Raw genomic sequence first — 144,179 nt, 5'->3', positions numbered from 1 at the left:
CAAAGATGTGGCAGCAGGCTTCTTTCCAACGAAGTTGTTGCGAAGTAGAATGGCAAAGACTTTATGATTTATCACACTGTAATGCCATTTCTTGAATTTTATATGACCACTTATGCAATTATATTTATATGAACACTTACTGATGATTATCATATTTTTTCCTGGCAAGTGCCCGGCAAGGTAAGGTTAGCAGGTCGCTTTTCTTGTCGTTATATATATCAGACCGTGCACATTTTCCATTTTTTGGTGTATGAATGATTGTTTTCCTATCGAACGTAGAATTTTTGTCTTTATGCACTATGTAATCTTCAAGATATAACAAACACCAGTTGACTTTGACATTTTTTTCTTATGATATCTCAATATCTTGACTATTCTACACTTTTTGCTACTACATTATGATACTCTGTGTACATTTTTTGCACCTGAAAACTGTCTACGTTTTTGACATAATACGTTTTCTGTCATGCTATGCTGTATGCTTAGTTGTATCACTAGAAACAAGTTTTTATCTAATGGGTATATGATTTAAATGCAAGATATTAATTCTTATTCATCATTTTCAGAAAGCAATAACGTGCACAAGAAGTAAATTAAACAAACCACAGCGGTTTACTCTGAAATGGAAATTTTACCATCGGAATGAACGAAAGAAAATGTAATATCTTGTCATGAAGAGTAAATGGATCAGAATTAACAAGCATTAACCAGAATATACTATACACATCGTATGATAGCAGTCTTGATTAATTATTTTTCTTTCAGACTACGAGGCGATTGATGCAGGCTGTCAGACAGAACTACACATCTTAGTTTTAGTGATGACATATGCTAGAAATAAGAAACTCTATAGTATGAATAGTCGTATGAAGTAAATGGAAAAAATGAATAATGAATAACGAAGTGTCCTTTTTTGCAGATGATAATAAATGATGATGAATAGTTATATGAAGAATATGGTAATATGAATAATGAAGTTTTTCTTTGCAGGTGATGATAGTGATGAAATTATGGTAATATGAATGATGGAGTTTTTCTTTGCAGGTGATGATAGTGATGAAGTTGAGGTAATATGAATAATGAAGTTTTTCTTTGCAGATGAGAATAATGATAAAGTTTATATATTTACTATTAGTTAAGAAATGCTATGTAGTTATTTAAGTATTTGTTGCAGTTCCTTTTGACAGTATGTCTTATGTCGCATGGTATAATGACTGAATGTTTTGGAAAAGACAGCTAGAGTACATACATATTGAGTACACGTTTCATTACCTGTTAATTCGAAGTTCACTACTTTTCAGCATAATACGCATTTCTTCTTTCAGCTCAATAATCCATTTTGTATTTTTTCCAGGAGAAGCTATTTATGAAATTAACGTGCTATAAGCAGTTAGTCATTAAACCTGTTCTAGTACTTGCATTTTTTTATCCAATTGTGTGTATCATTCATGAATGTGATCACATATACTCCACTTGATTCATAACCTTACTACAGCTGACTCATGACGAATGACGTTATTAATCCTTATTTCCAGCAATAAGTCAAAAGCATATATTTTCATGCCCCAGCAATTATCGATCCCAACGCAATGCATTGCTAACACAAAAGAAAAATATTACCAGTCCCAACTATTACCAGTATACAACCAAATAATGCTAGCAGTTTAGGATATATTTCTAGTCCTAAATAAAATGCAAATTTCTCAGATGTATTGAATCCATTATATCTATGTATTATTGGACCACATACCTTGAGTAATAGTTACAGTGTGTTACATTTTAAATATGTCCTATGTCACTTGAATAATTAGTTCTGACTAATACTGAATGATGTTTTGTAATAATGCAAAAATGCTATGCCAATAATTTCTGTAAATAATATTTTTGTTATACTCTATAAATGCTATGCCAATAATTAACTCTTGCTTTGAATGGTGACTTCTGAATAATGCATAAAAATGGTTTGTAACTGGCCAATGAGTGCCAATAATTACTATATTGAGATGACTTATGAATAATGTTCTGTAATACTCAATACATACTACTTAAATGCTGTGTAAATAGCCAGTGAATGTCAATAATTACTCAAATCGATTGATAGACTAGTGTAATTCTCAATGATGACTAGCATAAGACTTAATGTCCTTAACCTTCTGACCTAATTACCATAAATTACTGCAATATCCGTTTGTCCTGTCCATCCTCATGATCATGGAGCACTATATTTGGTTTTTGCACTAATTCTACGTTGATATGAGAGTATGGATTCTACAAGAATGTGGTGTTGACATATCAAGCTGTCCACCACCTTGAACGATGGAGATGTCATTATGGTCCTACTGTTTGGTGTACCTCATGTACAACCAAAATGATAACATACAATATTAATACAACATTTCAGTGTCTTGGCTACACCGATAAATACTTCAGGGAAGAGAACTTCAGATTGTCTCAATTGGTGTTGTGCTTCTGTAGAAAGATATGGACTTTCAGTGCAGCTACGTGCAACCTACTGTGCTACAACCATGATGCAATCCTTCCCATTCCTTTCCTAGTTCCTAAATATGCTAAAGACTTTTATAGTGCGTGTGCACTTCATTTCAATTGTTAATATGATCAGTCGTTCTAAATATGCTAAAGAATCATACAGTGCATGTGCACTTTATGTCATTGGTTAATATATTTTGTACTCAGTGCGTGTGCACTTTATTTCACTCCATGATATGTTGTAAAAATGCTAAAGACTTCTACAGTGCGTGTGCACTTTATGTAATTTGTTAATATATTTTGTATTCAGTGCATGTGCACTTTATTTCACTTCATGATATGTTATGTAAAAAAGCTAAAGACTTATACAGTGAGTGTGCACTTTATGTCATTTGTTAATATATTTTGTACTCACTGCATATACATTTTGTCATGTTCTGAACTCAGTGCTTGTGCACTCTATTTCATTTTTTGTTATGTTCTGCACTTATCAGTAATGTATATACTCTGTGACTGTAGCCTTAGTAAACTAAATAGATTATAGAAAAATTTGTTGCTCATGGCAAGTCCAATTGACTCACCATCGCTACCAAATTTTTGCCCCCCCCCCCCCCCCCCCCAGTTGAGGGTTATGTAAGAGGTCCGAGCAGATGTAATTTCGATGGATTGCTCACGCGCTGCCTGCGATATGTAAGGTATAAGAGAATCTCAGACCAGAGAGCAGTGTTGACTGCAGTAGGAACTGTGTAGCTGTAGCAGTAAGTTGTTGCTAGAGAGCAGTCTGGTCTGGTGTATCATGTTGGCTGGGCCGGTCGTGGTGCAGCGATGCTGGACCCTGAGCATTATTGTATAAGGTAAAAGCAGCCTCGCGCATATGTAGTATTGTTATCTCAATTCCAATGTAAATGTTTTAAAAATGTCCTAATAATAACCTTTCTCATAAAAAGTAACTTTTAAAAACCATTCATTTCAATTCAAAGAATTTACTAATTTCTCCAATCCAAGATTATCCCGATTATTGCAAAAGTAAAATCAGTTGTTCCTTTTCTAAATGACAAATCTATCGGCCAGCATTGCACAGGGCTGTGCCAGAAAAGTTTATTGTAAGAGCAGATATATATGCGTTATCCGGCAACTTCATTGTGGTAAGAATTTTTCTTTTTTATTCAGAATGATCTTTCAGGGCCATGACGCAGCACTGCTGACGTCCAAAATTTACCAGGTTGAATTCACAGTCAATTATTGAAAAGTTATAAGTGAGCGACAATTTAATTGAGAGGTTAGTTACATTTTATTATTACCAGGTTACTGAATTTATTTTTTTGTTGGAACGTTACACTGAATGTGAACGACATAATTATAATTTTTTACTGTTGAGAAGTTTAGGAATTTTTCTGTTTTGAGGTTACACTAAATGTGAATATTATTCTTATATATTATACTATTTTTATTTTTGTGGGGAGGTTACAACGGTTATAGTTTCTGCTGCCATTAAACATATCTAAACTAGCGAACGGTCACCCACGCATACAGAGTGCCTAATATTACAGAGGCATTAGACGATCTGGGGCAATGCCATTAGATATCCACCTTAGATTTTTGCAGCTGCTATCACCAATTATAAGTAGCACTAGAGGATCAGCAGCATTTTAGGTCTCATTGGAACACTTCCCGTATCGACGAATGCTTTCTGGTCTGAAAAACGATTATTAGACGGAGTTCTACGACGTCTGAATCCAAAGCAGTGCCGAATATATCTAGATGACGTAACAGTACAAGGATATCCTGGAGCGCGTCCTGCTCTGCGGGAAGTACGAGGGTTGGAACTTAAATAGTGGCAACTATGTATTCACAACCGATACAAAAGTGTTCCATGTTTGCACCTGTTACTGTCCTTCAAAGTAGTCACCAGCATTGTGTAGAACTCGTTGCCAGCGATGTGGAAGGCGTAGTATACCGTTAGCAGAGCCCGTTCTGTTGATGGAACGAATGTAGCGGGCTACTGCCTGTCGAATCTCTGGAACAGTTCTGAAGCGAATGCCACGAAGTGGTTCCTTCATCTTCGAAATCAAATCAAAGTCACAAGGACTTAAGTCCGGGGAGTATGGTGGATGGTACACTACTTCCCAGTCCCATCGACCGAACAGAGCAGCCAAAGCTTGCGCTGTAAGCGCCAGCGCATTGTCGTGCAAAACGATGGGAGTGTTGCGCAGAAAGTGTCCCCCCATTTTTCTCAATGCTGATCGCAGGTGATGCTCCAAAACCGAACACTACCGTGGAGGAAAGTAATGCGTTAGGATAACACCATCACTGTCGTACACGAGAATCACCACAACTTTAGACCGCTCCATTCGCACCATCAACGCAACAGGCTTCGCTGACGGTATACTACGCCTTCCACATCACTGCCAACGGGTTCTACACAACGCTGGTAAATGCTTTGAAGGACAGTAACAGGTGAAAACATGTAACTCCTTTGTATCGGTTGTGAATAAATAGTTGCCACTATTTAAGTTCCGACCTACGTATTTGAAGAGCTATGCAGCACTGCTTGTCCTCAGCTTACAAACGTCATTTTGTATTGTAGGAGTCCGCTATTTATGTCACATTATTGACCAGGACGGTGTACTTACCGACCCTCGGCTTTTTCAAGCAGTTAAAGATTTAGCAACGCCTTACACGGTAGAAGAAGTGCAATCATATCTTGGGACTGCAAATTTCTATAGAAAATATATTCCAAAATTCGCAGAGGAAGGAGACCCCTTGTATATTTGACAGAAGGACGTAAAATTTGACAGAATTCCGGATTGACAAGAATCATTTCAATGCTTAATGAAATTGATAAGCACGAGTCCTGTTCTCATTTTTTCAGACTATCTAAACATTTTGTCCTGTGACTCGAGCAACAATGTCCTCAGCTGTCTCTTGAACCAATAGGTGGACGGAAAGGAACGCCTCATAGTCTATGCTTACAGGCAACTGAATAAAGCAGAAAAAAGAAACTATTCAGCTACAGAAAAGGATTGTGCTGGAGATAATGTTCAGTATCACGTATTTTCGTTGTTTTCTGTTTGGGAAACTTTTTAAGACCATAACAGATCAAGTCGCTTTTAGGGTTAAAAGATCCAATATCTACTGACTAACCTGCTCGGCCTTAAGGCGTAGCGAATTTTATTCTGAGGTAGTGAGCCATCCAGAGAAGTCTCATGTTAACGCTGACGCATTAAACAACAAAGTATGCTCCATATAATCCATTAGAATAAGCACAGAAGGTGACGCAGAACTCAGGCCGCCAACCCCAATTGTCAGCTATACGTAAGACACAGACAGTTCAGATCTGATGACGGAGTGCTTTACAAGCAAACATGATACGGCTGCCGTATCGTTGTGCCAGCAGGTTTATGGGACGAAGTGTTGAAGCAAGCCCATGATTCCATCTTACCTGGACACAGTGCACAACGAACCACGGACCGCCGTGTTGCACAAAGTTAATGGTGCCATGAGGAAACGATATTTTGAGCGCTATGTAAAGAACTGTATCCCTTGTGCTCAAAAAGCCGAGTTGAGTCTTCAGTGAATACCACTTGAAAGAGTGCCTGAGGTACAGAAACCTTTCCAATTAATTAGCCTCGACACCTTGGTCCTTTTGCACAAACACCAGTGTAACGCCGTATGTACGAACCAAGTGGTCTAGGGGTAGCCGGCACGGTAGCTCAGCGTGTTCGGTCAGAGGGTTAGCAGCCCTCTCTAATAAAAAAAACTGAGCTAATCGATCAACAATGAACTTAAACGGATGTCTTACGACGTCCGCCCCGAGCTGATGTAACGAACAAATGCGAACAAAATGAGAGTAAAAAAACAAAAAGAAAAAAAGGGGTAGCGTCTTTGATTCATAATCAAAACGTCTTCGGTCCCGGGTTCGATCCTGGCCGCTGCTTAAATTTTGATAAATAATCAGCATTGGCGGCCGAAGACTTCCGGCATAAGAAGCCAGCCTCATTCTGCCAACGGCCCTGTCAAAGAGGGCGGAGGAGCGGATAGAGGTTCAGGGCACTCTCTTGTCCTAGGGGTGGGAAATTGCCCCTAAAGGCGGAAGAATCAGCTATGATCAGCGACATGAGGATACAGAAGGCAATGGAAACCACTGCATTAAAGACATGCAACGTGTATCCACAGGATATGTGGCCTGTAATTGAAGAAGTGTCATGATGATCTCTCCATTGGCAAAAGATTCCGGAATAGTCCCCCATTCGGATCTCCGGGAGGGGACTGCCAAGGGGGAGATTACCATGAGAAAAAGATTGAATAATCTACGAAAGGATAACGTTCTACGAGTCGGGGCGTGGAATGTCAGAAGCTTGAACGTGGTAGGGAAACTAGAAAATCTGAAAAGGGAAATGCAAAGGCTCAATCTAGATATAGTAGGGGTCAGTGAAGTGAAGTGGAAGGAAGACAAGGATTTCTGGTCAGATGAGTATCGGGTAATATCAACAGCAGCAGAAAATGGTATAACAGGTGTAGGATTCGTTATGAATAGGAAGGTAGGGCAGAGGGTGTGTTACTGTGAAGAGTTCAGTGACCGGATTGTTCTAATCAGAATCGACAGCAGACCAACACCGACAACGATAGTTCAGGTATACATGCCGACGTCGCAAGCTGAAGATGAACAGATAGAGAAAGTGTATGAGGATATTGAAAGGGTAATGCAGTATGTAAAGGGGGACGAAAATCTAATAGTCATGGGCGACTGGAATGCAGTTGTAGGGGAAGGAGTGGAAGAAAAGGTTACAGGAGAATATGGGCTTGGGACAAGGAATGAAAGAGGAGAAAGACTAATTGAGTTCTGTAACAAGTTTCAGCTAGTAATAGCGAATACCCTGTTCAAGAATCACAAGAGGAGGAGGTATACTTGGAAAAGGCCGGGAGATACGGGAAGATTTCAATTAGATTACATCATGGTCCGACAGAGATTCCGTAATCAGATACTGGATTGTAAGGCGTACCCAGGAGCAGATATAGACTCAGATCACAATATAGTAGTGATGAAGAGCAGGCTGAAGTTCAAGACATTAGTCAGGAAGAATCAACACGCAAAGAAGTGGGATACGGAAGTACTAAGGAATGACGAGATACGTTTGAAGTTCTCTAACGCTATAGATACACCAATAAGGAATAGCGCAGTAGGCGGTACAGTTGAAGAGGAATGGACATCTCTAAAAGGGGCCATCACAGAAGTTGGGAAGGAAAACATTGGTACAAAGAAGGTAGATGCGAAGAAACCATGGGTAACAGAAGAAATACTTCAGTTGATTGATGAAAGGAGGAAGTACAAACATGTTCCGGGAAAATCAGGAATACAGAAATACAAGTCGCTGAGAAATGAAGTAAATAGGAACTGCAGGGATGCTAAGACGAAATGGCTGCAGGAAAAATTTGAAGACGTCGAAAAAGATATGATTGTCGGAAGGACAGACTCAGCATACAGGAAAGTCAAAACAGCCTTTGGTGACATTAAAAGCAACGGTGGTAACATTAATAGTGCAACGGGAATTCCACTGTTAAATGCAGAGGAGAGAACAGATAGGTGGAAAGAATACATTGAAAGCCTCTATGAGGGTGAAGATTTCTCTGATGTGATAGAAGAAGAAACAGGAGTCGATTTAGAAGAGATAGGGGATCCAGTCTTAGAATCGGAGTTTAAAAGAGCTTTGGAGGACTTACGGTCAAATAAGGCAAAAGGGATAGATAACATTCCATCAGAATTTCTAAAATCATTGGGGGAAGTGGCAACAAAACGACTATTTACGTTGGTGTGTAGAATATATGAGTCTGGCGATATACCATCTGACTTTCGGAAAAGCATCATCCACACAATTCCGAAGACGGCAAGGGCTGACAAAGGCGAGAATTGTCGCACAATCAGCTTAACAGCTCATGCATCGAAGCTCCTTACAAGAATAATATACAGAAGAATGGAAAAGAAAATTGAGAATGCGCTAGGTGACGATCAGTTTGGCTTTAGGAAAAGTAAAGGCACGAGAGAGGCAGTTCTGACGTTACGGCTAATAATGGAAGCAAGGGTAAAGAAAAATCAAGACACTTTCATAGGATTTGTCGACCTGGAAAGAGCTGGGCTGGGCTGTTTTGAGGGAAGAGACCAAACTGCGAGGTCAGCGGTCTCATCGGTTTAGGAAAGGATGGGGAAGGAAGTCGGCCGTGTCCTTTCAAAGGAACCATCTCGGCATTTGCCTGGAGCGATTTAGGGAAATCACGGAAAACCTAAATCAGGATGGCCGGACGCGGGATTGAACCGTCGTCCTCCCGAATGCGAGTCCAGTGTGCTAACCACTGCGCCACCTCGCTCGGTTCTGGAAAAAGCGTTCGACAATATAAAATGGTGCAATCTGTTCGAGATTCTGAAAAAAGTAGGGGTAAGCTATAGGGAGAGAGGGGTCATATACAATATGTACAACAACCAAGAGGGAATAATAAGAGTGGACGATCAAGAACGAAGTGCTCGTATTAAGAGTGATGTAAGACAAGGCTGTAGCCTCTCGCCCCTACTCTTCAATCCGTACATCGAGGAAGCAATGATGGATAAAAGAAAGGTTCAGGAGTGGAATTCAAATACAAGGTGAAAGGATATAAATGATACGATTCGCTGATGACATTGCTATCCTGAGTGAAAGCGAAGAAGAATTAAATGATCTGCTGAACGGAATGAACAGTCTAATGAATACACAGTATGGTTTGAGAGTAAATCGGAGAAAGACGAAGGTAATGAGAAGTAGTAGAAATGAGAACAGCGAGAAACTTAACATCAGGATTGAGGGTCACGAAGTCAATGAAGTTAAGAGATTCTGCTACCTAGGCAGTAAAATAACCAATGACGAACGGAGCAAGGAGGACATCAAAAGCAGACTCGCTATGGCAAAAAAGGCATTTCTGGCCAAGAGAAGTCTACTAATATCAAATACCGGCCTTAATTTGTGGAAGAAATTTCTGAGGATGTACGTCTGGAGTACAGCATTGTATGGTAGTGAAACATGGACTGAGGGAAAACCGGAACAGAAGAGAATCGAAGCATTTGAGATGTGGTGCTATAGACGAATGTTGAAAAGTAGGTGGACTGATAAGGTAAGGAATGAAGAGGTTCTACGCAGAATCGGAGAGGAAAGGAATATGTGGAAAACACTGATAAGGAGAAGGGACAGGATGATAGGACATCTGCTAAGACATGAGGGAATGACTTCCATGGTACTAGAGGGAGCTATAGAGGGCAAAAACTGTAGAGGAAGACAGAGATTGGAATACGTCAAGCAAATAATTGAGGACGTAGGTTGCAAGTGCTACTCTGAGATGAAGAGGTTAGCACAGGAAAGGAATTCGTGGCGGGCCGCATCAAACCAGTCAGTAGACAAAAAAAAAAAAAAAAGACGAACCATAGCTGACCGTGTTTCACGTAACATGATCGCCATTCCAAGCCAACAAACAGACACAGTGGCTTCCTGTGTCATTAACCATTGGCTATTGAAATTCGGCACATCAGAAGCAATAACAACAGACCAAAGCACAAACTTTATGTCTGAATTGTTTAAGAGGAGTTAGAAAGGAAAAAAAATTTTTTCATTTTTCGGATTTTTATCTCATTATAAAATTTGCAATTTTTCGAATATAATGATATATAGGGTGTCCCATATCATTTATCTTGAGCAGTCTAAATAACTGATTGTCCAGATGCAAATTGTAAAATGTTTCAAGCAAATATTCTTTATCCGCCAGGGGGACATCAATCAGCATGATTGCCTTCGTTGTAGATTTTTTTTTTCAAAGACATAAGCAGAGGTATGACTTTTTTAAAGAGCGCCCTATATTTTTTATTCGGTAACTCATTTCCTCTCATAAAGACCTAGTCAAAAATGTATCACAGTGTACCATTCACTGAAACACAATGTTATTAATTACATAACACAACGTTAACTTTGAGCCCGGGATCGCAAACTCGTCCACTTGCTCGAGTTGTCAGAAAACAAATGAAAACCAAGTAAAAACATAACACCAAATTGACTTTGACTCTCCTGTACCATTGTCCAGGAATAGGACATTCAAAAGGCGCTCAAAATGGTGACCCTGGACACCGATACACTGGTGTATTCGTTGAATGAAAGAATTATTTACTGCTTCCAGTATTGCCTGCTGAAGAGAATTACAAGCAAGCACGATACGTTCCTACATGTCCTCTGGAACTGTTGGAATATCACGATAGACTACGCCTTTAATGCAGCCCCAAAGAATAAAGTTCAGAGCATTTAAATCAGGACACCTAACAGGCCAAGTAACTGTTCCACCTCGACTAATCCATCTGGCAGAATACCTTCGGTTCAGAACACGGCGTGCATGCAAGGCATTACGTGCTGAAAATCCATCGTATTGATACCACATAAGCATTCTGGTTCTTAGCAGCACTTCATCCAGAAGAGGAGGAAGAATTCGTCTGAGGAAGTTGGCATACGCTGTGCCGTTTAGACTACCATTGATAAAATAATGGCCAATAATTGTAATACCAAGCATCCCAACCAGACGTTACCTCTCCATTGACGATGATGTTCCACCTGTCTAAGTCATAGTTGGTTGTCTTTGGACCAATAATGTCTGTTCCCTGTATTTACCTGTCCTTTGTTTGAGAATGAACATTCATCGGTAAATAGAACGTTGCACAAGAAGTTTGAGTTGGCAAGGATTTGCTGTTGTGCCCACTGACAGAACTGTACACGATACTGGAAATCATTCCCATGTAATTCTTGATGTAGGTGTACATGCGAAGGATGGAACGGGTGACATGTAAGAATACGATGTACAATGTTTTTAGGAATGCCAATCTCGTGTTCAAGCTGTCGTGTGCTCACAAGTGGATTCATAACAACGGAAGGGAGAACAGTAACTTCGGCAGCATCGTCTGTGCGAGAGCTACGGCGATTGCGTTGTCGTGGGTTGAAACTTCACGTTTCCTGAAGCGTTGCAACAAGACGAGAAAACATCTGTCGGGAAGGTGGGTTCTTGTCAGTCTATCGCTATCTGTACAGTTCCGCTGCCTGCGTAGCATTTCGCCTACCTTCAACAACAACATCAACAAAAGAAACGTTATGTCGATGTAGTTTGTAGGTTGACAGCCTGTACTGTATGCCTACTCTACACAACAGTATTTAAAGGGAATGAACCACTGTACTAAATGTATCTGTACATAAGAAAACAGTATTGCAATTACTGTTCTGTTAACTTACATTCCCCATAAATGAGTAGTATTTCTACCTTCTCTTCGTTGGTGCACATTCTACTCACACAACTCCTCAACTGACGATGGTTGACGGAATGACAGGTGTGCATTCCACTTATGTTTACGTTTGTCCTCTGTCAACGTCAGCACGTGGAGGTGTTCCATTACTCCGAGTACCTGCACTAAGAGCTGGGAGCGTCAACGTCAGTGTTGTGTTATGTAATTAATAATGTTGTATTTCAGTGAATGGTACACTGTGATACATTTTTAATAGGTCTTTAGGAGAGGAAATGAATTACTGAATAAAAAAATACAGGGCACCATTTAAAAAAGTCATACAGCTGTTCATAACTTTGTAAAAAACAAAGGTACAACGAAGGCAATCATACTGATGATGATCCCCTGACGGCTAAAGAACATTTGCTTGAAACATTTTGTAATTTGCATCTGGACAAACAGTTATTTATGGTGGTTCAGATAAATGGGACACCCCGTATATATCACTTATAAACTCACATGGGAAGTATTTTATTTTATTTTTTAAAAATATGATCTACACCGGTTGAAAATGTTAAAATTTTTACGTGTATTACTTCAAGATCTAATAAAACTGGTAATTGTATTACTTCAAGATCTAATAAAACTGGTAATTTTTTATATACAATGATGGAAGAGCAGCCATATTTGATGATCTTAAGAGAAATCACCACAAAGCCATTCTGGGCATCAAATTAATCATGCCCTTGTTAATTAATAATCTTCGTCTGCATAAACGTTCATAAATAATATTAGACAAACAAAACGACCCAGAAGAACATAAACCATGACAACCATTAAAGAAAGTGAACCCATACAACCCCATCAATTCATAGGCTGTGGATTGCTGTGTTATAAAGTTTAAATTACGTGTTTGTATTAGTAGCCCTGTCAAAAACAGTATCCCATCGTTTCATAGTGTAAACACGCGTTGTATGTCGAAGTGCTAACGTTTTTCCGAGGAAAAGAGATGAATAGATTGGTAAGTATCAATAGATTGGTAAATATCTCAAAAAGTAAAGTATGACGGCAAAACGAAGTGTTTTTAAGAAACAAGGGTTTCATAGTAATAGATTTTCGAATAAGGGGAAACATTGTGTTCAACATGTGGCGTGTGAAGTTACAGACAATGAAATACAGGCAAACTCGTCATATCTAGAAAAACACCCATTACGGCTTCGAAGATTAAAATAAGACCTTGTGATACAGAGTTTTCTCAAAACGAAACTGATGTGAATGGTAGGTTAGGTTATATTCTGATAGATTTACACATCCTAACAAGAGTGTAAGTTGAATGTGTGTATTGTAAAATATGTGGAGGGCCGTTTAGTTTACATTAAGAGTGTGAGGTATCAAATGGACTAGCCAGGAAACTTATCATTAATTGTGCCAATTGCAAATATACTCATTCACTTTGAAATTCTGATTTATGTAAAGGTAATTATTTTGAAGTAAACGTTAGGTGGTTTTATGGATTGAGAGCTATTGGCAAAGGACACACTGCAGCAGAAACAATGGGCGCTATGATAAATATGTCACTCACACCTTGTAAAATCGACAAGTATGCAGGATTTATTGGAGCTGCTGTGGAATCTGTTGCATGTGAGTTAATGAAGGGTGCTGCAAATGAAGCTGTTGCCATAAATGACCGTATGACTGACATACGTGTAGCTTTTGATGGCACTTGGCAGAAGTGTCACCACAGTTCTAAGAATTCAGTTGCTACGGTGACCAGTTTGGATACTGGGGAGGTAATTTAACTAAACATTGTTATAAGTGTAAATCAGGGAATGAAGAAGAGCATATCCATGACAGAAATTATGATGGAACAAGTGGTGGTATGGAGACCTCTGCAGCTACTGAAATTTTTAGTCGATCTGTGAATGAAAAGGCAATGTGTTAACACTAATTTCTTAGTTGATGGAGACTCAAAAGCATATAACAGTGTAGTAGCCGCTCAGCCTTATGGTGAGAAGATTATCACAAAACTGGAATGTATTGGTCATGTCCTGAAGAGGATGGGCACCAGGTTGAGGAAGTTGAAACAAAGTTTGAGAGACAAGAAACTTTCTGATGGTAAAACCATAAGAGGCAGGCTGAGAGACAAAATGATTGATGAACTATAGCAGTATTATGGGATGGCCATTAGAAATAATGCTTAGATGGAAATTAAACAGGAAGTATGGGCTACTTTCTTCCGCAGACTGTCAAGTGATGAAAAATCAGTAAACCACCTTTGTCATACTGGACCTGTTTCATGGTGCAATTACCACAATGCCCAGTACTCAAACAGTTCATACAGCCCTGAACATCCCGTCCCAGCAGCAGCCATGGATATCATAAAACCTGTTTACACAGACCTGTCAAATCTCGAATTACTGAAGAAGTGTCTTCATGATCACATTCAAAATCTCAATTAGTCGTTCAATAACCTTATATGGACTCGATTACAAAAGAATGTTTTTGTTGGAATGAAGACACTGGAGGGGGGTTCAGTGATGCTGTTATTGATTTTAGTGATGGTAACGTTGGTAGGGTGAAAGTGCTGCAGCATATGGGAATTAGTCCTGGAGCAAACCGCATGAGAGAACTTGAACGGATGGCTAAGGTTCGCATTGATGAAGCAGAGTGTGCTGCACAGTTGGCCGCTAAGGAGTCCAGAAAGAAGAAAAGAAGGAACAACTTGGAAAAAGATCAAGAGGATGATATGTAGTATGGCGCAGGGATATACTGAGTTACAGTCTTTTGAAACTTTAGAAGCCGTTCCTGAAAATTTACATTTTCTGTTGCATTTTTCCCTAACTTTCAGAAACCACTTCAAGTAAAGCATTCAGATTTTCAGGGAGTAATAACATACATATCCTGAGTCTACTGAACAAAAAGAAGGACATAATGTTATGTATAATTAAAATTATTTTGGTTAACGTATAAAAAAGTACGCAAAATTTTCACTGTGTAATTAAAAAGTTGTATTTCCGAAAGCAGTGGCTGAAATGCAATTATTGTAGTTCAGTCGACGAAGAACATACAGTTTAATGTCCTGTAAAAGTTTTATTTCATGGGCTGCAGTGGTTCCTGAAATACGCGGAAGCCAACTCACTAAATTCAACGTTGTCGGAGTTGGACGTTCCAACTCTCCTTATGCAGCTACGTCGACTATTGTGCGTTAAGAAGCTGCGAACTAGCTACCTTCACCAGCAAGTGAACGGTAGAAATTAGAGCGTCCGTAGGACATGCTAAGTTATTATGTGAACAATAGCCACTATAATTGGGAAACCCTATTACAATATGCCGTGAGTGCCTTCAGTTCAAAATGCCTTGAAAACACGAGTCTTTAATCCTACGAGGTTGTTTTTGGAGGAAACATTCCCTCAACTTTTGAAGTAGGTCAATCTGTTTCACGGGAAGATGTATCCTCTGCTCGAAACATCACGAAAGGTCTAAGAGAGATGTGGCCTCAGACGAGAAAAATAAACACAAAGGCGTTACAAAGAAGGTAAACACTCACAACAAGAAATTATCCGAGTATCACGTAGAGCGGCAGGTTATGTTCCGAGGGAGAAAACAAAGAAGTTCATTCCGTGGTACTAAGAGCCCTGTCAGGTAGTCGAAAAGGTATCCCCAATTAAAGTAAACTCCTCACTCAAACAACGGTTGTTCAGGGAATTCGGCTGTTTCAAGGTGAATCGGAAGCAGTATCTCAATTATCGGCAGCTCTTTCCGAAGAGGGAAGGGAATTGCGTAGAATAATCAGAGGAAAGAAATGTAGAATAAGGCAGTGACACAGAGTGTACCTGAGATTCTTCCAATACATCCATACACCTTAAGGCCACAAGGTTGTCTAACGTGTTGAATGTTTGTAATTACTAATGATATATGTGTCATGGTGATATAGTGTGTTATTTCTGGGAGAAAGATTCATGAGGAGCATTTGTGCGTAGGTAGTAGGCTAGAGAACTGTTAACAGAACAATAGCGTGTCTAATTCAAATCAATTGTTTTGTTTAAAATGTAGTTGATATAGAAGTAGATAAGCAGATAGTTGGAAGTGAGAAGCAGTGCGTTCATGTTTGAGACATTTTGGCGAGTAACTTTAATGTTGAGGACCCCTTAGAATGGATGGTTTTAAAGTTAATTCAGTCATTCTAGTTGATGAGAGATTTGAGGAAGTACTACTCTGCACCGTGAAGTAACTGCAATGCCGAGCTGGGCAAGTCACTGTTTGCCCCATAAGGTAAATGTACAGGCCGTATCTGAGTCAAGCGGATATTCTGTTTCGCTCGGACAAGCTAGGAGGTAACTACCCCAGGGAGGTCATTATAAGTGAAACTGATTTTTTCAAGAAGACAGGGTAACACTCAGAACGAAAACCAATAGCAGTCGTAGCCACTTCCTATGACCACGGGTATTTCGGCAGCGCCTAGCGCATATAGCTACAACATCGGAGATTGCTAATGAATGATATGCAGCGGAACGCGACGTTTAAGGTCCCACTTTACTGTTACCTGCCACCACTGCCGGAACCACAACTCTAAACACCAACTACTCGTTAATTTACCTATTGGACCTTTCGAAATTCCTCGCAAGGAAAACCTGACTTTCCTAAACCCATGTCAGACCTACTCTTCTGGCTACCTGTACCAGATGACAGCAGCACAAAACAGTCGCGTAACGATGGAAGATCTACTCAGTCACATAATAAAAAACATCGGAACGAACGGCGCAACCCTACTCATAACCACAGGAACTAGCACATCAGCCGTTTGTGTTCTTGGTGCATAATAAGACGTAGAGCATCCCAAATTCCGGCTTTGCCTTCCGCGACAGTCGTGCCGCTACTAGTGAACAAGCGACTCGACCACAGTGAACAATAATAAACTGTGAAAGAAGAATGAGGGGAAAAAGCAAAAGGGGCGCAGAAATTTTGTACTCAAGCACCATAGGAGTGAGGTACTGTATGTAGTATCAAATTAATGAAAGGAGGACACGGCAAAGTCTTATTCAAGCAATGAAGAAACATGGATAAATGTAAAAGTGTCTTTGTTGCAGTGAGACGAGCAAAACAGGAATCCGGAGGACCGGATTAATCGAGAGAGGTAGGAAATGTAACGGGTCAAACACCGACAGCTTTGTCTGCAGCTCAGCAACCGATAACAGGAGCAATGCACTGCCATCTGTTCAGCATTAGCAGACACGGCTTCCGCAACCGGCGCTTCCGGGTGAGGGTTGTCGCACGGACTCCCGTCGCATGAGGGACAGACCTACCTATTGCGCCACACAAAACTATCGACCACGCTCCAGTGGTTTCGACGTGGCCTCGACACAATTGGACCTCAGCACGTAGAATTTAAACCAGCAGGACCACCCTGTCAGCAAGTCGTCACAGCTGCATCGTCCAATGATGCATAGTCTGTGTTGGTCGTCGGCACTTCTATGACACTGCCTCCGTCGGGCCGCGAACGAACGACCGCTGCCTGAGTATCACACCCGGGCACAGGGACGCCGCCAGGCTGCCGCGCCGACACCCCGCAGCCCTCAGCCGCCATCCGTCAGCGTGCTGTGCTAGGCGGGCTGCCCCTACCGCCTGTATCAGCAAGACCGTACCAACGTGCTGAGGTCGAGGAGGACCTGCTGTCGGCTGCAGTCTTTCTATGTCAGGTGTGCTGAACCATGTCTGTGTTCATCAATAAAGAGGGTTCTGTCAATTGATTGCATGCCTTCTTCGCCCGCTCTAGCACCAACTCCCAGCAGAGAACCACTCGCCTAATCCTCCTCCTCAGTAAACCATTTTACAGTCCCTTCTGTAATATATTTGTTCCATCGTCGAAGTGTTACAAAGAGAAAGAGAGAGAGAGAGAAACAGGGATCAGATTTGTACAGATATGTATAAATCAGAGAGATGATTAGAGCTGCTAGGAATGGCAGCTACAGGGCAAAAAGTACTCCCGTTATTCCCTCTGCAATACACTGAAGTGACAAAGAAACTGGTATAGGCATGCAGATTCAAATACAAAGATATGTAAACAGGCAGAATACGGCAACGCCTGCATAGGACAACAAATGTCTGGCGCAGTTGTTAGATCAGTTACTGCGGCTACAATGGCAGGTTAACAAGATTTAAGTGAGTATTAACGTGGTGTTATAATCGGCGCACGAGCGATGGGACACACCATCTCTGAGGTAGCGATGAAGTGAGAGTTTTTCCGTACGAGCATTTCACGAGCGTACCGTGAATATCAAGAATTCGGTGAAACACCAAATCTCCGACATCGCTGCGACCGGAAAAAGATCCTGGAAGAATGGGATCAAAGACGACTGAAGAGAATCGTTCAATGTGACAAAAGTGTAACCCTTGCTGCAGATTTCAATGCTGGACCATCAACAAGTGTAATAGTGCGAACTATTCAACATAACATCATCGGTATGGGCTTTCGGAGCCGAAGGCTTACTCGCGCACCCTTGATGATGGCGCGACATAAAGCTTTTCTCTTGAATACATTATGAGAGTGACAGTGATAAATGTATTACAAATATTTACTATTAAAAACAGTCTTGATCACAATTTATTTATTACGGTGACCGGTTTTGACCACTATTGTGGTCATCTTCAGACAAATGGGTAGGAACCTCCTTCTGCTGGAGAATCACTACTGAATTCTCCAGCAGAAGGAGGTTCCTACCCATTGGTCTGAAGATGACTACAGTAGTCGTCGAAACCGGTCACCGTAATAAATAAACTGCGATCAAGACTGTTTTTAATAGTAAACAAAGCTTTTCGTCTCGCCTGGAGGCGTCAACAACGACATTAGACTGGACTGGAAACATGCTGCCTGGTTAGACGAGTCTCGTTTGAAATTGTATCCAGTGGATGGACGTGTACGGGTATGGAGACAACTTCATGAATCCATGGACACTGTATGTCAGCAGGGGACTGTTCAAGCAGTTGGAGGCTCTACAGTGGTGTGTGGCGTATGCATTTGGAGTGATATTGGACCCCTGATATGTCTAGATACGACTCTCACAGGTGAAACGTACGTAAGCAGACTGTCTGATCACATGCATCCATTCATGTCCATTGTGCATACCGACCGACTTGGCCAATTCCAGCAGGACAATACGACAGAACTGCTACAGAGTGACTACAGGAACACTCTTCTGAGCTTAAACATTTCCGCTGGCCACCAAATTCCGCAGACATGAACAATATTGAGCATATGTGGGATGCCTTGCATGGTGCTGTTTAGAAGAGATCTCTACCCCCTCATACTCTTTCGGATTTAAGGACAGCCCTGCAGGATTCATGGTGTCAGTTCCCTCCAGCACTACTTCAGACATTAGCCGAGTCCATGCCACGTCATGTTGCGGCACTTCTGTGTGCTCGCGGGCGCCTCACGTGGTATGTGTGTCAATATGTATCTTTACCTTTGGCTCTTCAATGTATATTATGATGTTGATGCCTTAAAATTTACTGTGATGTGTAAGTAAGGAACAACAATGCAGCTATTGGAGGAAACTGTGTTACTCTTATTCCTCTGGAAATGTATAGAACATTGGTGCCTGAAAATTTGCTGTGTTGTGTAAATCATAGGGATGGCGTAAGCTAATGAGGGATGTCAGCTCGTGGGATGTCAGCTGTAGGGAAAAACTATATTCTCTTCATTCCCTCTGTAACGTATTACAGAGGGAATTTATTGTGGTGCGTAAAACAGAGAGATGATCTCACCTGCTGGCAAAAACTATGTTCCTTTGATTCCCTCTATAATCAAAAGCCTACTTATTATAAAAATGGATGTACAGTATATATGTATGTATGTACGTATATTCCACATGTCCTCGTAAACCACTAGACTGACTTCAGCTAAACTTGATACACATATCCTTTACCGTCTGGAAAGAATCGTTTGGGGGGTATGAACCACCTACCTATCAAAGCGGTTGGGGGTGAAAAAGCAGTGTGGCGCACGTTGAGCGAATATACACATTTCACTCATCCAGTATGAGAGCACGTAGTGCCTTGTAACAAACTTTACACATGATTAGCCTTTACGAAACTTTTTCTCGCTGGTCATGCAGTAAGACTGTCGCATAAAGCATGACGTTTTAATTCATTACTTGTTTACTACTAATTGTAATTTCGACACAGTTCGCAGACAGTATTCTTATACATCACTGAATTTACCATCAAAATTATACCATTGTGCGACACGTAGTTCAGTCAATATCACGCCAAACATTGAGATGCGTGAAGACCAGCCGCATCATGTATACTTATTTAGTACTAAATTGCAATACCTTTCGCAGACAGTATGAACTTAAGCCACTGACCGTGCCTAGAACAATATATCATTATATGATACGTACTGTAGGTCAGGAGATATGACCTCATGAAACTGAGTTGCGTGAAAAACTCTCAGATCGTGCCTGACTCTTGAATTGCTACTTCTTTTCTACTAATTCTATTCACAACACATTTCGCAGACAGTAAACACATATGCAACTGGATATACCTGCCAAGTTATATCATTTACGACACATAGGTCAGGAAATAAGAGGCCATAAACATTGAGCTGCATGAAAATGAAACTGTAGGGTGAAATTCGCTAGAGATACATTTGAAATATGCGTGCAAATACGTGTCAAATATGATAATATATTTGAAATACAAGTATCATGTGCCTACGAGGGCAAAGCCACGTGTGAAAAACTCCTCCTAAACATCTGGATCTATTTCAGCCAAATTTGGTACACTCATTACTGTCTGAAAAAAAAAATACTGTGCTTTCAGTTTCGTTACTGTCATTAGACGTTTGATTTTCTTTCTGTGTTAGTATTTTGTTATATTCTCATTTGGTGTTGATTAATACTGTCAATAATAGTAGTTACTTCCCTTGTAGAGCAAGTTTGTGATAATTGTAGTCAGTTTTTAACATCTTCTTATTGTAGTAGCGGAACTTAGATAAAGTTGTTTTCTTGTTTCAATAATTGTAAAATTTTACCATGAGTGAGAAGTGTGGGCTTTGCCGTAGGTTCGTGAGTAGTGGATTGCGGTGTGAGACTTGTTCGAAGTATTTTCACTGGGGGGAATGCAGTGGGGAAGCCAGTGGGCATTCTGGTGAGATCCTCTCCTGGAACTGCAGGTTATGTAGCAAGAGTAAGTTGATAGAGGAGCAGGAGAGTAAGATCTGTGCCCTTCAGGTGCGGTTGAAAAACGCACAGGAGGAGCTAGATAGGATGAGGAGGGAGAAGGGGGTTGGGGAATGGGAGTTGACTGTTGGCAAGAGATCTGCTAGGAGAAGGAGATTTTCAGATAGTTTTACTATTGGTGTTTGTAATAGATATGACCAACCTTATCAAGGAACAAGAGTGGCAAGATGTTTATAGTGCTGATACAGTAGACGATAAATATAATGCTTTCCTCAATACTTTTCTCGTGCTCTTTGAAAGTTGCTTTCCGTTAGAACGTTCAAAACAGGGTACTAGCACAAACAGGCAGCCTGGGTGGCTGACTAAAGGAATAAGAATATCTTGTAGAACAAAGTGGCAATTATATCAAAACGTTAGTAACAGTCAAAATCTAAATGCAGCAGCCCATTACAAACAGTATTGTAAGGTGCTTAAAAAAGTTATTAGGAAGGCAAAAAGTATGTGGTATGCAGATAGAATAGCTAAGTCTCAGGATAAAATTAAAACCATATGGTCAGGCGTAAAGGAAGTGGCTGGTCTGCGGAGACAGGTCGAGAATATAGAATCACTGCGTAGTGGGGATATCCGTGTTACTGATAAGTCGCATATATGTACAGTACTTAATAATCACTTTCTGAATATAGCAGGTGAACTAAATAGAAACCTAGTCGCAACAGGGAATCATATAGCGCTCTTAGAAAAAAGTGTTCCGAGACTGTTACCTGAAATGCTCCTCCATGATACTGACAAGAGGGAGATTGAGTTAATAATTAAATCACTAAAGACCAAGAACTCTCACGGATATGACGGGGTATCTAGCAGAATACTGAAGTATTGTTCCACGTATGTTTGCTCAGTACTTAGCCATATCTGTAACTTTTCCTTTAGCAGTGGTCGGTTTCCTGACCGATTAAAGTACTCGGTAGTGAAGCCACTTTATAAAAAGGGAGAGGGATAATGTTGACAATTATAGACCTATTTCTATGCCATCGGTGTTTGCTAAAGTTATCGAGAGGGTTGTATATACAAGGTTACTGCAGCATTTAAATTCACATAATTTGCTGTCAAATGTAAAGTTTGGTTTTAGAAATGGCTTAACAACTGAAAATGCTATAGTCTCTTTTCTCTGTGAGGTTTTGGACGGATTAAATAAAAGGTTGCGAACGTTAGGTGTTTTCTTTGATTTAACGAAGGATTTTGACTGTGTTCACCACAAAATATTACTGCAGAAGTTGGAACATTATGGAGTAAGGGGAGTAGCTTACAATTGGTTCGCCTCCTACTTTAAGAACAGAAAGCAGAAGGTAATCCTCCGCAATATTGAGAGTGGTAATGATGTTCAGTCCCAATGGGGCACTGTTAAATGGGGCGTTCCCCAAGGGTCGGTGCTGGGGCCACTGCTGTTTCTTATTTATGTAAATGATATGCCTTCTAGTATTACAGGTGATTCAAAAATATTTCTGTTTGCTGATGACACCACATTGGTAGTGAAGGATCTTGTGTGTAATATTGAAACATTATCAAATAATGTAGTTCATGATATAAGTTCGTGGCTTGTGGAAAATAATTTGATGCTAAATCACAGTAAGACTCAGTTTTTACAGTTTCTAACCCACAATTCAACAAGAACTGACATTGTAATCAGACAGAATGGGCATGTTATAAGCGAGACGGAACAGTTCAAGTTCCTAGGCGTACGGATAGATAGTAAGCTGTTGTGGAAAGCCGATGTTCAGGATCTTGTTCAGAAACTAAATGCCGCTTTATTTACCATTAGAACAGTATCTGAAATAAGTGACATTTCAACACCAAAAGTAGTATACTTCGCATATTTTCATACGCTTATGTCATACGGTATTATTTTTTGGGGTAATTCTTCTGATTCAAAAAGGGTATTTTTGGCTCAAAAACGGGCTGTTCGAGCTATGTATGGTGTAAGTTCGAAAACCTCTTGTCGACCCCTATTCAATAGTCTGGGGATTTTGACATTTCCCTCACAGTATATATTTTCTTTAATGTCGTTTGTTGTTAGCAATATTAGCTTATTCCCAAGAGTTAGCAGCTTTCACTCAGTTAATACTAGGCAGAAATCAAATCTGCATGTGGAATGCACTTCCTTGACTCTTGTGCAGAAAGGAGTGCAGTATTCTGCTGCATCCGTTTTCAATAAGCTACCACAAGAACTCAAAAATCTTAGCAGTAGCCCAAACACTTTTAAGTCTAAACTGAAGAGCTTCCTCATGGCTCACTCCTTCTATTCTGTCGAGGAGCTCCTGGAAGAGCTAAAAAATTAAGCAAATTCCAGTGTTACATTCTTGATTTTCTTTATTTAAACTAACGACTTGTCGCCTGAATATGTTTCTTATATTTCATTTTATCTGTTTCTACAATCGTGTTATAATTTCATGTATTGACTCGTTCCATGACCATGGAGACTTCTCCTGAATGTGGTCCCACGGAACAATAAATAAATAAATAAATAAAATAAGTCCCACCAACCTCCTATTGGGCTGGGGATAATAGTGTGGAGAATGGGAGGAGAACAGGGAAAGAGAGAGAGAGAGAGAGAGAGAGAGAGAAAGAGAGAGACAGACAGAGAGAAAGAGAGAGAGAGAGAGAGAGGAAGGGGAAAATGGACAGAGAAAGGGAAGAGGAGGAGATGCACACAGAAAGAAAAGAGAAAAAGGGGGGGGGGAGAAGATGGACAGAGAGGGGAAAGAGGAGATAGACAGAGGGAAAAGGAGAAGATAAACTAATGGAAGTCTGGAACACATACTATTGCAACGGCGGGTTCTCAGCTAGTACAGGTATATTATACAGATCTTAGAAGTGTGGAACGCGAAATCTTTAGAAATGATGTAAAAATCATAACCTCGTCTCCAACAACAACTGTAGAAAATGGCGTAAACTGCTTATAGCGGTCTCTGGTGCCCATCTCTCCACGTGATTTTAAACATCGTGTTTTCTAGGTACACTATCTTGTAGATACAACGCTCACACGTTTATATATCATAGCAACGTACTTTCAGAAATGTGTTAAATGGTTAACTGTTAACCCTGTGAGGTGCAATGAATTTTGTGTACCTCCTGTCGAATTTCATTCTTGGAAGATGACACTCCTTCAGTTTCCCTGAGTGACTGCCAACAATGAAAATTTTAGAATCTTGAGCAATCCTGGAGTAATTACTATGGTTTCCATGGATATAGTGTTGTTATATGTTTGTGTATGTCAAGGGGATTTAATAATTGCCCCGCAAATTTATTTATTTATTTTTGTAAGATGAAACACAAGAACAGTAAATGTAACTGAAAGTATTTCATGAATCTGTCAATGGGTTAAAATACTTCCTCCACGAATGTTCGTGTTAAACGTGAAAAATAAGTCTAACGTAAACCCGAAAATAAAATAAAAAAACCCGTACCCTGAATATATTATACTGAAATCCTTTTCGATTATTTGTAAATGCCCCAAAACGTTGACAGAATTGGCAGTATCCAGAAATGTCATCTGAATTCTAATTCGGGAACAGCTGAGTGAAACACGCCTTTCATTTCCTGTGGATCCTATACTGCAGGCAGACAACTGCTGCTCCTGCTTCAATAATTCTCTCTGTGCTGTTGGCTATTAGCGTCCTCAAAATTACCCGAAGTTATGGAATTACGGCAATTAAGCTAGGTCGATATAGCAGCACTGCCAGTTAATGTTCTCTCTGCAGTGTTACGACTTCATATTGAACGACACATGAAAAATCTATAGTACTGCGTCTGAACCCTGTCATTCTCTTAGTTACTAGATGTATGTGAGTAATGTTTACGTCAAAAGTTCGCAAACAGACTTAGCCTCGGATATTTTGAACAATGACATTGTGTGAAATCATGAAAGAACATACAAACTGTTCATCGATATGGAAACGGTCTCCTTGGTACTACATAAATATTTTATCGATTTTAAATTGTGTGTGAAACAAGTAGTGATCACTCACTGATTTTACTTTACTCATTTGGTTACGTGTGGACCGCGCTGTTTGTGGTTTTGCTGTGTTGTTGCCATCAACCACTTCTGAAATTCTTGATGAAGCTTAGCAGCTCTTTTCTTGTTAGTCTCTCGAGCTTATGTCTTAGCCCACTACTCCTGAACTCTATCATGCATTCCTCGGATCATTTCGTCTCACATTCTGTAAATGGGTCTGCTTTCAATAGCTGAGTGGTAGGCACCACTGTTATTTATTCTGTGTTGCATAATATGGAAAGGTGCAAGATCTTCCTCCGTTTGCGTGATTCACAGTGATCCAGTGCCTTTCCTTGTTGGTTTCTTTTGTAGATCTTATGGTAGTTGTAGGGCAAGGACGGTTGCATACATGCACACATTCAGGGGCAATATTCTGGGGGTGTTGTGTTAGTGTAGGTTATGTACAGTAAGGGCATACATTTATTCAGAGCCAAACTTGATTGAGTTATGAGTGCCTAGGGATTAATTGATATATGACCAATCCTTCTGAGAAACTAATTCATCTCACTGACCACCTTCCTCCCTGGTCCACACTAACCCTTCCCCTTGATTTATGACCCCCTTGTGTCCTTCTGAGAAATCCTCTTGACAGTCTTCCTCCCTCCACCACTCGCAGTTCAACTGTGCTACAACCCCATCCCCTTCACATAAATTATGATAATCCAACCTGCTGAAAATTTCTTACCGCTTTTTCTCCCCTCACCCCCTAATCTACCTCCCTCATTGCACCATATACAGTTCAATTGTACTACACAAAAAGTCTCTCGAAACTAACCTATTATGCTACTTTTTCCGCTTTCCTCCCTCCACCGCTTACAGCTCAGTTGTGATATCAAATCTGGACAGTTTTTCCAATGATTACCCATCCCGTTCTGAATGAATATTTGACTAATCTGATCGCATCTCCACACAAGCACGTACACCATCTGCTGTGCTGCCCCACACATCACTGTCCACCACAGCACTCCAAGGCAGCCAAGGGGCAAGCATATGCTGTCTGGTGAAAGTTGCGGAGCACCAAAGCTAACGGTAACACACCACACCACAAGGGACTGCCAGCCATCTACCGTCAAGTGCACATTTCTCAGTATTAGCATGTTCGCCGGCCGCAGTGGCCGAGCGGTTCTAGGCGCTACAGTCTGGAGCCGCGCGACCGCTACGGTCGCAGGTTCGAATTCTGCCTCGGGCATGGATGTGTGTGATGTCCTTAGGTTAGTTAGGTTTAATTAGGTCTAAGTTCTAGGCGACTGATGACCTCAGAAGTTAAGTCGCATAGTGCTCAGAGCCATTTTTATTAGCATGTTCACTGTACAGAGACTCTCAATCAATAATGAAATTACACAATGCATACTGAGTGCCCAGAGAGCTCTGTTGCCCATAACAGCGGACACGAGCTACGTTTTATGCAACGGACAAAGGGAGGGCTCATGCTATTGTGGTACAAAAAATGAGAGGGGGGGGGAAATAGTCAGTTTGCAAATTAATTGTTTAACGATATACAGGAGTTAAATAGATGGCTTCAAACACTCACCACCACCTTATGATGATCCCTCTTCATAATAAAACATTTTCACTGTTTGAGAATCGCATGCAAATAATAGGAAAATCAACTAATTAAATATCCGCCACAAACAGCTCATACCACAACGTTTGCACTAGACATATCTGGCGAAAAAACCCTCCAGTGGCACACGCTCATGCTCGCAAGGAGCACACTGTCTGCTGACTGTCGGAGAGCTGTGTCTATGTTGGCCATGACATGTCATCGTGCACACGCCGATCGGTAGAGGCTGGTGCATGCAATGGCCATGTTGGCATTTGTGACCTCGTTTACAAATAAACGATCACACCAACAACTTGTACCCCCTGTCAGCTTTAAACTGTATGTACATCAACTAATGGCACAAATTCTACATCTATGTCCATATTTAAGGCCATAACCAATGTATTACCCCACCCTTTAGGCAGTTATTTCATGTAACAGATAAAATCTTAAGAACCCCCTGCTTTGGAAAGTTTGCTCTCATCCAGTCACTTCTTCCATCCTCTACCTTCCTGACACTTTCTCTTTCTCTCCCTCTGCATCGAGGCTTTCATTCCTATCTGTGAATTCCAACAAAATTGTTATTTATGTATAATTTTACCACTGTAGCCAACATAATTATTTTATTTAAATTTTACAACATATCACCCGATTATATACATGAATATGAAGTTTTAGGTATATAAACTTGACAAAATCGTATTTATACACCACTTGAAATATTTATTCCAACGCACGTATTCAGTACCTCGGAATATAGTACTCCAAAATCCTTTAAAACTTATATTGTAATAATGTTGTTATGATCTATACTCTTTGTCCTTTATGATAATGTTTCTCTTCTGCTATGTGATCCCTGCACCTAATAGTTTCCGCACCTCATATTTGTTTACAAAAAATGACAGTATACATGTGATGAGTTACGACAGTGAAAGGAACCCGTGAACGCTGGAGGTACTTCATTTTACTTATTTTATTTTTACTGTTATATATACGTTTACTTTTTTGTCAATAGACACCCAAAAGCACGTTCTGAAATAATGTTTTGTTTCTCCACTAGACAGTGCCATAAGCTATTCAAAAAAAAATCGTAACACAAAACACACACACACACACACACACACACACACATACACCGCGAGCTTCTCTACACTATGATAAAGTGTCATACTTTTCAGTCTCATTCTCTCATTCTCTCTGCCACTCAAAGTCCCCTACCCCTTCTCTCGCTACAAGTGAATAGTGTGAGTTCAGATTAGATTTTATTAGATTGGACAGGGTTTAGTTCCATACATCCAAATAATGAGATTACTCTCGTGGGTGTGGAACATGTCAAAAAGTACAACACAAAAAACATAAAACATTTGAATATAATACTTACTACCCTGATCATTTGTCAGGTGATCGTCAAAAAGGTGAATACAATACAGTAAACTGGAACAGGTAATATTTACAGAATTAATATGCTGTCAGAATGAGGCATTGTTATGCACTGTTAATAAGTTTATCATACATAAAGTACCTTATCTTGACTGTTGTGACCTCTTCTTGGACCGAGGTAGGCGATTTCAGGTCTTTATGTAGATTGTTGTTATTCCTTGTACTGATACTACGCTATAGGTTGGAAATAGAGATGTATGACTTGAAAAAAATTTCATTAAGGAATAAATATACTGAGGAGCAGTGGTTAGAACATAAAGTTCCTTGAACAGGATTCTTCATGATGTTCTTGAATTTACACCACAAATGATTCTTATTACACGCTTTTGTACGTTAAAAACTTTTGCTGAGTCTGACGAGTTACCCCTGAATACGGTCCCGTATCACATAACAGAATGAAAGTAAGCAAAGTATGCAATTTTTTTTTGTATTTGTATCTCCTACATCTGACATCATTCTCACTGCAAGTAGCGGCTTGTTTAGGCGCTTAAGCAATTCTGTGGTATGCCCTTCCCAGCTGAATTTATGAGGGCGAGTTTCAATCCTGTCATCACAAATTACCTTTTTATTATCACTAGGCCGCAGGTCTATTTTAGATTGCAATCCAGTGTACACCCCGCGTCCTCTCGATTGAACACCAGCTTTCTGTATCTTATGTGGCGGCTGCTATGGCTGCAATAGGGCACTACGGACACAACAGCATGGGCACTGCAAACAGCCTTCAATCAAGAGGGCTCTCGATGTCACATGACACACATCCTTAGCCCACCCCTGGGTGGCACCTTCCAATGTGCAATATGCACATGTATTTGCTCGTTCACCTGCAAACTCCACAATTGTTGACCCATTCACCTCGTCTTTCATAATGCCTACAACCCTTTTGATCTGTGGAACAAACCCATAAGGATTATAGGTGGCGTATACAGACGTGTCGAATTCTTCACTATCGCACTTCATTAGTTCTTTTGGACCCTAGTTCTTCATCCAATAGATGAAGCGATCTGTATCCATATAAAGTAACTTTGAATCAGCGAAATGAGTTTTTGCGAACTCATAGTGAAATTGGCACATGTGGATTTTTGATATATTACGCACATCCTCACATAAAGAGGTTTTCTGCAGCCTTCACCATCTCAACAACACCAAAGTTCTCGTTGAATATGGTGGCCTCCCTAATATTTGGTGTGGTTATGCATTTACTTACGCCATAACGCCCAATCAAAATTTCAGGAAGTTTCCTCAAATTCTCCTTTGTTTTACCTAAAATTGAATGAATCACTAATTTATAAAAATCTTTCTCAAAGTCACACGTTGCTGGCACTACTTGAAGGAGACAGTCTGACCGATTCCAGCCAGCTCCATCCCCAAGACGAGGCACTGCTGGAGATTACGATAGAGAGTAATATATCTCAGCTCATTCCCCAGTGTTGTCATCAGTTTTGGAATCGAACCTCCTCGTGGAACTATTTGCTCCATACACAGCGGCAAACTGGCATATGCACATTGAAAACTTATAGGGTATGTGAGTTCTGCCTCCACCACATAACCCACATCAGAATCAACCGCCATGTTCCACATGATTTTTCCACCTGATCCCTCACATGCGTCTTTGGGCACCCATCGAAATTAGCCGATCAACAGTGATCGTTGCATTTCATTCCCGTCCAAATTATTCACCTCTAAGTACATGATGCAACTCGAATCATGGGATGCGTTGAACCTGTCACACATCTGTGGGTTATTTGGCTTGACATGCCTCTCGACATGTTGGCAAAGTCCCCCAAAGACCCCTTGTTCAAAGAAAAGGAGCATGTTAGGGTCGGTCAATAATTTGATGCTGCACGTCTTGTAATAAAAGGCGGGATGCAGAGAATATGTGGTCATGCATAAATCTGGAATTTCTCGAAAACGTCTGCAAGCAAGCGCACGGCTGTGCCCATGTAAAGCCGTGTGTAGTCTCCTAAAATAGAGATGCTGAATTCCCTCCAAACATTCACGGCATGCTCATACACTGAATCCGTTATGGCATCGCCTGTAAAGTTGCTGGAGAATGCAGGTACACTATGTGATCAAAGGTATTCGGACACCTGGCTGAAAATGACATACAAGTTCGTGGAACCCTGACAGAAACGCAACCATGTTGAATAATGCTTTTCGTGCAGCCGCAGGATGTCGTGTTACGTCTCAAACTATGCGCAATAGGCTGCGTGATGCGCAACTTCAGTCCCGACATCCATGGCGAGATCCATCTTTGCAACCACGACACCATGCAGCGCGGTACAGATGGGCCCAACGACATGCCGAATGGACCGCTCAGGATTGGCATCAAGTTCTCTTCACCGATCAGTGTCGCATATGCCTTCAACCAATCGTCGTAGACGTGTTTGGAGGCAACCCGGTCAGGCTGAACGCCTTAGACACACTGTCCAGCGAGTGCAACAAGGTGGAGGTTCCCTGCTGTTTTGGGGTGGCGTTATGTGGGGCCGACGTACACCGCTGGTGCTCATGGAAGGTGCCGTAACGGCTGTACGATACGTGAATGCCATCCTCCGACCGATAGTGCAACCATATCGGCAGCATATCGGCGAGGCATTCGACTTCATGGACGACAATTGGCACCCCCATAGTGCACATCTTGTGAATGACTTCCTCCAGGATAACGATATGTCTCGACTGGAGTGGCCAGCATGTTCTCCAGACATGAACCCTATCGATCATTCCTGAGGGATCCACGCCGATTCGCCGTTGAGGAGTGGGACATCTGCCTTGATGAACTTGTGGATAGTATGCTACGACGAATACAGGCATGCCACTGTGTATAGGAGGTACGGGTGTATACAGCAATCTGAGTGTATCTTATGTGTATCTACTACTTTCATAATAAATTCGATACAGTATTCTAGAGAAACTGTACTATTACTTTCGTAGGAACCTTGCCTTTACACTAATTTTCGCTGCTGTAATGCTTCTGTGGATTACATGTTAAATTTTTATCTGTACGATGTTGAAAATGCTTAATATGCTCTGTTAGGATGGTTGTAGACGGACATATTGTGTAAGCGCCGTAGGCTGTGTCTACCACAGCAGGTTTTGAGTGAGCGTGCGCGCACCAGTACCTTGCGTTACTGATAAAGTCCTGTCATCTCATTATAATGGCGACACAATGTGTCACTTATCTGTTATCCTGGTTGTGATAATCCATAAGACATTTTCAAAAATCCGTCTCTGTTGTTGCTTTACACCCCTGGGAGAAACTTCCATACACTCTGTTCAACGCTGTGTTGCGTTTAAGAAGAACCTGAAGTGATTCCTTTGGTCAGTCTCATTTTCTGTGCAGATTAACACCGGCAATTTCTCCTGTTCTGCTGTTTTATTTATTTATTTATTTCGATCAGATTAGGACCTTCAGGCCCTTTCTTACAATGGACATGGGTTTCATACATACAGTACCTTTTAGTTACTTAAGAAATATCAATTCTTTTAATCCGACGAATACTTTTCTTCCTTCATACTTCCTTCTCTCTTAGCTTCTCAGTTAGTAACATCGTTTTCTTTTCCCCTCTATCACGTTAATCTTTTCCATCTTCTCCTTCGTCAGCTGCTGCCAGTGCCCTCTATTTCGTTCTGCCTGGCTGCAATCTGTGATCGCTGTTGTACGTTTTAGGAACTGAATTAAACTGTTTATGTTTTTACTTTATCTTCTGCTTTCCGTACTGTTTCTTGTTGTTACTAAATATTATATCCCACATATTAAATGTAAGACGTTTTATCATTCGTGTGTCATAAGGAACATTACATAAAATACGTACAATTTAGGGTCAGATATAAGAATGGGTCATCATTGTAACTGAATTAAAATACATCGTAATTGGCTCTAGTTCCTGATATGTGTTGCTTGAGTGCCACACGTGAATCATTGTACCTAAGAAATAGGGCAATGTGAGACTACATTATCAGAGCCGTTCCGCCTGTATCAGGAATACAAGTTCCAGGCTTAAGTTAATAGATTTGAGGTTAGCATGCTGACAAACGAGGACAGCAGATTCATCACTGGCTGTAGCAAAGCTCGTGTAGGAATCTGCTGTTAATCTTAAGAGCAAGGAATTGCTTGTTTGATTCTGCTGGAAATTGCAGCAAGCATCTGTGTTTGATATATGCATATCGGTCTGTCGAGTTCGAAGGGAAGAACCTAAGAATGAATTCATAAGCTATTGTATGACTCCACTATCAATATAAAAAGAGAAGCTCTTATAACATGCCAACCAATACGTAAAAAGAATGCACGTGCGTATCGTATCAGCACTCACGGATGACACTATTCCAGTTCCTCTTCCTGAGCATTCCTCATGGAGCGGCTCAGAGCTTCAGTTCCCCGTATGCTCCACTCAACGACGGTGGCTTGTTGTGAGCTAAACATATCGTTCGATGATTGTTGAGTGGAGTGGTTTATTACACGACATAGCAGCCTAGGACGACAGATTTAACGAAAGAAAAGTAAGTAAACAAAATAGCTCTTTTCAGAGACAGTGAAGGAACAGTATATGCATGCCATATGCAGTTAACACGTTCCATATTCTAAAAATGTGTGTAGTGGAATCTAAAGCTACCTTAGCTCGTAAGAAGTCACAAGTTCTAGAAAACGGTGAACGTAAAACAATTCAGAAGACGCAACTATCTTTGCACTCTCGTCTGGAGAAGAGTTAAAAACGTATCATGTAAGGAACACAATTATGTTGCCCAATATGTATGTGCTAACCTAAAATTAAGGAACAGATACTAACTAAAAATCATAGACAGTGCGCATGAGGTGAATCAAATAAATTCTGTAATTACATCATTCTTTTTTTTATACAGAAACAAACATTTCTGTTTTCATCGCCAAGCAATTAAAATGTTCGTTTTCTGTTCTATTGAATAATAATCAGAGTATTTACAGCTAATTGAGTCTGCGTTTAATCTAGAAAACTTTATAATTAAGATATTAATTTTATTTTGATTATTTTATGTGTTTCAATCAGATACGTCAGGAAATTGTACACACGTTGTTTGAAGGCAGAAAGATCGATTCCCTGTCGAATCGCATCGTCTAAATATTGTACACGTAATGAGTCGAACCTGCTATTTTACGAAGTCCAAATTGATACGCTTTACCACTTTTTAAGTGGAAGTCCTGACAATATTTTCAGTCAACGGAGCTTCAAAAAAAGACGATGTACAATAACTAACAGGCCCTGATACATCAATAGATCATAACGAGCATGGTAAGAAAAAGATGAGGGTGACCCAGTACAACAGAAAATCTGATTACATCTTGATGTGTGAAATATCATTTTCCACACCGTGCCATCGTATTTGTAGTGTCTCTTTATCGAGACAAACCTTTATTCATGCACTGCATACTTTTTACAAAATTTAAATAACTCTTTCTCCCCGTGATAAAAGATATTTTACTATGGGATAAAGTACTAGCTAAGCTGAGTGAACGATTTTTAACAGTTAGGTATTCCACAGTCCAGGGTATTCCTGTTAAGGCTTTCCTCGCATGCGTATGGGGGTTTCCAAGGCTGAAAGAAAGTAATTAACACTGAAACAGTAATTCCAGATGAAATGAGACGAATATAAGTTTTTTTTCAGCTGGAATTCCTGTTACGTATGGACGAAGAGTTGCTGAAGATAATGATCTCTGCCACCTGGAATCACGCTCACCCATCACGCACCTCCCTGCCGGTGGGGCGTTATATAATGCAGTAGTAACGGTCTTGCAGAACCAGTCCCAATAGAGTGTGCGAACGTCCTCAGTAAGATTAGGGCAAGAAAGCCAGTCCACACTGTTGATACAAGTTGTTATCCAACAAATCTCTGACCCGAAAAAAAGTTCATAAATATCAGTTTTTACAAGCAATCGAAAGTAGGTCATGGTACGCAAGTGTTCCGCTGCTTATCAGGTAGAGACGTTAGCGACTGCTGCTTCCATTTACACAGACGCGGATTTTCACAAAACCAACTCATAAAACGATTCTTCATTTAATCTTTGTCTCTCAGACAACAGTAATTTAACCTAATAGCAGTATGAGGTGTACTACCATTTACATTTAATGGTAGGGCAGTTGAACACTAGTGGAACGACACTAATTGCTATTAGGCCACACTTCCCGAAGTTTCAATCAAATATTCCGCTGCTTGCGGCCCAGAAATGTCACGATTTCATAGTAAAACCAAAACAGGTGGCACAGTGGCTGTGGCACTGGACTTTTATTGGGAGAGGAGTGGGATTTGAATCTTCCACTCTCTGTCAGAATTTGGTCTCCATTAATCATTTTAAGTGAATGTCGAGACGATCGCTTTAATAACAAGGCTGCTGATTTTCATTCACGTCATCCGCGCCCAGTCTCAGTTTTCGTATCCACTTTAATGACATCAGTGCAGACTTCTTCTTTCCTTTGAACTGAACAGCTCGAGCCTGTATACTGAACTGAGCGTAGTGTAACTTTGCGTTTGGTGGTAAAAGTAACATACGTGCTGGTGGAAAGTCGTTTTGCAAGGGATAAATTATGCATTTGCTCATCAGGCAAGCATTACACGAACACAGCATGGATAGTAACACATGTAAAACGAAATTTTATTAGGCAAACAATTCGGGAAACTTAAGCTTGGAGCGAAAAGTAAATCAGCAGAAATAAATTGACTGATTTCAGTGCTAAACTGGAAACATTAATAAAGCTAAAGACAGTGTGTTGTAGCACAGACTTGCCATTCACTATTAATAACATTAGGTAGTAGTGCATAAGTATCTACATTCCCGTTCCTTCTACATAACATTGTGCCTGTTGTGTGTGTCATAATACAACACAGTGACGTAATAGCTTTAAATCTGCTGTTTAATTTTAACTTAGATTCAAACCTGTTACTTCTCATGAATCGTACAGCAGTCTGTAACCTCCCCCTCACTTATCGACCTTAATGACAGTGAAAAATTAAACCGCGTGTACCTAATGGAAATTTGGGAAAAGCAATCGTCACCGAAGTTAATCTATCGGTAAAGAGGGAGGAAAGGGTTACATCTTAATGAAAGGAAAAATGCAAATGAAACTGGTGGAAATTAATTTTGAAAAGGGGTAAAGTTAATAAAGAAAGTAAATGTGCGGCCGTTACGTTAACAATTAACTAGCGGTAATTAGATATTTGAGATTTGGGGGAAATCACGGTCGCCAGTCCTAAGGACAATTACTATAGTAACTGAAAAAGAAAGGTTATTACACATATAATTAACACTAGAAGCGTGGCAACTGAAGGTTGACACGTGTAGTGTGAAAACTGAAAGTCTGTCAGAAGTAATAAATTTCGCTACACTCTGACTTAATTTAGCAAAAGAATTAATAAAACCGGAAAATCGAAAGTTAATTTAGTGACTGAAGTTAATAGTGAGCTTTCTTTCTGAAGCACATCGAAATTCAGTAAAATACGGTTAGTCTTGGACTACCTCAACAATCATTTCAAAAACTACTTGAATCTACGCAATTTAGAAATAAGAGATTTAACTTTGAACTTGAATTAAATGATTCTGAACAATTAACAATAGTAAAATTTAGTACGTACCAAGCTGAGCTGCAGTCACAGGTAAGCTAAAATACGGTAACAAAGCTCGCACTCTTAATTCGTGCTTGTGTAATCTGAATATTGTAGCCAGCTATTAATGCCATAATTGAACTTTGAAATTAAAGCAGTGAAAACGAGTTAGCTATATTACTTTAATGCTGGCGTTTGAATTTCAACGACACTCGGGTTCATTTCGGAAAAGGAAGGGACCCTGCTTGGCAATGCAATTGGGACAATGAGCAACAAAGGTTCATGCTAAGTTGCTGTAATATTGCGAGGCAAATGGAACAATTTGAAAAGCTGAGGTCTGCCATACAGTTCTGAAACTTTACGTGCTTTTAGTCTTCCTTGTTGGTTGATTGAAGGTTTGAAGCCGTCGATCGAGGAGGTGGCGACAGTCACTCATTGTCGGCCGTCGCTGTTGCAGAAGCTGGATGTTGGAGCGCCTTCTTCTCGACACGGTCACCAGGCGAAACGGGCTCTTGATGTGCGCCAGCTAATGCTTCCCGTCCGCGACACCATGTCAGAAACTATCATCGCGAGTCGAGCGCAATTACATGCTGCCAAACCCCGAAAGCGCGGCAACTCGCGGGAGCGTCACACAACACCTGCTCCACTCGCTACTCCCGCCAGACTCCCACTCTGTTCTGCCCGCGCTCCACGCGGCAGAGTTAACACTACCAAAGATCCTACACACTTTGATTCGTCACACGACCTATCGACGTAATCGTTCGATAGCAGTTTTCCCTAGGCAAGACCCAGCGTAAAAATACAAATAATATTTACGAAACAAACCAATTATACATCGACATGAGTGCATAAATATATATATACAAACAGTAAAACAATTACAATATATAAAGAGACAGAAATGTCATATCTTGAGGTAACAAAACAAGGGAAAAAAATAATAGTACAATAGATGGAAATAGGAGTATATGCACTTCCGGCGTTACACGTGCCCCACATTGTCTGAGGATGTTCGTGTAACGTAAACAGACTCAGAAAATGTCCCAAAAAAGAAACAGCGGAAATGCATATGCTCAAAACATCAACAAAATTTAGCATTCGTCTAATTAATCATAAATCAATTTTTAGACCATAATAATTGAGTGGGGACACTCCTAATCTTATTCCACTCTGTCATCTTGCACAAAATAAAACAGGTTGACAACATATTAAAATTCATAGAAGATATAGAAAATGGTTTAGCTATTCCAAAATCATTAAAATTCGTAACACTATGAGAAATGGAATACTATTTGCAAAATTAATCAGAGTACATGGTCATAAAAACAGGTAGATCAAAATACGCAAATTAATAATTAATTACATAGAATACACATTTTTACATAACCTTTTCATAATTAATATCTCGTCATGAGATTCCACTTAACGCTAAACAAGAAAATAATATTCAGTAGATCGAAAAAACATAAATATTGACAGCAGAATTCTTTCACATCAGCTGTCCGGGAAGAAAAACTATTCTGCCTTTCGTACTCGCAAGTACAAAGAATGCCGACAGCGGCACAAGAGCCAACAGCGGCACAAGAGCCGACAGCGGCTCGCCTCGCCAGTATTGTTGCGCCCGCGTGTGCGGCACGCTTGATCTCACTCGCCCTTGTGACGGCGTTTCCAGAACGTCCGTTTCACTGAATTCTTTCGGAAAAACTCACTCCCGAGTAATCTCAAGGAGTCCATAAACACTATCACAGTGGATAACTCAACACTGTCCATCATCACACACATGTACTAGCCTGAAACTTAAAGCAGCGTCTAAGTACATCGGCAATGACTAGTAAATCTCATATTTATGAAATCTTACAGTTATTTACAAAATCATATTTACATTCCTTAATCTACTGTGACTCAGCTGAAAACTTAAACTAGCAGCTTGGATTTTTCAGTTGATTAGATCATGATTAAATTGATTAAAATTAAATTGATTAATCAAAATTAATTACTTATTAATTACAACTTCTTTAATGTCTTCTTGGTCAGGCAAAAGCATGGCAATCTAGCAAACCTTAAATCTTACACTCTATATTTACATATTGTACAAATTACGCATTGTGTGGTATTAATCGGTCCTAGGTTGGTACAATTTCAAGTCTATAATATTCCGTAAGCATTTGTGTGAGGCATACCAATGACTTTATATGGTCCATTATAAAAAAACTTAAATTTAGAGTTTTCATGGTCTATCTCGCTCGATTTCTCATGTGCTTTTACAGGTACTAAGTCTCCGATTGCAAACTTAGCAAAACGCGCTTTAGCGTCATGACGACGTATGCGAGCATCGGCTTTTAGCTTCATTACTTCTCGCAAACGATCTTTTTTCACACTAATACTAATGTTAATCCGTGGAGGGAATTTGATTATCTCTTCCAATTCACTTTCTACACTTTTTCCAATGCCGAAATTCCTCATGTTACGGCAGTTCAAACTCATTCCTACGTCAATGTCATCCGGCCAGTTAACAATGTGTATAGGCTGGTATTGCCTATGCACACCGTCTCCTGCCTCGTCAAAACTAACTACTATTGTTTTATCTTGGGACGTACATGTCAAAGTTTTGCTTTCGCAGTTAATCACTGCACGGTACTTTAATAGCCAATCTAACCCGATAATTACTTCATTAGTTAAGTCTGGCACGACGACAAACTCTTGTTCAAATCGTGCCCCACATATCTCGAAGTTGACAAAAATCTGTTTTGTGACCGGTTTACTGGCCTTCCCAGTAGCACCGATAATGTTCACTCCTGTTACTGGCATAACTACGATGCCAGGTCTGTCTGTCAGTAACTCAAATATTTTCCCAGATACAGCACTCAATTCTGCACCGGTGTCAATCAACACGTTTAGTTGTAGGTCGTGCATATTAACAGACACTACTATCTGTCTACACTTGTCCTCGACTGTTTCTTTATTTTCCCACAGTAAATCCTCGTCTATATCCAGGTCATTCCAGAAAAAACCCTCCGGCTTTGATCCTAAATCCGGTTTATCTGGCGGCTTTTTCAGCCTCTGTTCACATACAGTTTTAATTTCATCACGTTTGTCCTGAGGCTTAGTCTGTAGCTTCGCCTCCAATACCGAAACCTTTTCCTCTAACTCGTCAACTAGTGAGTGTTGCTTTGCTATCAATTCATTAATCGTCACCTTCGTTGATTCCACTTTGGTCAGATTAATCTCATCCGCCAATCTACCTGGAGGAATGTGCCCAGTCGCATCTGAAATTACTTCCTCTGGATCTGCGCAACCCACACTGCTACCGTCTGACCGCATAACGTCAGCTCTAACCTCATACACGCTGAAATCTATGTGCTTTTCTACCAATTGTGTCCGGCTATCACTAAAAATTTCGTAATCTTTCCCCTTAATACTCTCGCAATGTTTAAACTGGAGGTTTGCGTCGGATGGGTCGGCTACTTCTACCACTATAACTTTCGGTAAAGTCTGCCGGTTAGGGCCAGAACTTTCCGTTACTCCTTCAACATCTAACTCCTGCGGGACGAAACACGACGAATCTTGCTCGTGCTCCCCATTAACATCAACTATTTCTGGTAAAGTCTGCCGGTTAGGGCCAGAACTTTCAATCACTTCACAAATACTATCTTCCTGTGGGACGAGACGCGGCAAATACTGCACGCGCTCCCCATAAACACTTCTCCCATACAGACCCCTATAATCTCTTAGTTCGTCGTATAAGCGACCGAACTGCCTTAACCAGACCTCATCCCTCTCTGCATCCCCTCGCTCGATGACGGACGTTTTATCCGACATCTGATCTTCTCTCAACAATTGCGAATCATTCTTAAACTCAATCTCCAGTTCCGCTGTGGGTATTACAGCTGGCACCTTATAATCGATTTCCGGAACACTACTTAAATTGTTCTCACTGACAGTGAATGTACCTTCTACTGCCGTGTATACAGCTGATCTACTACTTGTGGGCGCACTCCTTTCTCTTAACACTGGCACACTCTCCCGCCGTTGATTATTCCACACGGAATTTTCATACCGACGACACCTGGGTTTTCTCCTGCTATTGGGCCGCCAAAATTTCTCCACGCCCGGTCGGCCCCTCACCGGCGCGGGTAATGGTTTCCCTGTCTCGTCCCAGCAGATACGCTCCCCGGATGCTGCTGAGGCGGCTGATCACACCCTCTGGCGTCATTACTATTCTGTGAAGCCCGTATCACGTTAGTATGATACTGGTTTCCGTCATTCCTGCTATTATTTGCATTGTACCGATTGTTATTACGGTCCGAACCATTATTGTTATTGCTGCCATGGTTGCGGTATGCATTATTCCCGTGGTTATCGTTGTTGTGGTTGCTGTGGTACCCGTTGTTGTTACCACGGCCTCTGCCACTGTCGCGATTATTGCGCCAATTGTCCTCGTCCTCCACTCTTTCCAGGAAATCATTGATTGTCCTGTAATTGCATCCTACGTATCGTTTTGTATCATCTGGAAGCTTCTTGTAGAGTTCCCAGACTATTTCGGATTCCGAGCGGCGGTCACGCAAATATTCCAACTTGCGGATCCAGCCCTCACAAAACTCCTTCATCGAACCGCGCGAATTCGCATCGAAAGGCCTCGATACGACAAATTCGCGCCAGACACTTTGCTGTTTTTGCTCTGACCAGTATTCAGCCAGAAACAAATTTTTAAATTCGTCAAAAGTCATGTTCGTAATGTTGAGGTTTAAGCCCCAACGCTTGGCATCACCAGCCAACACATCAATAACCGCATTAATTTTTCTCTCATTAGTCCATGATCTGGGTAAAACTCTTTCACAATTTTTAATGAAATCCGTCGCGTGAATACCGCCTTTTTTCAAGGGGTCGAACCGCTCCTCTTTCGTCAACAATTCCGAACTATGTGTACAGATTGGCACATAGCTCTGTTTTTCGTCAAGTTTCCTTTCTAATTCCGACACCCTCGTAATCACTTGGCAAGTGGTTGTCGCAAGCGTTTCCACTTCCCTCTTTTTCTCTTCGCAGGTGTTAGCCTGCTTCGTCACTTTGGTATCTACTTCGGATACTAAAGCCTTTAAAGTTTCCACATTCTGTTGATCCTCTTTTCTCACTGATTGAATTTGTTCCGTCACCTTATTCTCGATGATCGGAGCAACTGCGTCTCCTACACTTTTCTCGATTCTGCTAATTTCGGAATCAAAACGAGTATTTATGCTCGCAATTTCCGCCTGAACGCCTATCATTTCCTGTTTAAGGTTACTGATTTCGGTATTAATCACGACAATATCGTCTTTGATTTTATCAACTTTTGTGTTAACAACTTCAACATTGTTGTTAACAACATTAATAGCTTTGTTCTGATAGTCTAGCATTCGTTCAATTTTTTCAGACTGAGCTACCTGCTTGGCAGCCTGAGCTGCTTGCTCGGCAGCCTGAGCTTCTTGCTTGGCAGCCTGATCTTTAATTTCTGCCGATTGACTCTTGATTTCGTTAATCAAAACATTCAATAAATCAGTTAAATTCCCGGAAACCACCGGTTTTACTTCCGTAGCGGCTTCCTCTTTCATTGTCCCCCCGTATTCGTCATCAAGGGATTCAGATTTGATTTTCACTTCCGATTCCGAAACATTTTCTAAAGTCTGGAATTCCATTTCTGCTCTTTGTTGCGTTTCGGCGGTCGCATCTTTCATGCTAGCGGCCTGCCCCGGAACAATGGGTACCGCTGTGCGCGTTTCCCACTGTTCGACCGATTGTTCCGTATCCAAGTCTACCAAATTTTGGTAATTGTTGCCTTCACTCATTTTAATAATTTTCAATATAAATGCCAAATCTCAAATCTAATTAGGATTCCTCACACTAATATTCTCGCTGACGTATCGACCATTTCGTAACCAGTACTTTGTTACGAGATTTGCACAATGCAAAATTCGTGTCCAGAACAACCTCAAATTTGAAGATTGTCCTGTCACCAGGTCGCCACGTGTAACCTCCCCCTCACTTATCGACCTTAATGACAGTGAAAAATTAAACCGCGTGTACCTAATGGAAATTTGGGAAAAGCAATCGTCACCGAAGTTAATCTATCGGTAAAGAGGGAGGAAAGGGTTACATCTTAATGAAAGGAAAAATGCAAATGAAACTGGTGGAAATTAATTTTGAAAAGGGGTAAAGTTAATAAAGAAAGTAAATGTGCGGCCGTTACGTTAACAATTAACTAGCGGTAATTAGATATTTGAGATTTGGGGGAAATCACGGTCGCCAGTCCTAAGGACAATTACTATAGTAACTGAAAAAGAAAGGTTATTACACATATAATTAACACTAGAAGCGTGGCAACTGAAGGTTGACACGTGTAGTGTGAAAACTGAAAGTCTGTCAGAAGTAATAAATTTCGCTACACTCTGACTTAATTTAGCAAAAGAATTAATAAAACCGGAAAATCGAAAGTTAATTTAGTGACTGAAGTTAATAGTGAGCTTTCTTTCTGAAGCACATCGAAATTCAGTAAAATACGGTTAGTCTTGGACTACCTCAACAATCATTTCAAAAACTACTTGAATCTACGCAATTTAGAAATAAGAGATTTAACTTTGAACTTGAATTAAATGATTCTGAACAATTAACAATAGTAAAATTTAGTACGTACCAAGCTGAGCTGCAGTCACAGGTAAGCTAAAATACGGTAACAAAGCTCGCACTCTTAATTCGTGCTTGTGTAATCTGAATATTGTAGCCAGCTATTAATGCCATAATTGAACTTTGAAATTAAAGCAGTGAAAACGAGTTAGCTATATTACTTTAATGCTGGCGTTTGAATTTCAACGACACTCGGGTTCATTTCGGAAAAGGAAGGGACCCTGCTTGGCAATGCAATTGGGACAATGAGCAACAAAGGTTCATGCTAAGTTGCTGTAATATTGCGAGGCAAATGGAACAATTTGAAAAGCTGAGGTCTGCCATACAGTTCTGAAACTTTACGTGCTTTTAGTCTTCCTTGTTGGTTGATTGAAGGTTTGAAGCCGTCGATCGAGGAGGTGGCGACAGTCACTCATTGTCGGCCGTCCCTGTTGCAGAAGCTGGATGTTGGAGCGCCTTCTTCTCGACACGGTCACCAGGCGAAACGGGCTCTTGATGTGCGCCAGCTAATGCTTCCCGTCCGCGACACCATGTCAGAAACTATCATCGCGAGTCGAGCGCAATTACATGCTGCCAAACCCCGAAAGCGCGGCAACTCGCGGGAGCGTCACACAACACCTGCTCCACTCGCTACTCCCGCCAGACTCCCACTCTGTTCTGCCCGCGCTCCACGCGGCAGAGTTAACACTACCAAAGATCCTACACACTTTGATTCGTCACACGACCTATCGACGTAATCGTTCGATAGCAGTTTTCCCTAGGCAAGACCCAGCGTAAAAATACAAATAATATTTACGAAACAAACCAATTATACATCGACATGAGTGCATAAATATATATATACAAACAGTAAAACAATTACAATATATAAAGAGACAGAAATGTCATATCTTGAGGTAACAAAACAAGGGAAAAAAATAATAGTACAATAGATGGAAATAGGAGTATATGCACTTCCGGCGTTACAAGTCCTAGGCTTTAAGCATGCAGTTTCCATTTTTTGTATTTGATATCCATCTGCACAGAACTGTGGAGTATATGCAATGAAATAATATATCGTAGTCTAATGAAGTGGCTGTATGTATTAACGTAATAGTCAGACCACGGAAAGCACCCACTTGTGCTAAAAAAACTTATGCTAACATTTTTCTCTGTCATTGTTTATTTAATTAACTTAGTTTCATTGATTACCAAAACACCACAGCGGCACTTACCATACATGCATTAAATCCGACCTATTAAAAATTTTTGATCAATAGGAAGTGTGAAACTTCCTCTATCTTTCGTGCGAAGTGAGTACATACAAACCCATCTCCATGCACTTACGCTAACCCCAAAACATCTGCGATTTTATTTTCATTGTCTGTTTCTCGCACCTTCTTTTCCCGGTATCTTTCCGTTGGAAAGTAGCTTCTTACACTTCCCTTCCTATAATTTCAAGCATTTTGAACCCGAATAGTTCATGGGAACTGACGTTCATCGAGAAAAGTCTACAGAGCAAGAACCGCATAACTAACATACTCCGTAAGGCACCGAAGTCATCACACTGTCATCCTTCCAATCGGTATTCTTATTACTTCGTTCTCAACACAAGTAAGTCATCCTCATTAGAGTAATGTATATAGACTCTGCACGCAACAAAGTTACGAAGATTGTTCAGTTGCGACAACATGAACATTCCTCCACTGCCAGCCGCGGTGGTCTAGCGGTTCTAGGTGCTCAGTCCGGAACCGCGGGACTGCTACGGTCGCAGGTTCGAATCCTGCCTCGGGCATGGATGTGTGTGATGTCCTTAGGTTAGTTAGGTTTAAGTAGTTCTAAGTTCTAGGGGACTGATGACCACAGATGTTAAGTCCCATAGTGCTCAGAGACATTTGAACCATTTGAGCCATTCTTCCACTACAAGCTACACACTCGACGTACAGTCATACCGTCACAGATGTAATATCAACTAAAAAGATCGACAAAGCTAATCCCGGAGTCTCAGTGCGTCACGTAACATTTTTCTTCTACTCTACACAACTATTCAATGCTAAAATCGTCCGATATAATATGTAAAAGCATTTAACGTGTAGATCATGGCGCTCTGTCAGCGAACGTCTCAGAAACACAATGTTTACAGAAACTATAGACCACTGCAGTAAATGTAAAAATTCGTCAACTCGCCCATAAGTTCATGGCACTCTACCATCACGTGCCCATGTATGACTCCTGACTCCTGAATTACCTTGAATGATAAATAACAGGGATGCTGCTAACATTCATTTTAAATCAAATGCTACGCCTGTCTGCTTTAAAAAACTGGGCAAAGCATAATGTCCGGAATGGCGAAGAGGGGCACACTCATTTCTCTGTATAGCGTAAAGTGATACGAGCTCCGAGATTGCGGAAAAATCTCCGCCGTCTAGAGATCACCAAAACGAAATAAGAAATCTTTTTCAAACTTTATCTGAAAAAATGAATGACTTATTTTCGATATCAACTAGTCCCAAGTTAGCACTGAACTACCGCCTGCCAGAGGGCCTAGACACATCTAACGTACTTCCCATACAAAACGAGTTAACATACATACAATAAGAAAAGTAATGATGAAAGTGTTCTCGAAGTGGTAAGCAATGACGCTATCAGTACCACCATTATCAAAAATCTTTAGAAGAGCGTAATACTAAGCATGATGTATTTAGTTTTTCTTTCATGAGTAGGACAGTTGCCTAATCTTAAGATTACCGTCTAACAACCATTTCGTTCTTTATATCCAAAGCCCTCGAATATATTCCTCAAGATCAACTGTATCGATATTTCACCACGTTTGACTTGCATGATCCGTATCAGTCTGGTTTTCGCATTCGTAATGGCACGAACACTAATTAAGGAAACACTACATGGCGTACGCCGTAGATAAAGATCAGACAGCAAGACCGACATTAGTGTACTTTATCAGAACACCTGTTCTCCGCCTCCCATTGTTCTCGCTGTATGTATGTCAATGACATTACGTAGGTACTATTCTCAAGTAAATAACTCCAGTTTCACTTACGTTCCAGATCTAAATAACAAATACTTCAATTCCGTCATCGTGCACATGAAGGACTACCTGCCTTTAGTGTTCAGACAGAGGCAAAACTGGTTCTAAAACTAGATGCAAATAAGTTACAAGTAAGAAATTAATTAAATCTGAATTCCACGAACAGCTACTTACTATTATCCTAGACGTCATAGCGGTACTACGCTGTAGTGACAAGTCGTGGGACAGCGATATGCACATATACAAGTGGCAGTAGTACCGCGTATACAGGTTACGCAAGGGCGGTGCATTCTCGGTGCTGTCGTTTGTATTCAGGTGATTCATGTGAAAAGGAGGCCGACGAGATTATGGCCGTACGACAGGAATTAACAGTCGTTGATCGCGGAATGGCAGTTGCAGCAAGACGCATGGGGCATTCGTTTTCGGAACTCGTTAGGGAATTCAATATTCCGAGATCCACAGTGTGAAGACTGTGCCGAGAATACCAAATTGCGGGCATTACCTCTCATCAGGGACAACACAGTGGCCGACGGCCGTCATTTAACGACCGAGAGCGGCGGTGTGTGCGTAGAGCTGTCAGTGCTAACGGACAAGCAGCTCTGCGTGAAATAACCTCAGAAATCAACGTGGGGCGCACGACGAGCGTATCCCTTACAACAGTAAGGCGAAATTTGGCGTTAATGGGCCATGACAGCAGACGGCAGAGGTGAGTACCGGAACGACGGTGCCTGAGTGCCTCTACTGTGTTCGTGAACATGTAGGTTGAACCCTAGAAGACTGGAGAAAGGTGGCCTGGTCAGACAAGTCCCAATTTCAGAGCTGATTCAAAGGTTCGACTGCGGCACAGCCTCCAAGAAGCCATGGGTCGAAGTTCTCAACAAGGCAATGTGCAAGCTGGTGGTGGCTCCAAAACGGTGTGCGCTGTGAAACTTCCTGGCAGATTAAAATTGTGTGCCGGACCGAGACTCGACCTCGGTTCGTTGAACAGCTTCTGTGAAGTTTGGAAGGTAGTAGACGAGGTACTGGCAAAATTGAAACTGTGGGGACGGGTCGTGAGTCGTACTTGGGTAGCTCAGATGGTAAAGCACTTGCCGGCGAAGGGTAAAACTCCCGAGTTCGAGTCTCGGTCCGGAACACAGATTTAATCTTCCAGGAATTTTCATATCAGCGCACACTCCGCTGCAAAGTGAACATCTCATTCTGGTGTGGGCTGTGTTTACATAAAATGGACTGTGTTCTCTGGTCCAACGGAACCGATCATTGACTGGAAATGGCTGTGTTCGGCTATTTGAAGAATCTGCAAGCATTCATTGATTTCATGTTCCCAAACAACGATGGAATTTTTGTGGGTGACATTGTTCCATGTCCCCAGGCTACAACTGTTCGCGACTGATTTGAAGAACAGTTCGAGCGAATGATCTGGCCACCCAGATCGGCCGACATGAATCTCACCGGAAGTTTATGGGACATAATCTAATGGTCAGTTAGTGCACAAACTCCTTCATCAGCAACACTTGCGCGATTATACACAGCTGAAGAGGTAGCGTGGCTCAGCATTTCTGTAGGGCACGTCCAGCTGTTTGTCGAATCCCTGCCACGTCGAGTTGCCGCTCTACACCGGGCAAAAGGAGGTCCGACACGATATTATGGTAGGAGATATCCCATGACTTTCATCACCTCAGTGTATTCGTATATCGAAAAACGTTCAAGACTGTGGTGTAACTTTAGAAGAGTACCTCGTCTGAGCAGCAAACAGTGTCGACACGTGCGGGAAGTCCTTAGAAATTTTGGAACGTAGTTTTACATGTTGTGGATCGAAAACTGTTAGGGCTTCTCTGCATTAGGTGTGCAACTTCTCTCTTTGTGACCATACACATTAATCAGCCAGAATATTATGACCACATACCTAATAGCCGGTCTGTCCACCTCTGGCACGGATAACAGGGGCGACGCGTCTTGGCAAGGAAGCAATGAGATCTTGGTAAGTCGCTGGAGGGAGTTGCCACCACATTTGCACACACAAGTCACCTTATTCCTTGGGTGGGGGGGGGGGGGGGGGAGGTGGAGAAGGCGATGATCTCTAATTTAACGTTCAATCACATCCCAGATGTGTCCGATTGGTTTCAGATCTGGCGAGCTGATGGCCAGCATATCAATTGGAACTGCCACTGTGTTCCTCGAACCACTCCTTCACACTCCTAGCCTGGTGACATGGCGCATTATCTCATTATCTTGTTGAAAAATGCCAATGCCGTCGGGAAACACGATTGTCATGAAGGCGCGTACGTGGTCTGCAAACAGTGTACGGTGGTCCTTAGCTGTCATGGTACTTTGTACGAGCTCCACTGGACCCATGGACGCCCACGTTAATGTTCCCCAGAGAATAATGGAGCCGCTGCCAGCTTGTCTCCGTTCCGCAGTACAGTTGTCAACGAAGACGACGGATTCGTGCCCTCCCATCGGCATATTGAAGAAGGTATCGGGATTCATCGAATTATGCAACGCTCTGTCAATGCGCCAACGTCCAGTGCCGATGGTCACGTGCCCATTTCAGTTGATGTTGCCGATGTCGTGGTTTTAATATTGGCACATACGTGGCTCATCGGCTGTGGAGGCTCTTCGTTATGAGTGTTCGGTGCACAGTATGTTCAGACACACTTCTACTCTGCTTAGAATTAAAGTTTGATGTTAGTTCGACCACAGCTCGCTGCCTATCCTCTTTTCACCAGTCTACCCTGCCTACGACGTCCGACATGAGGGATGGCCGCCCAGCCCCACGACATCTGGAAGTTGTTTCACCTTTGTTTCACCAGATACTGAAGTTTTCGAAATGCTCGTGGCGAGCCTCCGGTGCATCATAATCTGCCCTCTCTCAGACGCAGATAGATCGTGCGTATTCCCCATTCTGCACACGGAAAGTACGCTCTCTGATACTAGATGCAATGTGCGTGAGTCTGACTAACAGTCATTCCTCGCCAGGTTGGGCTGCTATCGCGTGGACGGGTTTATATCGATAGTAGGCCTGTGGTCATAATGTTCTGACAGATCAATGTAAGTAGCTCGCTGTCCTAGGAAGGTTGCGACCAGACAAGTTTGCCATACAATATGTTTACTTCATCGATTTATCAATGTGCTTGACCCTCAGCAGTTTGCTTCACAGCCAAGTACCCGTCATCTCAATGGAATTGCAATACAATGCCTCACTTATCTAGTGTCCTAACTGAGCCCATCTGTAACATGAAATATTAAAACCCACCACACTGCTGCTTCCAGCTTCTGGAACAAGCCATCGAAAACTCTTCAAGTAACTGTGAAAAAAGTATGATATTTTCACTCTGCAGCGGAGTCTGCTCTGATATGAAACTTCCTGGCAGATTAAAACTGTGTGCTGGACCGAGAATCGAACTCGGGACCTTTGCCCTTCGCGGTAGAGCACTTGCCCGCGAAGGGTCCCGAGTTCGAGACTCGGTCCGGCACACAGTTTTAATCTGCCAGAAAGTTTCAACTGTGAAAAAAGCAGTAGCACTTCATTTTGTATCTTTATAATATTTCTTTCAAAATTTACCATGCACGCCCATTTATGTCAAACGACGAAAGAAACGGTCATTTATTCTTCTAGTTACCCTTCGTCTTTTCAGTTTTCTATCAGTTGCGTCATACTAATTTTTCCTCCCTTCTTAATTACTTGCGTTCTACCCCACGTTCCTATCTCAATTTCACATCTACCTCTTCTCTGCTCTACAAAAGTGCCTATATTTTTTCCTGTTTTAGACATATCAACTTTATTATTTCACTAAACGTAACACCTACTAAAAGGTTTATACTTTAAACAGCAACCAGCCGGTAGTATGGCTTCGAGAGGTTTATTTAAATCAAGATGTGATTTCATACAAATCAATCTTAAGATGCCTCTTACAGGTTTCCTTGCTTCCTCGCTGGGGCCTCGTTTTGTATTCGCTATTAGTTTGCTGCACTAGGATGGATAGAAAGTTTTTCCCTCACACTTTGGAAAAATTTTGCCTGCTGCATAATTTTGTGCGACGAAGTAATCCTGTGTTTCTTTTTGTAAATTTTAAAATTAACACATACTTGCACGCGCACTATGTGAGTGCTGTTTAAGTTAGTGGAAAAGGCTTTAACCACATCAATCTACATTTAATGGCGTCGCACAGGATAAGCATTTACAGAACATGGCCCAGCTTCACAGTGCAACACAAACAATATTTTCAAAGATGTTACAGTGGAAAGACTTAAACTTACCGATGCTGTATGGATTGTACTGACGCAGTAAAATATATCTGTGCTAGTTCAGTAAAATTAATTTCAAACCTAAAAGAGAAATAGAATTATGTACAATAAATTCTAATGTGGCATTCTGTTGAATGATTAACTGTATAATACATAACTATATTTTTTCGAGATGATTATTAAATCATTGTGACTATGAGGTGGTATCGTATGAATAATCTTCGCCGCCCATTCGACAATGTACTATAACCTGCAGTCTAGAAAATTAGGCGGACTTTCGGACGATGCTTGTCTCGTCGTCAGGTAGAATAGAGCAAAGATTCTCTCTCAGTGTGAGGGTATTAATGTGTTGTGTATAGTAAGTACAGTGAAAAAATCCACATACTATGTTTTTCTGAAGAACGCTATACTTGCCGTTGACCACAGAGATTATTTATTTTATAATTAGAATTTCGGCCTTAAGGCCATTACGAAGGATACTGCAAAAGGCCGAAATTGGAATTGGGAAATAAATAATCAACAAAAAAAAGGGTTCAAATGGCTCTGAGCACTATGGGACTGAACTGCTGAGGTCATCAGTCCCCTAGAACCTAGAACTACTTAAACCTAACTAACCTAAGGACATCACACACATCCATGCCCGAGGCAGGATTCGAACCTGCTACCGTAGCGGTCGTGCGGCTCCAGACTGTAGCGCCTAGAACCGCTCGGCCACTCCGAAATAATCTACAATAATTGCAGAGAAATGCATACAATAAATACTGCAATTTCAGCCATTTTGAAGTACCACTTAACAATGGTCTTAGAGCCAAAATTTTAGTTGTGAAATAAATAATGTCAACAGTAAACGGCGAATATCATCAAAAAAAATTATGAAGGACTGTGAACCCCAACCATGTCCAGTTAATTACATACGATTTGTTTTATGGAAAAGCCGTAGAAATAGTTCTCGAGCGAGACGCCGGATATGTTAGCGAAATTCCAACACTATTTCATAGGTGCAACTCACCAACACCTGCAGGTGCGACGAGAACGCTGCTGAGCTCTGACTGAAGCCTCCTATTTATGCCAGTGGGTGAATCAAGAGTTGCGTCAGGCATACTGCGTTTTAAACAAGGACCCCACGACTAAAAGACAACAAAGAACGTCTGCGAGGTTGTGACGAAGAGACTTCAGGTGCAGGCATCCGTTCCTCCCAGGCTACACAGATTTTCTAGGATTCATAAGGATAGAGTACCACTTCGACCAGTTGTTATTTGCACTGGAATGTCAACATACAATTTGGCGAAACATCTGATAGTGCAGTTTAACACTTTGGTAGGAAAATATGAGAACCACATTCGCAACTTATAAGAATTCCCTTGTCGGCTCAAGAACTTACGACGTGCACCAACAGATATTCTCTTCAGTTTTGACGTGGGCTCACTTTACAGTAGATTACAATTGGATGGATTATTGCTGCTCATTTGCCAAAAGCTGGAAGGGGAATTTGTTAACTTGTTTAAGCAGGTGCTCACCTCAACGTCCTTTTTATTCAGTGACCAGTACTTCGAACAGACTAACGGTGGTGCAGTCGGTAGTCCCTTGCACCCATCGCGGTTAATCTTTTTATGGATGACTAACTGACAAATCCGGCATTGCCCGGGTATTCATTTTGCCAATTTTCTAATATAAACGGAAACAAAAATTGAATGTAATATGTAATATAATATGCTGGACGGTTCCTGTATGCTGGGTGCAGCTGCTTCGCATGTCTGCAACGCTATTTTATTTAAGTCTTTATGACAACGCCTCTTCTTAGTCCTATAGAGGGCATTACTTTCGCCTATAGCCGTTTTCACCTCACAATTGAAAGCTGGTAAAAGCACTACCATATGACAAGGGCTTCATTATGTTGACTCGACTGCTGGAGAGTCCCAGTATTAAAGAATGAATGTACTAAAACTTCATGGGATGATGCGACATTTCTTCACGCATCTCAGTGTTTATGACGTCGTACTCTTGGATTATGTGTCGTTCAATGATTTAGTTGTGTTGGTACATTCTGCGGTATAAGGGCATAGGAATAAGTTTCGAATAGAGTTAGCAGCAAAAACGTAATACATTTAAACGTAATGCACAACGCGGCAGTTTTTGACGCGGCTCGGTGTTTATGATGTTATGTCTCCTGAACTATGTCCGGTACAACGACATAATTTTGTGCGTGGATATAGCGCCGTATGTGGATATTGTCTGCAAATTTTCTTGCGATTAGTTGTTAGCACAGAAGTAAAAAGTTTAAACGTCACCTATGATGCGGCGGTATTTCACACCTATCATTTTTTATGACGTGATATCACCTGTACTATATAGGTGTGTGATTCTTTTCCACACAGAGACTGTTGCCTGACAGTAAGGGATATGTGTACCACGTATGGTTGAAATAGATTCAGTGGCTTAGGAGATGTGGTGCACTGGAACACACACACACACACCTTTATAATACAAGCGGAGAAATCCGGTGTTGGCCATGTATTTCTTTCTAGCTGTGTTGGCAACCATATCACACAATTTATGGGCTTGCGCTTAATATTTGTCATATATCCTGAACTATATGTCTTACAATGATATAATATGTAGGTACATTCAGCGGCGTAATTTATACTGTCAGAAAAATGTATTGCGGATGGAGTTGGTGGCAAATAAGTAATGAAATGGAACGTCATGCATAATGCGGCAGTTTTTACGCATCTCATTGTTTATGACGTCATATCTCCTTAAATACTTATCGTACAATGATATAATTTTGTATTTACATTCGCTGGTAATTGCATACAATCTGTAAAATGTGTCGCGAATACAGTTTGTAGTAAATAAGTAGGAAATTTATAACGTCAGCCCTCATGTGATACTTTTACTGCATTAACAGGAGAAAAGTACTAAGCGATAAACATTTTATCTTTCATCATTTTGTAGGGATTGTCTTTTGTAGGGGTTGTCAGTAAGGAAAAATTTCGTAAGGGTTTGAAATTATGTGTAAAGTTCGTTACAAGCTGCTAAGTGCTCTCATTCTCAAACATTGGATGAATAAAGTCTGGGAATTTACGCTTCGTGAGCTACGCTTCTTTCCACCACCACCCCTTTGATAGATAGGTGGTTCTTCTCCCCACAGCGTTTGTCAATGTACATGTATACCAAGTTTGGTTGATATCGGTCCAGTGATTTAGGAGATGGTGTGGTGTACACACACACATATATATATAATCTGAGGAGAGAGCAGGTCAGTTAGCAAATTGAATGCCTACGTGCTTTTGGTAAAATGTGTGTGACACCTTTGTAATCTGCATTGCTAGACGTATTTCTGCATCGCCTGAATTCTCTTCATGTGAACATCATGTTTAATGTAGAAATGGAAAAAAGTGGAACTACCGTTCTGAGATGTGTTGGTGCGGAGAAAAAAAGGATGAGACATTTCGTCACGATGGGTGCCGTAAACCTATAAACACCAACTTTGCTTATAGGCGACCAGATGTCACCATCCTTAACAATGAAATATTGTGTTCGGGACGTTGGTCGAGAGAGCAGAGCCATGTCGGATTCAGACAGCTTATGCTTTAAGCTACTCTATATCCGTACCGTTTTCTTGTCGAATGACTATTCCGAACGGGTGATTTGTTGTGCCTTATACCTATCGCGTATTAAGACAGTGAGGAGATGGAGAAAAATGAAGACTAAACTGTAATGGTCGTCTCGTCATACGTCGTCTGCGTTTCTTCGAAACTAGGAAGGGAAATATAAAGTTAAACGCGTCTTCCATGAGCTAACTAAAAACTTTCTAACGTCAGTAAAAGCTGGTTTGAGATCGCTTGGTGTCTACAAGACGCCTTATAGCTGTGGAACGTCATACACGACAGACCTGTAGCACTGTGGAAGACGGATGCGCTTAACATCGGCCACACATACGTCTGGACCACCCAGAGAAATTTGCACAGCTTCTTATTTTCGTAGAGCCGTATTCTCATAATCGCTCTCGTGCACGATGTGTTACACCATTATTCTTGTCATGCCACTGTTTTGTCTTTCCTCAATATGAGCACTCTACACACATCCTTTGTATTGCTCTCTTCAAGAATTACAAAAGGAGGACGTGTACTTGGAAAAGGCCGGTAGATACGGGAAGATTTCAGTCAGATTACATCATGGTGAGGTAGAGATTCTAAATCAGATTGTAAGGCATATCTGGAATCAGATATAGACTCAGACAACAATTTAGTAGTGACGAATAGTTGGCTGAAGTTTAAGAGACAAGTGACGAAGAATCAATGTGCAAAGAAGCGAGATACGGAGGTGCTAAGGAATGAAGAGACGCTTTCGAGTTTCTCTAAGCCTATAGATAATGCGATAAGGAATAGCTCAGTAGGCAGTACAGTTGAAGAGGAATGGACATCTCCAAATAGAGCACGCAGAGAAGTTGGGAAGAAAAACTTAGGTATAAAGAAAGAACTGCGAAGAAGCCATGGGCAACAGAAGCACTTCAGTTGATCTATAAAAAAAAGTACAAAAATTTTCAGGGAAATTCAGAAATACGGAAATACAAGTCACTTAGGAATAAAATAAACAGAAAGAGCACAACAGCTAAGGAGATATGGATGCATGAAAAATGTGAAGAAATAGAAAAAGAAATGATAGTCGGAAGAACTGACTCAACGTCTTGAAAAGTCAAAACAGTCTTCGGTGAAATTAAAAGCAATGGTGATAACATTAAGAAAGCAATGTCCAGTCCAAGGGTAAATGCGGATAAGAGAGGGGACAGGTGGAAAGAGTACATTGAAGGCCTCTATGAGGGAGCAGACTTGTCTGACGACGCGATGCAAGAAGAAACAAGAGTCGATACAGAAGAGATAGTTGATCCAGTTTCAGGATCACAATTTAAAAGAGCTTTGGAAGACTTAAAATTGAATAGGGCAGTAGAGATGGATAACATTCAACGAAACTTTCTAATGCCATTGGGGGGGGGGGGGGGGGAAGTGGCAAAAAACAACTATGATGAGAGAATAGAACAGTGACTCGAAAATGTCACCCGGTAGTTTCAGGAACTATAAGTTGTGACCATAGGCGTGAAATATCAGAATTTTTTTCTAGAATGTATGAGTCTGGTGATATACCATCTGACTTTCGGGAAAACTTTGTACAAGCAATCCCGAAGATTGCAAGAGCTGACAAGTGCGAGAATTTTCGCTCAACCAGGTTAACACATCATGCATGCAAGATTCTGACAAGAATAATATACAGAAAAATGGGAGATAATTGAGGATCTGTTAGATGGTCAGTTTCGCTTTAGACAAGGCAGAGGCACTAGAGAGACAATTCTGACGTTGCAGTTGATGATGGAAGCAAGACTGAAGAACAATCAACACACGTTAATAGGATTTGTCGACCTGGAAAAAGCGTTCGAAAATGTGAAATGGTGCAAGGCGTTCGAAATTCTGAGAAAAATAGAAGCTATAGGAAGAGACCGGTAATATACAATATGTACAAGTGCCAAGATGGATTAATAAGTGGACGACCAATAACGAAGTGCTCGGATTAAAAAGGGTGTAAGACTTCTTTCACCTCTACTGTTCAATCTGTTCATCAAAGTTGCAATGATGAAAATAGAATAAATGTTCAGGAGTGGGATTAAAATTCAATGTGAAAGGATATCAATGTAAGAATCGCTTACGACATTTCTGTCCTGAGTGAAAGTAAAGAACGATTACATGATCTGCTCAATAGAATAAAGAGTCTGATGAGTACAAAATATGGATTGAGAGTAAATCGAACATTAAGGCTGATGGTCAAGAAGTAAATGAAGTGTAGGAATTCTGCTACCTAGGCAGGAAAATAATCAATGATGGACGGAGCAAGGAGGACATTAAAAGCAGACTAGCACTGACGAAAAGGGCATTCCTGGACGAGAGAATTCTGCTAGTATCAAACGTAGGCTTTAAATTGTGGAAGAAGTTCCTGAGGATGTACGTTTGGAGCACAGCTTTGTATGGAAATAAAACATGGTCTGTGGGAAAACCGGAACAGAAGAGACTCGAAGTATTTGGGATGGGGTGCTACCGAGAAATTTTGAAGATTGGCTGGATAGATAAACCAATGAATGGGAAGGTTTTGCGCCAAATCAGAGAGGAAAGGAATATATGGGAAACAGTGACAACAATGAGGGAGCGGATTTTAAGACGTTTTTTAAGACATCAGGCAATAACTTCCATGCTATGAGAGGGAGCTGTAGAGGGTAGTAAGTGTACAGAGAGACAGAGACTGGATTATACCCAGCAACTAATGAGGACGTAGGTCACAAGTGCTACTCTGAGATGAAGATCTCAGATGAAGCCACCCAAGCACTACTCACGACCCGCCTTCACAGATTTACTTCTGGCAGTACTTTATCTCTTAGCTTCTAAATTCACAGAACTCCTGCACAACTTGCAGTGCTAGCAATAGGGATGCTGTGGAGATATGGCTTAGTCACAGCATGGGGGATGTTCCCAGAGTGAAATTGCCACTCTGTCGCAGAGTGTGCTCTAATATGGAAGTCCCCGGCAGATTAAAACTCGGTGCCGGACCGAGACTCTAACTCGTGTTTGCCTTTTGTTAGCAAGTGTTCTAGCGAATGAGCAGGAGACTTTCTTTGAAGTTTGTAAAATAGGAGGTGACGTATTGGCGGAAGTAAAGCTGTGAGGAGCGGTCTTGAGTCGTTCTTAGGTAGCTCATTTCGTAGAACACTTGCACGAGAAACAATAAGGTCCTGAGTTCAAATCTTAGTCCGTTACGAAGTTTTTTAATCTGCCAGGAAGTTTGCTAATAGCGCACACTCCGCTTCGGAGCGAAAATTTCGTTCTGGAGACTATCATTATGAATTTGGAATAAGATCTTGTTGCACAGAATTTGAGTAGCGTCAGCTCATCTATAACTTGTAAACTGAAGTTTGTGCCCTCGAAATCGTGAAGTCACCCCGCAGATGAACAATTCATTATCCGGATACCATTGTTGTTGATGGTAAGCAGTAATTAATGTTCCAAATATTAACTGGCATTCCGTCTTTGTTTACGAAATACGGCACTATAAGTATGAGCTAGTGGTGTGGTGGCAGTAAAAACAACCATTGATTTCGGGTTGTGAAACCCATGGTACATATTGGTCACCATTTTATGTCTCGGCAATCACTATAAAATATATCTTCGGTGATGTCCCAATTTTTTACAGTCAGTTGGAAATGATACAATTCTAGATCTTAAGCAGATGGGAAGGACAATTTTTTAAGTCTTGTGCAAAGACAATTTCTCTACTTGATGGGAAAAGCGCCAGACTCTCTGCCTGCACTGAACGGTACTCACCTGACAGCAAGCGTAGCGACGGAAGTGTTGTTTGTGTTGCCTACGTCCCAGGGGAGAATCCGTTAGCTGACTGCTAGATACTTACGATCCAATAGCTTGCGGTAATCGCCGAGGCATGAACTAAGTGCATGCAGGTGAATGTATTCGGCACAACACGATATTTTATTGTCATTTTTTAAATATCACTGTTGTGGTCTACGACTTAGGCGTCTGATGACTCTAGGGGGCTACCTTTTAGTCGAACAACGATAAAACATCAGCTGCTGTCATTTCTACGCAAGAGGTAAAGGAAATGGAATGATGAAACATATTCATTTCAAAATTGAATTCCTCACTCAGTTGCTACTCTGGTTTTCATGAGAAATAAAACTCAGAAATGTTTTGGATGATGTGGGTGGAGGTTAGCTGCAGGAAGATCGAAGCAGCTAATGTGGAAAATCATGCGCCTCTGTTCTGAAAGAATTTTCTTGTTCCGAACAGTGCTGAGACACACGTCGTGGATGGAAACCACTAACTAGATACAAACTGGTTCGCTTGAAAATGTAAAGTAACTTTGTGGAGCTGCGTAGCGACAGTTACTAATACTAATTAAGTTGACAACATGAGAAGTACTTATTGTCCCCCAGAGTCCTTTGTAGTTAATGGAAGCACCTCATTGAAATAGTTAGATTTTCATGACAAAGCGAATTACTTTCCAGTTCCTTAATGTCAGGAGCACTGTTGTGTGTTACCTTAGTGGTCGGCCGCGGTGGCCGAGCGGTTCTAGGTGCTTCAGCCAGGTGGCCGAGCGGTTCTAGGTGCTTCAGCCCGGAGGCGGGCGGCTGCTATGGTCGCAGGTCGCATCCTGCCTCGGGCATGGATGTGTGTGATGTCCTTAGGTTAGTTAGGTTTAAGTAGTTCTAAGTACTAGGGGACTGATGACCTCAGCCGTTAAGTCTCATGGTGCTCAGAGCCATTTGAACCATTTTACCTTAGTGTCCTTAGTTGTAAATACGTCGGTTCAGTTAAAAGAAAGAACGTATTCATATCACCGTAACTGTTTAATGAATGTAAAATCTAATTGTGAACATTTTCAATCAAGACTACTGACGATATTTTTATACTAATAAAACGAAACGCATATGCAGATATACATACGTGCGTTCTTGTATTCCGGAGACGGATTTTAGCTACCTTTAAAACTAAACTGACAGTCGGGCTCGGTATTTAGTCACACTGCACATCTACATTATGGACTATGAATTCATACGCTGCGTCATCAACAGTCTTTGTTTCGGAAACTACAGTTATATGTTCTAGACCCAAATACTGAAGAAGACGTAAGATAGGTGTAGATTTCAACAACCTATGTGCTTCCAAGAACTGAAAACTCGTGAAGGGAACTCAATCTATTTCTGAGGAATTTATTTTGGCTTATGATCACGTTTTTAGGCGACATTTGTAGCGCTGTTGCATATACAACATGTTCAAAAGGCTATTTCGGCACCCATTGTGTAGGGAAGCAGCCTGCTCACGTCTTATAAAATTCACATCAGTCTTTCCATTGTGTGTTCTAGCCAGTCCGCTGTAACTAGCTCTGACGTCATAAATGTTGCGCAATACTTTAATAATCAAGTAAATAACCTGAAACATTTCTAGCATGTCAGGAGTAATACTAAATCAATATGTGTTGAATATCAGATCACTAACTTTAACCGTTTTCGAAATTTGTATGTTTTTCTGTAAAAATTATTGGCGGAACAGAAAAGAGCTAGAAACTTTAAAATTTATATTTAGATTCCTTTTGCATAATAATTTAGTAGAAACAGTATTCTGGATCTCACAGATTAAAATTTTTGTTGAAATTCGTGATTTTCTGGTTTTTTCTTAGAAATTAAGGAAGCAAGATAGATTAAGTAGGCGAATAAATAAAGCTAGGATGTTTAAATTTAAGTAGAAGAGAGATCCGCTATAATCATAAAGATGTGAGAAGTTTCAACTGAATAACTATAAAACTATAGCGATAGCGTATCTCTAAAGGGCAAGTTCAGAGCTCGTCTACTGGGTGTAGTGTAATTAAATTAACTATCTCGCCCAAAATATTTGACTTAGCCACGTCAGACTTTTATTATTATTACTTACCTGTGTGCTGATTGCACATCTAAACTGAGAGCTTCATCGCCATCAGCAAAGGAAGCAATGATTTATTCACTAACTTAGAGTGGTGCAATACTAGCCCAGCGGCTAGTCGGGAGAGCAGATCTGATCAGGCGTTCCCTTAGCCGTCTGCACCGCGGCTTTATATGTAAGAACGCTGCGAGAGAAAGGGAAGGCCCAAGTTCTCTCCAGACGCTAATTAGCGCACCACCTGGTCTGGGAGTTGCGTCGCCACGGTATCGTTGATTTAAACAGCCTCGAATGCAATAATAAGTTACTCGGGATACGCGTAATCATGAAATCGTTTTCGAATTAAGTATTAATTTTGGGATGACGTTAATGATCTATCTTTAGTTTGCGTATGTCGTATTTTCACGTGCCGCCGCAGGACAGACATTCTATCATTATTTGCGTGGCGTTTGATGAACATTATCATCAAATTATGGCGAGCATTCACTTAAACATTTAATTTGAACAGTTATAGTTGCATCAGTGCATTAGACTCTGAACTGTTCTGGTAGTTGGATTGTGTGGATTCTTTTTGGTCTGTGACTTTCGGAATATAGTGAACATTTTAGAGAGGATGGTTTTTGATTATGAATCCCAGACAATCTCCTAATTCCTCAGAGCTATAAGCTGTAGCTATAAATGTATTTCTCAGATGAAGTGGGCGCTAGGACTTCTAATTATAGGCTTCACGTTTTGCTAATCACTTTCTGGATACCAATATTGTAGTTAGAGAGCCAGTTTTGAGAACGGCAAACAACAGCATTAAATAAATAATAGTAACATTAACAATTATTCCACCCGCCCCCCCCCCCCCCCCCCGCCCCCACAATTGTGGGAACACGGTGCAGCCAACTGCAGTTTCTGGCGCATGTTGGAACAAATGATGTCTGTCTTTTGGGTTCTGGGGTCACACTTGGATCATTCCACCAACTGGCAGAGAAGCTAACAATTTGCAGCATTATCCCCAGAACTGATCATGGCTCCCTGGTTCTGAGTCAAGTGCAAGGCCGAAGCCAGAGTCTTCAAAGGTTGTTTGACAGACTATGCTGCGACATACTCAACTTGTGCCATAGCGTTGAGAGCTGTAGAGTAGCCATAAACTTGTCGGGTGTGCACTACACATCAAAGGCTGCTTGTTATCCAGGTAGCTGAATGCGTGTGGGATACACGCAAGAGTTTTTTAGATTAGGCAATTCTCCACCCAGTTCAGAAAACGACAGCTGCAGGAGATTAAGAAATGGAAATTCCAAAAGAATGCCCCCGCCCCCACCACAGGTGAGAGTATCAAAATCGTAGTACTAAACTGCCAAAGAATTCTGAACAAAGTGCCACCAGAATTCGAAGCGCTCCTGAAAAACAGTGAAACTCCGATAATACTGGGTACAGAAAGCTGGTTGCAACCCGCAATTGATAGCCGCGACATTTTTGGCGGTAATTTAAGTTTATATCGAAAAGCTAGACTGATCGCAAACGGAGGTTGAATATTTGTTGCAATAAACATGAAACTCAAATCTACCGCGATATAAATTGAAGCTGCACGCGAGATGGATTGGGCGAGATTCAGTGTCAAGGGCGAGCATAAAAGTTTTGTAGCATTCTGCTATCAACCACCATATTAGCCTCGTGATGTAACTGAAAACTTCAGAAAAAACCTCAGGTCGCTTGTACGTAAGTTCCGCACTCATACTGTAATCATCTGAAGAGACTTTAATCATCTCTCAATCAATTGGGAAAATTACAGTTTTACTATCGGAAGCCTGATAAGACATTCTGTGAAACGGTTCTAAAAGCCTTCTCTGAAAACTACCTAGAACAGATGGTTCAGAAACCCATTCACGATGGAAATATATTAGATCTAGTGGTAACAGACAGACCTGACCTCCTTGAGAATGTCCGCATCAAAAGTCGTATCAGTACCAAGAAGCCGTTATAGCAACAATGGATACAGAAAAGGAAACTAAAACAAGCAGAAAAACTTGCATGTTCAGCGTATCTCAGTGAGAAGGTCGAAACTTCTAGCTGTGGACAGGAGCATGTAGAGGAACTATGGCCCAAGTTCAAAAGAGTAATTCAGTATCCACCGAATAGATATGTGCCCAGTAGAACAGTTCATAAAGCAGAGATCCTCCGTGGTATACAGTCGTTGTAAAGAAACTCCTGAGGAAACAGACTACTAAATAACAGATAAAAAAAACATATGGCTAGAGATAGACAGATGTTGAATGAAACGCATTTGGCTGTCAAGAGAGCATTGCGTGTTCCCTTCATTGACTATTGTATCAGAATACTTTCAAGTGATCTTTCACAGAACCCAAAGAAATTCTGGTTATATGTGAAGCCTGATGGGGACACCAAAGTTGGTGTCCAGTCACTCATGTACGAGAAAGAAACTGAAACAGAGAGCAGCAAAACAAAAACAGAGATGCTTAACTCTGTCTTCAAATGTTTCCTTAAATAGGAAAATCCAGGAGTATTGGCTCAGTTTAATTCTCGTACTTCTAAAAGATTAATGAAATCGATGTTAGTGTCAGTGGCTTTGAGTAACAGCTGAAATCGTTAGAACTGAACGACGTCCCAGGAACTGAAGGAATCCCTATCAGTTACTACATCCATTTCGCGGCTGACATAACCCCCCCCCCCCCTGTTAACTATAATTTATCGCAGATACCTCGGCCAAAAATCTGTGCACAGTAATTGGAAAAACGCACAGGTCACATCACTTCACAACAAGGGTATTAAAAGTTGCCTACAAAACTACCGCCCAATATCATTGACATCTATTTGTTGTGAAATTTTAGAACATATTCTGAGTCAAGCATAATCAGTTGTTTCGAACTATGTCCTACATGCCAAAAAGCAAGGATTTCGAAAACACAGATCATGTGGAACCCAACTCCCACTTTTTTCACGTTATGTTCTTAATGCGATGGATCAAGGCAGCTAGGTAGTTTCAGTATTTGTCGATTTCAGAAAAAAATTTTACTTAGTACTACACCTACGCTTATTATCAAAAGTACGCTATAATGGGTAACAGATGAAATATGTGATTGCAATGAGGGTTTTTGTGTTGGGAGAATGCACCATGTTATCTTGGATGGTGAGTAGTCGACAGATGTAGAAGTAACTTTGGGTGAACCCCAGGGAAATGTGTTGGCTCCCTTGCTGTTCATATTATATATTTATGATCTTGTGGACAATATTAATAGTAACCTAAGACTTTTGACAGGTGATGCAGTTATCTCCATCGAAGTGTAGTCTGATAGAAGGTGTACAAATATTCAGCCAGACATTCAACAGATTTCAAAGTGGTGCAATGACTGGGAATTTGTTTCAATCGTTCAAAAATGAAAAATTGTGGGTACCACTAAACGAAACATAGTATCCCACAAATATAATACTAGCAAGTCACAGCTGGAGTCTGCAAACTCACACAAATACTTGGGTATAACACTTGTTAAGGACGTGAAGTGGAACGATTGTGGTCGTTCGGTAGCGTTCTCGCTTCTCACGCCCGGGTTCCCGGGTTCGATTCCCGGCGGGGTCAGGGATTTTCTCTGCCTCGTGATGGCTGGGTGTTGTGTGCTGTCCTTAGGTTAGTTAGGTTTAAGTAGTTCTAAGTTCTAGGGGACTGATGACCGTAGCAGTTAAGTCCCATAGTGCTCAGTGCCATTTTTTTTGGAACGATTGCATAGACTCAGTCGTGGGTTAAACGAGGTAGCAGACTTAGCTTTATTAGTAGAATACTGGGGAAGCGCAAACAATGTAAAAAGGAGTTTGCTTACAAATCAATGTGCGACACATCCTAGAATATTGCTCGGGGACACCCGTACCAAATAGGACAAGCAGGGTATATCGAAAGTATACAGACAAGGGCAGAACTGAACTGGCAGACTCTTGAAGATAGACGAAGACTGTCCAGAAAAAGTCTACTGACAAAGTTTCAAGCACTGGCTTTAAATTATGGGTCTTGGAATATACTACAAACTCCTACAAATCGCTCCCATAGCGATCATGAGGATAAGATTAGACTCATTACAGCACGCACAGAAGCATTTAAACAGTCATTTTTGCCGCACTCTACACGTGGATGGAACGAGAGAAAGCACTAATAAATGGTACAGTGGGACGTGCCCTCTACCACGCCTTTTACAGTGGCTTACAGAGTATGGATCCAGATGTAGCCAAGAGTGCTATTGGGAAAGTAAAGAACGATCGGTCACAAAATGGAAACCACAAAAAAATAAAACTATTGTATTTGCAACGTTTAGCTATACTCTCGCTCCGACTTGGGAATCTGCCGTAGCGTTGTACCAACTACCCTCGTCACACAAGGCAGCCTCCCGTGCTTTCTGACAATTTTCTACGCTGGGCTGCAGCTCGTTTTCTGTGGCAAAATGTCTTCATAGACAGCAATCATTTGAGATGAAAATCAGAGGGCGCCAAGTCGGACTGTTTCATTGATGATCAGACACTTCCCATCGAAAACACTTCATGGCCCTTACAGTGTGCGACCGAGAACTGTTATGAAGAAGCAACTGTTTGATAGTTACGTTATGTGGGGTTGCGGGAAATCAGGCGAAATCTCTCGATAGGCACCCATACTTTGGGAGAGACTATTTTCTATGCATTTTTATGTGCTCACTCTGGAACTGAGAAGAGCGAATTGAAGCTATCTACTAGCATACGAGAGACAGTGCCCAACACATTTGTGCGAAACCTCATCGGATTTTCATTGTGGTTTCCATTTCCATTTCGAAAAAGTAAATTAAATAATATTACTTTCTTATTTTTTGATTCCAGATACATGTCTGCATTCCTACACTGAAATCTCCCCTCCAGAGTATACTAGCTCTCCGTTATATGAACAAAACAAACCCATGCAGGCTTTTCACGAGGTGGTGCATCGTGCTGTATTTGCAATCTGCATTCGAATGGGAACAACTCTACGACAACCCATACTGAGTTAGTGGAAGCGTACGTCCGCAATGCACCATCGTAAGACACTCTCATTAATGCTTTTTCGTACTTTTGCTCAATTAATCCTGCACCGAGAACTGCCAAACCTGGAACGTGATATTGGTTTATTGGGAGACAGGCATTCCACTCTAATAACGCGGAATATTGAAACTGTAATGTTGTCCATCGTCAGCCTCCGTAACCAAGGCTTCTCATGACCGTTGAACTTTACTATATTCGGCGTGGCAACCAGATCCGGCTGAACTAAGGACCATACCACAGGCATTGGAAGCGGACTCGATTGGGGACGTGTCAGAAGACGTGATTTGTGATACCATCGACAGAGGCGCCACCAACGAGAGCCCAGGACGAACGGCCTCCCTCTGCAGTTTTATCCGGCCTTCAAACAGCTGTTGGCGCCATGTTGGGCAGAGATATACCAAGAACTGCTCTACCATTTCCTGCAAGTTCTTAGAAGGATTGATGGGTCTCGTATCCATGATTGTAGACCCTTAACGGTGCTGAATAGTGACACGAAAATTTTCACCTGGTTAATGGCTAAGCGTTCCAGGAGTACGTTACAGTATGTAATTTTGCAGGATCAAGCACCTTTGGGGGGGGGGGGGGGGGAATTCCCCACAGCATACGCGCAGCTGTGTGCTGATATTGGGACTTGATAACACTGTCGAAGGTTCGGCGCATACCAGGTGCACTGGATCCATCGACTTTAGTCAAGCATTTGACCGAGTTGACCACACATTCTTGACTGCAGTTCTTCGGAGCATGCGACACCCAGGCCGGTTTATCGAAGTGGCGGTGCGCCTAGTACGCGAAACGTCATCGAGGGCACTCGTTAACTGTCGCTTTACAGCGTCATCCTGAATCGCCGTTCGGTGCGCCAGGGCTGTCTATTATCAACGGTCATAAAATCACTGTTACGTGGCCTACAGCATAGATTGACCGTCATGGCCCTCGATACCGCTGCCTTCCGATGCATCGCATACGAGGACGACTTGATGCTATTACTCCGTGGCAGTGATGAGATGATATGAGGATCACCGTGTAATGCATCACGAAATACGGGGCAGAATGTGGTAGCCGCATTAAAGTCGAAAAGTCAGCAGCCAAGCTAATCGGGAGGCGGGATTACATACTGACAGTGTCACCTCCTTATGCATCAGCGACCAGATGAGGTGCTTCGGTTTAGACTTGACGAACGCTATATGCAGTACGGCGACCAGTAATTATAGGTGCCTCCTGCACCGAATTAGCATCGGGATAGCAGAAAGCCGCACGTGGGCTTTGAACATACTCCAGTACGCCAGTGTCTACCGACCGTCGCACAGGACTTCCAATGACGAACCCAGTGGAAAGCATCGTTAAGGCGACTCTCGACTACTTCCTTAACATAAGGATGTTAGTCTAAGTTCGATGTGAATCTTTCACCCTCCCCAAGGACAATGGAGGACTAGAGCCAGTAAACGTTTACAACAGAGTGGTAACCCTGTTTGCTAGTTCACATTTACGGTTTTGGCATCGCTACCCCACTAGCCTCACAAGACTGCTGCTCGAAGCTTTAGCAGAAGCCTCCATCGAATGCCCGGTGTCTTTGCAAAACATCCCTGTACCGGTCGTCTGTCGTGGGCGTTTCTACTTTGCACTCAGTTAAATGCTTGCCGGGCTCCGTACTTGGCGACAGAGAAGGAGATCTACTGAGCCCTCAAACGAAGACGACAACTGAATGTGCTGCAAACGAAATACCTCAGTACACGACGACGGACGTCCACACAGCCATATCCTACAGTGAAGTCCTGTGCACTTGGTATGTGATAGTTAATAGGAAGCAGATCACATAGGAACGCTTACATAAAATCCACCAGACTGAATCTCCCCTAACTGCGTTCAATGGAACGTGATTGACACCGACGAACGCTGCCTTAGCCCTCACGAGGCAGCTATCACCGACACGTCACTGCTCGAAGTCGTCTTCATTCGGACAAAACGTACTGTCCGGGGACCAGGACCAACGCCATCACGTGGATCCAAGGCCGTGTAGTTCGTTACTTATTCAGTGACGGCGTAAAGGATGTATTTAATTTCTGAAACGGTGTTGTGCGATAGATAGAAATCCCAAATATAGACAATATTTTTCAAACTACCTCTGGAGTGGACTAAACAATCCACCGCGCAGCTGTATCATTCTTGGCGAGAGACGATGAACGTGTTGTATAGGATTTTAGAACGAACAACTGTGACCCAAAAAAAGGTAAGAGAAGACACGCTAGGATTATAAGGCAATGCGAGAACCCTCGTTACAACTACTAGTGGAGTGGGCGTTTCCTTTCTTTCAATCGGAAGGTGAACTTCCCTTTCCTTTTCCACAACGAAATGATAAAATAAAAAGTATAAATAAAAAAAATGAAATTCCTACTTATCGAAAAAAACCATAGTGGTCAACCTGGCTGACTGTCACGCAGAAGACGAGGATTCGATTCTCAGTACTGCCCGAAATATTTCTTTAGCAGGAAGACTGGTACAGGATGCACTCAGGTTCGTGATTCCAAAACAGGAGCTACATGACCAGTTAATAGCGATTTCAAGATCAAGAAACCCGACAACCATCGGGAGAGCAGTGTGTTGATCACATGCCCTTCAATACCGCATCCGATGACGCCATTAGGAGAGGATGACACGGCGGGCGGTGTGGCTCGATTGGCCCGTCCAGGGCAACAACACTAAATTTATGAATGGTGGGCTCCATGTGGTTCCCAAGTTGTGCAGCAACTGTAAACCGTAAAATTACCAAATAAGTAGCAACCAGTCGCAAAATCACGTTTTATTTGTCCACTTTTGCAAATCGATTTCAACTGATTAACAGCCATTTGTCACCTTCGGTGACATTAAAAGCAACGGTGGTAACATTAAGAGTGCAACGGGAATCCCATTGTTAAATGCAGAGGAGAGAGCAGATAGGTGGAAAGTCAAAACAACCTTCGGTGACATTAAAACCATGGGTGATAACATTAAGAGTGCAACGGGAATTCAACTTTTAAGTGAAAAAGAGTCAGCGGATAGGAGTAAAGAATACATTGAAAGCCTCTATGAGGGTGAAGATTTGTCTGATGTGATAGAAGAAGAAACAGGAGTCGATTTAGAACAGATAGGGGATCCAGTATTAGAGTAGGAATTTAAAAGAGCTTTGGAGGGCTTACGGTCAAATAAGGCAAAAGCGATAGATAACATTCCATCAGAATTTCTAAAATCATTGGGGGAAGTGGCAACTAAACAACTATTCGCGTTGGTGTGTAGAATGTATGAGTCTCTGCGATATACCATCTGACTTTCGGAAAAGCATCATCCACACAAGTCCGAAGACGGAAAGAGCTAACAAGTGCGAGAATTATTGCACAATCAGCTTAACAGCTCATGCATCGAAGCTGCTTACAAGAATAATATAAAGAAGAATGGAAAAGAAAATTGAGAATGCGCTAGGTGACGATCAGTTTGGCTTTAGGAAAAGTAAAGGGACGAGAGAGGCAATTCTAACGTTACGGCTAATAATGGAAGCAAGGCTAAAGAAAAATCAAGACACTTTCATAGGATTTGTCGACCTGGAAAAAGTGTTCGACAATATAAAATGGTGCAAGCTGTTCGAGACTCTGAAAAAAGTAGGGGTAAGCTATAGCGAGAGACGGGTCATATACAATATGTACAACAACCAAGAGGGAATAATAAGAGTGGACGATGAAGAAAGAAGTGCTCGTATTAAGAAGGGTGTAAGAAAGGGCTGTAGCCTTTCGCCCCTACTCTTCAATCTGTACATCGAGGAAGCGATGATGGAAATAAAAGAAAGGTTCAGGAGTGGAATTAAAATACAAGGTGAAAGGATATCAATGATACGATTCGCTGATGACATTGCTATCCTGAGTGAAAGCGAAGAAAAATTAAATGATCTGCTGAACGGAATGAACAGTCTAATGAGTACACAGTATGGTTAGAGAGTAAATCGGAGAAAGACGAAGGTAATGAGAAGTAGTAGAAATGAGAACAGCGAGAAACTTAACATCAGGATTGATGGTCACGAAGTCAATGCAGTTAAGGAATTCTGCTACCTAGGCAGTAACTCTGTGTCAGGAAGTCGTTTCTGAAAGTATTTGTATGGAGTGTAGCCATGTATGGAAGTGAAACATGGACGATAACCAGTTTGGACAAGAAGAGAATAGAAGCTTTCGAAATGTGGTGCTACAGAAGAATGCTGAAGATAAGGTGGGTAGATCACGTAACTAATGAGGAGGTATTGAATAGGATTGGGGAGAAGAGAAGTTTGTGGCACAACTTGACTAGAAGAAGGGATCGATTGGTAGGACATGTTCTGAGGCATCAAGGGATCACAAATTTAGCATTGGAGGGTAGCGTGGAGGGTAAAATTCGTAGAGGGAGACCAAGAGATCAATACACTACGCAGATTCAGAAGGATGTAGGTTGCAGTAGGTACTGGGAGATGAAGAAGCTTGCACAGGATAGAGTAGCATGGAGAGCTGCTTCAAACCAGTCTCAGGACTGAAGACCACAACAACAACAACAGGCAGTAAAATAACCAATGACGGACGGAGCAAGGAGGACATCAAAAGCAGACTCGCTATGGCAAAAAAGGCATTCCTGGCCAAGAGAAGTCTACTAATATCAAATACTGGCCTTAATTTGAGGAAGAAATTTCTGAGGATGTACGTCTGGAGTACAGCATTGTATGGTAGTGAAACATGGACTGTGGGAAAATCGGAACAGAAGAGAATCGAAGCATTTGAGATGTGGTGCTATAGACGAATGTTGAAAATTAGGTGGACTGATAAGGTAAGAAATGGGGAGGTTCTACGCAGAATCGGAGAGGAAAGGAATATGTGGAAAACACTGATAAGGAGAAGGGACAGGATGATAGGACATCTGCTAAGACATGAGGGAATGACTTCCATGGTATTAGAGGGAGCTGTAGAGGGCAAAAACTGTAGAGGAAGACAGAGATTGGAATCCGTCAAGCAAATAATTGAGGACGTAGGTTGCAAGTGCTACTCTGAGATGAAGAGGTTACAGTAATACTGTCTTAAGCAGAGGTCAAACTGCTTAAGACAGTATTACTACTCAGGGCACATATTCGTTGAAAGCACCGATGATAGCTGTTAATCAGTTGAAATCGATTTGCAAAAAGTGAATAAACAAAACATGATTTTGCGACTGGTTGCTGCTTAATTGGTAATTTTAATACTAAATTTATTTTTAACTTTACCTTGTCAAACGTGAAATAAATTCAATAGGGCGACTCCTATTGGTACTCAGTATCTGTGGCCGGTAACTTGAGTGAATGATACCTGTCGATGGCGTAGGCTGCGTGCTAACAGAATTACTACAGTCTGTTGCTTGAACGAGCTCCTTGAACACCAACACTAAAGCGCTTGCAGTATCGGTGCGCTGTTGTTTGCTGTAATTACTCAGTTGGTAATTTTATAAAGAGTTGTCCAGGTAACGCAATGATTGGCCCCTGTAAAAATGCACCCGAGAATGTAATGTAGATGTCATTTACTATTGAGATGCATAGTTCTCTCTCAACATCGTGGTTACTATGTTCTCGTCCTACAGGAATAATTTCCACTCAGCATGTGGTGAGTTCTTCTTCTACAGTCCGATTCACAAGCCTTCGCTGTCAAAAGTGAACGATGTTCTTCTACTGGAAAAGCTGTAGTATAACCAGTAGCATTATACGAATCCAGCGGCCTGCAACAAATGTTTTCAGTATCAGGTTAACTGAGCGACTGATTGAAAGGTATTTTGTGAGTGAAAACTTCGCTATCTTGACATTGGTTTGATACAAAAACACTGTCAAGCGAGCTAATCTTACGTTCTTGTTTCACCCACATGCAATCGCAATTACTTATAGCTAGCTTACGGGAAACAACCGAACCAGTTACTAAAAAGGTTTCCGAACGTATTATTTGCGATAGAAAACTTGCTGAAATATTGCACAATTTGAGCACTACGAATCTTCAGTTTGGGTCGCGGCTTGTGTAACCTGCCACGAGGCAGGTTTTTCGCGTCACAGTTTACATATTAAAATAGAACTTTCACTTATTAGTTTTTCTCGCATGTTCACATTTACTTTACAACACTCCAAGCCCATGTTTTAAATATTATTCTGTAAAAATATCACACTTATTCAGAGCTCCTTAAATCTGCATGTGAACATAATGATGGCTGAGCTCCAAACTGCCTCTTTATACGTCCCAAAGAAATTCTTTGGGGCGAAACTACTTTCCTCTGGCTGATACACATCATAGCCAATCCGTGGTTAGTATCAATCTCACGTCTTATACATTTAACCAATCACCACTTAATAGCTTTTAAATGAACAAATTTAGAACTCCACAAATTTAAAAATAACGCCCTCGTTAAATAACAGCATTATCGTAAAATGTTTCTTCTTTTCCCAGTCCCATAAAGTGGCCAGTTGCACACTACAAAATTCCCCTCAGAGAATAATTCACTTTCTCTGTACAATCACAGTTCTCACGCAATCGTGTACTCATTTAATAGACCTATCGATATTCATTTAATGTCTTATTTTCCATTCACACCGTCATTCACATTAGTATACAAATTATAAAATAGTTAATGACAGTCATAATAATCACAATAACTATAGTTTTGTTTTGAAAATATGTTCTAACTGATTGATAATTTCATATTACCAGCAGAGTCGTAACTGGATCAGAGCACATATGTCGCGCGATGACCGTGACTCTTTGTCTGAAGCTGTCCGCCTGCTGCCGTTCCTTATTTAGCGCCTCGCTCTCCTGATACATATACGTGAATATACTCGTCTGCTAAATAGTCATGTATAGTGTCTTGAAATTTGCAAGGACACACGGAAGACGGTGGCATCAAGCACCCGCACTGCCATGCTTGGCTTAACGAGACTGCCGCCAGTAATGCCTACAATCAAAGATGGCGAGCCTAACACTCATTACGTAATAAATATTAACAAGTTATCTGGAATAAGACAATAAGTAAACTTTAACGAATTTAAAAAGTAATCTGTGACTATACAACCGACAAACTTAAGAAACTGAGCGTGCAGTCTCAAGCGAGTCTTTAGATAGACCGTCCAGAACAGGAGACTGAACTCAGAGAATTGCTAACCATTATATTCTAAACTTAACAGCGGAAAGGGATTTAAAACTTCATCATTCGACCAGTAAGCCAAGTTACAGAATTCAGGTTCCAGGATTACGTACCTGTTTTCATGTAAATCATCTTATTTAAAGAACGACGATTACCGTCGTTCTAAACGGCTTCACAGGAAAGAGTTCTAATTTTTCGACTAAAGAAATTCATTGGTTTATCGACACATCAGCTAATGTATCTCTGCATAATTAAAACCTGCTACTACCCAGAAATCGTTTTGAGCGTTTCACATATTATACATGCTGCGTAAGGACTGGTAAAAGTCCTTTATTAGCACCGAGGCTCACATTTTTTCGGAGCGATACACAAAGCGTCCGTCCTTTATGGATGTCGGCTGTCGAATCCCGGAGAACTGCCCGCCATGCTATCGGCAGCCATTTTGCGATGACACTACATATTCCAACCATAAATCTATAACCTGATTTATTGACATTCATTACTGGTGTGGGGCTTACCTAATTAGGTATCCTGCTATGCATCCCAGTTTGTGACCAACAACGTGCTACATAGCCTGAAGCTTTAATAAATTGATCGTACTACTTTGTGACATCTGCGATACTTTGATATATTGATCAGCATGTAGCGGATCTATATTAAATCACTAATTACAAACAGTAATTATCTAAAAAAATTTATTGTGCCTTTTCTTTAAAATTTATTTTTTTGCTTAAATTCCTTGATGTAAATTTAAAATTATTTGTCTGTTGTAGTTGCATTAACAGAAATTGTTTAGGGATACGTCAAAGAACATATACCGTGAAGACTGATGTATTATTTCGCTGTGAATGATATCGACTGTGATATAGTAGTGAGGTAGGGAAGTACTGATGACATTGATGGCGAGAAAAGTTAGCATGTTCACTAAAGCGTACAGAAACAAAAACAGTCTATAGTATGCCATCACTGAAATAACATATAGTGAGCGTGACTGTAATGCAAAGTTAGAAATGTGAGTAATGGGTGGTCTTATCGCAGTTAATGTAATATTTCTTATCTCAATGTAAGTAGGCTGTTTAGGTTTTCTTATTGGTAACGCCACGTAGCGCTCTGTATGAAAATCACTGGCTGTGCTGTGTGCAGTCTGTGGCTAGTTTGCATTGTTGTCTGCCATTGTAGTGTTGGGCAGCGGCAGCTGGATGTGAACAGCGCGTAGCGTTGCGCAGTTGGAGGTGAGCCGCCAGCAGTGGTGGATGTGGGGAGAGAGATGGCGGAGTTTTGAAATTTGTCATGAACTGCTATATATATTATGACTATTAAGGTAAATACATTGTTTGCTCTCTATTAAAATCTTTCATTTGCTAACTATGCCTATCAGTAGTTAGTGCCTTCCGTAGTTTGAATCTTTTATTTAGCTGGCAGTAGTGGCGCTCGCTGTATTGCAGTAGTTCGAGTAACCAAGTTTTTTGTGAGGAAAGTGATTTGTGAAAGGTTAATGTTATTCAGGCCCATTCTTTTGTAGGGATTTTTTTTGAAAGTCAGATTGCGTTGCGCTAAAAAAAATATTGTGTCAGTTTAAGCACAGTCATGTATAATTGTTCTAAGGGGACGTTTCATCAATAAAAGCTGTTGTCTGTGAGTTTATTCTGTACTGAAGTTAATTTCTACTGCTGAAAAGTATTGTGGCGTGGCTTGTCTGCAATCAGAGGCAAGCACAACATTAGAGCAAGGGCATTGTGGAAGTTTTATGCTCTAATTACCAGATACTAAGTTCCAATAAATGGTTTGTATCACGTTCAGCAAGAGGAGTAGTAACGAATAAAATTGCAATTTCAAGACGATAACTTGGTTATTTGCATGAGATCAATATTAAATAGAGCCACAGTAAAAAACAGATACCGTTTAAGTACACGACTCGTTGGTTATGATAACCTCGAGGCAATATTGATACAAGTAACTGTGTTACGGGGTGAAATTAAGGAACAATTTGCTTGTCTAGATAATATACTCGTAAAACTTAAAGTCATAAGCGTTTGTCGTTTAATGAAACTTACCCTTTTAATCCTTTCATGTCAAGCACTAGTTTCTACCATGAACTTCATTTGCCCAGATACCGAAGTTAATTTCAATATTGCTTAATAGCAAGAGAGAACAACGTGAAAAGTTCTGAGTGATTCTTTGTGTGTGGTTAGAAAACTAGATCACATCCCAAAGACATTCATCCATTCGGCGAGACTACACCTATTAAAGGTTACTAAAACAAGAAGCATGCAATTTGCATACATCTACTACATACTCAGGTAGCAATCAAAATAATTACCCATATGCTGAAAATATCTAACAGAAAAAGCCATTAGTTTACTGTTTATTGAAACTAATGAACGTTATGGTTACTCCACACTGTGAAAGTTAATTGAAGTCACATTTGATACTTCGCTGCTACACTGTTGAAAATGTACATTGCAGAGAAACAATGATGTGATTCTCAGCTAGTATGTCGAGGTTAGCAGTTAATAGGCCTACACATTTTGAAGTTGGTGTACGTACTCACACTACAGCTAATGTGTGATTGTAGCTTAGCTTACTCTAGACAAGTTATCGTGATTCTCTGACGCACTACATAGTTTAACCGTTTATGTAGCCTCACATTCTTTGCCCTGCCAGTGTCTACACAGTGTTAGTAGTTTATTAAATTCACGCAAAAATGTAATAGTAAAGTATGCTCACTGTTTTGTTGGACTTAGTATTGAAATTCAGATAAACAACAGTACTCTGTTTTCCCATGATTTATGAAACCATTACAGTTTTCCAAATTTGTCAGATTTTATGCTTGCTTACACAGTATTGGCATTACTTTTCAAAATTAAAATTATTTTCAACAATCAGCATCTGGCACATTAATATTCCTGTTAGATCAGAATCTTTCACTCTATCTTTAGCTTAATCAGACTTTCAGGAGGAAACTGTAAAGGTTAGTACCGTTTTCTGTCTTAACTGTGTATGTTGCAACTCCACAATTTGCACTAAAGAAGAAGAAGGAAAAACATGTAGGAAATGGCGATTTTCCAGTGTGTTTTGTGTCTTCGGATACTTAATGACTATATTTTGTCTGGGCTATAATCTAGACTCAATTTAATCATATCAGCAGTTAGCTGGTTAGCCATTGTGTGCCGAAAAACCAGCTCTCGTGTGTTATTTCATTTCATTACCAGAACTAATTACTTACATTACTTTTCTATTACCCAACAAAATGTTTCCTCAAAACGACATTGTAAAGGCGATTGTTTATTCAAAATAAATGTTAGTTATTAATTGATTAACTTAAATACCTAATACTAATTAGTTATCTGCAAGCAAGATAACATTACCGTAATTTGAATATCGGCCACTTCAGAATTTCTTCTGAATGAAAATACAGATTACGCATTGTTATTGAAATGTGTAGGCCCTAAAATTTTAGGAGAGCTGTACCTGTAGCGGAAAGATTATTGGTCACCCCTAGTATTGTTTGTTTCCGTTTATCGTTCAGGGCGAAAACAGTCTTCATTTGCATTGACCAGTTTCGCTCTTTAATTTCACAGCGAGTTGGTGTACTTTAAACTGTAAATACCATGGTTTCTGATGATTATCTTGTTAAATTAAAGAGCGAAATCGATCAATAACACACGCATTTTCATACACACTCATTCTAGAGACACAACAAATCGCTACGTCCACACTAGGGTAAAGGTCCTAAGACCAACTAACCGCCAACGCTTTGATGTTACAGTCAGCATACCGATGCGCAAACAAGGACAACCGCTTCGTTGGGTCCTATTTGCCACACTCGTACAATAAGCAACTATCGGCTAACGAAGAGGTTAGCTGCCGATCGTTGGCTTTCGTTGGCCTGTAGTGACGCACCTTTAGGCTAAACACGACAGCTGACGACGTAATCGGACAGCGTGGTAACGGAATACTGGGGCTGTATCTTAGCAGTGAAGCTCTAGACAAGCTCACTATATATCAGGTTAACATCAAAATCGAACCATACACTGAGACACGAAGAGGTAAATTGTCAATGATCAGTCTGTAGCGAAAGAAGACGATATTTCAGCGAGCAAGCTTGCTGATAGAGTATAATCACAGGGAAGTCAGCTTTCCCAAAAGATGAAATTGCGAAAATTCAAACAGCAGCGAAGAAAAGAGACTTTTAACATAAACTGGACCTGCAGGAAATGAAAACAGAAACACAAAATAGTAAAATGAAAAGTGTGCTTTCTAACAGACCTCAGAAAAAAATGGTCTGGTGGGACTGCAGTCTTCCTGCATAAATAGGAAAACAAAGCAAGCAAATTAAAATAATAAATCGACCGGTAAAATCGATCGGAGGAGAATTAACTGACGTGCACAACGAATTTGATGAAATTAGTGTAAGATTCGATTCCGAAATACGCAGGATCGAAAACAGAGTTTAACCAGTAACTGAGAAAAAGCACATAATGTGTTACTCTCACTGAAGACGATAAAGTCGAGTAAACAGAGAGTAAGCTCTCTGGATTAAAAACCACCATAGTGAAAGTTAACAACACTGGAGAGACACATGTAGAGGCATGCGAAAGAAAACAAAGTGAAATCGAAGGGACGGTAGAAGAAGCTGTGAGAAGAAAAGAAAAAGGTAGAAGAAAATTGAGATGACTGGTTATAACATGGAGTATCTGTCTGAAATAGAGAGTGACATATCCAACGAGTGTGTGGAAAACCAATTTGATGTGGACATTCACGAAGTAATAAACCACTTGGAATTTAAGAAATAATTAGCTAATTTCATGAGTACTATTGAGTCATGTGTACCTGAAAGTGCATCATAAAATGAAGAGTAAAATTTAGTGCAACAGGGACTAGCCAGTAGTGTTGAGGACTCAGACATTCAAGTACGACAAGAAAGAATAAATCTGCAATGCAAGATGAACGCATTTTATGGGGCTGCAATTCAAGGGCAAAAGGAGCCACTGGATAAAGAAAATTAGTGACAAGATGGGTAACACTGGATGACGAATCTCTATAAAACGACTTGCTTCAGAAAAAAGAATGAAAGTAGTAAAACATGAAAGCTAATAATTATTCTCTTTCGGGTGCACCAAAATAATTTGCATGTACTTTTCGACACTGGAACACAGGTGACTGGAGTGTCAGAAGCAGTTTTGGAGTAATTTAAGGTCAACTAGAACTGGAAATAACGCAGCTTACAGGTGTAACGATAGTACAGACAATAGATGAGTAAGGTGTTAATAATAAGATATTAACGGATTTTGTAGTTAAGGGAATAAAGTTTATTCACACATTCGAGTTGCAAGCACATTAAATGCAGAGATGGTACTAGATATTGACTGGGTTGTTAAAGAACAGATAATTATTGACTGTAAGAGGAGCTTAATTAAAGTTAAAATGTAGAGCAAAAGTTACAAATAGGATTCAAGGAAACTGACAGTAAAGGAATGAAGAATATAGAACTATTAAGGATAATATTTGATGAAACAGATAATGAAAATGACTGCGCAGGAATATACAGGAGATGTATCTCTGATGCACTGTATATTTTACTGTAAGGGGTAGACAATCAAAGAGTGTGTGTAGGAGTACAATAATCACGAATAATGGTGCAAGTACATATCGGGGTTGAAAGACATCATGAAGACACTGAGTCATGAAAGTTTGGGGGTTTACCCCAGAAGGAATTTTATGACACACAAAGAGTAAAACTTCAACAGTGGAATAAGTAGACTTTTCTCCCGAAAAGAACTATAGTTTGGATTAGAAGAAAGAAATGTTGAGAGAGGAAGACAGAGAGATTGAAAAAAAGTAAAATTTCAAATTAAAAGATGCAATGAGAACCTTAGAGTGCGTAAATTTAAAAAAGAGCATTTATTCTTTATCAAGACTCATCAGGAGCGTAGTGAGTTGAACAATGAAATTTGTGACTTCAAATTCATTCACAATGCTCCCATTAAAATCACAAACTTTTCCTATACTAATGCTTTATTACTGAGAGCACTGTAAACCTGGTGAACACCTTCAATTAAGACATACAAACGATCTCAAAGAATATAGTTCCAAAACTGAAAGTTAAATTAAGTGAATACAATATGATTGATTTTCCAATAATTTAGAAATAGTGGCACATAATTTACATGTATTTGTATGATCTGAATGTAAATATTAAAAGTATTAATGAAACGTTCAGAAATAGTGTATATAAATATAACAAATTGGCATTAAGTTTTAAGTTTCAGAGAATTGGCATGAATCAAAGTACTCTGAATCATAGAATGATGTTGGACACCATGTAAATACATTCCAGTTGAGAAACAGTGACACTCTGTGAAGGTATGCAGTGTGAGTAAAAGATAGACCCCATGAGATTGCCCAATTGTAGGCAAAGTAGGATCGTAAGAATGTTTGCTGAAAAATTAAAACTGGTGGTATAAAACAATACTGAAAACTTCATCCGCTTTTTATTTGTAAAAATGTATGTAGAGCACAAATTCATGAATAGATTCAAGATCATTCATTGAAATTTAATGTGGCAATAAAACTAGGTAATTGGTATACTAAGGAAAGTGCAATTTAATGTCTTGTAAAAACTGATTGCAGTTTTAATATTAAATATGACTTTGAAATTAACATTATTTCACACTCAAAAAGGTGTGTAACGGTTACAAAACGTTTTGTTGACGCATCTAAATATTTAAATGACTGATAGCGACATTTTTTCTGTACTCGTCCTTTGCTGTGTAACTAAAAAAAATTTGGAGCATATGCAACAGATCTCTAATAATCACAAAATACCCTTAAATTTTTCTTGTATATTGTTTGTAAATTTATTTTTGTTTAAATTACTTCATGTAATCATCAAATTATTTCCAGATATTAATGTAGTGTTTGCATAACAGTGCAATATGTGGATTTCTGAGGCATTCAGATTTGACAGTGGCTCGATGCTGGACTCTATGAAAATGTGAAGGCATATTCGTCGAAAAAACTTTGGACAGTCACATATGACAGCCATAAGGGAGGATCTCTATATTGTGCACCAAGCACATCGAATCTGATCACAAGTAATGGATTCCCTCCGATATTTTATGTCATCCTTCAGGATTGACTTAAGACCAGCAGGAGGCAAACCAGGCAATTACCATATCATGTGGAGGCTGGCATTAACACCACAACATGGGCGGTTGCGTTTATAATGGTACTGTGATGAGCAGCGTGGGCTACTGATGAATGACGTCGTACGCATTAATTACCCAAGATGGCCATCGACGGTGAATATGGTGGCAGAGATCCCAGTCCTCGAATGTTTTAGAGAGGCATAAAGGTTTCAGTCTTGGCGCCATGGTGTGGGAGCCAGCGGGTGTGACTTCAGGTCAGGGCTGGTAGGGGTTGAGACGACACTGATGGCACAACGACGTACCACGAACGACCTAAGTCTTCAGGTGTTACCTCTTATGCGTCACTATCATAGTGCCGTTTCTGGATATGGCAATGCTCGTCCACATATGGCACGTGCATCTGTGAACTGTCTGCGCGATGCTGAGGCACTGTCATCACCAGTGAGTTGCCCAGATCTGTCCCTGATAGAAAGGGGGGGGGGGGGTATATGCGTCCAGTGCTAGTATTCTTGATATAAAGAATAAGTTACAACAGTTGCGGGTCACCTCGTCTCAGAAGAGGATACAATCGAATATCTGCAGGCAACCAGATAAAACGGGATGCAATTTCATGCTGATAAGTTGTCTCATAGTGGCAAGTTAATTGTTAATTTGACTCTGTATTCTAATCACTGAAATACCATCAGACAGCCTGACAACAAGTGAAGTTTAATTAAGTTTTTGACTTCCCTTCTGGAGGTCCACTTTTTTTGTCAGGCAGCAAATAATATGAAGAGCATCTTTCCGCATCGTGTTAAGTGCATAGATTATAATTTTATAGGAAACGAAAGAAGCATTTATTTTCCTAACCAAATGACACATTTCAAATTCTCGATGCCAGGATCTAGGTATTTGGATTGTTTCAGAATTAGTCACGACTGAAATCCTTCCCCAAAGTATGAAGGTGCCATTTTAATTTTTGAATTGCACGTAATACGTTTTGAACCAATTCACTGAATAAAATAGGTTTTGATCCAACCATGTTTTCAAATCATATGGTTTGAAATGTTCGTTTCGATTTTTTATTGACTGTGTTATTGGACACAGGCCATCACAAAAGAAAACAAAGTTATTAACATGTCGTTGACGGTAGGTCGATGTTTTGTAGTCTTGCCCTTACTCCTTCTTCCTCGTGCTGGAGAAGGATCAGGTTCTGCAGTAATTACTAAGCAGTTTACTTCAGAATGATAATGATGTCCCAAAGACAAAGTAACGCTTTAATAGCAGTGTTATAAACAACACTGTAACTTACCTAATACGACACAGCAACGGAATTTCGACTGCGCTACCCAGCATAAAGAATTCCAGTTCTTCGTGTTTTGGGGATGTAATTTTCGTCATATAACTGACTCTGCGATCTTATTCCGCCTTGTTCTGTAGCCTGTAAACTTTATTTGTTGCTTTCGTCGTATAGAACACTGGGATATTTCCACACTTAAATCTGCCTTCTTTGTGATTACAAGTGGGCTCAAAATTTCTTAAATGTGGATTTCGGCTGAAGTATCTAAAGCTAAACACGTCTCCTAACGTGACAACTACAGATAGTAAAACTCAATCAAATTATAAAATCATGCATTTATGCAATCTTTCCCACACGAATGACACACCAACGCATCGACATTGCAAGTTTCACTGAAAACGATCATTCGTAAAGTACGTCAGTTGTTATTACTTATTGAGCATCCTTCTCACGCTGCCTTTTAGTTTTCGCAGCCTTAATTCTCATTTTACTTCCTTTCGATTGCTCTACAATCGTAAATAGCACCACATTTTGATCAGAGAGCTCAGTCATGCAATACCTATAATACTGTGAGCTTCATGATCAAAACAGTGGGAACAGCCACCAAAAGAGTGGCCTAATAAGGCAGACTGAGAAATATGTCCTAAAAATAATACCTTTGGAACCGTCGTGTGCTGTGTACGCAATTCTATTTGATCCTATTCATATTTTTTGGTACTGATTTTGTACGGGAAAGAATACGAAATGACCCGATCTCTACAGTGTTAAAGAGCATACCACAATTGGGGTGAAAACCTGTCAACCTATATTTTGACTTTGGGTGCATTTAATACGTCTTGAATCGAGGTTTCTCATTATTTTTCTTGGGGATCACAGTTGCAAGGAAAGAAGCGTTATCGTTGAAAGGAGGCCCCACGAGTGAATGGACTAGAAAATTGGGTGACTAATAATAGTAAAATATCCCCTGCACTAAGCATTCTACAATGGCTGCTTAGGTCGTCAAGACAAACGTTTTTTATTTAAAACAATTGGAGTATATTGTTTGAGCTCAGGTACTTGATTACAGGGGGAACTCGTTTCGCATGAAGTGGACCTAGGATCCACGTATGCTTAAATGTTTGTAGGATATTTACACCATTTGTTTTGGCTTGCATAAGAACACCTTTAAGATGTACGAGTTGTAAGTAAAACTTTTCTAGTACTATCAGTAATTTGTAAAAAGCTCTCATTGTACTTGCGCATTCGATATTTGATTGTATGACTTCGATTTAATTGCCAAGCTGCAAGTATAGCCCTTAATTTGCGCAGTGGAATGGTAGTGATAGTATGTAACAGTTCTGAGAACCTGAAGGAAAGAATAGACGCAGGGCATAAGCGAATTTTGTGGTGAAGAAATGATCGGGGCCAACTAGTCGTTGGCTCCGGGCTTTTATATGGTCACCGTGTCAAGGGTCTGGCATGAGACATTGATTCGGATGAATCACAGTCGCCGGGATCAACTGCCATGTTAACGATGTCTGAATGACAGCGGTCCCGTTGGCTAGCTTGGGACGTGACGGAACTTAGGCCACAGTGCAATAGATCAACATATAATTCAACGCTGCTCAACCACAATCTGTCAGAAGGCAGCATTCGCAACCAATTTCTTCCTGTTCAGTAAGGCACAACTCCACGCTAGTAGCTATGGTCGCCACATACTGCAAGAAACAGTCTGGACACACCCAATAAACCTTTTTACTCTCTAAACCTTGTAAAAAGGTATCTTGTTGTTACAATGCGAGTTAGTTTGTCGCAAGTGTAGCTGTTGTTGATAATACAGTTCTGGTCGATGCCTTTGCTGGAGTGTTGCGTAGCGTTATAAATGTATAGAAGGGATAAAATGAAGTCACTGTTACTTCTTCACGAACGTCTACGTAGATACTCGGAAGCTGTGTACTTCGTGCCAGCACTTTTGATCTTCTCTTTATTGCATTTTCTTATTGAGCCAAGGGAAAATGACTGACTGTGTGTCTCTAAACGTGCTCTGATCTCTCTTATCTTATTGTCATCTCTACGGTAGATATGCTAGTGTGGAAAACTTAAGGCCGAAAATAAATTTTGCATGATGTGTCACTGCCAAATAACATAGAGCGATGAAACTTAGAGTACACACAGAAATAACTGCTACACTTAGTACAGATGATAATTGAAAGAATACGCATTAGAACAGACAAAAACAACACTTTTGTTCGAAGATAATAATTACACTGAAAGTCATTGCTATTTATGATGGTCGCTGGATGTTACAAAAGTAGGATATGGTTCTTAATAGTGTGTGTGATCACTATGGATGTCAGTCCATGCTCTCCAACGGTGTCCAGTGCCGGTCACTAAGTTGTTAAGGAGTTCCTGGGGTAGAGCTCCCCATTCCTCCACCAGCACCATTGACAACTGCTCATTGATTCAACTGGACGTGTTGATGTACGTCTCCCAAACATATCCCAAATGTGCCCGATTGAATTTAAATGGGGGGGAAACAAGTTGGCCAGTCCATTCGCCGACGTCCTCCCGTTCTGAGAGCTCCTCAACCTGTGTCCTTCGATGAGATCATGTCATCCATAAAAATGAAATCAGCGCCGAATGTACCATTCAAAAGATGCACATGAGGAAGGACTTCGGTGTCACAGTAACGTTGATTGGTGATTGCACCGTGTTCAAAGATTTGGAGGTCAGTACGCCAATGCAATGTTATGCTTCCTCCCACTATAAGACCTCGATCACCGAAACGATCACGTCCAGCAATGTTCCTGGGTGCATTACGTGGTCGACCACGTCGAAAACAACCGTTGTGGGTGGTCTAGATGTCCTGGTGTGGGAATGCATGATGCTGTATGGGCATACAGAGCTCCAAATCTCACTGTTCAACGTAATTGTGACAGTGTACACCTTCGCAACGTGCATCTCTTCAGGAATACATTCGACCCTAATTGCATTTCTATGGATGACAATTCGCATCCGCATCGAACAGCGCAAGTGGCGGAGTATTTGGAACGAGAAGATAGACAGCGAATGGACTCTCCTGCCCATTCTACCGACTTAAATCCCATCTGCCTCTCGTAAGATTCTCTGGGGAGATGCCCACATTAATCAACAAGCATTGAACAGTTGTCAACTGCGTTGTTGGTGGAATGGAACGCACTACCCCAACGACCACTTACCGTCCTTCTGGCCAGCATGGGAGCATGTTGCAGCCAGGGGAGCATCATAAATAGAGGTGATTTAAGTAAAATTATTGTCTTTGAATAATAGTGTCGTTCCTGATCGTTCCATTGCATATTTCCTTCACTTACCCACTGTACCTCACAGTTGTAGTTTTTTCTCTGTACGATCCAAGTATCATCAAATTACAATCTAAGATAAAAAAAAAGTCGCACAACTAAGAAATTATCCGAATGGGATGGAACTCGGTAAGTGTGATGTATATGTACATCTGCATCTACACCTACATGACTACTCAACAAATCGCACTTAAATCACCAGGTAACCTGGGTGCACTCAGCGACTGTTATGTTCAAATGGTTCAAATGGCTCTGAGCACTATGGGACTTAACTACTGTGGTCATCAGTCCCCTAGAACTTAGAACTACTTAAACCTAACTAACCTAAGGACATCACACACATCCATGCCCGAGGCAGGATTCGAACCTGCGACCGTAGCAGTCGCGCGGTTCCGGACTGCGCGCCTAGAACCGCTAGACCACCGCGGCCGGCGACTGTTATGTAATTTATAAATGATAGAGCGCAGCAATAAGTCGTCCTTTTTCTTTTTGCAGTTTTTATCACTCAGATCTAGATTCCGGTTAGTGCTTATCCATTATCAATGCACTATTTCTTATGGAGATTAGAAAATAGTGCCTTGATAATGGCTAGGTACTAGCCGAAACCTGGATTTGCGTAATGAAACCTGCAAAAGGAAAAGGACGACTGATTGCTGCGCTCTATCATTTATAAATCACACCTAAGTGCCTGGCAGAGGGTTCATTGAACCACCTTCACAATAGTTCTCTTTTATTCCACTCTCGACCAGCGCGCGAAACAAACGAACACCTACATCTTTCCGTGCGAGCTCTGATTTCCTTATTTTATTATGATGATCGTTTCTCCCTATGTGGGTCGGAGTCAATAAAATAGTTTCTCATTCGGAGCAGAAAGTTGATGATTCAAATTTCGTGAGAAGATAACGCCGCAACGAAAAACGCCATTATTTTAATGATGTCCACCCCGAATCCTGTATCATATCTGTGACACTTGCCTCTATTTCTCGATAGTGCAAAACGCTCTGCCCTTCTTTGAACTTTGTCGATTTTCTCCGTGGGCCCTATCTGATAACGATCCCATACCGAGCAGCAGTACCCCAAAAGACGACAGACAAGTGTAGCGCAGGCAGTGTCTTTAGTAGATCTGTTGCATGTTCTAAATGTTCTGCCAATAAAACACAGTCTTTGGTTCGCCTTCCCCACAACAATTTCTACATATTCTTTCCAATTTAGAGTGCTCATAGCCGTAGTTCCTACGTTTAAGTTAAATCAGACATTTCTCATGTGGATGACCTCACACTTTTAACTGCTCAGGGTCAATGGCCAATTTTCGCACTGTACAGATATCTTTTCTAAATCTTTTTGCAATTTGTTTTGATCTTCTGTTTACTTTACTAGATGATAAATGATAGCATCATCTGCAAAGAACCCAAGATGGATGCTCAGATTGTCTCCAAACTCGTTTACAGTTAAGGAACAGCAGAGGGCCTGTAACACTACCTTACTGAACGCCAGAAATCATTTCTGTTTTACTCCATGACTTTCCGTCAATTAATACGAACTGTGACCTTTCTGATATGAATCCAGTCACATAACTGAGACAATATTCCATAAGCACACAATTTGATTGCTTGTGAGGTACGGTGTCAAAAGTGTTTTGGAAACCTAGAAGTAGGTAGTCAATTTGAAATCCCTTATCGATAGCTCTCAACACCTCATGTGAGTAAAGAGATAGTTATGTTTCACGAGAACGACGTTTTCTAAATCTGCGCTGACTTTGTATCAATAAACTGTTCTCTTCAAGGTATTCATAATGTTCGAACACAATACATGTTCCGAAACGGTGCTGCATATCGACATTAATGATGGGGGCCTCTAATTTAGAGGATCACTCCTATTGCCTTTCTTGAATACTGGTGTGATCTAGGCCAATTTCAAGTCCTTGGGTACGGATCTTACGTCGAGCGAGCGGTTGAATATGACTATAAAGTATCGAGCTACTGCATCAGCATACTCCGACAGGAAACTAACTGGTATACCGAGTGGAATGGGAGACTTGCTTTGAAGTAAAGACAAATGATTACAGTTCCAGCAAAATTGTATCACTTACTAAAGAGAGAGAACTTTACAAACTGAGCAAGTCAGCAGCGCTCGGTCCACGTTTGGCCCTTATCCGGCTTGGCATTGACTGACAGAGTTGTTGGATTTCCTCCTGCGATATATCGTGCCAAATGTCGTCTAACTGGAGTGTTAGATCGTCAAAATTTCGAGCTGTTTAGAGGGCCCTGCCCATAATGATCCAAACGTTCTTATTTGGGGAGAGATCTGGCGACGTTGCTGGCCAAGGTGGAGTTTGAAAAGCACGAAGACAACAGTAGAAACTCTCGCTGTGTAAGGGCGATTATCTTGCTGAAATGCAAGCCCAGGATGCCTGTCATGAAGAGCAACAAAATAGGCCGTAGAATATCGTCGACGTACCACGGTGCTGTAAGGATGGCAGCGGATGACAACCAAATGTGTCTTGCTGTGAAAAGATGGGGCACCCAAAGACCATCACTCCTTATAGTCAGGTCGTATAGCAGGCGACACCCAGGACTCAGTTCGAAGTGCGACTCATTACTGAAGTCCATTCTATGGGGCAGGCATTGAGGTTTCTAAGCCGAAGAAGTATCTGGTGACTGGTGACGCCCCGGACAACTGTGGGATACCAACCTGACTGTTACCACCACCCCCCTGCCCCCCCCCATTAGGCCTGACAACCACGAGTTAAGATGTGGCGTGTCATTTCTTTTTACAGCAGGACCTCTTTAGTTCTTATCTGCGGCACTCTTATAGTACATTGGTATTCGATGATAATTCATATACACTAATTATTCAAAATAATTTTCTGAGAACGCATTCAGAACGTAATCAGACGACTTATTATGCCTGCCTCCGACCCTTAAACGTGTATTTGCGCTAACATATCGGGGGTAGATTGAAGTCACTACCAACTACAGCTGTATGAGTAGGGTACCTGTTTGAAATGATTCTCAAGTTTTCTTTGAACTGTTCAACAACTGCATCCTCCGAGTCGGGGGGGGGGGGGGGTCGGTAAAAGGGACCAATTATTATTTTATTCCGTTTGCCAAATATAACGACTACCCACCATAGTTCACAGGAACTATCTACTTCGTTTTCCCTACCAGGTAATCGCCTTCTGAGAGCAGTGAACACTCCACAACCAACTGCATTTAATCTATCCTTTCGGAACACGTTTTGGTCCTTTGTAAAAATTTCGGCTGTACGTACTTTCTCCTTTAACCAACTTTCCGTACCTACAACGATTTGAGCTTCGGTGCTTCCTATTAGCGGTTGGAGCTCTGGTTCTTTTCCAACACAGCTACAATAGCTTACCATACCAACTGTTCCTAGGTCTACTTTACTGTATTTGTCCTGTTGACTGACGCCCTTTCTGTATTTTCCTGAGACGCTCTAATCTAAAAGATCACCCGTGTCGCCGCTCGCTATGCGTTGTAGACCCCTGACCTATTAAGTAGAGCACTACCCTATGACGCAGATCGAGGAATCTGCAACCTGCATGGTCTCAGAACCGTCTGAGCCTCTGATCCAGAGCCTCCATTCGGCTCTGTACCGAAAGACCATAGCCGGTTCTGTCGACGATGCCGCAGATGTCGAGCTCTGCCTTCACCTCGCAGGCAATACTCACAGTGTTTACTACTTTAGCTAGCCACCCGAAACTAGAGTCAATCTCTTCCTATCCGACATGAGATAGTTGTTTGCACCTTGTTCTCTTCATGACGTCCAGAATCACCTTTCCCACACCTGGAATGACGCCCAGATGCCCAATGGATCCCTTCTGCTCCTACTCAGCCATATCCCTAAGGCGCCCCATTACACGCCTAACGCTGTAAATGCCAACAACCAGTAAATACACCTTTTGCGGGCCAAGAGGCTTTCTCTGGATTAGGGTGATTGACTTCATGCTGTTCCGGAACTTCATCAGCCACAGATTGCGCCTGAAAGCTATTCGTCAGACGAGCCAGGGCAGCCCACCGATCTCTCCTTGGAGCGACCTTCCACTTGACCACTCGCCACTAAGAGTTTCGTCTTCGAGACGACGAGTGCTTGTGGCGGGATAACGCGGATCTATTTACGATTTCAGGGAACTCCCTTTCTAGAACGGAAATGCACGCGTTAAGAAAAAGTTAGGCTCTATGTACCCCGCAGTAGAATTATCTATGCGGGTATTCGAGATGTGCTTCCTCATTGTGCCCACAATCACGAAGTAACGTTATATGTGCCCACGTTGTGGACTGTATTGTGACGCCTTTTTGTAATGAGCATTAATTTTGTTCTCAGCTTATGAGTGAATAACTGTAACCTAGTTCCTTTCTGGACTACTTGATATTTGTGTCGCTACTCCGGTATGCTGTTGTGACACGTTTGTGTTTCTGGACACGTGCTCGCAATTTGTGGCGAAACTTGCGTTAAATTTCAAATTTTGTTGCCTACTCATCACATTACTGAGCGGCGTGGTTGACCTGCAGTGTGCACAAGATGTACTGTCTTATTTTTCGGTAGATTACCTGCCTTGTTGCTTTTGTGGCATGCCAGTTTTCTTTAAGGTGTTTTTTATTTTATTAAAGCGATGTTCAAGGTACTTATTGTTCAGATTTTGCTATAATCTGCAGAGTGACAATTATAGAACCATGTGAAATTAAATGGTCATAACTTCTGCACGGTTTGCGTTAGGACGTTCAAACTGCACGGTTGGCATGATGGGAATTAGTATGCACATGTTGTGGCTTGGCTTAGCGACGAAGCCCACTTCATTTGAAAGGGTTCGTCAATGAGCCAAACTGGCGCGTTTGGGGGACTGGGAAACCGCATTTCGTGATCGAGAAATCTCTTCACCTTCAATGGGTGGTAGTGTGGTGTACAATGTCCTGTCACGGAATAATCGGTGCGACATTCCTTGACTACCGAACGGTACGTGAACGTTTGGAATATAATTTCATCCCCATTACCCAAAGTGACCCTGATTTCGACAAGCTGTGGTTCATGCAAGACTGTGCTCGACTCCATCGAAGCAGGACAGTGATGTCCTGGAGGAGCACTTTGTGGAACGCGTTCTGGCTCTGGGATTACCCAGAGGTCACTGGCCATGGCCTCGATTGGTCGCCATATTATCCTGGTCTGAACACATTAGACTCCTTTTTGTGGGGCTATATTAAAGACAAGGCGTACAGCAATAGCCCCCAAACCGTATCTGAGTTGAAAACAGCCATTCAGAAGGTCATCGATAGCATCGATGTTCCGACACTTCAGCGGATCGTGCAGAATTTCACTATTCGTCCGCACCACATCATCGTCAATGATGGAAAGCATATCGAACAGGTCATAACCTGAATCCGAATATCTGTTGTGACGTTTACATGTTGAATAATGTGTGTGCGCGCCGTAGTTTGTAACTAACTTAGGTTTTTTCCATGTAGTTCAATAATTGTCACCCCATACCTGCCTTACATGTTATCTGGTGTTTGAAATTTTTAGAAAATATTGTTTACTCAATATTTATCAGCCTCTTTATGTTTTCGGCAATTCATTAGAATCTGTTTGGGGCTTAGTGCTTGCCCAATTGGCTTTATTATGTTAGCATACTGTATAACAATTTCACTGTTTGTCAAACTTATTTTACGCATTGGTTTTAAATGTAACTAGACTAGTGTTTTACTTTCCCTATATGTGCACTTGTTACAGAACAGGATAGCCTGTACTTAATGCACTACTTATCACATACCTCACTGTACGCCTTAGTCGACCCGGTGACATTCACCTAACGGATTTCGTAATAGGCCTATGTCTAGGAAAAGTGTATCCATTTTGGTGAGGCAGCTGGAAAGCTCATTACATCAAGTCCATATTACCTGTCATTTGTTATTTGTCGAACCAGCTGCCTGTGTGATAGTTATTTGGTCATTTGTTTATATACAGTGTTGTCCTCCAAACCTTGCCCTTTGTGTCTGTCTATTTGATCGAGTACTGCCGCTGTTTGTTGCTTATTATCCCAGAGATTAAGCTTTGGTCTCACTTTGATTTTTTTAATTACTTAAATTCTATGTGGTTTGGTGTAAATGGTGTTTCAGTACTGCCACCTAGATGGGAAACAGGGAGCATTATACCTGCAGTATGCGCAGAGAATGCCTGCATTCACAGCTAATACAGTATTGCTACCCACTCAACAGTACTGCCGATGACATAAGTGTTTTCAGGTTGTTTTCTTCCTAAGAGTTCACATGGGTATTACAGGTGAATACTTGTATACACATCGCAAGCTCTTTTCCACTCGACTGAGTCTTGTAAGGTATGTTCGTCCCTTATGCAGCACTAGTAGTAGTAGTAGTAATTTTCTTCATCCATAGATCACTCTTACAAGGATACTCTACATGTCTTGCTACTACAATTTAAGAACAACAAAAATAATGTAATTCATGTATTAAGACATTTACAAACTTAGAAGTCTAGTTTGACACGCTTTGGATTAACCACGGAACTCCTAAATTGGGATGGGCGGATGAAGAAGCATCCGCCGTCTGTAATATAATGCCAGTCTGTTTAAAACAGCGCTACCTCATTTGGTTTACCCTAAGAAATTATTTACGATTGTGGAAGGCTACTGCTACACTGTTCGTTCATTTCCCACTCCTAATCACTGAACACATTACACACACTATACAGACATTGTTTCATTATGGTACTTACACTACACACACACAATCAGCTGCCGTCAGGATCTTAGCGACGACATCTGGTTTCCATTTTGGGTACCACAAAATACTATTTGCAGTAACAAGTGATGTATAAATCAGATAAGGTATTATTATTATTATCCAAACGTCTGTCAGGGCTCTCTAAGGTCAGTGATGCTGTGTATTGTACTCCCCTCAAATGGCTCTGAGCACTATGCGACTCAACTTCTGAGGTCATCAGTCGCCTAGAACTTAGAACTAATTAAACCTAACTAACCTAAAGACAGCACACACATCCATGCCCGAGGCAGGATTCGAACCTACGACCGTAGCGGTCGATCGGCTCCAGACTGTAGCGCCTAGAACCGCATGGCCACTCCGGCCGGCTGTACTCCCCTCCTCCTTCAACAAATGTTAAATTAGAACTACAGTCTTCAATATCATTTATGTGCATTTACACTCCCTCCTGACATCAAAATGTAATCTGCACACGAGAAAATAACCGGTCATCCGATGGAGTAGTAGAATCAACGTGTGTAACATAGCTTCCAAACGTTAGTCACGGTTATTTAAGTGTAGTGATGCTATTTGTGGTACTCCACCCTACCACTAAGAAATTATCCATTAAAAATATAGTCTTTCATATCGTATATTTGCTTATAGACACTCTCCTGAATTCGAAATGTAATTTGCTTATGAAAAAATACACATTTATCCAGTAGAGCAATGAAATCAAATGTGTGTAAGAGTTTCCAAACGTCTGACACTTCATGGCATATAGGTGGTACTCATTGAGGTAGAGTTGGATGAGGTCGACTATAACGAGAATGATCGACGTTGAGTGTCAGATGTGGGGCTAGAGTGTGGGCATGGCAAAGTGATGGGAGTGATGACATCAAGTTCAGCAGGATTAGTTGTAGGCTGTCGTCATGAATTTTTGAGTGCTGTGATGATGGGGAAGCATTCAGGCGAGTCGTTATATGATTGTGGCTGTATCCACATTGCTCAGGGTTTAGCAACGGTGAGAGAAATGTTGGGTGATAAACGTATTCTCGACTTGATGTTCCTCATGCCACCCCTCAACAACGAGGAAATCAACGACTTGTTTGACCTGAAAGTCGTCTGACGGAAAGTGCTGGATGTGTAGTTGGAACATGAAGATGTTGTCAGTGTCAAGACGGGCGATGAGTCATCAGGCTGTGAAGGGACTGGAGGAACCATTTTTGTTGTAGTCATTTATATGTCATCGGTATAGGGGGCATTGTGTAAGTCCAAGCTGGTTTTAAGTGGTTGACTGCCACAGTGGTAGGGTTACGATGAAGCAATATGTCGAAAGTGTTAGAGCCTAGTCTGATGACTCTGTGAGAGCCAGTGGAAGGCAGCTATGGTACAAGGCAGATAGACTTGCACAAAAATGTCTGTAGGCAGAGTGAGTGAATCATTGTAGTGGACTTCTGCAAGGGAGGCATGGAGATCGCCTTTGTGAGAGGTGCATACACCTAATAGCAGCCAAGGTAATGCTTCCACCCAGGACCGCCATGACAAATAAGGGCAACCATAAGTGTATGGTGCCATTGTTCCACGAAACCATTTCTTTGCAGGTGCTAGGCTGTTATGTAGTAACATCATACACCACAGTGTCAGTAGATCTTCAAAAAGAACTGATTCAAAATGTACTTCTTGGTCAGTGATTATAGACATCAAGCAGCCGAAACATGATATCAATGCGTCAACAAATGCTTTTGCTGCCCTCTCTGCTATAATGTCTGTAAGGGGAATGGCTTCCATCCGGAGCACCACAAGGGTTTATGACAGAGAGAATATAAATATAGCCTTCAGACACATGAAGAGGCCCTACCAGGTCGAAGTGGACACGCTGAAATCGACCTTTCAGAATCTCAAAACGACCAAATGGTGACTGTCTCTGACTACCCACTTTGCTGTGCTGGCAAGCAGTGCACATTTGCGTCCAGTCTCGTCAGTCGTTTTGGATGAGTCATGTCGACAAGAGGATACCAGCGTGTGACAGATTTTGGAGTTCGTCGAATATGATTTTCCTCATTGATGTGGGCACGAAAGGTCGAAGTCGATTTTGTGAAGTATCAGTCAATGCATGCTTGATGGATCCAGGGATGGGACAACATCCCAAGTTGATGATAGAATGTTGAAAGATGTCCATAAGTTTTCGGTCTCGCAACTGTGCCTCTGCTAATTTGTCAAAACTGACATGTATAGAGAGGATATTTATTCTCAAAAGACAGTCTGCGATGACATTGTCCACTGCGTGGAGATGTCTGACATCAGTTATGAACTGAGCTGCATAGTGTACGTGATGCAACCAATGAGGCCAGGAATCTCTCGAAGGATTTCATGTCAAGTCTGCCGAAGATTGGTTGTCTGTGTAAATGGTGAGGGGTTTGCCCTCCACGTGATCATTAAAGTGGTGGATCGAACTCATGTGCCGCCAATACTTCACGATCCTAGACGGGCCACCTGTACTGATAAGCCATCAGTTGAAGAGAAAAAATCTAAGTGAATGTTGTTTGCCTGCTATTTCTTGCTGCAGAACCGCCCTGAGGGCAAAGCTGCTTGCATCTGATGTAATTGTTAATTGGGCGTTAGGTAGTGGTTGCGCTAAGGCCATGGCATGTCGCGTTTACTGGTAGTTTTCTTACCAACTAGAATTTTGTTATAGGTGCGTGTATGGTGGCCTCATTAGGGATGTTTCGACAACAAAAGGTAGCCATGAAAATGGCGTAGATTATGGAAATTTTGTAGTAGAGGTAGTTGTTTTTTAGTGAACATAGTTCATTGTGACGTATGACAGTTACTAGCAGCGTTGACCAGATGTCCGAGGAAGACGACCTCAGTGAGATGAAGCTGACACTTAACGTCATTAATGAAGATGTTGTTGTTTGGAGACGCTTCGAGAACGTGCTTGAGATGAAGCTACTGCTCTTCCAATCAAGGGGAAAAATTAGAAAATCATCCAAATAAAAATGGCAAAAATGGAGCTTAAACAGGATATTATTAATAAGCTGGTGTCAGGTTTGGGTCAAATTTTTGAAGCCTTAAGGTATGTACAGAAATGCATAAAACTGGAGGATACTCATCGCTATCTGCATGTATTTCTTTTTTGCAATCTAAGACGCTGGAAGGAGAAGCGCCCAAGAGGTAGTGGGTGAAGTCTTGAATGCTGACGATCAACTACTTATCAAAGGTTAAGCAGTCACTCAAGGCCCTGTAGTCTCCATATAGCCTAACTGTACCATCTTTCTTGGGCCGTAATTTGATAAGAGAAAACCAAGAACTATTGGAAGGTCACACACTTGTAGTAGTTCGTCAATGGCGGTTTTGACCGCGTGGAACTTGTCTGGCAATAGCTACCGCTGTCTGTGGCGGACAGGAGAACATGGGTGCCGGTAATCTTGTGGACCGTACCATTGCATATTGCAGTTTGCATAAATTGTACTTGTGGCTGTGTGGTAGCATGGTAACACAGTGAGTCGACATGGAAAGAGCACGAATTTGATTGTATGTGGAGGCAGTGTTGTTATGTGTGCTGTGGTGGTAGGCGTCTCTGCTGTAATGCATTCAAGATGAGATGCTGCAGTGGTGTCACTGGAGCAGATGGATGACATTGTTGTGTTACAATAGGAGCCAAGTGGCGTCATCTCGTAGTAACTTCTTCTGACACCACACAAATGATTTGTCGTACCATTCCATTTCCGTTCCATAGGTGTATACGTGTGATGATGACTTTAACCTTGTGTCAAGGCAACGTTGTTGGAGTTGTTGCAGATGGGCGAGTGATGTGAAGCAGTCACGTAGACGCTCATGTCATGATACGACGTGGCTTTCATAAGAGAGCTAGTAGAATCCTGCCATGGCAGTGAGATCCCAGAACTCACGACTGCGTGGCTCCCCCCCCCCCCCCCCAATCCCCCACCCGCACCCCCGTCGGAGGTTCGAGTCCTTCCTCGGGCGAGGGAGTGTGTGTGTGTGTTGTCCTTAGCGTAAGCTAGTTTAAGTTAGGTTAAGCAGCGTGTAAGCCTAGGGATCGATGACCTCAGCAGTTTGGTCCCATAGGAACTTACCACAAATTTCCAAAACTTATGACACCAGGAACAAAGCGACCACTGTCTTCATGTTGTTGTGTCAGGTGAGAAGTGGAGGTGTCTGAGGAAGTCAGCCTAGAATACTGGTTCAGTGACATCTGCAACGAGAAAATTCCACGAAAACAACTGCTGAAGTCAGGATCTAAGGTAATAGAAAGTAACAGAGGAGTGATTTTCTGCACGAAGTTGAATGACACATATGTTGCTCGATACTGGAGAGTATTCGAGGATTGAGATACCCAAATACTAATTCGTGTCAGTGAGAAAATATTGCCTATGTATATGGTCAAAGGTGTAGTCTCTACCACTCTGCTACAGAGGCAGCATGTAAGACGTTTCATCAATACGTTGCAAGGTGGCCACTTGAATTGTTGCCACGATGCATTACGCCTTTTGCGGATTGAATTACACTTTTGGCGAATCGCATGGTGGCCGGCAGTTGGCAGGCAGTGTCACCAAACTGCTCGTGGAGCCAGCAGAGGCGTCCGCATGCAGCAATGTATACTGGGAGTGGCTGCCGTTTGTGAGAATGTTTGTTATGGTTGGCTGAAGATGGAGCTGACGTCACGCTCGGTATTGATCAGGTGTGGTCGATCTGGTTCATTTGTGCCTAGTCGATTGGTGCAGTTTAGCCGCTGTGAGTCAGGGTTGCAGGCATTATTCTCTGTGTCGTTTATAAATTGTCAGTGCTTCAGAACAATATACATGCTTTCTGCTAATATTAATTTGCATTCTAATGACTCACGCTCGTACAAAGTCGTCACTAGATGTATTTTTTTTTTGTTTGATGATGCACAGAATCAAAAGTGTAGGATCAGGCATGAGGTTAAAATCGACCAGTGTACTTAATTGGTGCCAAAGTCATTAAGGCGTGCTATTCCCCAGCCATTTATTGTAGATGACTTGTTTTAATTACTACTCTAGTGTCAGTGAAAGGCGTTGGAGTAGTGCAGACTTCGGGGCTTCGTATTTATTGCTATCGGAGAAAGCCACAACAATCTCACTTATTTCGTCAGCGTGTGCGCCAAGATGGCTTCAGGAAAGCGAAACATTTTACACTGCCGTCTGAGAGACCATCAATGGCCAGTATGGGCTTTGCGTTTACGAACCACATCACAGGTTGGTCTGAGTGAAATCAAGACAGTTTAATTTGTTAACAAAAACGAGTGGTGGAGATGTTAGTGCATGATTGTTTGAGGGCCAGGACGATGTCTAGAGAGGCACAACAGACGATTTTACAGTATCCATACAAGACACAGGTGTAAGTTTTGTAGCAAACACTAGAATCTGCCAAACCACTTCGACCAAATGATGCGGCGGAAACGGGTTGAGCAAGGTTGGACGTGGCGCAGTAGGCATGACAGCACTAGTGAACAGTCGGGAATATGCACGTTTTTGGAATGATACAGATACCAAGTGTAGTACAGAACGAAATCACCCAACATATTGTTTGTAAGAACACACTATTGGGTATTGTATCATTCTTGGCACCGTGACAAGGCACTAAGTGTGACCGTTTTCCTGCTTAAATAGCGTTGGACGCTGAGCATTTGGCTGCGCAGCGATAACCACACTGTATGAAAGTCAATGTCTTGTCATAAGAATTTCGGTGCTGGAAAGTTGAAACATGCATCCATTGTCGACACTGGCGGAGTCTCCACGCGTTAGACAAAATATGAAACACATTAAATATTGAAATACATAACAAACTGTAATAGCTGTTCTGAGAGGAAAATTGTGTGAACAATATATAGTAAACTCTTGCGACATATTCCAAGGAAAGTTGAACAAGATAATCCAATCACTGTTCGCATTCCATTTGACTTTCGTTTGCATCCGCCTTTCGTAATTTCTCATATTAATGGACAACCTCATGTTAGCAGGTTTTAACACAACTGGTATTGAATTTTATTACGTCTTAACACAGAATGATTGTGTGCCTCTGCATTGAATTTCTTTCCACCGTGCGTGCTTTGTAAACTTAGTGGCAGAATAAGCAAATATTGTGCCAGGTACTACTACGCAGCAATAGTATTTCACATCAAAGGGCACAGTTGTACATGCAATTTTATAATATAGTGTGAACGTACACTCTCCGGTCACATGTTCCTAGGTACTTGGAAAAATGAGCAGTCATGCCTGTTTTAGAGAATCGCCACTGTAGTAATGAACACTGATTCTGAAGACAACGATCGTGTGAAACGATCGACATTGACTCAAGAGACAAAGATCGTGTGAAACAAAACAGTCTTCACAGAAATTATTATCTGCTACCGATGCATAGTACGAAAAATGCTAGCAGAAAGCTAAAAAAATACACACACGTACTGCAGTTACACAAAATTACACCAAATGCAAAATATGGATGGCTTTCTCGGTCAATCTATCTAGAATTTGTCTGCATTAGTGTTGAAAGAGAACTGGGTTTTAACAACGTTTTCATACTGGTAATATGATCCATTCAAAGCTATTTAGTTATGCTATTAGACTATTTTCTTCCTCAGCGGTAAACTTCAAATGATCTAGGACATCAGCTTCCTGAAGAGGTCTTTCTTTATTCATTAGGTCTTTTTGTGTAAGTCAAAACCTTCATACTTGTTTAATTCCGTTTTCGAAATTTTCTACTTTCCATTAATATCTTATGTTATTATCGACCACATCCACTGTCCTGAATTACCTGCTTTACATACCTTTATCTGCACCTATAATTTTCATCATTTAGAGACACTTTGTAACACACACACACGCAAACAAACACAGGTACACTCACACAGACGCCTCAGTAAATTATTTCCTTTTCCTTCTACGTTGTTATTTATATTTACATTTGTTTTAAAGACAATATATCAGATTTGTAATGTGTGTTATTTTAAAACAAATATACACAACCAACGCATTGTCAGTTTTTCTTCTCAGTGACTACATAAAATAATTATTATGTAATTTAAGGATGAAAAGATCATTTGATATTAACAGAACGTTACTTAACAGAACGTTACTGGATAAGAGGGCTATCAGGGAACGGTGAGCAAGTTAAAAGCACAAAAGTAGCAAAACCTGTTACGAGCTGTTACACCGAGCTGACGTAGACGACATAGCCTCGAATGCCGCAAGATGATGCACATATCCCTTAAAACTGACTGACTGACTGGCGGCGCTCCATACTTGTGTGAAATTGGCGTGGTGGATTCAACTGAAATATGGATGACAGTGCAAACGTCAGCTCATCGTATAAAGCAAAGTATATATTTTCAGTAGAATTGTATTAGAACATGAACAAATGAAATCGTTAATTATGTTAATATTTGTGCTGAGAGTGAGTCAGCAATACCTCATTTCCCTAGAATCACTATACCTTTCATAGGATCCTTCAAATGTATAGTTACTTCTCAAAATTAACTAAACTACCAAAATACAGTTCAGACTGTATTTACAGTTTGCGTTATAACAACTTGTATAGTACAATTTTATTTCGTTATCATTCAATAATTTATTTAATTTTATGTTGCTGAATACTCGCTTTTCAAATTTGATATGTTAATTTGATTATTAACGATGGTGAAGTAGTTGCTTGTTTTCTGCGACACATTATTGGAAACAGCATAGTTATATTCGTTCCTTTGCGAAAAACGTGAGTGGTAAAATATTGGTAGATAAAGTTCGATGGTACAGTATATCGTAAGCAAGTGCATAATGAAGTATACAATAACACAAGGTAACACAATGGAAGTGAAGTTATAGAAATCATCTAACGCTGAATCCATAGTCGAAAACCTTCAAAATTTCAGTGCTTCTAATGCATACGACTGCAGCGAATGACTATTGAAATCTGAAACCTGTTTTTGCATTGCTGTTCACAGTTTAGATCATTTCTCTTATTGTGTTGTTTAGTTTAGTTTAGAACCGTCTAATAACAACTGAATAAAATATTTTTTTCTTACCATACGCGGTTAGTCTTTATTATTTGCAAATCACCTTCAGTGGTCTAAACTGTATACATCTTCGTCTTTCAACTATTTTGCTCTACATTTTGGACACTGTATGTTGAGGTTATGAACAATTCTGGACTTGTTGCTTATCTACGATCAAATTACAGCACAAATTTCTACTTACAAATTTCTATGATGCTACTCTGCATGTGCTCTCTTCCGTTTTAAAGCTATTCTTTTCCTGTCTTCTGCCATACAAAGTTTCGTTTTCAAACCATTAGGTAATGAAAATTGGTTTTATACTAGATGTTATGTTTTGGCTGGCATTGCAAGTGTCATTGCTACCAACTGTTCAGTGTGTCTTTGTGATATTAGTTCTCCTGTCCCTGTGTGTGTGTGTGTGTGTGTGTGTGTGTGTGTGTGTGTGTGTGTGTGCGAATTCTTGCTGTGATAGGACTAAGAAAGCCTTGGCTGCACCGTTACGCAAAAGGAATTATCGTGAGGCTGCAACCATAAAAGATACGCTAGGCAGTGAGTAGCTAGTTTAGTTATTTTTAAGATTTGACATGTGGACACATAAGAGAACTGCAATCATTTTATGAAATTATAGATCTTTAACACTACTGTTATGGTAGCTGGAGGAAAAAGCTTTAGTCATTTGATGTTCAGCGGCTCAGTTGTCTTTAGGCGTTTCGACTGAACCCATCTTCAGAATATCTGTAGAAAGAATACAAGAATCATGAACGGATTTGAAAATAATTACAATAAAATTCACCATATTTGAAAACCTACGTTAAAATTAACATGAAGTAAAAAAATTTTTCCTCCAATGACTATAACAGCAATGTTTAGTATTTATTATAGATTAGCTATCGTCTGTCATTAGCAGGCGGGGTCTTTGCAAGCCCCCACCTGTCTTCTCCAGTCCCACCCCCCTCCCCCAGCGACACAGTAGATGTCGCACGGCTGTTCCTTTTTTATGGTAAAGGTGTGCCATAACTTCTGCACCTGTCCAAGGTAGCACGTCCTCGTGACCTACTTTATGTGCCCATTTGATTATCCGATTTTTTTTTATTTTCCTCTTAAGCGAGTTCCGTAATGTCCTTCTTTCCCCCACACAATCTATCGCTCCAGGTATAATGTTTCAGCAACGTTTTCTTCACTTATGTGTCGAAGTACCAGAATAACTCTTAACTGAAGAAAGCTTTATGCACCTGCAGCAGTGGTCTGGTACTTCATTCGAGCCGGCCTTATATTTTCTCTCAAATATAGGAGAAATTTTTCACTTCATCATTTTGTGACTTTCTTTGATATATATGATTATGGCGTAAAAATTTCTCTTTCAGCCGCTCCTGACAACTGTTACCTTTACTCGTCTTTCAGTAATTCATATTCTGTGCTAATACGCTGTGGTTTCCGATCTACAAGTTTTGCACATCCCCATTTCTTTGATCCTGAAGACTTGCGTCGACTCCTCGTATGCCTGTAATAGCTATTACGAGACCAGCTAAAGCCACTGCTATATTTATAACACGAGGTTACTGGATTGGAGCAGCTTAGTCCTGAAGATGACGTAGTGTAACGTCGAAACTGGTTGCCTAGAAATAAACCTATACAACGGCGATTAGTATTGTTTGCATTGGTCTTACAAGTTTAGTGTATGAGTGTGTGAATGTTGGCAGATGTTGGGAGATAGAGGGGCGGGGGGATTAGGATGCTTACTACAGCGACACTTACACCTTATGTTTTCTACGGAGCTCTGTGGTGGCATGTACACTCCTCGACCTTTTATTAATGTTTCGAAAAAAAAATTACGGAAAATACCCCAGTAGCGTTGCTTGCCGTTAATTCGTGGTATTCTGTAAAGGAGAGGAACTGGGGAAGGAATGCCAGTCGTTTGAGGAAATGCGTGGAGAGGCGTTCGTCTTTCGTAGAGCTGCCTTCGGCTCGTGATTGGCCAGCGGGCGGACGGGCGCCGCCGGGCAGTGACCGGGGCACCTTCAGCTCGCTGGCCTTCCCTCCCTTACGTAACGCGGCTCAGCGATTCACAGGCCGGCTGTTACGTAGGGCCGGCCGCGTAAGCGGGCACTCGAGCGGCGCCCGCCGCGTGTTCTGCGTGTTCCTCTGGTCAGCAGGAACCCGTGTCCCTATCAGTTTCAACGAGCTCTGACATTATTTCTGCCGAACCGCAAAACTAGTTTTTTTTGACACCGTGTATCGGTTGCCACAGCCATCCTACATCATTCCGTTAACAGCCTCGAGTGTATCCAATGGTACTTGCCACAAGCGAAATTGACATCGTCTCCTAGTGCGGCTGGCGTCCTGTTCGTCTATTGGAAATGTATTTTGCGTGTGATGTGTGGAAAGAACATTTAAATTCTACTTTTATTTTCGGATTTAGCTCTTATCTGAAAACCTTCATGCAAATGAAACCAATATTTTTCTCTGAAACTACCACTTTAAATATAAACTACCTGCCTAACACGTGGAGAAAGCAGTTGATAATGCTGAAGTATGATTTTCTTCAAGTAATACATCCACTGTTTGAATATTTTTGTTCATTTCATTTACTAGTGTACCTAACAATTGTAGTGAAACTTTTTTATAGTCTTTTTGCTAATTTAAGATGTTTAGTGAGCTTGTTTAACAAGAATCTGATTACAGTCTTTTTGTGTATCGTTTGCTGGCTCGAGGCTGTGTTTGCCATGGTATTAGTAGTTGTGGTTTTTTCGTACTTGTCAAAGGTATGGTTGCGACTATCTTTCCTGATAGATACACACAGAAAGTTGAATTTATATTCTTGTTCTTCGATTGTAAATATGAAGTTCTTCCGTATTGTATTTATGTCTCTATGTAAATTTTAGTGTGATCATTCCGTATTGTATTTATGTCTCTATGTAAATTTTAGTGTGATCATCAACCATCATGAATGTCATTTACATACCTTTACCAGTAGAGGACGTAGTACCCTTTATTTGCTATTACACTGAAGTGCCAGAGAAACTGGTACAGGCATGCGTATTCCAATACAGAGACATGTAAACAGGAGAAATACTGCGCTGCAGTCGGCAACGCTATAATGACAGCTTTACTTCTGCCAGTATCTCGTCTAGAAACTAGAAAGTTCCATATCAGTGCACACTCCGCTGCAGAGTGAAAGTCTCATTCTGGAAACATCCCCCAGGCTGTGGCTAAGTCATGTCTCCGCAGTATCCTTTCTTTCAGGAGTGCTGGTTCTGCAAGGTTCGCAGGAGAGCTTCTGTAAAGTTTGGAAGGTAGGAGACGAGATACTGGCAGAAGTAAAGCTGTGAGGACCGGGCGTGAGTCGTGCTTCGGTAGCTCAGATGGTAGAGCACTTGCCCGCGAAAGGCAAAGGTCCCGAGTTCGAGTCTCGGTCGGGCACACAGTTTTAATCTGCCAGGAAGTTTCATATCAGCGCACACTCCGCTGCAGAGTGAAAGTCTCATTCTGGAAGCATTCAACGAAACATCATCGTTATCCGCTTTCGGTGCCGAAGATCCACACGTGTAGCCTTAATAACTACACGACACAGAGCTTTACGCTGCCTGGACCCATCAACACCGACGTTGAACTGTTGATGACTGGTCGGACGAGTCTCGTTTCAAGTTGTATCGAGCGGATGGACGTGTACAAGTTCGGAAACAACCTCATGAATTCACGAACCTTGCATGTCAGCAGGGGACTGTTCAAGCTGGTGAAGACTCAGTAATGGTGTGGGACGTGTGCACTCTGATACGCCTAGATACGACTCTGACAGGTGACACGTACGTAAGCATCCTGTCGGATAACCTGTATCCATTCATGTCCAGTGTGTTTTCCGACGGACTCGGGCAATTCCAGCAGGAGAATGCGACACCCCACACGTCCAGAATTGCTACAGAGTGCCTCCAGATACTCTTCTGAGTTTAAGCACTTCCGCTAGCCACCAAACTCCCTAGACATGTACATTATTGAGCACATCTGGGATGCCTTGCAACATGCTGTCTAGAAGAGATCTCCATCTCCTCATACTCTTACGGATTTATGGACAGCCCTGCAGGATTCAAGGTGTCAATTTCCGTCAGTACTACTTCAGACATTAGTAGCGTCTATGCCACGTCGTGTTGCGGTACTTCTGCGTGCTCGCGTGAACCCTATACTACATTGGGCAGGTGTAACAGTTTCTGTTCAGTGTACATTTCCAAACATTTGTTTTTCCGTTAAGATGGTTACTATTCTTGAAACAGGTGAACCCGTAAGTAAGTCTTCTGTTTTCATATGGAAAATAATTTTATTGTGTTATTAGCGGCAATATGTAATATTCGGTCAGGGATATATAAAATAGCATTCAAAATATAGTTTACTTATACCTGTCGGGTTCGGTATTTATGCGCTGAACTACCGACCTGTTCCATGGCCTATAATGTAATACAGACTGTACGAATGTGTTACCAGAAGCACGGGTTAGTTGGTTGATTTGGGGGGAGGGGACCAAACAGTGACGTCATCGGTCCCATAGGATTAGGGAAGGATGGGGAACGAAGTCGGCTGTGCTCTTTGAAACGAACCACCCGTCATTTACACTGAATCATTTAGGGAAATCACAGGAAACCTATATCAGGATGGCCAGTCGCGGGTTCGAACCGTCGTCCTCCCAAATGTGAGCACCTCGCTCGGTACCAGAAGCACGGGAGCTACAGAGGACCTCGTGCAGGGAATTGAAGCAGGGCAGTTTTACGGGTCAGAGTGTCGCTGGACTCGCACACCCGTCCAACGGGTGGATGCGAGGCACAGTGTTGTAGTGGGTGTCCATGGATTGGCTACCCACCACTACGGAGAGGCCTTTTAGACAGAGACGTTGTACTTGTACTTCTCACCTGGAGGTAACCGTAGCTAAATTTTTAAGTAGGTGAGAAAGCTAAACGCCGCTTAATAACCAGATAATCTATGGAAACCGAACACTACACAAAATCATTGAACGCGTAACATCATTAGGTCTTACTGAAAAAGACTCGCCCCCTCTTTCTCTCTCTCTCTCTCTCTCTCTCTCTCTCTCTCTCTGCCTCTACTTCCCCCCGCCACCCGATTCCTCACGATTCTGTGTTTCACAACCGCCACCCCCCCTTCTTCTTAGATTTCTATTCACTGTGTAACTGTTGCCGTCAAACTACGGTCCGAATTAAGTATTCATGCTGCCCGCGGGTTTTAGCCGTATTTTACAATGATATGCGACTAGCACCTAATAGGCGAATTCAAAACCTCAAGAACTTATTACAAGCTTAGTTTTCGTATTCATTAACAAACAACAAGCAGTAATATTTAAGGTGTGTTTAATTTTATTTGGTGTTGGTCGCTTATCTCAGAGCAGAGGGGTAAGTAAGCATAGCCACTGCGGGTTTACGGGATGTGACAGGAGAAATAGTTTGTTATTTGTCTTCCACTGTTGACAAGTCACGTACGTGTGCGACTCGTACGATACGGTCGCTAAGGTATAAACTTTGACTCGGAAGTAATATGCATTCGTGAACGCGCAATATAGAGACAGTTGTATTCAAATGCTGTACGTATTTGTAGTATGGAATTTGAAATGAAGTTAAAGATTTGTAATACAACGCAATGAATATAAGAGACATCGACATTGAAAACACTTACTGGACATCTGTAATCGTGTCTCATATAGCATTACGGGTTTAAATATCAGTACAATAACTGTTACCGAGCGAGGCGGCGCATTGGTTAGCACACACTGGACTCGCATTCGGGAGGACGAGGGTCAAACCCGCGTTCTGATTTAGATTTTCTTTGGTTTCCTTAAAGTGCTTCAGGCAAATGCCACGATGGTTCCTTTGAAAGGGCACGGCTGACTGCCTTCCCTAAACCGATAGGACCGATGACCTCGCTGTTTGGTTCCTTCCCCAAATCAACCACCCAGTCAACGACTGTTAGTAATCAGTTGATCGTCCTTTCACACAGGCAACACAACGGCACTTCGTCAGGCAATTACAGTGCCACAACCTTGATCTCACTGAGGATGGCAGTAATCTGAAAAAGAGGACACTCGACACGAGAACAAACACACTGACGTGTTGCTCAGCAATCTCTCGAGGCTCTTGTCTCCGTTACGGTGACGCACATAACAAAATGGTTCAAATGGCTCTGAGCACTATGGGACTCAACTGCTGTGGTCATAAGTCCCCTAGAGCTTAGAACTACTTAAACCTAACTAACCTAAGGACATCACACACATCCATGCCCGAGGTGACGCACATAACACCGACGATGTCGTACAGGGTAGTACGCGGCAAGCAAAGCTCGTACAGTGGCGACAAACCACCAGGTCGTGGACTGCTTATAATGGGTGGACATCGAAAGGGGTACCTGAGTAAACTGCAGCAGCTCTGCACGTGATGTAGACGGTAGCGCAGAGTTACAGCGTGGGCGCCGGTGACTGCTCACAGTTGTCCGTCAAGGGAGCGGCCTTTAGCACGCCTCCCGGATACGACAGGTTGACGGAGCGCCAGACACGATCAACTCGGCACTCAACAAACCGGAAGTCCCGGAGACTTCACATCAGTGGATGAGATGTTGACAGCGCACAGAGAACAGGTTCGGTAGACCAGGAAGATAGCAATCTAGAAGGTAAACGTCATCTGGAGAATGGTAGGCAGAACATCACAGCTGGCTGATTGTATCTGAATAGCATAAGGGCTTCCAAGTGGGATTGTTCATCACTTTCTGTCTGAGGCAATGACGTTATGTTTGGCTGAGGATGATCGCATATGTCTTGGTTTTCTGGGCTCTTCGGCATTTTCCGGTCCACCTCGGTGTCACAAGAGCGACTTTCGGGGCTTCAGCTTGTTGTTTCTCCGTCATGTCAGTGGCCTGACAGGCATTCTTATGGAACAAATATTCAAATGTGTGTTAAGTAGTAAGGGACCGAACTGCTGAGGTCAGTCCATAGACTTACACACTACGTAAACTAACTTATGCTAAGAACAACACACACACGCCCATGCCCGAGGGAGGACTCGAACCTCCGGAGGGAGGGTCCGCACAATTCGTGACATGGCGCCTCTAACCGCGCGGCCACTCCGCGCGGCTCTTATGGAACATCTGTTCCTTGTGTCATTATGCTGTGTTGTCAGAATGACGTTATGATCTCTATTTGTCACTCTGGTGGCCTGATTGAACCTGGCTTATCGCTCGCTGGAGAAAACTTCTAGAAAATTTTGACCATGATACCTTTTTGCGTGGCATCAATTCTCACGATTTTATATTATTAATGTTGTCAGGTGACATGTCTGTATACAAAGAAGCTTTTCAATTAGTGTAACATTTTGACTCAAGTGTGTGCATTGCCGTGTACGTGGTTGATTATACTGTATTTATTATGCGTCAATTAAATTTTGAGTGTAGTATTATTTTATGCCTCTTAGGTTAAGGTCTTAGTGTTAACTCGTTCATTATTTTGTGATTGAGGGTTGGTAGTATTATTGCACTAGAACTCCTTATGAATTGTGATAGTAATGATATATGTACAGCGTGGTTTACTTTCCCTGTAAGTCAACCACTGATAATGTTATTTCTCTCTCTGCTCTTTTTCATTGCTGTTATGGGAATCATTATTATCGATTTTTATCCAGTAAGGCTTTGAAATAATTGTTTTAGGAGAACTTTATGCAATAGTTTAGTGATTATGTTCATTAATAGGGTTGCTAATAAATGATATCACTGCTAAATCATATTGTGCCTTCACAGCTGCCAGACACTTCAATTCCAGAGCCTATGTTTCTGCCAATGCCAATTCCACCACACCAAACAAATCACTCGGGTACAGTAAAATATGTGCGCGGAGTTGCCGCTCGGTTTTAGGCGTCATGTCACGGATTGCGCGGCCCCTCCCGCCAGAGGTTCGAGTTCTGCCTCGGGCATGGGTGCGTGTATTGTCCTTAGCGTAAGTTAGTTAAAGAATTTAAGTAGTGTGGGACCGATTACCTCTGAAGAGTTTGGACCCTTAGGAATCCACACAAACACACACACACACACACACACACACACACACACACACACAGAGTAAAATATGCGGTTTTATTTATTCATAGACAGATCTGGAATACCTCATGTAGTCATACACCAACTGTGGACACCATGGCCACAGAAACGAAAAATCATATGAAGTGGTGTCTACGACGGTTCCGGAGGTTTAGTGGTGGTGCTACTAATTCAGTCTGTAAAAATTTTCAACAAAACCAGCGTCTTTCCATTCATGGGATTACAGAACTGCTCATGTAGCGTTAAGTACCAAACTGTTGCAATATAATGTTTTGGGAACTTTACATGGTAGTTGGTTGACCAAAATCCTCTTATTTCTGTCTGAGTTACATTTTCAAATAGTGTAAAATTAACTATGTAGAAGGATCTGTTATTAAGAGACTTTTTCACTTTTCCTGACATTTCCTCCAAGGTCCTTCGACGATGGTGGTATTTACATCCTGGGAGAATGGAAGACCATGAAGGCGGCCAATGAATGATCTATTTATTGCCACTTCCACGACGGAGCAAGAGCGACTTAATTTCGGGCTGCTCAACACTGCTTTTCTAACACTGAGTATAAAACTACACGTTTTCCAGATGTGTACCCTGTTCAGCTCCTAGCCCGTGTTCTAAAGGCCATAGTCCAGTATCCGAACTGTCGTGTTTCTCAATACCGTTCTATATCTAAACATCTGCATTGAAACTACAAGGCGGAGAGAGGTAGCGAGGTGGTCACCGCACAGGACTTGCTTTCGGGAGGACAGTGGTTCAGATCCTCGTCCCGTTTTCCGTGCTGTTCCTAAATCGATTGAAGCAAATTTTGGATTCCTATCAGTAGGAGACAGTCAATTTCATTCTCCATCTGTTTCTAAAATACAAGCATGTTCCGATCTATCAAGCGCGCGTGGTTGACGAGACGCTTAACCCCAATCATCTTTCCTTCCTCGAGACGACAATGAACATTTTTCTTGTCTTCAAATTATTACTCAATCTATACACGCTAGGGCCCGTAATCTTCGGTTCTGAAGAAAACAGAAAACTGAATGTGGTTGGGAGCAGGCAGGTAGGTTTAAGTGATTAGGTGCCGGATCATGAATAAGCATAATTTGTTTGCACAAGACAAAAAAAAAATGGTTCAAATGGCTCTGAGCACTATGGGACTTAACTTCTGAGGTCATCAGTCCCCTAGAACTTAGAACTACTTAAACCTAACTAACCTAAGGACATCACACACATCCATGCCCGAGGCAGGAACCGAACCTGCGACCGTAACGGTCGCGCGGTTCCAGACTGAAGCGCCTAGAACCGCTCGGCCACTCCGGCCGGCTATGCACGAGACGTTTTACTAGCTTAGCCTTTTGCAAAGATGACAAAATTATTCAAAGCAGAAATTCTTGAAAAACGGATTTCACAACTAACACGAGAACACGTAACCAGCGATGCTATTTCAAGACAGACACTTGTTGTGGTGGCACAGTGAAGTACTTCTACGAATTTACTGCATTCTAGCAGTCACTTATAGCGTTCAAAGCAACAGTTGGTGTGGGGGTTGTGCTACGTGATTGTAGGAGATTCTGACACGCAATTTTTTCTATTGCAGATCACTGACAGTTACAGTAAGTATGTTTAAAGTTATTGTAAAGTAAATTCCAGTTTCTATTACTGCATTTATAAGTATTATCGGAATGAAACCACTGGGACAGCATGTAGTTGTGATACAACATTTATTACATTTTTGGCCCATTTTTGTTTGTTATTTAGGACCATAAGTTGTTTTAGGCGTTATGAGTTCCTTGAGGTTTTGAGATGTGAGATTTTGTGTCGTACATAAAAACGTGAATTTGCTTTCAAGTATATCGCATCGCATGAAACGATGAGTGGTTTCAAAGGTGAAATCATGTGTTTAACACAACTGATTGTATAGCGTGTGCCAATTTCGTGTCATATTCATTACTTACTACAACAATAACGATTAATTTCGCGGAAAACCGTTTCCTTAAAACAACTGACTATTTACGTCTTGTCAGTTTCTTCGTGTATTCGGTGCTTACTATGATAAAAAAGATCTGAGAAATTTAAAAATTATATTTTATTCATAGTGTTGGGACTCAAGTAAGATTTGGCTATAAAAAATACGGGAGATGCCATTTATCCTTGATTAAATAACCCAGGGCTTAATATGCCAGGTATACTCTGAAAACTATCCATTACGGATACGAGGCAACAGTTGTTTTTACAATAATAATTGGTAGCAGTCAACCGTATTTCTGTAGCATAAACAGCTCAACAATACGTTTCGAGAGACTATGGTCTCATCTTCAGGTTGTAAAACTCAGCACATTAAGTTAAAACTCTAAAAAATCTGTTAATAGTAATAATTGCGGCGTTCATAAGATAAAATAGAATAAAAACATTGGACTGTGGGTCCTCATCTCACGTTAAAGTCATCGACATTTGTCAGTGGCTGTCCAATGTCACACCACACACTACACCAGACCATGTCCCACTACCAGGACTGTCAAGCTGATGCTTCTCCAGAGGTTAGGAGACTGTTCTAAACTGGCATGTCCGCGTATTACTGTGTAACTGCAGCTAGTGGCTGAACCATAATGATGATTTTTGGTCGCCTACTTTTCATCGTTTTCTAAACCTACGAGTGTCAGCTTCTAGCACTTTCGCCAAAGATATTTTACAAATTTACAATCATGTAACAATCCTAAAATAATTATACAAAGCCGCTAAGAAATCTCATTTTTTTGTCCTTCTCTTGTGCGTTCAGAATAATGTTATGTTTCTTTTTATGAATGGCGATCTTCAATTCTTGTAGCAAGTTGAGTTTCCTCCCTTTCTTCTCTATGTGCATTCCATTCCCTTAAGGGGACGAAAAAATTTGGAAAATTGTGGTAAGGTTCTATGGGACCAAACTGCTGGGGTCATCGGTACCTATGGTTACACACTAACTAATGTAACTTAAACTAACTTACGCTAAGGACAGCACACACCCTAGCCCGAGGGAGGACTCGAACCTTCTACGGGGGGAGCCGCACGAACCGTGACAAGGCGACTACCCCGCGCGTCCTTAAGGGGACGGCCTGTTTCGTATATGTGATTCGCAACAGCTGATTTGTCATAATTACTTAATCTAAATGCATCTTTATGTTCCTTGTTGTTGTTGTTGTTGTTGTTGTTGTGGTCTTCAGTCCTGAGACTGGTTTGATGCAGCTCTCCATGCTACTCTATCCTGTGCAAGCTTCTTCATCTCCCAGTACCTACTGCAACCTACATCCTTCTGAATCTGCTTAGTGTATTCATCTCTTGGTCTCCCTCTACGATTTTTACCCTCCATGCTGCCCTCCAATGCTAAATTTGTGAGCCCTTGATGCCTCAAAACATGTCCTACCAACCGATCCCTTCTTCTAGTCAAACTGTGCCACAAACTTCTCTTCTCCCCAATCCTATTCAATACCTCCTCATTAGTTACGTGATCTACCCACCCTATCTTCAGCATTCTTCTGTAGCACCACATTTCGAAAGCTTCTATTCTCTTCTTGTCCAAACTAGTTATCGTCCATGTTTCACTTCCATACATGGCTACACTCCATACAAATACTTTCAGAAACGACTTCCTGACACTTAAATCTATATTCGATGTTCACAAATTTCTCTTCTTCAGAAACGATTTCCTTGCCATTGCCAGTCTACATTTTATATCCTCTCTACTTCGACCATCATCAGCTATTTTACTCCATAAATAGCAAAACTCCTTTACTACTTTGTCTCATTTCCTAATCTAATTCCCTCAGCACCACCCGATTTAATTTGACTACATTCCATTATCCTCGTTTTGCTTTTGTTGATGTTCATCTTATATCCTCCTTTCAAGACACTGTCCATTCCGTTCAACTGCTGTTCCAAGTCCTTTGCTGTCTCTGACAGAATTACAATGTCATCGGCGAACCTCAAAGTTTTTACTTCTTCTCCATGAATTTTAATACCTACTCCGAATTTTTCTTTTGTTTCCTTTACTGCTTGCTCAATATACAGATTGAATAACATCGGTGAGAGACTACAACCCTGTCTCACTCCTTTCCCAACCACTGCTTCCCTTTCATGCCCCTCGACTCTTATAACTGCCATCTGATTTCTGTACAAATTGTAAATAGCCTTTCGCTCCCTGTATTTTATACCTGCCACCTTCAGAATTTGAAAGAGAGTATTCCAGTTAACATTGTCAAAATCTTTCTCTAAGTCTACAAATGCTAGAAACGTAGGTTTGCCTTTTCTTAATCTTTCTTCTAAGATAAGTCGTAAGGTTAGTATTGCCTCACGTGTTCCAACATTTCCACGGAATCCAAACTGATCTTCCCCGAGGTCCATTTCTACCAGTTTTTCCATTCGTCTGTAAAGAATTCGCGTTAGTATTTTGCAGCTGTGACTTATTAAACTGATAGTTCGGTAATTTTCACATCTGTCAACACCTGCTTTCTTTGGGATTGGAATTATTATATTCTTCTTGAAGTCTGAGGGTATTTCACCTGTCTCATACATCTTGCTCACCAGATGGTAGAGTTTTGTCAGGATTGGCTCTCCCAAGGCCATCAGTAGTTCTAATGGAATGTTGTCTACACCCGGGGCCTTGTTTCGACTCAGGTCTTTCAGTGCTCTGTCAAACTCTTCACGCAGTATCTTATCTCCCATTTCACCTTCATCTACATCCTCTTCCATTTCCATAATATTGTCCTCAAGTACATCGCCCTTGTATAAACCCCCTATATACTCCTTCCACCTTTCTGCTTTCCCTTCTTTGCTTAGAACTGGGTTGCCATCTGAGCTCTTGATATTCATACAAGTGGTTCTCTTCTCTCCAAAGGTCTCTTTAATTTTCCTGTAGGCAGTATCTATCTTACTCCTAGTGAGACAAGCCTCTACATCCTTACATTTGCCCTCTAGCCATCCCTGCTTAGCCATTTTGCACTTCCTGTCGATCTCATTTTTGAGACGTTTGTATTCCTTTTTGGCTGCTTCATTTACTGCATTTTTATATTTTCTCCTTTCATCAATTAAATTCAATATTTCTTCTGTTACCCAAGGATTTCTATTCGCCCTCGCCTTTTTACCTACTTGATCGTCTGCTGCCTTCACTACTTCATCTCTCAGAGCTACCCATTCTTCTTCTACTGTATTTCTTTCCCCCATTCCTGTCAATTGTTCCCTTATGCTCTCCCTGAAACTCTCTACAACCTCTGGTACTTTCAGTTTATCCAGGTCCCATCTCCTTAGATTCCCACCTTTATGCAGTTTCTTCAGTTTCAATCTGCAGTTCATAACCAATAGATTGTGGTCAGAATCCACATCTGCCCCTGGAAATGTCTTACAATTTAAAACCTGGTTCCTAAATCTCTGTCTTACCATTATATAATCTATCTGATACCTACTAGTATCTCCAAGATTCTTCCAGGTACACAGCCTTCTTTTATGATTCTTGAACCAAGTGTTAGCTATGATTAAGTTATGCTCTGTGCAAAATTCTACCAGGCGGCTTCCTCTTTCATTTCTTCCCCCCAATCCATATTCACCTACTATGTTTCCTTCTCTCCCTTTTCCTACTGACGAATTCCAGTCACCCATGACTATTAAATTTTCGTCTCCCTTCACTACCTGAATAATTTCTTTTATCTCGTCATGCATTTCATCTATTTCTTCATCATCTGCAGAGCTAGTTGGCATATAAACTTGTACTACTGTAGTAGGCATGGGCTTTGTGTCTATCTTGGCCACAATAATGCGTTCACTATGCTGTTTGTAGTAGCTAACCTGCACTTCTATTTTTTTATTCATTATTAAACCTACTCCTGCATTACCCCTATTTGATTTTGTATTTATAACCCTGTAATCATCTGACCAAAAGTCTTGTTCCTCCTGCCACCGAACTTCACTAATTCCCACTATATCTAACTTTAACCTATCCATTTCCCTTTTTAAATTTTCTAACCTACCTGCCCGATTAAGGGATCTGACATTCCACGCTCCGATCCGTAGAACGCCAGTTTTCTTTCTCCTGATAACGACGTCCTCTTGAGTAGTCCCCGCCCGGAGATCCGAATGGGGGACTATTTTACCTCCGGAATATTTTACCCAAGAGGACGCCATCAGCATTTAATCATACAGTAAAGCTGCATGTCCTCAGGAAAAATTACGGCTGTAGTTTCCCCTTGCTTTCAGTCGTTCGCAGTACCAGCACAGCAAGGTCGTTTTGGTTAATGTTACAAGGCCAGATCAATCAATCATCCAGACTGTTGCCCCTGCAACTACTGAAAAGGCTGCTGCCCCTGTTCAGGAACCACATGTTTGTCTGGCCTCTCAACAGGTACCCTTCCGTTGTGGTTGCACCTACGGTACGGCCATCTGTATCGCTGAGGCACGCAAGCCTCCCCACCAACGGCAAGGTCCATGGTTCATGGGGGGATGTTCCTTGTATCTAATCGAAAATCTTCCTTCTGCCTGTGTACTATACTTTTCATCATACGATGAGCACTGAATTTTATAAATTCCATATCTTTCGAACTTGTTTATCTTTTTACTGACATCGCACTACAGATTATATCTCAATATATTATTTGTCTGGAACACTATTTTAATAGGATATATTTTAAAAATGTTCGCCATCTTTTGAGAGACTGTTCCACAGTAGAGCATCGATACCATTTTCATTTTATCTGCGTTAATTTTTTTTATTTTTTTATTTACTATTTCGTCAATAGGTTCGTGGAACAAGCAATAAAGTATCATCTGCATAATGTTTATACTCGTAATAAACAACTTTACCCATAATGGCTTGGTTAGACTTTATAACTTTGCCTTCTGGATCACTGGTTAGAATACCAGCCACATTCCCTGAAATGTTGTAACCCACAGGTAAATAATTGTCTTGAGCATAAAAAAAAGTTTAAACTTGTAATCACCTGTAAAATTTCAATGAATTCGATGGCGATTTGCCTTGAAATTTTACTGTATTTAAGGAAATTGCTTCTGACAATCTCTACTGTTTCATTAACTGTAACATTTAAGAACAGATTCTTAACATCCAGTGAAATCAACGGGAAGCGTCACTGACTGGTTTTCGCCTTAATTTCGTCAATTAGAACGATAATACCATGCACCGAATAGTTGTTCTCATTCACGTATTTTTTTTTAATTTTTTAAGGCATGTCCTTTATTCTGCGCCCGTTCTGAGGAAATAGTTTAAGAATATTTTACTTTAGATTCGAAGATGCTGTTAGGTCCTTTGAGATTACAAAGATCTCATTTTTGGCAACAACCACTAACGTCTTCACAATGTACTGCTCCTCCTCTGAACATCACGGCTCTGATCATATTATCTACTCTCGTGACAATGCACTTCCCTTTATTAAGCGTTTTCATTATGACATTCACAATTAATTGGTCAGCTTTAGCCTTATGATTATTATTGTTTCGCTTCTTCAATTCAGTTTTTACTACATTTATCAACTTATGACCAACATGAGAGATTTCATTATTATTTCATTTGGCAACTTCAGCTGTTATTTTAGTGAGTGCAGTCGTTTCCTTCACTACCTTTTTTTTAAAATGGCGGCTCAGTATTAAGCATTGTTCCTTTATTTGTCATTTCCACTTCTGCATTATCAAACGCAATGTCGGTTTTGTTAATCACGCGTGGGTGTAGACGAGGAAACTCTCTTGTTGCTCCTTCCTGTCATTGTTGCTTTTGGTGCGTACAAAGTTTGAACTTAACGTAATTTGGAATCAAAGCGTTCTTCGTATATTCTTTGTTAAAGCTTATGTCTGCGACTATTTTTACTAATAAACGTCTAAAATTTTTGTGATTATACACAATCCTCAATGCCTCGCCTGGTGCTAGGAATTTAATAGTATACATCACGAATATAATGTAACAATTGTTAAATTTTTATGGTAATAATTGGTAGCACTGAACCGCATTTCTGTCATAGACACAGCTCAACAACGCGTTTCGAGACAATACGCTCTCGTCATCAAATTGTAAAACTTAGCTCATGGAGTTAAGAACTTTAAAAAACTACCAACAACTGCGGCGTTCGTGGGGTAAAAGAGAATAAAGGACACTAGACTGTGAGTTCTCGCTTTACACTAAAATCGTCGAGTCCGTCGCATCTCAGTAACTTGAAAATAAACGTGGAAATATTCTGAATACAGAGGCGAAAGACAACGAAGTGAGATTTCAGAGCGATTATATAGAGTTATTTTAGGGCAGGTACATGATTATAAATCATTAAAACCTCCTTGACGGAATAACTAGAGGCTGACGGTCGCAGGCTTTGGAAATGGGGACAGTTGGCGACCAATATAACAGCATTGTTGTCGAGCCAATTATTACTGCGGGAGATTTTTTAAGTTTTTAACCTAGTCAATTAAGTTTCACAAACTGATGATGGGAGCATTTTGTCTCGAAATGCGTTGTTGAGATGTGTGTATGATAGAAAAACGGTTGAATGTACCAGTTGTTTGCTATTTAGAGGGCTACAGCAGATTCTAAAATAAAAAGTACTTGCAATTAAGTGCTGTTAAAACTGTTCTGCTTTGTCACTTCCTATATCATCCCAGTATCTTAGGAGAAAACAACAGTTACAAAAGCCCCCAGCTGAGATAATAAATTAATAACGTTAAACACGGTGCTTAATAGCTAGCAACCGACCCAGAGGAAAATAATGTGTATACTGCAAAAATCGTTAACTGCCACAAGTGTAGGTAAAAATGGTTCAAATGACTCTGAGCACTATGGGACTCAACTGCTGAGGTCATTAGTCCCCTAGAACTTAGAACTAGTTAAACCTAACTAACCTAAGGACATCACAAACATCCATGCCCGAGGCAGGATTCGAACCTGCGAGCGTAGCGGCCTTGGGGTTCAGACTGCAGCGCCTTTAACCGCACGGCCACTTCGGCCGGCAGTGTAGGTAACATTCAAATGATACTGATAAACGCACAAGTAAAATATTAACCGCCATTGGCAGCACAAAAAGTAAATATTCAGTGCCAGTTTTAGAGTGAAATCCGAAGAGACGACAGTAACTCCTTAAAGTTCTCAACAAACAGTTTTCTTCCGTGATCGTACTGGAGTAATAGATTCATAGCCTTCGATATCGTGTGCCAGACTTAATCCTTCTTAATGCGCTTTAGAAAGTTAACAGCCAGGTCTGGACTGCAGTGAACGCACCGGAAGCAGAAAGGCCACAGGAAGGCTCTTCTCGCTCGGGTACAACGTAAGGTAATGTGGCCATACAGAGTACATCACACATAGCCCAACTCCGGTGACAGAGTCGCAATCCAGCAGGCGACTCACCCGGTGAGCTCGACCCATTCGCTTATTTAGGAGTTGAGTCGACTACCAACATTCTGCGTGGAAGACAAACACGTTCTAGCAAGCTGAAAAAGGATACACTGACGCAGGCTCTGGATCCCGCGCCTTCGCACATGTCAGAGATATTAAAACGTGCATAAATTCGAAAAAGTTTTCATACGTGACGATACTCCCGTGCACACACTCAAAATACTCAAGATAAGCACCCAGGGTATTGGAAGACTGGTAAGAGTATTCAAAGCGAACGATGCATCCTGCCTATGAAATCCTATTACATTTTACGATGACTACCTCGAAGAAGCAGCCTTCGCAGGAAATATTTTTCAATATTATATCACAACACATAGTATATCGAAAATGAAAATGACCACAGGTAACTCCCGTTTAAAGATGAGGTTAAGGAGCGGATGCCCAAAATTACAGATAAATTTCTAGCCAGTCATCGACCTGGAATCTCATTGACTCGGGTAGAAGTGCCTTCAGTGATGAGTCCTGCTTCTAGTTGAGCACGAATTACCAGTAAAGACTTTTCTCTAAACTTCCAGGACAGCTGTGGGATACCAATCTGAATGTCGCCCGCCACGACAACCTGAGTGATGGCTTGTGGTGCCACTTCTTTTCATAGCAGGATCTGTCTGGTTGTCATCCGCGGTACGCCGACGATATTCTTCGCCCCGTTTTGTTACCCTTCACCGCAAGCCACCTTGGTTTTACATTTCAGCAAGATAATGCCCGCCCGCACACGGCCATAGTCTCTATTGCTGGTCTTGCTGAATGCAAACCTCTACGTTGGACACCAAGATCGTCAGCTCTCTCGCCACTAGACAACATCTGCAGCATTATGTGCAGGGCCCTCCAACCAGCTAGTGAGTTTGACGATGTAACGCGCCAGTAGGGCAGAATTTGGCGCGATATCCCTCAGGAGAACATCTAACAAAAGAAAAGTGTATATTCATTTAATCAGGAACAGTTCTGAACAGTCCTTCAAGTCTTAACAGAGTGCCAACGCAACTGCAGCTTCAGACTATAAGTCATTGTTAACTAAATCGTTGTTGAAGATAATTATAAACGCGCGCTGCAGGAAAGCCGTGGCTGATCGTCATTCATATTACGAAATATGCGATACTTTTGCGTGTTTTGTCTCCCTTTTACAAAGTTATAACACGCTCCAAACTAATAGATCATATGGATGTTTGAAAGAAGGATTTTCAAGTAATGAGATACACGATGAGATAATCCCCAAATTATACAAAAAAATTGCGACTACTTTTTCTTTTGAAATTTCACATTATGACATCATCCCTTGTATTTTGACTTATTTTCTGTGGTATTTTTAGTACGGTAAAATTCATTCGGGATTCCTAGCATCCATGAGAGGGGGGGGGGGGGGGGGGGGGGGGGGTTGGTGTGTGGAGACGTGGAGGCCAAAGCAGAACAATAGGGAAAGAAACTTGAGGAGAAACTTACCATCTAAATTGGTGATTACGAAGTAGAAAAGGCTGAACAATTTTGCTATCTTGGACGCGAAATAATACATGATGGACCTAGTAAGGAAGACATAAAAAGCAGACAAGCACAGACAAAGAGGGCATCGCCGACCGGAAAAACTGTGCTACGATGGAGGTGTGGTGTCATCGCCAGACACCGCACTTGCTAGGTGGTAGCCTTTAAATCGGCCGCGGTCCGTTAGTATACGTCGGACCCGCGTGTCGCCAGTATCAGTGATTGCAGACCGAGCGCCGCCACACGGCAGGTCTAGAGAGACGTACTAGCACTCGCCCCAGTTGTACAGCCGACTTTGCTAGCGATGGTTCACTGACAAATTACGCTCTCATTTGCCGAGACGATAGTTAGCATAGCCTTCAGCTACGTCATTTGCTACGACCTAGCAAAGCGCCATTACCAGTTACTATTGATGCTGTAAAACATGTACCGTCAAGAGCGATGTTCACCATTTACGGATTAAAGTTAAGTATTCCAACAGCTACGTCCTTTTTTGCTAAAGTCTAACTTCCTTGTCCTGTTCCAGACCTCACGCCAGCCTGCGTGAGCTAAAGCGCGTGCCTTTCGGCTTCCTCTCATAGTGGGTTGGCTCTCTTGCCAATCCACAACAGGAGGTCCAATAAGTAATGCAACACATTTTTTTCTCGACCAATTTCGGTTGTAAAATTGTGGAATTTGTTGGGCATCTCTTCAGCCCCTAGAGTTACATGAAATTCCTGTAGGAGGCGTCACTATACGTAGCCTTCAAAATAGTGCCTGTAATCGAGGTACGTTCTAAGTAGATAGCTGTCATTGAGTTTCTTTGGGTGGAAAACCAGATCATCGCAGATATTCGTAGACGCATGCAGAATGTCTATGGAGACCTGACAGTGAACAAAAGCGCAGTGAATTGTGGGCGAGGTGTCTGTCATCATAGGTCGCGCAAACCCCTCCGATCTCCTGCGTGGCGGCCGGTTGTACACACGTGTGACTCCTGCAGTGTTGGAACGTGAGGACATTCTCGTTCGAGGTGATCGACGGATCACAGTCAGACATCTCGCAGCTCATCTGGACGTCTCTGATGGTAGTGCTGACACACTCGTCCACCAGTTCACGGTTTCCAAGACAGTGCTCGCGGGGTTCCTCACCGCCCAACAAGAGGTCCTAAACACCAGCAAAGGAGTGATCGCAACAGTTGTTTGTCCAACATCGTCACAGGCGTTTCATCATTTCGAACCATAAACAGAACGGCACACTACCTCCGAAGAAAATGTCCAAAGCCACACCCGCAGCCGATCTACTGGGGCTCCGGAGGTTGTATTCTGTTTAATGTCCTCCCTCATGTTGCAACCATCAACTCGTAGGTGTATTGCACTAGCCTTGGGAAATAGAAGAAATGACTTCAACGTGTTCTTCACAACAAAAGTTCAAACTAACTTCTCCATGGCAAAGCAAGGCCTCACACAAGTCTGCGCACCCTTGAGGAGCTCACAAAACTTCAATGGGATTTTCTTCCGCAACCATCACACAGCCTAGATATCACATCTTCCGACTTCCATCGCTTTGGTCCAATGAGAGATGCACTCCGCAGGAAGCAGTATGTGGATGATGGGGAGACGTAGACCAGTAGAATCGTACCATGCGGGCATAAAGGCCCTCCCAGTAAAGGTGGCTAATGCGGCCGCATTGAAAGGAGATTAAATGGAAAATAGTGTTTTGTACTCAAAGGAGTGGGGAATAATATGGTACACTGGAATCCTGAACAAAACCAAACTGCTTCACTGCTACTGATATACATTTCATCTATCGGTCGAGATTATTCCGAATTGATTTGTCTTTTTAATTATAGTTTTACGTCAGTTACGGGACAGTTTCAGAAACTACTTCCTAACATAGAAATTTATATTTAATGTTGGTTATTTCTTTCCCTCAGAAAGGCCTTCCTTACTGTTGTTAGTCTGTAACTGATATCTTCTCCACTTCAACCCTAGTTAGTTGAATTTCTAACCAAAATCAAATCTTGTCTGGCACTTTAAGTCGGTTCCTGATCTAATTTCCTCAGCATCATCTGACATATGGCGAATAAACTTCATCTGCACCAGAGACCTATTTGGAACAATGTGCGACTATTTATAACTGGTACTATTTTTGTGACAATAAGGACGAAAGTATGACCAATGAGGTAAACTGTAGTGCCGGTACACGCCGCTAGTAGGTGTCCGTATATCTTTGATCAGTCACAGTATGACACAACTGACAAAAAGAAGGAAAATGTTGGTTTAACACAACTGTGGCGTCAAGGAATATTTATTTTGGTAATGGAGGGAACTGTGGGTGATAAAAAAATGTGGAGAGATGAGTGCTTCAGTATGTTAATCAGGTTGTAATGGATGCAGATTGGTGTAGCTATGCAGCGACGAAGAGACTTGTATAGGATACACTGATGTGAAGAGTTGCATAAAGATTTCGAACTGATGACTGTAACGAAACAGTCAGTTATGATTAAATTCATCGTGGAACCGTCGTTACTGGTCCGTGGAATGGAGGGATTTTACCAACACCAGATGAATAAACATTGCCATTAGATCTCAGTAAGAGTTTCAGGACGAAGACATAATCTAGACATTAGCCACATATATGTCCATCTGAAATCTGGTTGAGAGGTTGCGCAATACTAACAAATGACCTGTTAGGTCGTGTAAATAAGCGTAATACACTATTTTATCTCAAAAATGCGCTATTTCTGGCAAAAAGAGAGGAAGCAAGAGTTTTTTGGAAGCCTGTGCGTAAAGAACTAACAACAGGAATGCGTGTGAAAAGCAAACAAACAGATTGCGCAAGAAAAGCGTCACGTCAGCCATGTATTACAGACAGTAGTCGTAAAACGCAGAACTAACAGATGGTAATTTCGAAACGGGAAACGTGTTTGCTGGTACTGTCGCACTCATTTACATCAAAATTTTGTAAAGAAACAAATATGCAGCCCATTGCTGAGCGCCCATATATTAAAAAGTACGTGGCGAGAGCAGGAAAAGACTTATTTTCAGTGAAGGTGACGCTAGTAACTTGCAATTCAAGAGAAAGCAGCGTGAAGGCAACATGGCACAAACTCAAACAAGCATCAGCAGAAAGGGCTGATATACAACACTTTTAATGTTCAGTACGGGTACTGTCTCATAGAAAAGTAGACTATGCATAGTAGTAATACATCGCAAAATTATGATACGACCGACAGACAACATTGATGGGTTGTACGAAGAAAATAAGCAGTTAATAATTATAACAACCTGAAAGTTAATTCAAAACAATAACGTCTTCAGCTATCAGTGAGCTTGATCACAGAAAAATGTTAGCGGTCTAAATCCGCGAGACCAATCATTATTAAACGATAATGTACACTGAGAAGAAAATAAATGGTAAAGGTATATTTCCCTCAGATTGCAATATTCAGTGTTGTCATTGACGGAAGAGCGGAAAACTGAGCAACAACCACTGGAGAACGTTTCTTAATTACGTAATAAATAAATTAAAACACATAAAAAGCACACACGTAAGTCAGAGAAAGGGGCGTAGGAGCTTATGTAACGGTGAAAATGTTCCTGTTGCCCTGCTACGGCACTGCAGACAGTAAACATACTATCGCTTCTAAACGGTTGATAATAATAACGAAAATGTGTAGTAGAGGGGCTATTCTATCCTCTGTCCAAAACCGTGTCACTTGATAACGCATCACGTAAGTACAGTTACACAATCTGAACCCTGCTCTCTGAAATCCGTAAATGAGGCTTCTAGAGGCTGATAATAAACCAGGTTTATTATGTTTATCATGAGGCTGGAATTTTTTGCTAACAACATGCACGAATACGAGTTTACGTAATTTGTTAACAATACAACTATCAATTCAAAGGTTCTGAGTAAGAACCGACGACATATCTCTATTTCTGAACTATTTTAACTTCGCTAAGGAGCTACTGCAGTTGAATTTACTTTTCGAGCTACGAATTTCTTCCTTTTTTTTTAAAAAAAACACCAATCCCTTAAGTACACTGTGTAACATTTTTCAACCCCTGTATTCCAGTATGGAAATTTGTATTTAAATTGTATTTTCAATATTTTTGGAAACTTTTAACTGATTTTAATATTTAATGTAGCAACAAAATACAGCTTTACTGCAGATAAAACTAAATCATTCTTCACTTTTTAGCCCTCCCAAAACTTCCAGTTACGTTGCAACTGACCGTGATTAGGTGTAGCTACGTAAGTTATCGGAAAGGCGTCGAATCGGAAGAAAATATACCGAAATGATGTGGTAAAGTGTATAACTAATTGTTAGTATGACAAGCGGATACAATGCCCTCATAGTAAATGAGTGTGAACATACATAATTACAAAGATTAATTTTCACAATTAGTCTACTTTTAATTAATGAAAGAACTACAGTTTAATGAAATTTTAGTTATATAAGGGGGCAACACGGTCCCCACTCTTAAATTTATTCCTGAAAACAATTGGTTTACAGCGAGTTTAAGCATACCTGCCAAGCAGTAACATGAGTGTAGGCGACTAGTTATTTTTCACACGGCAGTTAATTTGTACAGGCAGGTGATCACAAAATTATGCAGCCAATTCAAGTACACATAGAAGACTTAAGAACTCTTCAAGGAAATCGTAGACAAAATAAAAACTGGTTCAATTTTGACAGTACAGAATGCGGTAAGAATCTCAGTGTAATCTTTACTGTTACTAATTTTGATTAGCCAAACGTTCCAAATGACTATTATTCATTTTCAATTCAAATCATACAGGGTGTAAACGAGTATAAGTGCAGATATTTCTACTGGTGACAGAGGACGGTGTGCTCAACAACATTTCATCAGTATTTACGTCATTTGCAGACTAAATATTATAGCTATATTTTATGTTTTTATGTTGAGTATTACCTCCAAGTACACGCGGCAAGATCAAGCCAGTAGTGCTTATTTTACCCTGGTCAGCAGGTTAGATGTAGAAGTATGAACGAGTGGACGCAAAACGTTCAGTCTATACTGAGAAGCGTAGTCCACTTACTGGTGCAGTTATTACCTTGCAGAAAAACCCCAGGTAGTAAATTATGTGGTTTGTCTGTGGAATGGCTCTTCAAAGCGGAGAAAAAGCAACTACCACGCTGATGTTTGTGCATATTCTGATACCACATATAAAAATATCTGCATTTTTAACCGTTACACCTTGTATGTGAGTGGTTTCAAACCAGCAACAGAGTACCACGGCAACGCTCAATTATGACAGCCAAGACACTGATACACTGAGGAACCAAAAATACGTATCAATATAGCTGGGAAAAGATAATATTCATTATGAATCCTATACGCCAGATTCAGTAGTTTTCAATAGTTATTACAACTGCTACTTTCAAGAACTGATATTGATTGTTCTTTCTTTCACAACTGAGGCTTAGGCAATATGCCTGTTCCAACTTCACACCCCTCCTCTGTTTCGAATGGAGAGTGGGACGACGGCTGGGCAGTAAAAGAAAATTAATGGTAACACCTTCAGCCGAGGCTGAAATTTCTTTATTCCAATGCGACCGATTATGATGACATACTACAACGTCACCAGGCCCCTCTATTGCCAAAACTTTCCATATTCCAATAACAGTGGATAAAAATGAAACTCGGCTTTCGCAAGCCCGCTCACGCATGAAGTGCCCCCTACACACACCAAACAATTACTCAGCTGTAACAACTTTTAGTTGTTTAATATGTGTAACGGGCACTTCACGCGTGAGGACGCCTGCGAATACCGAGTTTCATTTTTATCCACTGTTATTGGAGTATGGAAAGTTGGTTAGAGTCCAGTTTTTGCCAAAAGAGTGGCCTGATACCACTGCAGTATGTCACCGAAATCGGTTGTAGTTTAACATACAGCTGAAGCTGTTACCATTAATTCTCTATCATCATATCGCATAATTAACTCTGTTTCTTTCTCGGCCGTCACACACCTCTTCTTTCCGTGGAGTTTTACTTGTTTACAACGACTGGAATCCTGTTTTCATCTACCCGCGTGATGTCCCCATTGTTGTCTGTCTTCCTCAATCTTTTCATTTAAAACATAAATTCTCAGTTGCCCGGAAGTAACAATTTTTCACTTCGTTCCTCCTTGAGCGAACGTTGGCAATTATTAAAAATTTCATTTCTGCTGACTTCACGTTGTGAATGTTGTAGTTCGAAATCTAATTAGCTATTAACGAAACTGAAAAGGAAAATTTAACAATATGTCTAGTAACCAGAGGTTGTAGAGAGTTTCAGAGGGAGCATTAGGGAACGGTTGACAAGTGCGGGCGAAAGAAATACAGTAGAAGAAGAATGGGTAGCTTTCAAAAATGAAATACTGAAGGCTGTACAGGATCAAGTAGGTAAAAATACGATGGCTAGTAGAAATCCTTGGATAGCAGAAGAGATATTGAATTTAACTTATGAAAGGAGAAAATATATAAATGCAGTAAATCAAGCAGGCGTAAAGGAATACAAACGTCTGAAACATGAAATCGACAGGAATTGCAAAATGCCTAAGCAAGTATGGTTAGAGGACAAATGTAAGGAGGTAGAGGCATATATCACTAGAGGTGACATAGACACTGCCAAAAGGAAAATTAAAGAGATATTTGGAGAAGAGGGAACCAACTGTATGAATATCAAGAGTTCAGATGGAAAACCCATCCTGAACAAAGAAGGGAAAGCAGAAAGGTGGAAGGAGCACGTAGAGGGTCTATGCAGATGTTGACAGGTGTGAAACCTACTTCTCAATTTAATAAGTCATGGCTGCAAAATACTAACACGGATTCTTTACAGACGAATGGAAAAACTGGCAGAAGCCGAACTCGGGGAAGATCAGTTTGGATTCCGTAGAAATGTTGGAACAATACTGACCCCACGACTTATCTTCGAAGATAGATTGAGGAGTGGCAAACAACGTTTCTAGTACTTGTTGACTTGTGAAAAGCTTTTGAAAATGTTGACTGGAATACTCTCTTTAAAATCTGAAGTTGGCAGGGGTCAAATACAGGAAGCGAAAGGATATTCACAATTTGTTCAGAAACCAGATGGCAGTTATAAGGGTGGAGGGGCATGAAAGGGAAGCAGTGGCTGAGAAGGGAGTGAGACAGGGTTGTACCCTATCCCCGATTTCATTAATCTGTATATTGACCAAGCAGTAAAGGAAACAAAAGAAAAATTTTGAGTAGGAATTAAAATCCATGCAAAGGACGTGGAAGGGCAGTTGAACGGAATGGACAGTGTCTTGAAAAGAGGGTATAAGATGAGGATTAACAAAAGCAAAACGAGGATAATGGAATGTAGTCGAATGAGGCCAGGTGATGCTGAGGGAATTAGATTAGGAAATTAGGCACTTAAAGTAGTAGACGAGTTTTGCTATTTGGGGAGCAAAATAACTGATGATGGTCGAAGTACGGAGGATATAAAATGCAGATTGGCTATGGGAAGGAATTAGTTTTTGAAGAAGAGAAATTTATTAACTACGAATATAGATTTAAGTGACAGGAAGTATTTTCTGGAAGTAATTGTATGGAGTGTAGCCATGTATGGAAGTGAAACATCGACGATAAATAGCGTAGACAAGAAGAGAATAAAAGCTTGCGAAACGTGGTGCTACAGAAGAATGCTGAAGATTAGATGGGTAGATCACGTAACTAATGAGGAATTACTGAACAGAACTATGGAGAAGAGGAAATTGTGGCACAACCTGGCTAAAAGACTGCCGGTGGAGTGCAATTCGCTGTGCCACTAGGAGGGGGAGCGATGGAGGGTGTCTTACCCAGGCTGCCTTTTACGTCAGAGATAGCGACCCATATTCATTTTGACAGCAGGTTGAGCGGACCTGGAGCTCTCCTGGAAGGCTTGAAACGAGGAAAAAGCCCCATCTCAGCCGGTATTGAACCGGCATTTCAAGGACCGGAGCCTAGTGCTCCAAGCACTACATCTCCACGGCCACTGACTTCGATTAATGATCAGTATCAAATTATGATCCTAGTTCGCACAATTACCGTAACCAACCAAACGCTACCAAACACTGGCAGCTGTTTTACAAAAAAATGGCTCTGAGCACTATAGGACTTAACATCTGTGGTCATCAGTCCCCTAGAACTTAGAACTACTTAAACCTAACTAACCTAAGGACATCACACACATCCATGCCCAAGGCAGGATTCGAACCTGCGACCGTAGCAGTCGCGCGGCTCCGGACTGAACGCCTAGAACCGCGAGACCACCGCGGCCGGCAGCTGTTTTACAAAACTAGAAGTGTGAAGTGATTCTGTCTTACTTTTGTTCGGCTCTCAAATGGGTCAAATGGCTCTGAGCACTATGGGACTTAACATCTATGGTCATCAGTCCCCTAGAACTTAGAACAACTTAAACCTAACTAACCTAAGGACATCACACAACACCCAGTCATCACGAGGCAGAGACTTTTGCTCGGCGGCAGCAACTATGATGATCATCGGTCGTCTCCATATGCGAACTTTCCTTGCGCTTACTATGGCCAAACAGTATTCCTTTAATCCACTTGAAGCCACTTTAATCATCAATGTGCTGTGGCCCATGCAAATTGTATTGCCTCTGGCATCTACGAGGCACTGCAGCGCGCATAGCCATTGCTCCATAAATGCAGACTCCTGCGTTCTTTTTCACTCGCAAGTAATCACGTCTTGTTTTCGCTCGCTTCTGTCTCGCTACTCTCCGCCCGCACTCCACAGAGTTTCTTTTCCCATTCATGAAATCACTTTCTCTTTACACGAAACTATATCCCTGACATTGCCAGACTGTCTATTATACAAAAGTTATAAAAGTATTTTTTAATCATTTATAACAAATTCATTTCACGATACTGCAACTGACGTTATTTATTTATCGTATGGTTTCAAGCACAATATTAAATATAATACAGATAAATAACACATCTAATTTACAAACAGACATCCAAATTTTAAATATAATCCATTGCTGCATTCGTTATCATCATGAAATCATCGAAATTACCAATATAGGAATTGCTGGGACATCCTGTAACTATGCGGCGAACGATTTGCCTGGCTGCTCCACAGTCGAAGTTTCGAGACAGGGCCTTACCCCATCTACGAAGAGAATCCATGCTTCTTCTATGACTGATGAGTATTCTGTTAAACTTTGTCAATGTTCTGCGTGATTGGTCATACCAGCGTGTTTCTTTCTTATGCAGTTCAATGTGGAGGGCAAGCGTGTGTCCAGTCTCGTTCCCATGAGTCTGTCAAGTTGACCTGAGACGTATACAGTTCCATGGCTGTTTTCATGGATGGTTTTCTTGATCGAAGCTGATTTCTTTCTAGGATAATCGCATCTTGGTGGATAGGGAGTTGCAGGTTGCCTTGTATGCTTTTAAACTGGGTTTCGTCGAAAGTTCAGGGAACATAATGTGGCTCAGTATGGACAGCCATTCGATGGGGATTGATCTTAGTGTACCACTGATAATTCTCATTATGTTGCTTAGCTGTGTGTTGAGAGTTTGTGTGTGCACTATTGAGCAGTACAGAAGCACCATATTCCGCAGCGGAATATACGAGTGTAAGTGCTGAAGTGCACAGAGCTTCGGCAGCGGAGACCCAGGTTGTTCCACGCAGATTATGTAGGAAGTTGATCCTAGTTCGTATCTTCAGAGTGGTGTTTTCCAGTTGCTTCTTGTAGGACAGTGCTGGGTCCAACACAACCCCTAGATATTTTGAGCGCTGATTGCGGCAAAGTGGTCTGTCACCAAAGTAGACCTGGCTGTCTACACGTGCCGGCCGGAGTGCCCGTGCGGTTCTAGGCGCTACAGCCTGGAGCCGAGCGACCGCTCCGGTCGCAGGTTCGAATCCTGCCTCGGGCATGGACGTGTGTGATGTCCTTAGGTTTAAGTAGTTCTAAGTTCTAGGCGACTGATGACCTCAGAAGTTAAGTCGCATAGTGCTCAGAGCCATTTTAGCCATTTGTCTACACGTCGCTCTGATGCATAAATGAAAGCAAGCCGTTCATGTCTAGGTGGGATTTGGTTTCAGTCTCCATCGCCGAAAGTATGTTTCCATCATCGCCAAATTAGAAATCAAAATGGCTTCCGTTTTTTCAAAATTTCAATGTCCCGTTGCCAGTTACCAGTCCTCGGCGTATCCAAACTTGCGAGACTAAGTTTCGGAGTTGCACAGATTAAACAGTGGTCGGGAGAGGACAGATCCCGGAAGTAGTCAATATTTAACACAGAAATAAGAAAAACATCACATTTATGAAAAGATAGAAACAGAATTCAAAAGTTATGGGTGATACTGTGTTGTAGTGTCACAACGTCAATGAAGAATATGCTTTTATACCATCCTGCCAGATGCAAAGCTGTGGGGAGATATGTTTCTTCTGCATAATAAAATCCGAAAGGGTTTGAACCTTACCTCTTTGTTAACAAGTAATGGCGACTCAGATCTCCGACGGTTGTGAAATACGAGAGATACGTGTTCGATTGAAGAGTTCAGTCTGAATTTTTTGTGATACAGTTCTTGATAACGTTAGGTCTTCGCGACGCAAAGATTCAGTTTCTACTTCCGATTCGTTTCAAATTTGCAACCTCTCAAGATGTTCTACTTGACACTTTCCCTGGAACAAAGCCGGCGATATGATTAGTTGCAGATTGTGAAAAGTAACGGCAAAAAATCGTTACAAAATGTGCCTTTTATAATCTGGAGCTAGAGAAGATAAAGATATCGTAAAAAATAGTCGAGCACATATCGAGAGCATAACTCACTTGAAGAAAGGGGCAAACGAGACAATACACTAAACGACGAGCGAAACGGAAGAAAAGTTTCAGGGTTCAGTGCTTTAGTACTTTCGATGATGTAATTAGAAACGTTACACAGGCTGATTTAACAATGACGCGTTCGCAAATGGACTACAGTGCTCAAGTTTTTAACAGACTTTTCTCGCACTCGCCTTATCCCAGGTGCGGAAAACATAGGAAATAAAAAACAGGCTGGTCACTGGTATTTATCTCTACCTCCTCTCGAATTCCACTGAGCAACCACCCAGGGTTGAGGAGTGGGATGGATAGCACCCTTAGTTTCGTTTTGCACGAAGTACGCAGCATAGGCAGAGCGCCGCGATAGAAGTAAAAATGACAGAGGTGAAGAGGTGGCTCAGAGAATAAATTAGGAGTAAAGGCGTTGGAACCAGCCTACGACCTATGAAGAGGTAGAGCGAAGGGAGGAGGGGGAGGGGGAGACATAAAAAAGAATGGAAGATACATTCACGCATTACGTGCGGTAGTGGAGTTTGTGAAACAGGAGCATTAGAGTACTGCCGTTGAAGTAAAGTAAAATAAGATTAATTGACGTTCGTTGACATTTAGCAAGTTATGTTGTTAATAGTTATAGCCAGTCCTCGTCAGTTGCTAGTTCAGTTCTTTTCACCTTATACTCTCATCCACCTCTTATAGTTGACTTTTATTTTCGCTTTTAGCAGAATGTTTTCCACCTGTTTTAGGCAGCATCAGTGGTCTACAAAGGAAATGATTGCTACGACAATTTTTTTGTCAGTCTTATGGGTGGTTTGTTGCGGTGCGCCACGAATTCCTCTCCTGTGCTAACCTCTTCATCTCAGAGTAGCACTTGCAACCTACGTCCTCAATTATTTTATGGATGTATTCAAATCTCAGTCTTCCTCTATAGTTTTTGCACTCTAAAGCTCCCTCTAGTACCATGGAAGTCAGATGTCCTATCGTCCTGTCCCTTCTCCTTATCAGTGTTTTCCGTATTTTCTTTCCTCTCCGATTCTGCCCAGAACCTCCTCATGCCTTACCTTACCAGTCCACCTAATTTTGAACAGTCGTCTGTAGCAACTTTCTTTTATTTTCATCACTGCTTCCTCGATGTACAGATTGAACAGTAGGGGCGAGAGGCTACATCCTTGTATTACACCCTTTTTAATAAGACCACTTTGTTCTTGGTCGTGCAGTCTTATTATTCCCTCTTGGCTGTTGTACATATTGTATATGACCCGTCTCTCCATATAGCTTACCTCGATTTTTCTCTTAAGTTCGAACATCTTGCATCATTCCACATTGTCAAACGCTTTTTCCAGGTCGACAGATCCTATGAAGGTGTCTTGATTTTTCCGTAGTCTTCCTTCCATTATTAACCGCAACGTCAGAATTGCCTCTCTCGTGCCTTTAACTTTCCTAAAGCCAAACTGGTCGTCATCTAGCGATTCCTCAATTTTGTGTTCCCTTGTTCTGTATATTATTCTTGTCAGCAACTTGGATGCATGAGCTGTTAACCTGATTGGTGCGGTAATTGTCGCACCTGTCAGCTCTTGCCGTCTTCGGAACTGTCTGGATGATGCTTTTCCCAAGGTCAGATGGTATGTCGCCAGACTCATACATTCTACACACCAACTCGAATAGTCGTTTTGTTGCTACTTCCCCCAATGATTTTAGAAATTCTGATGAAATGTTATCTATCCCTTCTGCCTTATTTGATCTTAAGTCCTCCAAAGCTCTTTTAAATTCTGGTTCTAATACTGGATCCCCTATTTCTCCTAAATCGAATCCTGTTTCTTCTTCTATCAAATCAGACAAATCTTTCCCCTCATAGAGGCTTTCAATGTATTCTTTACTCCTATCCGCTCACTCTTTTTCACTTAAAAATTGAATTCCCGTTCCACTCTCAATGTTATCACCCTTGGTTTTAACGTCACCGAAGGTTGTTTTGACTTTCCTGTACGCTGAGTCTGTTCCTCGGACAATCATTTCTTTTTCTTTGTATTCACATTTTTCCAGCACCCATTTCGTCTTAGCTTCCGTGCACTTCCTATTTATTTCATTCCTCAGCGACTTGTATTTCTCTATTCCTGAGTTTCCCGGAACATTTTTGGACTTCCTCCTTTCATCGATCAACTGAAGTATTTCTTCAGTTACCTGTGGTTTCTTTGCAGTTACCTTCTTTGTACCTATGTTTTCCCTGCCAGCTTCTGTGATTGTCCTTTTTAGAGAGGTCCATTCCATTTCAACTGTATTGCCTACTGTCCTATTCCTTATTGCTGTATCTATAGCTTTAGAGAACTTCAACTGTCTCGAATGAAAAACAGTCCACAGTTGCACTAAATTATGCTTATTTTAAACCTTGACCATGGTTTCTGCTATACTAATTTAGCCTTCTTCAGAAGTCATACACACTAATAATTGAAAAATGTTTTAGCCCACCGGCTGCGTCAAGACCAATAAAATAACATAAGTAAAATTACATATGGCACCATATGTAATTTTACTTCTGTTCGAAACAGGCTTATGTCTGTTATTTTATTGGTCTTGAAGCAGCCGCTGGGCAAAAACATTTTTCATTTGGTTCAAATGGCTCTGAGCACGATGGGACTTAACATCTGAGGTCATCAGTCCCCTAGAACGTAAAACCACTTAAACCTTACTAACCTAAGGACATCACACACATCCATGCCCGAGGCAGGATTCGAACCTGCGACCGTAGCAGTCCCACGGTTCCAGACTGAAGCGCCTAGAACCGCACGGCCACCGCGGCCGGCTAAACTTTTTTCATTTATTAGTGTTATGACTTCTGAAGAAGGCTATATTATTATAGCAGAAACCATGGTCAAGGTTTAAAATAAACATAATTTAGTGCAACTGTGGGCTGTTTGTCATTCGAGACAATTTCGTAACGGTTGCTGTTGATGCTGCCATGATTAATATAATGAAACTTCACCCGTATCTCGTCATTCCTTAGTACTTCCGTATCTCACTTCTTTGTGTATTCATTGTTACTGACTAATGTCTTAAACTTCAGCCTATTCTTCATCAATACTATATTGTGTCTATATCTCGTCCTGGGTACGCCTTACAATCCAGTATCTGATTTCGGAATATCTGTCTGACCATGATGTAATCTAACTGAAATCTTCCCGTATCACCCGGCCTTTTCCAAATATACCTCCTCCTCTTGTGATTCTTAAATAGAGTATTCGCGATTACTTGCTGAATCTTGTTACATAGCTCAATTAGTCTTTCTCCTCTCTCATTCTTTGTCCCAGGCCCATATTCTCCTGTAACCTTTTCTTCTACTCCTTGTTCTACAACTACATTACAGTCTTCTATGACTATTAGATTTTCATATCCCTTTACATACTGTATTACCCTTTCAATATCCTCATACACTGTCTCTGTCTCTTCATATTCATCTTGCCGCGTCGGCATGTATATCTGAACGATCGTTTTCGGTGTTGGTTTGCTGTCGATTCTGATAAGAACAACCCTATCAGTGAACTGTTCACAATAACACAGTCTTTTCCCCACCTTCCTATTCATAACGAATCCTACTCCCGTTATACCATTTTCTGCTGCTATTGATATTACCCCCCCCCCCCCCCCATGCACCATGGACCTTGCCGTTGGTGGGGAGGCTTGCGTGCCTCAGCGATACAGATGGACGTACCGTAGGTGCAACCACAGCGGAGGGGTATCTGTTGAGAGGCCAGACAAACATGTGGTTCCTGAAGAGAGGCAGCAGCCCGAGGGCATGCAGCTTTACTGTATGATTACATGATGATGGCGTCCTCTTGGGTAAAATATTCCGGAGGTAAAATAGTCCCCCATTCGGATCTCCGGGCGGGGACTACTCAAGAGGATGTCGTTATCAGGAGAAAGAAAACTGGCGTTCTACGGATCGGAGCGTGGAATGTCAGATCCCTTAATCGGGCAGGTAGGTTAGAAAATTTAAAAAGGGAAATGGATAGGTTGAAGTTAGATATAGTGGGAATTAGTGAAGTTCGGTGGCAGGAGAAACAAGACTTCTGGTCAGGTGACTACAGGGTTATCAACACAAAATCAAATAGGGGTAATGCAGGAGTAGGTTTAATAATGAATAGGAAAATAGGAATGCGGGTAAGCTACTACAAACAGCATAGTGAACGCATTATTGTGGCTAAGATAGATACGAAGCCCACACCTACTACAGTAGTACAAGTTTATATGCCAACTAGCTCTGCAGACGACGAAGAAATTGAAGAAATGTATGATGAAATAAAAGAAATTATTCAGATTGTGAAGGGAGACGAAAATTTAATAGTCATGGGTGACTGGAATTCGAGTGTAGGAAAAGGGAGAGAAGGAAACATAGTAGGTGAATATGGATTGGGGGACAGAAATGAAAGAGGAAGCCGCCTGGTAGAATTTTGCGCAGAGCACAACATAATCATAACTAACACTTGGTTTAAGAATCATGAAAGAAGGTTGTATACATGGAAGAACCCTGGAGATACTAAAAGGTATCAGATAGATTATATAATGGTAAGACAGAGATTTAGGAACCAGGTTTTAAATTGTAAGCCATTTCCAGGGGCAGATGTGGACTCTAACCACAATCTATTGGTTATGACCTGTAGATTAAAACTGAAGAAACTGCAGAAAGGTGGGAATTTAAGGAGATGGGACCTGGATAAACTGAAAGAACCAGAGATTGTACAGAGATTCAGCGAGAGCATAAGGGAGCAATTGACAGGAATGGGGGAAATAAATACAGTAGAAGAAGAATGGGTAGCTTTGAGGGATGAAGTAGTGAAGGCAGCAGAGGATCAAGTAGGTAAAAAGACGAGGGCTAGTAGAAATCCTTGGGTAACAGAAGAAATATTGAATTTAATTGATGAAAGGAGAAAATATAAAAATGCAGTAAGTGAAACAGGCAAAAAGGAATACAAACGTCTCAGAAATGAGATCGACAGGAAGTGCAAAATGGCTAAGCAGGGATGGCTAGAGGACAAATGTAAGGATGTAGAGGCCTATCTCACTAGGGGTAAGATAGATAACGCCTACAGGAAAATTAAAGAGACCTTTGGAGATAAGAGAACGACTTGTATGAATATCAAGAGCTCAGATGGAAACCCAGTTCTAAGCAAAGAAGGGAAAGCAGAAAGATGGAAGGAGTATAAAGAGGGTCTATACAAGGGCGATGTACTTGAGGACAATATTATGGAAATGGAAGAGGATGTAGATGAAGATGAAATGGGAGATATTATACTGCGTGAAGAGTTTGACAGAGCACTGAAAGACCTGAGTCGAAACAAGGCCCCCGGAGTAGACAATATTCCATTGGAACTACTGACGGCCGTGGGAGAGCCAGTCCTGACAAAACTCTACCATCTGGTGGGCAAGATGTATGAAACAGGCGAAATACCCTCAGACTTCAAGAAGAATATAATAATTCCAATCCCAAAGAAAGCAGGTGTTGACAGATGTGAAAATTACCGAACTATCAGTTTAATAAGTCACAGCTGCGAAATACTAACGCGAATTCTTTACAGACGAATGGAAAAACTAGTAGAAGCCAACCTCGGGAAAGATCAGTTTGGATTCCGTAGAAACACTGAAACAAGTGAGGCAATACTGACTTTACGACTTATCTTAGAAGAAAGATTAAGGAAAGGCAAACCTACGTTTCTAGCATTTGTAGACTTAGAGAAAGCTTTTGACAATGTTGACTGGAATACTCTCTTTCAAATTCTAAAGGTGGCAGGGGTAAAATACAGGGAGCGAAAGGCTATTTACAATTTGTACAGAAACCAGATGGCAGTTATAAGAGTCGAGGGACATGAAAGGGAAGCAGTGGTTGGGAAGGGAGTAAGACAGGGTTGTAGCCTCTCCCCGATATTGTTCAATCTGTATATTGAGCAAGCAGTAAAGGAAACAAAAGAAAAATTCGGAGTAGGTATTAAAATTCATGGAGAAGAAATAAAAACTTTGAGGTTCGCCGATGACATTGTAATTCTGTCAGAGACAGCAAAGGACTTGGAACAGCAGTTGAATGGAATGGACAGTGTCTTGAAAGGAGGATATAAGATGAACATCAACAAAAGCAAAACAAGGATAATGGAATGTAGTCTAATTAAGTCGGGTGATGCTGAGGGAATTAGATTAGGAAATGAGGCACTTAAAGTAGTAAAGGAGTTTTGCTATTTGGGTAGCAAAATAAGTGATGATGGTCGAAGTAGAGAGAATATAAAATGTAGGCTGGCAATGGCAAGGAAAGCGTTTCTGAAGAAGAGAAATTTGTTAACATCCAGTATTGATTTAAGTGTCAGGAAGTCATTTCTGAAAGTATTCGTATGGAGTGTAGTCATGTATGGAAGTGAAACATGGACGATAAATAGTTTGGAGAAGAAGAGAATAGAAGCTTTCGAAATGTGGTGCTACAGAAGAATGCTGAAGATTAGATGGGTAGATCACATAACTAATGAGGAAGTATTGAATAGGATTGGGGAGAAGAGAAGTTTGTGGCACAACTTGACCAGAAGAAGGGATCGGTTGGTAGGACATATTCTGAGGCATCAAGGGATCACCAATTTAGTATTGGAGGGCAGCGTGGAGGGTAAAAATCGTAGAGGGAGACCAAGAGATGAATACACTAAGCAGATTCAGAAGGATGTAGGTTGCAGTAGGTACTGGGAGATGAAAAAGCTTGCACAGGATAGAGTAGCATGGAGAGCTGCATCAAACCAGTCTCAGGACTGAAGACCACAACAACAACAACAACATTGATATTACCCTATACTCATCTGACCAGAAATCCTTGTCTTCTTCCCACTTTACTTCACTGACCCTTACTATATCTAGATTGAGCCTTTGCATTTCCCTTTTCAGATTTTCTAATTTTCCTACCACGTTCAAGCTTCTGACATTCCACGCCCCGCCTCGTAGAACGTTATTCTTCCGTTGATTATTCAATTTTTTTTCGTGGTAACCTACCCCTTGGCAGTCCCCTCCCAGAGATCCGAATGGGGGACTATTCCGTAATCTACATCTACATCTACATCCATACTCCGCAATCCACCTGACGGTGTGTGGCGGAGGGTACCTTTAGGACCTCTATCGGTTCTCCCTTCTATTCCAGTCTCGTATTGTTCGTGGAAAGAAAGATTGTCGGTATGCCTCTGTGTGGGCTCTAATTTCTCCGATTTTATCCTCATGGTCTCTTCGCGAGATATACGTAGGAGGGAGCAATATACTGCTTCACTCCTCGGTGAAGGTATGTTCTCGAAACTTCAACAAAAGCCCGTACCGAGCTACTGAGCGTCTCTCTTGCAGAGTCTTCTACTGGAGTTTATCTATCATCTCCGTAACGCTTTTGCGATTACTAAATGATCCCGTAACGAAGCGCGCTGCTCTCCGTTGGATCTTCTTTATCTCTTCTATCAACCCTATCTGGTACGAATCCCACACCGGTGAGCAGTATTCAAGCAGTGGGCGAATAAGTGTACTGTAACCTACTTCCTTTGCTTTTGGACGGCATTTCCTTAGGATTCTTCCAATGAATCTCAGTCTGGCATCTGCTTTACCGACGATTAATTTTATATGGTCATTTCATTTTAAATCACTCCTAATGCCCACTCCCAGATAATTTATAGAATTAACTGCTTCCAGTTACTGACCTGCTATATTGTAGCTAAATGATAAAGGATCTTTCTTTCTATGTATTCGCAGCACATTACACTTGTCTACATCTTTTGCCAATGGAGAGATCGTCATGACACTTTTTCAGTTACAGGCCACATGCCCTGTGGATATACGTTACGTGTCTTTAATGCAGTGTTTTCCATTGCCTTCTGCATCCTCATGCTGTTGATCATTGCTGATTCTTCCGCCTTTAGGGGCAGTTTCCCACCCCTAGGACAAGAGAGTGCCATGAACCTCTGTCCGCTCCTCCGCCCTCTTTGACAAGGCCGTTGTCAGAATGAGGGGTTACTTCTTATGCCGGAAGTCTTAGCCGCCAATGCTTATTATTAATCAAAATTTAAGCAGCATCGGTATTCGAACCCGGAACTGAAGACGTTTTAATTATGAATCAAAGATGCTACCCTCCCCATCCACCTTTTTTTTCCTTTGACTTCCACATCAGGCACTGGCTCATATCACCGATACCACCTCCTAAAATCTATCTAGCCTAAAAACAAAAACAAAGCCAGTGCCACCGCTATTTTCACCCTAAAAGCTAACTAGGACTGTTGTTTGCCACCACTTCAGGCTCCACCCACGAACAAAAATTAAGTACACCTCTGAACGTTTTATGAAATAAAACGATAAAGGTAGTGGTAAAATACTTTTATTATAATTTATTTGTTTTTCATTTTTTTGTTATGTTCTTATTTGTAGTTCTTTTTTATCTCCTTTCGGCGGTGTCATCAGCAGCCAGACGCCTGTATGCCCTGGTCGTCTTCTCGTTCAGCGAGGGTGAAACACCCCGTAATTACCGTTGACGTCTCTCATCAGTCCATCGTGTGCTATATCTCAGTCTCTTTTGACGCCTGGTACATCCCAATGGTCTGGAGGGCTCGTAAACAACAACCGCAAGTAATTCGCAAAAAGCTAACCATACAACGCTTTGCGCCGTAAAATCGTGTAGTTTCTCGTTAAATAATGCCAAAAATCTAACAACCCTGAAACGTTCTCACTTAAAAAGCATGACAATGCCATACCCTTAACCTACACAGTGGCGTCAGGGAAGTAAGTGACGGGATGGATCAGTACGGTGGACTCTACTGATTGAGGCGTTCGTCGCAGCAACAATGGAAACATGTGCCGTGTGAGGAGCCAGCAGTCAGCAGCCGTACCACAGACGGACCCGTGCATGTCCGTGTCGATAGCGGTGCATCCGGGGCAGAGAAGAACCTCGGAAGATTTATCATGTGTAAGCGTTGTCGGGTGGGGAGTTTCTCAGTCGTTATCACATACCAAAGCGCCCGGACCGTGGTGGGAAGGAAAGGCGAGTGTATGTTACCCCACAACCGTCTCCAGGCAGCCGCCGCATGGCGGCATTCAACCACATTAGCAGGCAGCGTCCGTTGAAAGTAGCGGTAGAAGTACTTGGTTCTAGGATCCCGCGTGGTCGGCAAGACATCCAACAGGTAACTCGTGTCGTCCAGGTAAGTGCGAATGTGACACGGTGCTGGCGCGATATGTCCAACATTAATCGGCAGACGGAGGGACTGAGACACCACCTCCTGAATGAGTGTACCAGGGAGGGGTCCTTGACTGAAGTACGTAGGCGATGCATCGTCCGCAGGAAGAGAGCGCGCGCCCTGTTGTGTACGTTTATCATTTCAATGCCGCCTGCATGTGTGGGCAACGTTAGCGCCTCGTAACGCTTCTTGAACATCCTACCCTCAATGACGAAATGACCTAAGGCCGCCAGGAACTTGGCAGCTACCGTAGCGGCCATTGGGAGAACGTGTGTGTAATGATTAAGTTTCAGAGCGAGGTAAACGTTGAAAAAATGTACCCGCATGATCAAGTCAAGCGCTCGAAAGTTATGGACACGAACTTGCATGCAGACCACATTAAGTAGTCTGCGATACGTATGTGCTGCTGTACACTGCACGTTCCCACGGAAGGTCACTCCCAAACATTTCATCGTCGGGACTTTGGTAATGGGCACTGGCGTACTCATATTCAATCCTCTGCCCACATCCATGTAGTGCGACTTTCGCAGTTTGACCCCTAGACCACGGGTGTCTCTACTAGAACAATTACTTGCTTAATTATATTTTGTTGGGCTTGGGATTTTGATATTCAGTGCTTCCTCGTAATAGCAAAATTGTATTCATTCATTATTTACATTAGATTTGATTACAGTATGTAGACTGAGCATTTGCTTTCATGTTTCTTATCTTTTATGTTTGGCTGTTTGGTCTTGTGTCAGTACGTTTGGACAAAACTTTAGTGTGCGAAGGTTACCACTGAACTCCGTTTCACTACACTGATTTTTTGGTGCATATGTTGTTTGGGCTTATATATTTTACTGGTATTTTGCTGAACGTCTGTTTGAGTTTACATATTAATCATCGAAAAGCAGCAATAAAAAAAGGTTTGCACTGAGGTGACAAATGTCATGGGATACCTCCTAATATCGTGTCGGATCTCCGTTCCCCCGCCGTAGTCCAGAAACTCGACGTGGCGTGGACTCAGCAAGTAGTCGGACATCTCCTGAAGAAATATTGAGCCACTTTGCCTGTATAACCGTACAATATTGCGAAAGCGCGCCGGTACCGGGCTTTGTGCACGAAATGACCTCTCGATTATGTCCCATAAATGTTCGACGGGATCCACGTCGGGCGATCTGGCTGGCTAAAACATTGGCTCGAACTGTCCAGAATGTTCTTCAAACCAGTTTCGAACATTTTTGGTGCGGCGACATGATGCATTGTCATCCATAAAAATTCCAGTGTTGTTAGTGAAGTCCATGAATGGTTGCAAATGATGGTGTCTTGTTGAAAATTTGGATCCATTGCTTCGTGGGGTCTGCACGACACTCGAAACCTACAATCAGCTCTTACCAACAGAAATTGGAACTCATCTGACTAGGCAACGGTTTTTGAGTCGTCTAGGGTCCAACCGATATGGTCAAGAGGTCAGGAGACGCGGTGCAGGCAATTTCGTGCTGTTAGCAAAGGCACTCACGTCACTTGTCTGCTGCCACAGCCCATTAACGCCAAATTTCGCCGCACTGACCTAACGGATACGTTCTTCGTACGCCCCACATTGATTTCTGCGGTTTTTTCTCACTGTACTGTTTGTCTGTTAGTATTGTGCAAACGTCGCTGCTTTCGGGCTTTAAGCGAATGCCGTAGGCCACTGTATTGTCCGTGGTGACAGGTAATGCCTGAAATTTGTTATTCTCACCACACCCTTGACACTATGGATGTCGTAATATTGAATTCCCTAATGATTTCCGAAAATGAAATGTCCGATGCGTCTAGCTCAAACTACCACCCCGCGTTCAAAGTCTGTTAATTGCCGTCGTGAGACCATGACCGCGTCGGACACTTGTTCCTACGAATCACCTGAGGACAAAAGTCAGCTCCTCCAGTGCCCTGCCCCTTCACACCAGGGTGTGCACGCGATACTACCGCCATCTACATACGTGCATATCGCTATCCCTTGAGTTTTGACACCTCAGTGTATTTCACTGTAGCTTTCGTTTCACCAGCCATATTGATCCACTGTTTGTGATTGTATGACCATCGTGCATGTCATCCTGTTTTAAACTCATTACCTCTCAAGAACCATGGACTTTGTCAAGGTGGGGCGGTTCTTGTGTCTCAGTGATACTGACAGCTGCATCGTAGGTGCAACCACAACGGAGGGGTGTCTGTGAAGAGGTCACACTGCTGTGTAGTTCTCGAAGATGAGGAGCAGCCTTTTCAGTAGTTGCAGGGCCAACAGTCTGGATGACGAACTGAGCTGTAACATCAGCCAAGATGGTCTTGCTGTAGTGGTACGTCTACTGTATGTATAAATGGTGATCGAACCTTCGAACCCTCTTGGGTGAAACATTCCGGCGGTCAAATAGCACTCCATTCGGATCTGCTGGAGGTGACTACTTCATAACGAAAAACAGAACTGCGGTTTTGCAGGTCGGTGTGTGGAATCTTAGGTGTCTTAACCCAGTAAATAGATTAGAAAATTTTTAAACGGAAACGAATAGGCTGAAGTTAGATATAGAGGGGATTAGTTCGATGGCCGGATGTACAGAATATCTGGTCATACAAAATCAAATAGGGGTAATGAAGCGGTAGGTCTAATCTTGCACACTAACAGTAACGTGTCGTGGTTGTCTGTCTGAACACGCTACTCGAAAACTATCAGAAAAATTTTCAAGGCGTTTCGAAGGTAACTTGAGAACAGTCTGGGACAATGGCCATTTAAAATTTTTCTAAAGCTGCCTTGCCTTTCTGTTTGTGTGCTTCAACGTGCCATATATAGTCTTCATTTCATCAAAATCGGATCACGGGAAAGGAAGATATCCTGATTAAAATATTTATCTAAAGCCACGAATTTGTCTGTTTCTCTGTCTGAGCATGCTAATGTCCAAAACTACTATACGAATTTTGTTGGGGTTTTCACGAGTAAATTGAGCATAACTTAGGGCACCGTATAGACCTTATGTCATGAAAATTGGATGACAAGAATAAGGAATAGTAATTGAAAGTTTTATCCACACTAATACTATGCAAAAGTAACTCCAACCGTTACGCATTCACGTCTAACCAGCTGAACATATTTCTATGTAATTTGGTGAGGGATTGCTTGAAACCGAAGGAAGAACACAGACTACTTTAGAAAATTTGTATTACAAGATACATTTTGATTTTAAGAATATTACGCGAGTTATGGAAAAATATATTATCTCTGAAAACGCTAATTACTCCTCGACTTTTGATCTTTATCATACTTGTGAAAATACTTTTATTGGCTGATAAGTTCAAAAATGGTTCAAATGGCTCTGAGCACTATGAGACTTAACTTCTGAGGTCATCAGTCCCCTAGAACTTAGAACTACTTAAACCTAACTAACCTAAGACATCACACACATCCATGCCCGAGGCAGGATTCGAACCTGCGACCGTAGTGGTCTCGCGGTTCCAGACTGTAGCGCCTAGAACCGCTCGGCCACCCGGGCGGCGGTTGATAAGTGTTGTGTGGTGTGACTCAAAGTAATGACTATAATGCTTATCCTATTTTCAGAATGAGATTTTCACTCTGCAGCGGAGTGTGCGCTGATATGAAACTTCCTGGCAGATTAAAACTGTGTGCCCGACCGAGACTCGAACTCGGGACCTTCACCTTTTACGGGCAAGTGCTCTACCATCTGAGCTACCGAAGCACGACTCACGCCTCGGCCAGACACTGGCAGAAGTAAAGCTGTGGGGACCGGGCGTGACTCGTGCTTCGGTAGCTCAGATAGTAGAGCACTTACCCACGAAAGGCGAAGTTCCCAAGTTCGAACCTCGGTCGGGCACACAGTTTTAATCTGCCAGAAAGTTTCATTTCCTATTTGTTGCGTAATGTACACATTATATAAGTACAGCTACTTTAATAGCACGAAACACAGATCCGCGCTCCCACCATGCCCGTCTGTACACACTTCGCGGTAGCGACACTGTGCAAGCCGAAGCATCATGCATTGGGACAGCTTCCAAGGGGGAGAACAGGGTTCACATCAGGAGCTATGCTCACCCGAACAGGCAGACGCGTGAGGGGAGCTGGTTTTATTGTACGTACAATAACTTATTTACTGTCTAACATTTTCATCATAATAAAGCTAATGATATGCCAGCACAGACATAGGTAACAGCCAAAAATGAAACAGAAAAAAGGACTGTGTGTAAGTTACTATGGATTACATAGTAAATGCATTATCGTAGCCAAGATTGAAACGAAGTCAACATCCACAGAACACATGTTAGAAGAGATTGAAGAAATGTGTGAGGAGATAAAGGAATGTATTCACATAGTTAAGGGAGATAAAAATTTATTAGTGATTGGGACTAGAATTTGATAGTAGAAAAAGGAAGGGAAGGAAAAATAGTACATAGGTGAATGTGGAATGGGAGAAAGGAATGACAGAGGAAGCTGCCTGGTAAAATTTTGCACAGAGCATAACTTAATAATCGCTAAAACTTGTTTCAGAATCATGAAAGAAGCTTGTGTACATGGAAGAGACCTGGAGACACTGGAAGGTTTCAGATTGATTATTTAATGGTAAGAAATAGATGACGGGCCCAGATTTTAAACTCTCAGATGTTTCCAGGGGCTGATCTGATCTGGACTCCTACCATAATTTTTTGGTTATGAACTCTAGACTAGAACTGAAGAAACTGCAAAGTGGTAGAAAATGAAGGAGATGGGCCCTGGATAAATTCAAAGACTCAGAGGTTATTCAGAGTTTCAAGGGGAGCAATAGGCAACGGTTGACTGAAACAGGGGAAGGGGTACAGTAGAAGACGAATGGGTAGTTTTGAGAGATGAAACAGTGAAGGTAGCAGAGGATAAAATTGGTAAAAAGACAACGAGTAATAGAAATCGTTGAGTGTTACTGGAGACACTGGATTAACCTGATAAAAGAAGAAGATATAAAAATACAGCAAACGACGCCAACAAAAGTGAATAAAAATGAGATTCACAGAAAGTGCCAAATTGGTAATCAGGAATGGCTAGAGGACAAGGCAAGGCTATATGTTGTTGTTGTTGTTGTGGTCTTCAGTCCTGAGACTGGTTTGATGCAGCTCTCCATGCTAATCTATCCTGTGCAAGCTCCTTCATCTCCCAGTACCTACGGCAACCTACATTCTTCTGAATCTGCTTAGTGTATTCATCTCTTGGTCTCCCTCTACGATTTTTACCCTCCACGCTGCCCTCCAATGCTAAATTTGTGATCCCTTGATGCCTCAGGACAGGGCTATATAAGCTCATATAATTAGGCGAAAGATAAATACCGCCTATAATGAAATTAGAGACCTTGAGAGATACCAAAAGTTGCTGTATGAATATCAAGAGCTCAGATGAAGCACCAGTACTAAGCAAAGAAGTGGAAGCTGAAAGTTGGAAGGAGTTGACGCGATACACATGGAAAATGAACTTGACGGCAATATTGTAGGAAGAGAGGACGAACTAGATAAGTAGATGAAGATGAGATGGGAGACAGGATACTGCGAGGAGAATTTGACAAAGCACTGAAGCACCTAAAACGAAACGAGGAGTAGACTGTCTTCCTTCAGAAATGCTGATACTTTTGGGAGATCCAGCTGTGATTAAACTACTCCACCTAGTGCGCGAGATATATGAGACAGGGGAAATACCCTCAGGATTCAAGAAAATGTAATAATTCTAATTCAAAAGAAAGCAGTGCTGACAGGTGTGAATATTACCGAACTATTAGTTTAATAAATTATTTACAGAAGAATGGAAAAACTTATAGAAACCGACCTCGGCGAAGACCAGTTTGGGTTCCAGAGAAATGTTAGAACACACCAGGCAACAGTGACTGTTGGAAGATACCTGTAGGTTAAAGAAAGGCATAACTACGCTTATAGCATCTGTAGGCTTAGTGGAATATTTTGACAATGTTGACTGGAATACTCTCATTGAAATCCTGAAGGTAGCAAGGGCAAAATACAGAGAAAACTAGACGGCATGTATAAAAGTGGAAGAGCATGAAAAGAAAGCAGTTTTTTAGAAGAAAATGAGACAGGGTTGTAGCCTATCCCCGATATTATTTAATCTGTACATTTATCAAACAGTAAAGGAAGCCAAAGAAAAATGTGTCGAAGGAATTATATTCAGGGAGAAGAAATAAAAGCAATGAGGTTTCTAGATGACATTGTATTTCAGTCAGAGACAGCAAAAGACTTCGAAGAGCAACGTAACGGAGGAGTGGACAGCGTGTTGAAAGGGGGATATAAGATGAACATCAAGAAAAGCAAAACAATGGTTATGGACTGTAGTAGAATTAAATCAGGCGATGCTGATGGACTTGGATTAGGAAACGAGACACTAAAAGCACTAGATGGTTATTTGGCCAGCAAGATAACTGGTGATGGCCGAAGTAGGCAGTAATGGTAAGAAAAGCGTTTCTGAAGAAGAGAAATTTGTTAACATCGAACAAAAATTTAAGTGTGGGAAGTCTTTTGTAATAGCATTTATCTGGAGTGCAGTCTTGTATGGAAGTAAAATGTGGGCTGTAAGCAGTTCAGACAAGAAGAGAATAGAAGCTTTTGAAATGCACTGCTATAAAAGGATGCTGAAGATTAGACGGGTAGATCGAGTAACTAATGAGGGACTACTTAACAGAATTGGGGAGAAGAGGAATTTGTGGCACATCTTGACTAAAAGAAGGGATCTCTTGATAGGTCACATTCTGAGACATCAAGGCATCACCAGTTTAGTATTGGAGGGAAGTTTGGCAATACAGTAAGCAAATTCAGAAGGATGTAGGTTGCAGCGGTCATTGAGAGATGAAGAGGCTTGCACAGGATAATCTTGGGGAGCTGTATCAAACCAATCTTCGGACTGAAGACCACTTCAGCACAAATACCTGTCCTGAAATATTCTTCCTGAGAAGTAAAAATGCTCTATCTTCTGTTATGTTTTGCGTTAGCTGACAAATCTTCTTATTCCAGGGTGAAGCTGATTTTCTTGTTTTAGGTGTTTTTCCGTATCTGAAATGAGTACACCATTCATATTTCTGGTAGCCATTACGAGTTAATAAGTTGCTGACCCGAAGTATTCGTTGTGTAGTATGCAAATGGCAAGAGACGCCTCGCGTGTTTCGTACTTTAATTTATGGTTAGTTACTGTGCGGTTATCGCAGAAGGCTCCATTTGAATTTACATAACAGTGCCGACGGCTACGTGTCAAGCTCCACGGCTTCCCGTTAATCTCTTGTAGTTACGAGGCGACGCTTTTGTAACTCGCACGCAATTTGGTTTGTCACCTGGCGGAACATAATGAAGCTGTTTATCACACGAAGGTGATGGAAGATACGCGTCCGAAGGCTGTCACCAGGAGCCACTGCGTCGAAGTGTCATTGCATCCTGACGGGCGCGTTGTGTAACGAGACGGCGGGCCGAAGGTCGTCGAAGAACGCACCCATGTAAGGAACAACACCGCAGACACCAGATACCGCAGGCGCTTACATAAACTGTTTACCTGCGATATCGCAGTCGCATTCCTAAAATCGCTTGCCTCTGTTGCTCTGACACGAGTGGCTCGCCCTACACTTTCCGGGTCATCCGTATGACGCACCTGCTAATGAATTCA

The sequence above is a fragment of the Schistocerca piceifrons genome, chromosome 1 (assembly GCF_021461385.2).
Source record: "Schistocerca piceifrons isolate TAMUIC-IGC-003096 chromosome 1, iqSchPice1.1, whole genome shotgun sequence".
In the NCBI taxonomy this organism is placed as follows: Eukaryota; Metazoa; Arthropoda; class Insecta; order Orthoptera; family Acrididae; genus Schistocerca; species Schistocerca piceifrons.
The sequence above is the reverse complement of the archived record's forward strand: the minus strand, read 5'-3'. Positions refer to the sequence as shown.